Here is a 144,179-nt window from a genome sequence, read left to right on the forward strand (position 1 = left end):
CATCAGCTCTCTCCATGTAACTTACTGATTGGACCAGACTCACTCTGAGTTTTCAAAAAAACCCTCATACATCCAAAGTAGGGAAATATTGTGCAGTACTTCATGATAAAGTGATAATGTCTTGTTACTCATTACTAGCTTATTAATCAAACCACTATTCATACTAACGTAGTATTTATTTCACCAATACCTGGTGGCTTAGAGGGAATATTCCAGCAATGCTTATAATAAATGAATCACTGTGAAAGCAGCATACAATGCTGAGTTATAGGTCACATCGCATACAATGGATGAGACTTGTTTTTAACTTGAAAGAGGCTTTGTGTTTACTATTAGCAAAAAGTGGGATATAGCAACTGCAGCAGCAACAACAACAACAATAATGGTGGAACTGATTTTTTACTATTACAGGGCAGTTGAGCACTATTCATTCCAGAAATGGTCCCATTCTTGGACAAATGCAACATCTGCCCAGGGTATTTGTCCCACTGCTGCTGCAAGTTTCATCCTTGAGGTGCAAAGCAAGATAGGGACTATACTGTAGACCAGGTAAGCAAACATGACTTCCACATGTTGTTCAACTCCCTTTAGCCTCAGCCTGCATAGCCAGTGACCAGGGAAGATGTGGCTTATAGAGTTGGCTACCTGTGCTCTAGGCAGGGTGCTATGGACCATGGCAGAGCAAAAGAAGGACTGGAGAGGACAATGGAATTCAGAGGAGGGTACAGGTGGATATGGAGCTGGTCTGAAGGGCAATGTGGGAGGACAGGGAAGCCTTATACTGTTGCCTCCAAATGGCTAGGAATCCTTCTAACCACTGCCCCGCTGTTATCACAAGGCATGAAACAAAAGTGAAAGAAGTTCTTAATCGCAGCACTAATGCATTTATAAAGGTTAGGCATGAGGGGGAAAGCACCTGACTTCTGCTGTCATCCCTAAAGTGTGATGCTACACTTACCTGATTCACTGAAGAGACATTAAACTTGGGCAGGATGAACTAGATAATGTTTGCAAAGCTCTTAGCCGAGATTGAGGTGCTGCCATGTATTACTTGTCCTATATTGTGGCTGGATGATGCATGATAGTCAGGCATGGAATCAATTTTTGAATAATGGATATTAGAAATGTCAGCTATGACACTCAACCATAATGCATACAGCACTCTTGACTGCTTGGATATTGTTTCAGGCACTTAATATACAGTTGAAATGCTGTAATCACTCTATACTAATCCCCACACTTTATAATCCGCATATATAAACACACACAAACCTGGCTGGCTGTTCCCCACCTCTGAGTAAAGGTTTAATAGCAGGAGCTGTATTGAGTTGCCATAACACCAAGGCTCCCCCCCCCTTTTTTTTTGGCTTAATAAATATTAGACAGGGATGAAGCAGTCTAATGCATCTGTGCCTATTGGCTCTTAAAGACTAATGTGCTCTAAAGCACCTCTCACCTTTGCTAGTTTTTATCATAATGTAGTATTATATCAGATATGGATAAAACTACCAGCTGGAGTTGAAGCACAAATGAATTATCTAATCCTCTGAATTTCAGTGCTCAAGCTCAAAGTATGATTCCAAAGGTGAATTTTCAGTTTCAAATTTGACAAAAACCCTATTTCAGTTCTGTTGTCTACCATGGACTCCCTCCTAGTTAAATATCATTGCAAGATAACAAGGTTGTACATGAGACTTAGGTTTTGCTGTCCAATCACATGCCATATTCAAGGGAACCTTCATGTGTCTCAGATGCCCACTCATGCCACTCTTCCGCTGGACTATTTAGCTACAGGGAAATGTTCTATGGCACATGTGCAATTCACACAGGAGAACCAACATGCCCACATGGGCTGAGTATTTGCCTTAGAACTTTCCCAGAAGATCCATGGAAGGTGTTGATGTGGAAAGTGTTCATATATTATTGATCTGAGCTTTAAGATTTGTCCTTTGGAGATATTGTGCAAACCATCTTTACTTATTTGTTGAAACCATTTTTATACAACATTTCACTAAAAGGTTTACAAATAAGTTGTTGTTGTTGTTGTTGTTGTTGTTGTTGTAAGCCTATTTTCATTTGTGTTTGGTATCCTTTGGACAATCCTCTCACTGAAGCTTTTCCAAAAGCTGCTTATGAAAACAGGCACTATACCCATCTGAAAGAGCTCCACATCCACAAACTCAATTACTGCTTAACTTTCACAACAAGCCTTAAAGTTACCTTGCTCTAAATCATTCCCCATCGATCCATTCCCATTATAAAGTTCTCCTCTCCCTGCCAAGCATGCTGTTCCAGTGCAATTGAGCCCAAGACCCTAAAGATCAATACTAAAGCAACCTGAGGGTCAGAGGTCAATGAGGTCTTTAACAAACGTGTCAGGTGCTCTTGACTTTAGCAGGCTTCGGCCTACTTTGAAGCCCTCTCTGATCCATCATAGGTTTGTCTAAGTTGTCATAAAGCAAATTTGCCACCATTGATTCAGACAGAATGAAGGTAGGAACAAGAGGGAGAGAGAATACTCCAAGAGGGAGGATGGTAATAGCTTATGGGCAATTTATGTCAGAGCAAGAAAGGAAGGGAAATTATGGAAATGTAAAAGAAAAAGATTTCATTTTGCCAAAACAAAGAAGGGGCAGGCCTCAGTCACCCCCCCCCAAAAAAAAGAAAAGAAAACAATAAGTGGTGATAATAAGAGGAATAATATTAGCACAGTTTAAAAAACAATTAGGTTTCCTTAAAATATATCTTTGTACCAGCATAAATTTCAGCTCAAAAGCTACTTACAGTTTAAAGCATAATTAAAACTAAAATAGCATGTTCTTTGGTGGTTGTAAAGCAGCATGTTGAAACTGAGGATCTGGCCCAGAGAAACTGAGTTTTGAACAAAATAAAGAGGAGGAAATGATTTTTTCCCTAAGAATAAGGTTCAGATGACAAATGGCCCGTCGTTTTGCAAAATGTATTAACGAGGCTTCACTATGCAACCAATTGCACAAAAGCCAATTTAATTTCTTGTTTGGGTCATTTATCTCCCCAGCTTTTTGTTACCTATAATTTGGCTCCAGATCTTTTTCAAAACTCATTATGAAATATAATCAAAATTCACATTCCTGCACTGGGATGGTGCTGAGTTTTATTTTAAAGGCACAGTGACCAGAAGAGGTTCCCCAATCTTACTAATGCATCCAGAAGTATTCTAGCTTACCATAGTTGGATCAAGTATACATTTCATATGATAATAAACTGAGATTGTGAATGTTCCCCAACCGGGATCAGAACTTTCCTTATGTGTTAGGCCACCATTTTTAAAGTTCTAACTTGGAGATCGAGGAACACAAGTCCTATTCCCTGCTTCTAAACCAATACCTAGAAGAAAAGGCACCTCAACTAATTCCTCCTCTGGAGAGATAGAGTTAATGTTATGTTTTGCCTTAGGAGCCCTGGGAAATTGCCTTATGAATATCACAGGATTTGGCCCCATGTTAGTGTCAGTCAACTGAAATTCAGGTTTAATGCAAATACTCAGTTGGCTTGGCTATTTTTTTGCTCCCAATGAAAATTACAAAGGAATGGCTGCTTTTCTTTTTTCATTTTCCAATTTGAAGTGACTCTAGTTTTTATAGAGACTTTCTGTAAAATTCATAATGCAAAACGATGCAGATGAATCCCACCCACACCCCAACCCAATGCGCATGGAACAGGTTTTCAGGGGGCAAATGTCCTTTCCTATCAGAATTCTGAGGAAGGAGACTGCTGCAGAAGCACTAACTAGTTGGGTAGGGGCACATCAGGCAAGATAGGATAACAACAGAAAGGGCAGAGGCTGTCAGGACCCTGGACAGCACTTTGTGGATGGTGCTGTTTGCAGCTGCCATTCTCTGAGGAACTGGTGGTAGTGGGTGACTGCCCAATTTTGCAGCTTCTGGCTCCTCTTCCTCTTTGTCCAATAACTGAAGCTCCAGACTGAAGAGAGCCTGAGCTGGGTACTGGTCTCGGAGGAAGAGAAAACCATCTATCCTAAATGCCTCTCACAGCTCCACAAACAGCTCTGGCCTGGGCAAAGCTAGAGTCACATAGTGTTTGTACATCTTTATGATGGTGAATGGGCCACAGGCTAATTTGAATTGGGTCTGGCCAAATTTGGAAGTGAATTCATGCACATTCCCCTCTGCTCTCCACATTGAGCAATCCACAACTGGCTAATATCACTATTTGCAGCCAAAAGGTAAAAGCAGCAAATGGGGAGGGGGGGCATCCTGAGAAAAACTGCATGCCCCACCCCCACTCAAAAGCATTACTTTCATGCACACCCAAATCAAAACACATGATTATTCAGTGCAACCCTACACACAAATAAATAATCTACTGAGGAACAAAGTTAAAAGGAGGTAGGGCTTTGAATGTGTGTTTAATAACCAGAGCACCTGGCTAGAGTGGTACATGCTCTAGTTACCTCCCACTTGGACTCCTGCAATGCATTCTACGTGGGGCTACCTTTGAAGTTGACCCAGAAACGACAACTAATCCAGAATGCGGCAGCTAGACTGGTGACTGGGAGCAGCCACCAAGACCATATAACACCGGTCCTGAAAGACCTATATTGGCTCCCAGTACATTTCCAAGCACAATTCAAAGTGTTGGTGCTGACCTTTAAAGCCCTAAACGGCCTCTGCCCAGTATACCTGAAGGAGCGTCTCCACCCCCATCATTCTGCCCGGACGCTGAGGTCCAGTGCCAAGTGCCTTCTGGTGGTTACCTCACTGTGAGAAGTAAAGTTACAGGGAACCAGGCAGAGGGCCTTCTCGGTAGTGGCACCCGCCCTGTGGAACACCCTCCCATCAGATGTCAAAGAGATAAACAACTACCTGACATTTAGAAGACATCTGAAGGCAGCCCTGTTTAGGGAAATTTTTTAATGTGTGACATTTTAATGTATTTTTAATCTTTGTTGGAAACTGCCCAGAGCGGCTGGGGAAACCCAGCCAGATGAGCGGGGTACAAATAATAAATTATTATTATATTATTATTAATAGTGTGTTATATTTTTTTCATGGGCCATGTTCACTGTCTTCCTGAAGAATTCAAAACCCAAATGGCCATGTCATATTCAAATTACAGATTAATTTATCAAAAATAAATATTACCATGGTTCAGAGCTGTAATTTATCTGTCTGTCTCTTAGAATCTATCTTCGGTGTAGATCTTAAAACTCTTGCTTATTCAGGACAGTTGATCCAAAAATATATCAATAATATTAATGACCAATTGGACTTTCATTGGTCTGAGACTTTTTGGAACAAATCCCCAAATACTGTTCCTTGCAGCCACTGGTGAAACAACCTCATTCCGCTCAGTAGAAAATGGGCCCTCATAAGTCTGGGATATATTTTCAGTGGAGAAAATTACCTGTCAACAAGATGATAAACCTGCAGTGTCCATTGCTGGGTGGAACCTATTTGTTTTATATGCTAAGAAAAACTCTGAAGCAGCATGGTGCCTTCAATAAATTCTCTTGATCCCAGCTGAAATGACAAAGAGATCTGTTATCCAATATTACTTTTAAGGCAGTTGGTAAGCTATTTGTATACTGCACCCCTGGATGTGCTTAGAATGCTGTGTCTATAGGTATCCAATGAATCATAGAAATTGCCAGCCTAACTCATAGTGGGTCATACCTCTTGAGAGAAGCTCAGGGAGTTATTTATTTATTTGGCATTAGGTGCAAATGCATTCAGTGTCCAACACAGAGAATGGATGCAATTATTTGGAACTGGATCTGCAGCAGGAAACACAGGATTCCCAGCCCTGCGTCTCCTTCAGAGGGGGACTGCTTGACATAGATTTTTATGCCAGCTTCCAAAACTGGAAGTAAAGCCATGCTGAAGGAAAATGGCAGTGGGGAAATGGCAAAAGAGACTGGTCAGACATGGGAGGATTAATAACTATCTCTCCCCGTTGATTCTCCCTTGTGAAGCGCATATCTCTCCCCCATGTCCCGGTTCCTGTTATCTTGCAAACCAAGTTTCAGGAATACATTTCTGCAAAGATAACACTTTTTGAAACCCTCAGATGCAATCAACAGTGCATCATGTTGCAAAAAGGCAAGTGAATATGGAAATGAGGTGAAACAGGCGGATAGGTGAAACCAGTTGCAGACAGCATGGTGGACTGTGCCACTCACCTGAACTCCCTCTGGCTGAGCTACTGCTGTATAACAAGAGTTGGAAAGGCAAGGTTTGTGGTGCAGTGCAAACAGGCCAGCAGGAATGACAGGTTGGCTCCTCTGGTGCATTTGCCTCATGGCAATCTCACCACGGCCTCACCCCATCCTCTTCCCATCCCAGGTATACAGCCACAACTCAGCTGGAAGTAGTCAGATGAGTGGCACTGCCCCACCATGCTGCCTACTGCTGGAGAATATGTGTGAAAGTGATCTAGACCAGAAATATTATGACAATGCAATCCTATGGCAGTTTTCTCAGAAGTCAACCCCATTGTGCCCAGTTTCTGATCCTAAATTGCTGTGTGTAAGATTCAAAGGGCAACATCAAAGCATCTGCCTAGAGCTTTTGGACTTGGTGGGTGTTGGGTTGGGGAAGGAGGTGGAGCTTCTCCACTGCATTAAATCTTGGCTTACCTTACCTTGGGGGAGAAGAGGTGGCTGTATACAAAGTAGCCTAATGTTTAGCAGCCATGCTTATGTCTTCTTATCTCATGCAGAATTGCACATGGTGCAAAACTCCCAGTGGACTGAAGGAGGTGAGGCTCAAAGCAGATTATCTTTACAAGTCTGGCAACACAGCTCTGTAGCGTCTCTAGTGGGACAGATATGCAAGTGCTATTATCACTCTTCTAGACAAGCAGGGTATCAAATGAAGATTCCTGTGCCCTTCTGTGTCCTGCCAGCTTTTCTGGCAAGGTAGCAATAATAAGCAATCAGCTGATTGAAATGCTGCATTCCAGCCAGCCAGCAAAATAAGCAGGCTTTCCATCAGGATTCTCCACAACAGAGCCCTCATTGTGATAAATGAAGTGAAGAGGAAGACAAATGAATATAACCTACCACTGTGCATGGATTCATCAACTCATAGAGAGCTTCTGACATAGTAGGGGGCGGGAGAGAGTGGAGTGGAGTGGAGGACGATTCTGCATTAAGAGCTTTGGAAAGATGAGACAGAGAGGAAGGTTACTTTTGGCTCAAAGGAAACACATCTGCTGAAAATGATACCTTCGGGGTAGGTGGTGCATTTAGCAAACAGCTCTGAACCTGATTTTCAGAGGTTCAGCTGCCAAAATCAGGGCAGCCTTCTAAGGAGAGTTCAAGTTCTAAATGAAGGGTAGCCAACAGGGCGCTCTCCCTATGTTCTTAGAGGCCAATTCCCCTCAGCTCCAGCCAGCAAGACCAATGGTCAGGGATGATGGGAGTTGTCGTCCAGCAATATCTAAAGGGTACTGCAGTGGTCAGCCCTTCCCCAAACAATGAGATAGATTTGCAAATGCACAGTGGTATTATTCCTAGGCGTGATCTGTTGTAATCCATAAGATTTATTTATTTATAGGAGTATTTATACCCTGCTTACTAACCAAAGTTCTTGAGATGTTTGTCTGCAAACTCTCAGCAATAGAGAAATGCTTTCAATCCAGAAGGTTGAACAATATAAATCTGCTAAATTACTAAATATGAACATTTGTGAGAACTATGCATAATCAGACATCTGAGAAAAACCTTAAAGAAGAAGAAGAGTTTGGACTTTATATCCCACCTTTCACTCCCCTTAAGGAGTCTTCAAAGCGGCTAACAAACTCTTTTCCCTTCCTTCGCCACAACAAACACTCTGTGAGGTGAGTGCAGCTGAGAGATTTCAAAGAAGTGTGACTAGCCCACACTAGCAGCTGCATGTGGAGGAGCGGAGACGCGAACCCGGTTCACCAAATTACGAGTCCACCGCTCTTAGCCACTACACCACACTGGCTTAAAGGTAAAGGTATAGCAAATGGATATGCTCATCAGCTTGCTTGGCAAAGTTACCTTTATCGCTATCTCCCATCAATACTGAGCTACATGACTTGGAGTTCTAGTCTTGTGAGGGAGACCAGGTAGCTGTCCAGCAAGGCATGGAGCCAAACCATGCCAAACCATCAGAAATGAAACACAAGACTAGGGTCTAAGTAGAAAGAAAGGCAGCTCTACAGCAAGTGAAAGGATGATTCTGCCCACTCACCACCTTCCTGGAGCACCAGTGGAGTCTTGATCAAGAACATTTTTTATTTATATACCTCCCTAAACAAAACATGTTTTAAAAAAGTGAAACAGTAACAAAACAACAACAACCCAAAGCAGCTGGAAGGTTCAAAACCCGGGATAATAAAATGCTTTCCACCTGATGTTGGAAACATACTAGTGTGGGCACCAGGTGGAACTCCCCATAGATGGAGAATTACCACTCCCTATGTCTCAGATGACAGGGCACCCTAAGATGGTCTCAATATAGGTAGATTCTTCCTATCAAACAGGGCTGACAAACTTGAGGTTTGTTTATTGGTCTGGATTTGGCTTGAACTCATTGCTGCCTCTGTTCCTGGGAGTCAGGGAGATGTTATGGAGGGTTTGTAGCTGGGGTGTGTGATCAGTCAGGCCTCTGTCTGCAGATTCCCTAGGTGGGGTGTCTTTCTACCCACAGATTTCACAGAGGTGGGCCTTGGCCCCAGTAAGTGCTAGTCCCACTGCAGGGGTCATCATCAAAAGTGGGGTAGGCATGGACTTGTTATGACAGTGACACACCTATCCTGTTAATTTAATTGAGGCTCTGTCAACTTATACAAAAAAATGTTTAATGGAAATCAGTATGTGGGGGAGATCTCTTACATTAGTGGTACAAACACTGCATAATCACCTAATAATCTATTGCAATGTTAGAAAGAACATGAGGTTGTTTCATTTCATTGGCATTCTTCATCTGGCTGAAGGGATCTATATTCAAAGGCTATTTCTGGTCTACCTCAAATGATAGCATTGTAAATTATTGAGCAATTGGTAAACAAACATGTCTCCTTGTAATCACTAAAACCCTCTGCACTCCTTAGATGCTCCATCATCTGAGTCAACCCATCTCACATGAATCCTCTGGGTCACAAGACCACTGCTGTGAGGTTTGCCCAGATTTTTGCATGCCCAGTTGGTCTCAGCAAGATACCATTAGCTTGCAGAAGGAGAAAAAAATAAGCCCCATCTGGGGCTCTGAAAACACAAGTTTGCCTTTATGAATTGAGCAGAAGGTGGGGGGTACAAATGGTTTCATGGGGGGAAGAGTGTTTTCATCTAAGGGCCTAGTCCTAGGCATGCACATGCAAAAGCCAGCTCCGTTCAGATCAGGTAAAACAAAAGTTATTCTCATAGATGATAGATAGATGATAGATAGATAGATAGATAGATAGATAGATAGATAGATAGATAGATAGATATAGATAGATGATAGATGATAGATAGATGATAGATAGATAGATAGATAGATAGATAGATAGATAGATAGATAGACAGATAGTTGATAGATAGGTAGATAGATTCTCTTTCCCCTTTTCCCCTTGGGGTATATGCTGAAGAAATAAATGCATGGAACCAGGACCTGAAATGAGTATTCTTCTTATTAAGGCTGCAGTACACACATCCCCCCCCCCATCTGCTGTTATGAGGTCGAGGTCTCCCAACATTGCACAGGAGTACTTGTGATCCAGGACCTCCCTGGTTGGAAAAACAGGGTCAGCTACCACTCTTTGAAGTTAGATTAACTAGAATACAGACCTTTTTCAGTTTAGCAAGAGAATTCTTACTCAAGAGTCAAAAGAGAAAGAGAAGTGCTTTGAACCATATTGAAGATAAAAAACATGCCCCTGGTTCATGCACTTCTCCCTCCTTCTCTCTTGCTTCTGAGCAGATTTCCTTCTCCTTTCCATTCTTTGCAGTAAGCATGGCTTGCCATAAACAGGGGTGCACACACTACCTTCGCTCCCAACATCCCTACATGTACCAGCTGTACCACACAAACAAGCACACACGCACACTAAACAGGAAAGTCTGAAGGAGGATTCTAAGTGCATTCACCCAAACATGCTTAGAATCCTCCTGGTAACCAGGAACCCTAACCATGCAAGTTCCCCATTCACATGGAGGATTCTAAGTACATCCACACAAAAATGTGCTTAGCTAGGTCCCCTACAACCCTTCCTGTTCAGTGTTGGATGCAGGGGTGTACCTAGCCAACCATTGGCTAGGTTAGCCCTGCCAAGGGCCCAGACCCAGTAGGGGGGGGGGAGAAATCACATTGCTGCTGGGTGCTCCCTACCGAGAGGGCAAAGGCAGCATCTGCACAGGGTCTCCCACAGTGCCAGCTCACCACATTCCTGGGAACACTGGGATTACTAGGGCTCAGGAGAGGAGGGGGGGAGGGGACAGAGACATAATCAAAGCTCCCAGGCCGATGGCACACATCGGCAGAGCAGCTTTGTGAAGATGCAGAAAGGGGTGCATCTAGAAAAGGGTGCTTTGAAGGGGGTTGTAGGAAAGGATTCCCAATCTCCTAAAAGAGGAGGAGGAGGATATAGGGGAGTGGGGAGATGAAGGACACTGTTATTTTAGAACAGGATTGCTCCTTGCTGTTGAGGTTTAGGAAAGACAAGAAAGCAGTGGCGTAGCGTGGGGGGTGCAGGGGGGGCCGGCCGCACCGGGCGCAACATCTGGGGGTTAGGGTTAGGGGGCACAAATCCACGGGTTAGGGGGCGCAAATTACTTGCCTTGCCCCGGGTGCTGACAACCCACGCTACGCCACTACAAGAAAGACCTTGCCCAAAGGGACACTTGTGTGCTGTGGTTGGTCACCTGAGCCATATGCTATTCCTTTGTATTTCTACCTTTTATGGAACAATTCCGCATCCATTGATAAGTTTATATAGGGAGAAGCATTTGCAGGGGGTGTGGGAGAGAGAGTGATCTGCAAAACAATCAGAGATGACCTGTTTCTTGTTTTAACTACTGCACCACTCTACCTTTCCCTGCTGTTAATAAAAGCCCAGCGTGGCCTTTCCTAATGCTCAGTGAAAGGGCTCTGGTTTACCAAGATGCCCATCTGCTCCTCAAAAGAACCCACATGAAAACAGAGAAGAGACTATAGAGATAAATAAAGAGATACATCCGGGTTCAAGAGAAGCTTAAGGGGATGGAATAATCAGCAGGAGAAAATCCTGAAGAAAATGTCTGCAATGCTTATGTTAAGGGATCCCAGTGATGCATGAGCTGCTGTTTTTACAAAGTCCCTCATGGCTGCAGAAACAGACCAAGGTTAGGTCAAAGGCCAAGAAAAGGGTCAGTTTGCCATTGAAAGTGAAAATTGCTTATAATGTGCTTAACACCAGCTTTAGGAATATTAAAGAACAATCTGGGTTTTGTCAGTTAATAAACTGTAGCAAGCACTTCATGCATCAACAGTGGACTATTATTTTATGGATGTATTTATTTAATAACCCTATGAATCTAATGTTGCCATTTTAAGTTCACTGCTATGGTGCCTCACAGGGAAACTGCTTTGGGAGACTAGGGAACAGATTCACCTACCATTCATTGATGTAAATATTAGGCAGAAAGACTGTCCTATCAATTGCCAGATACACTTTCTGGACATTATCTTGATCTTTTATTTCCAAGAAATTGAAATCAAATGTTTGGTCGAAAGATGGTTGGCTCAGTGGAGTTACATGACACAGACTTGAAGGTAAGACTCTAGGTAAGGAGAAACATTATCACTACCACCACCCCAGCCAGCATGAACCACAGGGCCACGTTTGTTCTTCACATCATCTGACTCCCCACCCGGCCGCCACACACACCCTGCACCATCTTCAGATTTGCTCCAGGTGGTTAGGGGATGTGGGTGGCACCGTGGTCTAAACCACTGAGCCTAGGGCTTGCCGATCGGAAGGTTGGTGGTTCGAATCCCCATGATGGGGTAAGCTCCCATTGCTCAGTCCCAGCTCCTGCCAACCTAGCAGTTCGAAAGCACGTCAAAGTGCAAGTAGATAAATAGGTACCACTCCGTCAGGAAGGTAAACAGTGTTTCCATGCACTACTCTGGTTTCACCAGAAGCGGCTTAGACATGCTGGCCACATGACCCGGAAAAACTGTCTGCGGACAAAAGTCAGATCCCTCGGCCAATAAAGCGAGATGAGCACTGCAACCCCAGAGTTGTTCGCGACTGGATTTAACTGTCAGGGGTCCTTTACCTTTACCTTTAGGTAGCACCAAGTTGGGTCCAACTCTAAATACTGAATTTGCTTTGCCACATGTGAGCGGGTGTCACTCACTGTGTGTCAACACATTCCAGGGGACATTGCCTGATCATATTATATTACATATCATGCCATACCAATTATTTTATTTAAGGTATTTAACACCACTCTTCATTCTTGCAAATACCAGGGTGGTATACAAGGAGCATGGTTAAACTTGACATAGAGCAGACTAGAGTAGAACATAACCTCCCCCGACAAATAAAAAGGCTTTAATTGGGAAGTATGAATGGTGAAGCTTTGCTAAGTTTTTAAAAAAACTATCCATATTTGCGATTATGACATTAAAATCCTGAAGGGACACAAAACTAATGAATTAAATGCAAAGTAACTAAAAAGATAGATCCTGGGGAACCAGTGCTATGCCAAATTGTATACCCTGAGAATGTTTGTGAACTTGATGTAATTCAGCTGTAATTTAACAGGTAAGGATTTCTCCACAAAGATATTTAAATCCAATTTATTTGTTCATTTTCTGTGCTGTAGAAGTTGGCCCTCTAAGCTCTCCTAGGAGATGTCAAGCTGCTCCCATTCAGATTAATAATAATAATAATAATAATAATAATAATAATAATAATAATATTTTCTTGGACCCACCTATCTTACCGAGTTGCCTCAGTCACTCTGGGTGGCTTCCCACAGAATATAAAAGAACACAACGAAACACCAAACATTAAAAGCTTCCCAAAACAGGGCTGCCTTCAGATGTCTGCAAAAAGTCATAGAATTGTTTATCTCTTTGACACAGTTTGTATTGCAACCAGCAGGATCAGATCCTTAGTTTGCATTGCTCTCTTGGAACTTCTGGATTGTGGTCTTTCTGCTTGGCTGAGTGTTTAGTTAGAGTTCTGTCTCATTCACAGGATCATCTAGGGTACGTCAACACAACATGATTAAGTAGAGTATACCTCCTACTGAGAGCCTATCCCTCCGACCCCCAAATGTTGCATATCAACATTATTTTAAGACACATCCCTGGCCAGATTGGACTTTACAATCCATCTAACAACCCTATTTGACACACACACACACACACATATTTGACCCTCTCCCCTCAAGTGAAAACCTGTAAATAAACCCTCCAGTTGCCAATCAATGGGCAATCTTTCTAAGCCTTGGAATTGTTCTGTTAGATTAAGCCCCCCTAATGAATTCCTCATTGAGCCACTGAACAGAAATGAAACCTTGTTAGCTCATTATCCTCCTAATTAACCCATTCTACACTTGCTCCATCCTCATGGGGAGGTAGCAGACATGTTTGGGTTTCACACTGAGGTATATCAATGCTCTCTCCCAAGAGCCTTTTGTATTGGTAACGGAGATTTATTCGCGATGACTAGAGAAGGCAGCAGCCTGCAGCCCCTTCTCTGCCAGATGAAGGCCTGGACATTTTGCTACCCTCAGGCTACAATTTTCCCAAGGACAGGCAATGTGGATGGAGCACCACACGCCCTTTTTTCTTCGGTGACAAATACCCTGTCCTGCTGTTCTTGCTTTCATGCTGATCACTAGGCTTGTTAAGCTGATGAAGAGGCCTGCATGGATAACAGCACTCTCTCTGTACACGCACAGATGCACAAGGAAGAGGTGCCTACCTAGGCTCTGTCAGCTAAAAGGTTTCAGCAAAGAACAGAGCAGAAGTGCTCCCGGTTGCCTTACCTTTGTGACATAAGAGAGGTTTGCTTATCCTGTTTAAAGTAGCTTCAACTGAGCAGCAAATAGGAGAAGGATCTCTTCCCAATAAGAGCATCTGCATGAAACCAGGCCACTTTCCATAACTCCATGGCATTTGGCCTTGGAGCATTCTGGGATGTCAAGTCCTTCAAGTCCATGATACCAGATCTATCAACTGGCCATGTTCTTGTTTGGTGGCATATGTTATGTGCAAAACTGGAAATAGGGGCAATAAATAAGGCAAATGCCTTCGGGGGGGGGGTTGTATAATTCCTTCTGGTCTCATAGCTCAGCTCCTGTCATATTTTGCCCCACCCATGCAGGATGTATGAGAAAGTGTCTGTGTTGGTAGACAATTGTAAACTCATGTGGAAAGAAGGGCTCTTTGTTTTCCCCCTAGCAGCTTTCATGTGGATGCTCTACATTTTGTTTCTCATGTTTTACATGCAAACATTTCAATGTTGCAACCCTGTTCTGACCTACCTGGAGATTCCACTGCATTCAGTGCATAAGATTGCATTATAAATCAGGGAAATCACCACCTTATTCTAATCTACAAATCCAGATGGACTAAAGGACTAAACTAGATGTGACATTTGTCATATAATTTGATTGGCTGGTTGCTTTCCCTTCACAAATTGCAGGCATGGTGCAGGGAGCTGGATCAGGACTCTGGTGGGGAGGGAGGGAGATTTTAATCTTTGTTCCACTGTGGTCCTGGCTGAATCCCCAACCCATGCCTGCTGTTTGCAATGGGAGCAAAAGCTATCCACCAGTGCCTACAGAACCTTTCTTTCCATTGCAATTGGCGCACACTGTGGGGCATCGACTACAGTCCTGATCTGGCTCAGCACATGCACACATCCGTGCTGACAACTTGAATTATTATTATTATTATTTTATTTATATGCCACCCATCTGAATGGGTTGCCTCAGCCGCTCTGGGAAGCTCCCAAAAATATTAAAAACGCAATAAAACATCAAACAGTAAAAACGTGCCTATACAGATTGCCTTCAGACATCTTCTTAAGTCAAATACTTGTTTATTTCCATGACATCTGGTGGGAGAGTGTTCCACAGGGCAGGTACCACTACCGAGAAGGCCCTCTGCCTGGTTCCCTCTAACCTCACTTCTCGCAATGAGGGAACTGCCAGAAAACCCTCCAAGCTGGATCTCAGTATCTGGGCTGAATGGTGGGGGTGAAGACTCTCCTTCAGGTATATAGGAATAATAACCACACGGGAGCAAGAGGCACGACAAAGCAAAACACCTAGTTCAGCCCATGGTAGGATGATCTGTGTTGTAAGGACATGTCCACATGCAGGCAAATTCCAACCGGCAGTTTGTAAGCATGGCAGGGGCAGGAATGAGTCTCTTTTACAGCCAGGATCTGAAAGAAAACAACAAGGAAAGCTAGCTACTGCTGCTGCTACTCCTCTGAAGTTCACCTTCCCCATCTCTCCTTCCTCCTTTCCCTCCTGCACAAGCTCCCCTTTGTAACCCCCAGCAGCCAAGTCCAAAGGGGGCCTTTAAAACTCTATGAAAAACATAAGCAGCTGTTTTCAACTGTTAAGAGAGGCTGTTGATATCATAGTTCCAATAAAAGGAGGAGGGGGGAGGCTGTATGTGCTTTCTGCAGCTTCCCTTCGAAAATAATTCATTTTTCTCTGCATTATATTTCATGGTAACCTAGAGACTCAATATGTTCTGGATTACTGCATCCATTTCTGCTCCGGCCCTAATGGCCCACAGGAGTGCAAACCTTCCAACCAGAGTCCTCTAAATCTGGTGACTGGGGAGCTGGTTGTACTTCCTTGTTTTCCACTTGATAACTAGCCCCTTCCAGCATTGCTTTTATGGCAGTAATCTTCCTAGGCTGGATGCGATTCTTGTCCCACTTCCCTCCCCTCTCCTTTCCTCCCTCGCCCCCCTTCCTCCTGTCCCCTCATCGGCAGAACCACCAGCCACTGAAGAGATTCATCACTCTGTCCTTTGTGCCAGGGCCGAGTCCTCGAGATCTGTGGACGGTGGTTTCCGAATGTCCCCAACAAATGAAGCAGCACCAGCTGGCATCAGTAATCTTGCTCCCAAGCTGGAGCGGCCGGAATGGAGCTGGGTCTGTGGAGCTCATCAAGCAATAGCAGCATTCAGAAAGTATGGTGAGATATTGGCAGACAAGCATGCAGTCGCAGTCACAGTTGCTGTCACAGAACAAAATAGCTGGCTGGCCCTGGCCTGAGCAAATGGCTTAATGCATTGGGAAACAGGGCAGCATTTGGGGGAAACACAGGGAGCCCAAGGGCCACATCCTCAGCAGCACATCTGATGATGCAGCTGTATGCCTATTTCACCAGCTTGACATCCAGGTGAATAGTCACTGTCTAGGTAGCTTATGGTAAGGGTAAAGGTAAAGGGACCCCTGACCATTAGGTCTAGTCGTGACCGACTCTGGGGTTGCGGCGCTCATCTCACTTTATTCGCCGAGGGAGCCGGCGTACAGCTTCTGGGTCATGTGGCCAGCATGACTAAGCCACTTCTGGCGAACCAGAGCAGCACACAGAAACACCGTTTACCTTCCCGCCAGAGCGGTACCTATTTATCTACTTGTACTTTGACATGCTTTCGAACTGTTAGGTTGGCAGGAGCAGGGGCCAAGCAATGGGAGCTCACCCCGTCATGGGCATTCGAACCACCGACCTTCTGATCAGCAACTCCTAGGCTCTGTGGTTTAACCCACAGCGCCACCCGCGTCCCGTAGCTTATGGTAGAAAAGTAGAAATGATTCTTTCTCGCCCTATTCAGAGTACACACTATATCTGAACCCTGTAATCATATTGTCTCGCAAGACCTCTCTTTTCCAGGGAAGAATGTCTTTCTTAGGAATCAGAACAGCACCAGCAAAGCTCTGGTTCTGACAATATAACACAGCAGTAAAGAACCTTAGGCCCAGCAACTGAATGTGGCCCTCCAGAAACGTCTGTCTGGCCCTGGGAACTCTCTCCCAGCCCACACCACCTCCCTAGGCTTCAATCCTCACCAGCCCTGCTCTGCACCCTCCAGCTTTTGTCCAGCTGGAATATGTCCATGAACTATGACACTGCCTCTTGCTTGGCTGGGTGGAGAGATGTATGTGTGTTTTTGAAGAGTCCAGCTTTTGCGTGGCTTAAATATCACCTACTACATGCAGTTAAAAGTTGTTCCTGTGGCTCTGCCCATTTCCCCACCACCATCTTGTGGCTCCTGAAGGTTTACTCCTTGGAGAATGCAGCCCTCATGCTGAAAATCTTCCCCCATGCCTTCTGCAAAAACCTCCACTGAACATGTTCCCAAGTAAACAGCTGCATGGAAGGAGCTTGACCTATAATGGTCTTGCTGGTAGCACATTGTTTTTACCGCCATGAATGACTGTTAGATAAATGCAGATGGATCATAATTCAATACCACAAAAACTCAGCATTGGATTCTGACCTGTGGATTCTCTGATTTCCCAGGTTTGAGCACCCCCAATATAGGCTGAGAAACTCTACCTGTTGCTAAAGAACTACATATTATACGCCAGGTTTGTTTTTTCTTCCTAGTGGTTTCTCATTTGCTTTGAGTTCATTCTTGTGCCACTGCATGCTTACGTATGGAGATGGAACATATTATGCAGATATATTTTTTAAGCAACCTAATACAGCTACTTGGCAAGTCGGGTGTCTGGGAAGCTCCTTTTTATCTGCCATCTATTGTGTCTATACAACATAAGAATAATCCTGTGCACCTCTAGCACAGTGATGGGCCTATGCCGCTCCAACCCACCCCTGCCTATTCAGCTGGAATGGGGAAAGAAGAAAGAGATTTGTAAATATTTTAACCAGATTAACAACCGCAGTTGAGGTGTTTCTGGGATCAACGTCTAGGGAAATCGCCATCGTCAGCTTAGACAATAAAACAGGAGCAGATTAAAGGGGGAGAACCTGTCATCAGCCATGGCAGCTAATTGGTTCACTGTGATCAGCTATGCGTGATAGCAGACAGCATTAGAGCTGAACAGAGGAGTAAAACACAATGGATTTTTCTGAAAATGGGTGGGTTAGCCAGATGGCTGTACGAGATCATGTCTTTGCTTGAGTGTCTTTTCTTAAATTGCAGTGCAGTAGTAGCTAGATCTCCTGGTCAGCAACCTTTTTTTTAACCAGGGCATGTTTGGAGTTGAGCAAGGATTGAAGGACCTTATTCAGCACGACACGATCCGAGGGCTCCTTAACCCCTCAAGAAAATAGCAATTGAGGGTTTAGTGGAGTTTCCCCCTTACCCCTGAGATGCTTACTTCCATTTGTAGTCCAGGTCAGAAGCAAATGGACGTGAGCAGCTGGGGGGTCACAAAGAGAGAAAATCTACCCAACACCTTTTTTATTATTTTGGGAGGAGAGGGTTAAAGAGCCCCTTGTCTGTGCCTTGAACATGGTAGCTGAAGTGTATAATTGGGCAGGAAGCTTGGAGTAGGGGACTCTGCTGTCAGCAGGGATGGGGAAATCTATCCATTTTGGTTTCTCTCAGTTTCTCATTTCTCCAAATTAAGTTCACTTGTCCACATTCCCACATCAGTTTGCCATTTATTTATTCTCAAGCCCTTGTGGCATTCATCAGCAATTAGAAGGTCCTTTACAATCTGGCTCTCCCTCCAGTGAGTCCACACAGTCCTAGCCTTGCAAGCAACACACCTCAGGCCTGTCCTGGTAAATGCTGGGACTTGGGTGGAAGGCATGTGGCTCTGCCTCACTATACCAGTCACTCCTGCATGCAGCAACCTTCCAGAACAGGTCAATCACCACCTCCTAGAATCGGTGAACTGCTTACCTGTGATTTGTCTAGACTGAACTTTAAATTAGTGGTGTGCCATTTTTGTGTGTGTGAGGTTCAATTTTTGCCCTAAACATTGAGGGGATTTCTTTTTTTAAAAAAATCCTGCCTCCCACTCTTTTGTGCAGGTTTACCACTGTGCAGCCATTGTCCCTCCAAATTCATGCTGCCTTGATACCCTTTTTAAAGGATCTTTGCCCTGCATTATCCAATCAATCAGGGATCACATCATGAACAAGATGATGCTACAGCAAGCAAGCAGATTTGACTGTGTGGCAGCAATGTCACAGTCAGCAAACACATCCTCCTATCACCCTCACTCGGGAGAGGCAGGAAGAGAAGGCATCCACATTGCCTAGGGAACAGGATTGACATTCCTAGTCTTACTGTACTGCACTGGTGATTTTATTGCCTGCCAATGCTATGCTGCAGGACTTTTGCTCCAGCTCAGCTCTAATTCTGTATACTTAAGCATTTTAAGTTGGAGCAGGTTGTGGATGGGATATGCATTTGAGTGAACATGCATAACATCCCGCTGAAAGTAATATGGGGCATATTGTCAAAATCTGCATTCGGTGCACATCCAAAAGTATTTGCATTCTGCCCTCCTCGCTATCTTACTTTCCTTGAGATGTACCTTCAGGTGTGCACCTAAATACACATCCCCATGCACACACGGCCCCAACTAATCAGATGCCTGCAACTAGCTTCTGGTGCTTCAACATATTGCCTCTCCCAGCTCCAACCAACGCCTGTCTCCTTACAGTTTTCATCTTTTCTTATAGGGATGCCGGAAATGGTCAAAAAGTGGGGGTGGCATTAATGTTCAAGAAATGGAACCCTGCTTTTTTCAATACAGCACTTTTGTATAGCTACTGGCGTCACCTGATTGCCTTTGAAGGTGTCAGGTGGTCACCTATCAAATACTGTTGGCAAATACCTTTGCATTAAATACCAAGTATGGTCAAATATCAAATGAAAAATGAGTTATTGTAATATCATCCCTTGTTCTACCTCCTTCTCCACCATGGGTATTGGGGTGCTTTGAGCTTTCATCACTAGTAGAGATGTCTGTTCAATACCCACACCCCATTTTGCATCCTCTGGTCTAGCTACATGGGCAGTGTGTACCTATAGCTTGGTTAAAGAAAAAAGAAATGTCCAGTACAACACAGAAGGATCCAGAGGCATGTGTAACAAAGATGAGAGTAAATTAATGATGAAACCAGCCATTAATGCTGGAATCGAAGGAGCTGCTTAAGCGCACTCAAGAGACTTGCACTAGCTGGGTTGAGTTTTTTATTTTTATTTTATTTTCTCCAAATAGTTGACCCCAGGCCATATTCCACACTGCTTTTCTGAAGCCCTTTTCAAAAGCAGCTTGTTGCATAGAGGAAAAATCCTGACCTAAGGAAGCAGTGAAGAGACACAGCCTTAATTGCACAGCTCTTAGAATGGAACCCCTAAAAACAGAGAGCACAGAAGCAAGAGCTAAAGAACTCAGTTGAAATACGTTATTCCTGCACCACTTTGAAAGAGGTTTACAGTGGTACCTCGGGTTAAGTACTTAATTCGTTCCAGAGGTCCATTCTTAACCTGAAAGTGTTCTTAACCTGAAGCACCACTTTAGCTAATGGGGCCTCCCGCTGCCACTGCACTGCCGGAGCACGATTTCTGTTCTCATCCTGAAGCAAAGTTCTTAACCCGAGGTCATATTTCTGGGTTAGCGGAGTCTGTAACCTGAAGCGTATGTAACCTGAGGTACCACTGTATTACATGAGCACACTTTGGTTCAAATATTTTGGGTTCATATTGTGCCCGTATGGACTTTCCTCATCACTATTTGTTTGTCTCCCAGTATTTCAGTTGTTAGTATCAGCAAGAAGGAACAACTAATGCCAAAGTTGGACCAGCAATTTGAAGTGCAACGTTAAGCATTTCTACTCAGAAGTAAATCCTAGTTCAGTGAGACTTGCTCCAGGTAAGCATGCACAAGGATGCAGTCTTAATGTTGCAAAAAAACAAAAAACATGGAATGTGTTTCTTCTGAGCACCTACTTCCCCTGGACAACACAGTGTCAACTCTAGAGTTTGATTAAAGTGTGGGATAATGATTTGAGATGGATTGTAAAGTAGCTTCAATCCTGCATACTCCCAGACACCCCAGGGCAGTCTATTCATAAAGAATCATTCTTAATGCAATCAAATACTTCTTCAAACTGTGAAAGCTTAAATATTCTACCTTTGCCATTTTGGTATATGTTACACGCCCCCCTCCTGCCCCTGCCCCCCACAATACTGTCTCTGTGTGTAATATAATCCTTGTTTATGATAATTGATTTTCCTTGTCCTGCCTTCCTGGGAATCATATGCACACGTTTTACTCCCCTTTTAAAGATCAAATGACATTTAGGCCTGGGCGATTTGAATCTGAGTTGGTCAGAGAATTTAATACAATAAGAGTGAGCTTAAGGGGAAAGCAGTTAAAGCCTAGATATATTTCTTATTATTGCATAGAAAACCTTGAATTGAGAGGGAAGTTTGCATCTATTTTCCCGTTGCCTCTTTTAAAGGCTGTCAGACTTGGTTAGTCTCTCTCAAAATTAGTCCTTTGGATCATCTTCTTACTAAAAACAAAATCTTAGCTTTTTTTTTTCCTTGAAGCGATAGCGGATTAGGTCGAGAAGCTTTGTTTAGCTAAAGCGAGGGATTAAAAGAGATTTGCCCCCATAAAGTTGTGGTTTGATGGTGCTTTTATCCCTGGATGTTGCTAAAGCTGTGTTGCTTCAGGATTAGGAGCATACAAAGAGTTTCCTTGTGCTTTTTCGCAGCCAAGTGGGGGAAAGGGGGGAGGAGACAGAGAGACAGGGGTACAGAGGCAAAGGGAATGGGCTCCCTTGGTCTCACAAAGCCAAAGTTTAAATCCACTGACACAAACTTCACCAGACATGGTGTGAATATCAGATTTCAAAAAAAGAAAGAAAGAAAGAGAAAAAGGGAAAGGGAAAAAGGAGGGGTGTGGGGAGAAAGAATGCTGGATGGCCGGGCAGAAAAGAATTGTATTTCGAGAAGACAGCGAAGAACCGTGCACCCATTTTCCTGCCTCAAACTTTTTGCCTTGCTTAGAATGTGAAGACTTGCAAATGTGAACCCCAAAACATGATCCCATCATGGCTGATTCCAACAATGGTTCTGGTTAGTGCAGTTTTTGGTCTCCAGTCTAGCTGTATCTGTGGTTTAGCTGTGAGCATCTCTGAGCATAATGGGGTAGACAAAGCAAAAGGCCACTGCCCACTGTCCCTCATGCTGCATTGGGGCTTTAGCCCTGTGCACACTTGCCTAGGAGTAGGGATGGCCGAATCAGACCATTTCTCAAGAGTTTGCCTTTTTCCAGTCTTAGCTTTGGTTCTCCGCATTTCCACATCAATTTGTGATTTTTAATTTTTAAAAAAATCCTTATGGAAATTCATCAGCCACTTAATTTCTGCTGAAGTATGCATTGCTGTATGCCCAACACACACATTGGTGTCAAGCAATTTCCCCTAATATACTGCATTTTGTATGTTATTTTCACTAATATATGCATTGATATGCATTATTTACTGTAAAATATGCTTTTGGGGAACCAAAGAGCGCATTGCAAAATTCAGAGACATGTGGCTCTTGAAGGATGGCTATGTTTCAGTTTGTGCAATGTTTTGGAAAGGGCCAGTTAAGTAGGTTCACTTTTCAACATGAACTGTATTGGATAACTTCCCCATCCCTATCAGGGAGTAAGTTCCATTGAACTTATTGGGACTTAATTCTAAGAGATTGCACTGTAATTCCATCGGCCTCAAGGTAAGAAAGCACTTCTTTGCATGCTACTCATAGAAGGCAGGACTGAGGGGAGCCCTTTTTTTGCCTTAACCACATTTCCAGGTTCACAGCACCAAAGAGACAGGTGGAATATACCTGGGAAGGTACAGCCTGAGGATTTGCCTCCTGTTGTTCTGAGCATATTCGAATCATTTGGGCATGTACAGATGGGGAAAGTTACATTCCCTCATTCTGAGAATGACAGCATGGTTTTATGCCAGGTATGGGGACCCTGTGGCCTTCCATGTATGGTTGGAGCCCATTATCCGTAGCCAGCACAGCCAGTGGTCAGGGATTATGGGAGATGAGGACACGGGTGGCGCTGTGGGTAAAAGCCTCAGCGCCTAGGGCTTGCCGATCTAAAGGTCAGCGGTTCGAATCCCCGCGGCGGGGTGCGCTCCCGTTGTTCGGTCCCAGTGCCTGCCAACCTAGCAGTTCGAAAGCACCCCCGGGTGCAAGTAGATAAATAGGGACCGCTTACTGGCGGGAAGGTAAACGGCGTTTCCGTGTGCGGCTCTGGCTCGCCAGAGCAGCGATGTCACGCTGGCCACGTGACCCGGAAGTGTCTCCGGACAGCGCTGGCCCCCGGCCTCTTGAGTGAGATGGGCGCACAACCCTAGAGTCTGTCAAGACTGGCCCATACGGGCAGGGGTACCTTTACCTTTACCTTTATCTTGGAGGGTCACAGATTCTTCCTCTGTCTTATGGGCTCCTGGTCCCTGATAAGAGATCTTCCTGCCTTAAAGCCTTGAGGCATTAAGCAGCTCACCCTTCAACAGCAGTAACATTTTCCTTCTCCTCAGCTAGTTTCCAACTAACTTCTTGAAATGTTGTCAAAAGTTCTATTGAGCTTTAGGACTGTTCAGGTTCTGAGGCAGCTTTGAATGCATTGCGATGCCAGGCCTCAGTCAAATGATCAAGTGAGAACAACTGTTGCACTCATTAATTCTTTTTGTTTTAATTCAGAAATGAGACCTTTGAATGTCTCCTCAGGAAATAGTCCAATTCGGTTCAATGGAGCTTCCTGCCAGGGCAGTGGAAACAACAACAATAACAACACCTGGCTCAGTGGGTCATACCTGCATTATAGAGAATCCCTACCTTGATACTTCTGCTTTGTTTTCTGTTTGGGATGGAGTTGGTTCTCTAATGCATCTTTTTCCTACTGCCTAGGAAAAAACCATTACGTTACATCATATAGCATAACCAGAAGGTATATTATATATAAACATGGTTGAAGTTAAGCAGGTGTGGCTCTGGTCAGTGTATGAATGGAAGTCTTCCCCATGTTGATTATCTTGAGCTCCATGACGGAACCCAGATGGAACATACAGTAAATGTAACAAATAAATTATAAGCTATGTATATAAATTATAAGCCAGAAGTGGCTTAGTCATGCTGGCCACATGACCCGGAAAAACTGTCTGCAGAGCAGAAAAATGCCGGCTCCCTCGGCCTGTAAAGCAAGATGAGCGCCGCAACCCCAGAGTTGTTCATGACTGCACTTAATTGTCAGGGGTCCCTTTACCTTTATGTATGGAACTTATGATAGCTGTTTATTCTAGTTTTGATTTTAATTATATATCTGTGTTTACGATAAATAAATCAAAATCAACTCAGGGTAGGTTTACTGCCTTGCAAATTAAATTCACTTGAAAAGAGCAGATTTAACCAGAATCTTGACCCAATAGAGGCAAGTGGAAGCTGATGCAGAGATTAATTTCTCCATGAATGTATCATGCTGAAAAAAATACAGCTGCCTCCATTCTCACCAAATGCACATGCTCTCATACATGAGTGTGAACCAGCATGTCTAAAACTGTAACAGAAAGATATAAGATAATCTAATATGCAAAAAGAGTCAGTTGTGCTTAAACTGAGATGTACCCACTTCTGCAGAAGTCATGGCTTTCAAATGGTGAGGCAGGGAAGTTATGCTAGTATAGCATATATATACCAGCAAAATGAGCTATAGACTAGTAGCTAACAGACCCCTGTTAAGTTTGATTCAGGGGTCGATACACTGGAATTCACCCACATGCCTGTGTCATAAACCGGTCATATTGTACATTGTATTGCATTCCCTCTGTGGCAGCAAGTCTGTGGGACAAAAGGACAAGGTCAAATGTAACTCTCCGCTGTTTTAATGTACGCTACATAAAAAAGAGTAATCTATTTCCTTCACACACACACAAAAGAAAAGGGGACCAGAGAGTTATGAAACAGAGGATAAAGGCAGAAGACTCACAGCCACATTCTTGAAAAATAAAACAGCATCTTCTTGTTTTTAAGGAAAGAATTGATGTGGCAGCTTGCCCGATGTTTATACATTGGCAATGGTATAAAAGATGTTGCCAGCTGTGTGATAAAGATCTGCATGTCCATTGTTCTTGGCAGGGACTAGAACTGAAAATGTGGCAAACTGAACTTAAGAATGGTAGAATGAAAAATTGAAATGAACAAATTCCTCCGTCTGCCCCATGTCCCCCCCCCCCTCCAGTTTGATAGAACCCTGGGACCTGGCTTACACTGAACAAAATAAAAATCAGATCAAATGCAGGAGCTGAATTATCATGGGATGTAAAAAACAGGTGTGAATTTTTTTTTAAAATGGACTTCAGAATGTTAAGAAAAGAATATTAGTGAGTAAATCTATGGGAACAGATTATGGAGAAACCTTCGGTAGATGTGTTATTTTTATAACACTGAAAGGGGGTTTAATTCAGTGAAAGTTACAGAAAATTTCTGCCACACTTCAAAATTGATCACTATCCTACCAACACACTTGTGAAAGTTTTTTACCTGTCATTTATTAAAAACTAGAGGCTCGGGTAGTATTTTCTTTGTGATATGTTGACTGTCGAAATGCAAGCTGACATCATGCATCGCAGAAGACATTTTAGCCAACCATAATAGCCATTTCATTCCAGAAGGCCAGTAGGGTCACAAGGTGATTGTATTTTCTCATCTTCAACCAAACTTACTTTGTATATGCTGGGATAGAATTCTGACTCCCTTTGAAGAAGTCACAATGGAACCATAGAGTTAGAGAGGGCCTTGTAGGCCATTAAGTCCAATTGCCTGCTCTGTGCAAGAGATCTAGAGCTGGAGCATCCACAACAAACGGCCATCCAACCTCTGCCTGAAGATGTCCAATGAGGGGACGTCCAGCTCTCCTGTGGGTAAATGAGTCCAATGTTGAACTGCTTTTACCTTCAAGAAGAACGTATTTGTGTTATGAATACTGTGTGATGTTCCTTTATAACAGGTATGGAGAACCTTTGGCACTCCTATGTTGCTGAGTCACAATTCCCATCATTTCTGGAGCTTGACCATGCCTGTTAGGGCTGCTGGGAGTTGTAGTTCAGCAACATCTGGAGAACCAAAGATTCCCTACAATTGCTTTATAACTGGGTCACTGAGCACTCAGCACACATGCACAGAAGCCTGATCCAAACCTGAACCACAAATACCCTGAATAGCCTATGAGCCAAACTAAATGTGATTGTGGCAGCTTCACCTGTTTGAGTTCATCCTGCTCACCCATAAGGCAAGGGATCAGTGCCTTGATTTTTAGATCAAAGGGAGTGTGCAGGTAGAGGAGTACTCATTTCTTCTCCTGGCTGTGATCTACTACCCATGCTCCTCATGAATCTCCTTAACTAAGCTCTAATACTGAAGTTCATCTAGGAGAAAATTGCTTCTAGGAAGAGGCTATGGGGAGATAAGCAGAGGTGGCTCATCACAAGTGAGCTCTAGCCCTTAGGACCTGAACAAGCTGTCAATGGTAGCAATTTCTGAACATAGTGATGGTTTCCATGGAACTAGTAGTGTATCTGGAGTCAGGGTTCAGCATCTGCACAAAAGAATGAGTTGCACCCTCATTCTGGTACCAACACTCTGCTGCCTAATCATATGAGCAACGATGGCAGCTACTATAGTATAAGCTCCTTAGGCTAGAAACAGTTCACCCTAGGGTGACCAACATAGTATTCCATTGGCCATATTGAATATTGGTGATCCCTGGTGCAGAGACTTATAGACAATCTGAAAGAGGAATTCCTGTTTGTGATGTGACCATCATTTGACTTGGGCCTTTTGTAAACAGGTTTTGCAGGGCTTTACATTGTTCCCACATGTGCACCCTAAATAGCTGTTTAATCACAGATAGCAGTTAGGCAGAAGAACTATATGTACATGTCATGGGAAGCAGTGCCTCTTCCAATCCCATCTGGGTTACTACATAAACAAAGAAATCACACATGCAGCATTGCTGTGGAGCGGACCCTAGGAAGCAGCCACTTGGTTGATTGATTGATCTATTGATATTGATTTTGGGGGAATGGGTGATTATGCTTAGTTCTTAAAGAAGTGACATTAAAAGTAGCAGAATTAAGTCAGCAGCTTGATGCCTTTTCTGCTAGCAACAAACATTGCCACGCAGCTGAAGCCTTTTCGACTGACCTTTGCTTTTGCCTTTTGATTTTTTTGTCCCCAAAATACTCCATAATACTTGTATTTTGTCTCTTTTAAGATTATCTCTGATTGATTAAGCTTTGTATCAACCTCAGCTATAGCTGAAAGACTTATCAAATCCCAGAAAGCAGATTCATCCTGATTTCAAAAGGGAATCGCTCTTTTATCCTGTATAAGTCTTTGTGGCATTTTAGATTTTGTATAGGAAGAAGGATGCAAGCAGGAGATGTTTGGCTTTAGGTCTGTTTTTTTAAAAAAAGCAAAAAGCAAGAGACTAAAGCAAATATATATATAGCAGTAATATCCATAGATAAGGGGAAGTACAAAAGGATAAGAAGGAGCTGATGTAAAATATAAATACATTGCTATGTGGTTGCACCCATTGTCAGAAAAAAAAGTAAGTGCAATGAAACCAAATCAAATCAAAGTTGTTCAGGCCCATTTTAATTCTACTGATCAATTTCACCACTATGCAGGCATTTAACCAGGCACACATCAGCGGTTCTTTAATACTCTGTGACTCCTGGCAACAACAAATAAATGAACAATCAAACCAGCATACTCTGTGCTCCCAGAGCAAACCAGAACTCCAGTAAAAACTAAATACATTGGCTACCTAATATCAGCCTCCCCGCTGCAGTGCAGATGAACACATCTGCTTATAAAGGCCACTAGATAACTGACAGCAACACAAACAGGTTGTGCCTGTGCAGGAAACATGTTTCCAACAGATTACCCCCTCCCCAGCCATGAGGAATACACAGAGAAGAGAATTATAGCAGCAAACAGCCATTGAGAAATCTGGTGCTCATGTATGGTTCTAGCTATTAAAAACTCCAAATAATTTTGAGCCTACTGAACAGAAGAATCAGATTTTTAACATTTTTTTCCCTAATGAAACAGAAAACCATGTGCGTTCTTGTTATACATGCTCAGTACTGCAAATGAGACCTGTGACTAGTACATATGTTGCTGGAACAATGTGGGAGTCACAACAGAACCATGCCTTCCACTGCACAGTGACCATAAGGGTGGACCATAAGGGTAAAAAGTCCATAATGCAGATCTTCTCCATGCCAGTTGACTGAATTAACAACAGCGAGTGACCCACATCTGCATGGATCTGGGCTCCTCCCAGAGGAGGAAGCATATTCCTGTGGCTCCTGCTGCAGGAGTAGAGACATGAAGATGCCTTTGAAATGGGTCCAGGATCCATTTGATAAAGGCATTTGGGTGGGATGTTTTAAACGTGCAGTGGTACCTCGGGTTACAAACACTTCAGGTTACAGACTCTGCTAACCTGCTTAACCTCGGGTTAAGAACTTTACCTCAGGATGAGAACAGAAATTGTGCACCGGCGGCATGGCAGCAGCGGGAGACCCCATTAGCTAAAGTGGTACCTCAGGTTAAGAACTGTTTCAGGTTAAGAACAGACCTTCAGAATGGATTATGTTCATAATAATAATAATAATAATAATAATAATAATAATGTATTATTTGTACCCCACCTATCTGGCTGGATTTCCCCAGCCACTCTGGGCAGCTTCCAACAAAGATTAAAAATACATTAAAATGTCACACATTAAAAACTTCCCTGAACAGGGCTGCCTTCAGATGTCTTCTAAATGTCAGGTAGTTGTTTATCTCCTTGACATCTGATGGGAGGGCATTCCACAGGGCGGGGGCCGCCACCAAGAAGGCCCTCTGCCTGGTTCCCTGTAACCTCACTTCTTGCAATGAGGGACCCGACAAAAGGCCCTCTGAGCTGGACCTCAGTGTCCAGGCTGAACAATGGGGGGTGGGGACACTCCTTCAGGTATACTGGGCCAAGGCCATTTTGGACTTTAAAGGTCAACACCAACACCAACGTAACCAGAGGTACCACTGTATTTCTTTTTCCTCTTGATTTTAATGTGTCTATGTGGGGTTTTCTGTCTGCCTGTTGCATTGCTTGTATGTCACTTTGGGTTGCCCTGGGCAAGATAAAGTGACCAGCGAATAATGATAATGATATATGGTCCAGAATGTTATAAGACTGTACTTGCAATACCATTTAAGCAACTACACTTGGGAACTCCCTGCCTACGGATATCGATAAGGTGCCTTTACTGTATTCTTTTTCGCGCCTGCTAAAAATGTTTTTGTTTAGCCAAGAACACCCAGATGTTTAGAAATGCTGGTGTGAATTTTTTATTCTTTATTTTCTTTATTTATTTCAACTTCTTGTATGTTCTAATGTGTTGTGAATTTACTCAAGAAAGCACACAGGCAAATGAATGTTAATCACACACGCACATTGCTGCAAACCTACTTGGTCTCAAATAATACAGGTTTGCTGGCCAGCAGAGAGTATATGTGTGTGTTTAAAGAAGTGTCACTACAGAAAAGACAAAACATATGACCACTTTCTGCACATGCCCAGAATCTAAATCCAGAGAAAGTAGAGAATGCTAGTCCACTTTGCAATAAATAAATAAACAAGCAAATAAATATTTGTGGGTTTTTTTAAAATTTTCCCAAAGGAAAACAGCAAAGACATTTTCAGTGCATATTTGAATGAAGCTGAAACCCATAAGATAATACCTCAGTGGATTGCAAAATGACCACACCAGCACTTCAGCACAACTGACCCCCTCAGCCAGGACTGGTAAATTGCATCCAGCCAACGGGGGAGGCAACATGGGATCCAGTGCCATCCTTGGAGCCAGAATGAAAACCATGGAATATCGAACTAGTATAATCATAATATTCCAGATATTATGCAGATGGATATTTGACAGACTATATACTTACCTGGGCTAAGTCCATTTGAAAGCACTCCCTGGTCAGTCTGCATAATCCCCAACAGGTCTTCTGGGACATGTATATAGTAACTGAATTTTGTACATTTTCATGATCTCCCTTTTTTCCTGCAGTCCAGGACCCTTTTAACCACTTTCAGCTGTTTCCCATTCAGCTGAGCAGCACAAAGGGGACTGCAGAGAGAGGGAAATGTTACACTTCTCCTCACCTTCCCACAATTCTGATGGAAATCCCTATTAATAGTAGCATAGGGCCAGTCATCATAGAAATCTGAAGCGAAGGAAGATTTAACTACTTCAATCATTATGTGCATATTCCTGAAGACGTGTTGGGGATTACCTATACTGACCAGGAAATGTGCAGAATTTCCTCTTCATTGAAGGCTTAAAAGCGTATTTTTCATAATGCTGGTGAATGTGCATAATAGCCAGTTATTATGCACATTAACTGCTCAATTTACTGCTCAATCCCCTTAACAGTGCCCATGGCTTTGCAGTGAAATAGAATCAGCCCAAATGTGACCCATAGCTATAGCCTTTTCTACCATGTTGACTCTTCCCCACTTTAAAAATGGCACAAGTTAAAACAATTGTATTCCCCTGAAATAATGCAAAAGTAGCTAAGTGATGCACTAGACTGTGTTTGAAAATCCACACATATTTAATTCCATAAATAGCTTGGAAGCAGGGAGGGAGACTAAGCCAGAGCACCATAATTCTTCATCATAGCTTTGCAGGCTTAGCAGCAGACCCACTGCTGAAAAATGCTTCAAAAAACAAAATAAATGATCTTCTGGTTGCAGAAGTATTGATTTTGCCCATATCCAGTAATAAAGAGCAAGTCACCTGTAGGTAAAACTCTTGTAAAATATATTTTATACTCTATTAGTTCTAGAGATAGAGCTATATGCAGCTGAGAGAAAGGGAGAGGGGGAAAGATGACAAATATTTTCTGCTGAAGTATTTCAGGCATGCATTTCCTGACACTTGTTGAATTATCTGAAGCTGAATTTTCTCCTTTCATTACTGGAAACTTATCAAGCATGCTTTTGGGGAATCAGTGTTCTAGGTCTTGCTTTACATAGGAGCAACTGACTGTAAAATAACATTCCTGCAGGGACCTGATCCATGATATACTGAAGCCAGGGCTTCCAAAAATGCTGGAAGATGAATTGGAATCAGAGACTTTCTTTTTTAAAATCATTTTTATTTGATTTTTCAAATATAAAATTGTAACAATCCAAATACATATCTATATATTGAGATTACCATGAATCTCACATCTTTTCCCCAACCCCCTCCATGGGATCCAATTCTCAATATTTACAACTGCATACAGTGGTACCTTGGATTACATACGCTTCAGGTTACAGACTCCGCTAACCCAGAAATAGTACCTGGGTTAAGAACTTTGCTTCAGGATGAGAACAGAAATCGTGCTCCGGCAACAGGAGGCCCCATTAGCTAAAATGGTGCTTCAGGTTAAGAACAGTTTCAGGTTAAGAACAGACCTCCGGAACGAATTAAGTACGTAACCAGAGGTACCACTGTATTATTCCATACTCCAAATGTTATATCGGTTCATATTATCCATAGTATATATTATATTACAAGTGGATTTAAAATCCTGCTAAAGTTTCCATCTGCTTACAGTGGTCTCCTAAATAACTTATCAATTTTTCCCATTCTTTCATTTTTTAAGTTTTGTCCTCTTGGTTCCTGAGTTTTCCAGTCAGCTTTGCCATTTTCGCATACTCCATCAGCTTAGCTTGCCATTCCTCTCTGGTAAGGAGTTGCTCTTCTTTCCACCTCTGGACTGGAATCAGAGACTTTCAAACACCTTGGAGCCTAAATACAGTGGACGCTCGGGTTGCGAACGTGATTTGTGTGGGGTGCACATTCGCAACCCGCAGCGTTCGCAACCCACAGTGGCGTGTCTGCGCACATGCGGGTTGTGATTTGGTGCTTCTGTGCATGCCAAAACCCAGAGGTAACCCATTCCAGTACTTCCGGGTTTCGGTGGTCCGTAACCCCCAAAAAACACAACCTGGAGCGTCTGTAACCCAAGGTATGACTGTACTTTAAGATCAGTAGCAGGTAGTGGCATGGTGTGGACAGCGGCGTAGCTAGCCGCTCTGGTTCCTGGTGCGGGGGCGTGTCCTGCAGCTGGGGCGGGGTGATCCACCCAAGGGGGCGGGGTGAGCCTCTCTGACGCTTGGAACCTCTCTGCCGCCTCCCCCTCAGCTGTAGGGCGGCTGAGGGAAAGGCAGAAGGCAGGCACAAGTCCCACACTGCCGTTTCAGGCAACACAGAACCTGCAGGAACCTAAGCCACCATGTCACTCCTAAAAAGTTTCGCGAGCCCAATTTAAAAAAACCCCAAACAAACTCATTTTGTCACACACACCCCTCAGTGATAACACCTGGGGAGCACTGCAACCCCTGAACCCCCTTCCTCCACCACTGGGTGTGGAGGCACTTACTTGACCTCCCAGTGAGTGAGCTGCTTACTGGGAGAGAAAAGCAGATGTGTGTGGCTGCAGCACTGACTATGCACCAGCAGGAGTGCTGGATTGGCTCGGCCAGTATATCTGCACTATCCTGACCTCAACAATGCCTTGCCGCTTCTGTGCCCCTTCCAGTAAGCAGCAGTAACTCACCTACTGGGAGGTCAGGTCAGCGCCTTCACCCCACCCCACCCCATCCCCATCTGCTGCTATTTAAGCTTCACCTGTCCCCATACTGGCTACCCTGCGCTCTACAAGCAACAGGGAAGGCCCTGCTCATGGTTCCATTGATCAGTATGGTCCATGGAACCATGAGATGAGACAGGGCCTTCTCTGTGGTGATGTCCTGATTGTGGAATGCCCTTCCTGGGGAAATGTGGCTGTTCCCTTCACTGATAACATTCATGCATCAGCTGACGTATTTATTTATCCGTCTCTTCAATACAGACACTAAGCAGTCCATCTGCTCAAGTATTACTGTATTTGCTGTCTCGGCTGCTTTTTGAATTTTGATATAGATTTCATTTACTATTTTAACTAAGGTTATATGATTATTGTATCATGTGTGCTGCCCTTGACTCCTGCAGGAGGAAGACTAGGATAGAATTAGTAGTAGTAGTATTTATTGTTATTATTTAATATTTCTTTTTAATAACGATGGTAATCATTTGACTTGGATGGGTGTTTGGTGCCATTTAGTGTTCACCCAGATCTTCATTTAAAATTGTTTATGGATAGAATTTCTTGAGTTCTTAAATTTCAGATTGGTTTTAACCTGTTAGGGTGTGTGTGTTTTATTCTGCACAATGTTATGTTTGATTGTGTCTTGTGTTCTGTTTTTCATATTATGTACCCCATTCTGGGATTAATTTTAATGACGAATGGGCTAGAAATGCCCCAAATAGGTAAAACATTCTCCTACTGGCATGAGCTACATGGGCATGAGGCCAAGAGATTAGTTGCCCAAAAGATACAGACCACAGTAAGCATCATGCCAAAATGCAGGGTTTCTCTGGCATGGTCACCATTGTAACCATGACAGACAAGATAGGTAACACACCACCAACTGGTTATGAACAGTCCAAACACTGATTTGTATCCCCCTCCATGTATGACACAGCACTTCTTTTTGTACCACTAGAGAATGCAGGTGAAGAAATGCATGATTGAACAGGACCTCTCACATCCATCTAAACTTTCTGTACTTCTTAAAAAAAAAATAGCTGTGACATGCTATCTTTCCACAGGGATAATTTTTTATTTTATTATGGATCACTCTTGCAGTTTCCTCATTTGCAGTCTGAAGTGGTACAACCCCAGAAGAAATCCACCAAGTACTCTTGGATTGTGTCCAAGATATTAAGGCCAGGTGAGTAGTACGTCAATTTTTTGGCCAAGCATTCACCAGTGCAATCCATGTATACAATGGCTGCGGAGGGTATTCAAGGAAGAAATGTTTGACATCCATAGTGGGGAATAGTGTGTGAGTGTGTGTGTACCTTTTCTATACACATGTTGTAAGGACCATATAGATTCTAGTGGAAGGGCCTTCATGCCCAGTGTCTCAACAGTGTAAATCAGAAGGTGCATTTGCAGAAGATCTTCTCCCACCCATGGGAGAGGTTTGACAATTTACTGACAAACTAACGTGACTTGAAATAAATCCTCCCATAAGGAAGCAACAAGCTGAACTGTGAGAACCCAATGTTGATATTGCTCCTTTGGTTGATTGGCCAATCTTGCCTGCTCTGTTTGTGGCTACCTGCCATTGGACTTTGTTCTCATCTAACAAAGAACCACTATAGGCTCAGTTCAGGGTTCTTCTGGCTTGCTGGGGGCACATGCTCATTGAACACATCCAATGAGCATATTCCTCCTAGGGCCTGGAGGAGAGTACACTGCACATACATAGCATGTATATTCACAGTGTAACATATTTCGTGAGTTTCACCAGATAGGATTCTAAATCTATAAAAGTACACCCTGTTCTCAATTAACCATAGCTGCTATTTCAGTGGTTGGCCAGAAGGCACATTCAGCTTTTTATTCCACATTCACACATGCAGAGTTGTCCTATGTCAAAATGCTCTGACTCTCTGTATGGGACACTGGGATCTTGTCAAGCGGACATGCTTCCTTGGCTTACAGCGCAAGCCTAACCTTGTCTACTCAGAAGTAAGTCCTGTTGAAGTCACTGGGGCTTACTCCCAGGTAAGTTGCAGCCTGAGTTTTTAAAAAACAACCATTGCTTTACATGCCTGTATAAAAGGAAAGAAAGAAAGAAAGAAAGAAAGAAAGAAAGAAAGAAAGAAAGAAAGAAAGAAAGAGAAAAGATTGTTTGCTTCGCTTCAGTAAACACCAGCAAAATCTTCACTCAGGGATCTTTCGATCCAGAAAGAGGAGGAGGGCAAAATAACCCAGAATCCTTGGCAGGAACCAATACCTGTGATGCCTCGTGACCCTGGGATCACCTTGCATCAGAATTAGAAGTCATCAAAGGGGTGACACAGCAGTCAAGGTGCCCACTTTCTACTCAAAAGAGGGCAATCAGTTGCTCATGTCATGAATATATATCAGAAAGTGGGTTGGGACTGAATCAGCCGTGGTGTAAAAAAAGGAGCATGTCAGAGAGCAGGCCAGCCCTTTAAAGCAGGTACCTTGAAAGGAAGGTGCGGGGGGAGGGGGAACCTCTTTAAGATGAAGTCTGTGCTAATAACATGTCCAGAAGATGGCTTCTGGCAAATTGCTTTGTTATTCTTGTCAAAAAAAAAAAAAAAGTCCCTTGGAAGCAGTCAATTTTAAACCATATATCAAAATGATTAATTGCCCTTAAATGAGCAGATGCTGAAGTACCCTTGAATAGAGGCAAAGAGGCTAAAGCCTTTTTGGATTGTGAGCCTAATGTATTCATTGAGTTGGCAAAATATCATTAGAGCTATTAATTAGCTGCAAGAACCCAAGCTTTGGAGAGTCCAAGGTGTTCCTGTTTGGGGTCTCCTCCCCCCCCCCATTTTTCCCCTAGGGGGAAAGGGTCTTCCTGGGATAAGGGAAGCAGGTATTTTAGCCTGTGGAGAAAATGCTTGATGTTACACAGGTTGCCTGTTCTTTTGTAAACGGAAGCAGGGCTGTAGCTTCGCCTCCCTGGGACCGGAAAGGTTCCAGAGAGGTCCTTTTGGACAGGATCCTAAAAGAGTCACGCGGGGGGGGGGGAGTCAAGCTGCAGCGAAATGGACGGCTCTCGCTTCCTAAGGAATGTATGTGTGCAGGCGGCCCGCCCCGGGGCTGATCTTGAGTTGGCTGGTTCGGATTGTATCGAGGAAACAGGAGCAGAAACTGGACCAAGCTGGCTCCGCCGTAGAAAGGCGATGGGGCTTATTATTTTGTAGGCTTTGCAGAATAGCTTCCTTCGCAACCATCCAACATCATGTAGAATGGAAACGATTTCGGGACCCTGTCGAAATGGTTGCTTTTTGTGAAACATTCGCTGCCCTGTGGGCGTGTAAAAGAGAAGTGCTGTTAAGAAAGGTTTGGGTTGCAAGAGCCAAAGAAAGATGTTCTGCACCCGCAAATATGGGAACTACCTGCTAACTTCCCCAAAGGACTTTGGGCATGGGGGGGGGGCGAGGGGGGGCGAGAATCATGAGTCCCCTCAGCCCACACTTCAGACTCTCCGGGTATCAGCAAAGCCCTAAAACTCAGCCTGCTCAGGGTTCTTTTGAAATCCTGCATCAAATATGTTTTCAATGAATTCATGGAAAAGGGGTTGGGGCTGGGGGTGGGCTATGGTGGAGGGGGGAAAGAGGGAAACTTTTTAAATCTGTTTAAGTTTATAAACAAGATTAAAGAAACAATGTCAAGGGTCTTATGGAAATGGTGATAGTGCCCCTTTAAATAACAGCAAGCGGAGATTTTCTATATCACTGTGCAGTTTAAATCTGTCTTGATGGACTGGACATTAGTCCTCCTTAAATCCTTCAGAAAGCAGCTTTAAGGAAAAAGGCTGAGAGGAATTTCTTCTCGCTTTAATTGCTTAAGAAACGGTTCCCACAATGAGCGGTGGCCTAGATTCGCCTCTCATTTAAGTTCTGATTTTTAAAAGTTCACAAGTTAATCCCCTTTCAGTCTCACACGAATGCAGTTGGCACAGGGGGACAAAGTAATGGACAATGTGCGGGGGGGGGCATTTCAAACCAATTTTTTTAAAGGGGGAAAAATTCAATCCCTTCCCCCACCCCAGCTAAAAAACATCAGGGGAGGAGGGAGGTAACCGGCATGGTGTTGATTTGGTTAAGCAGCTATTTTAAGACCTTGTTATCATTAGAATACGAGGTGACTTTATACATCATGGCGAACTATCTGATATAGGCAAAGAGATGGAAGGGCACGTCCTCCCCTTTAACTCTCCGCGCTGGAAGGAAACAGAGAAGTCAAAAAGGAATAATTCCAACATATTTCCAAGGAAATATGGTTAACCCACCCACACCCCCACAAAAAACCCACCACAGTTCTTACGCCACTAATTAGGATGCAAAAAACTTTCAAAGGGGAGGGGGTGAGCACTGGAGAGATGCTCATTTTTAAAACTGTTCAAACTTAACAGTAAGGTGGTTCTTATTTTCTCTTCTTCTTTTTTTTAAAAAAAGACGCTTTAAGTTGTCACTCGAAAAATAACGATGAGGTGTGAAGTAGTATTTAAAAAAAACCAGAACCGAGTGTTGCACTAAAATAATTATCAGAGGAAGTGGGAATAAAATGGGTGATGCTGGTGAGATCGCAATTTTGACAAAGATTGGAAACTTTGGTGTGGAATTTAGAGAGAACGGTTCGAATTAAGTCAGTGGTGTTCATTCCCATACAGGCGCTTCGAAATCTCGCATCAGTCATCTACAGGAAAGATTTTGTTATGTAGAAAGAAACTGGATTTCTTTTTTTAAAAAAAAAACAACTAAACTCAGATTACCATAAAAATAAAGAAATCATGGGGGTGTTATTTGATAAAGTTGTACCAAGTGAGTTTTCATATAATCCATAGTAAGATTAATGAAGCTGATTTTAGAACATTGTTGCATCAGAAGGAAAAACGTTCTTCGCTAAAAACGGTGGAGTTTTTGACATCCATTTTTAACCAGTTGCCGTCTAGGAAAGAGAGTTTGGGTCGCATGGGTGTATATTATTTCAGCACACATGTTATAATTTTAAAAAGTAGTGAACAAAAATAATAATTTTATTGAAGTCCATAGAAGGGAGTAAAATATGTTTTACCAAATTATAATTAAAGCGTCTGCTTTTTTTGTTTGATTTACGAAATCGAATCCTGCCCTTTTGCTCAACAGATTTGTTTGCTCTTCTACATTTTACTATCAAAATCTATTCTTTATAGATCAACTGGCAGGGTAACATCACCGCAGGATAACTTAACCAAGCAGTATATGGGTCGGTTCTCCTCTGTGTGTGATCTTTAAAATAATAATAACGTTTCAACCCAAACTACGATAATTAAGAAGACCGGAGAAAGTTGTCACCTTTGCTAAGTCCATCTCTCTCTCCTTCTCTCTCTCCCTCTCCCTTCCTTTTTCACACACACAGAGTAAGACAGGATAAGGTATGCTGTAAAACAACAGACGTGAAAAGGTAACTTTTGAATCGAACTTCTCTCCCGCTTCTGCCCAATCAAAAGAAGCGCAGGGTATTTATTTGTTTTGGCAAGTGTCCCCCCCCCCATCCACCAATCACCGTCACAACTCCGAGGAGCTACAGGTTTCTAAGGAAGGAGCTGTCCCTAAAAGGGCAGCGTGGGAGCGACAGAAGAGAGAAGGGGACGGGGATAGAGGCGAGGGCGTTGCGAGGCGTTTGGAAAGCACCGTTTCCGTGGATTCGCAGAGGAACACCTAGACTAAAAATAGGGAAAGGGTTCTGGTCTCTTTCCTCCACCATCGCTACTTCCTCCCTCCCCGCCTGTTTTAAACAGGAGCTACAGTGACTGGCTTAAACAGACCAAGGGCAAGGAAGGTTGAAGCAAAACGCTAAGCGCATTCTTTCTTTCTTTCTTTCTTTCTTTCTTTCTTTCTTTCTTTCTTTCTTTCTTTCTTTCTTTCTTTCTTTCTCTCTCTCTCTCTCTCTCTCTCTCTCTCTCTCTCTCTCTCTCTCTCTCTCTCCATCCTTCCTGTCGCCTTCTATTCCGATCAGTCTCGTTTTTGTTTTGAATGATACACCGCTATGCTGAAAAGTTTGCCCCAAGAAAAACCCCAAGCTTCAAGTTTGCCCCAAGAAAATCCCGCGTCGTCGCTGCTTTTTGAGAAGCCTAACAAAACCAAAAAAGTTTGCACGAAACACGTGGAGCGGGGGAGGGAGAGAAAGGTGACAAGGCGACAAGCCGGGTTTCTGACCTTTCCTACTGACCCGATTTCATTTTCCTTGTCAGGAAAACAGAGAAATAGATAGCTCCGCGTGACACCTGCAGGCCAGGTGATCAAACTTTTCTGGATGGCTCAGAAGAGGAGGAGGGATGGCTAGCGGCGCAGGGAAGTCTCCTCACCACCCCAATCGCCACCTCTGGAGAGCCTTCCAAAGGAACATTTAAAATAAAAATTCATCTTCAATTATTTTTCTCTCTCTTACCCCTATTTGTTTGGAAATAGATTTAAATAGCTTTGCTCTTTCTGGGAAATGCACGTTTAAAAATAATAATCATATTTCGTTCCCCGCCCCCCCTTCTTTAAGTAGTTCAGCGCCTAAGACTTTATGATCTCCACTGCGTCTTCCACACACACATACACACTTTTTTGCCAGAAAATATATAGGCTTAAATTAAAAGGTACTCCTTCTCTCCTCACTCCCCCCCCCCTTTCAGTCTTTCTTGTTCCCTTAATTCCTGCCTAAACGGTTTTGCTCTGGGAGAAGAAATCTTTTCTAGAGGAGGGGGGGAGAAGCCCTCAAGAAGAGAAGGGTATTATTGTTTTAATCCTCTTATCCGCAGTCATTTTAAAACAGGGCGTTTTGGAACCTGAAATGGCGTCTTGTCCTCCCCAATCCCATCCTAAATCCTTCTGGGATGGGAGAGACTCGAAAGGCAAAGAACCCCCCTGGCATCTATTAGCGGTCCCCGCGAAGGCTTTCAACAACTGCCCTTTTCGGCAGCAAAGGCATGACAAAGCCGAAAAGCAAATAAAACCAACGCTGTGCAGTTAGTCAACTCTGCCAAAAAGAAAAAAAAAGTGGGAGAGAGAAAGGGAGAGAAAGGGAGCTAGTCTTGGCTGCCTGCGGAGGGAGAAGGGGGCGAAGACAGAGACCTGCAAGGTCCCTGCAGAAGAATGTGTGTGCGCGCGTGTGACGGGAGGTTGGAGGTGTGTGGGTCGGTGTGGGGTGACAGCATAGAAATCCAAGGGGGTGGAATCTGTTCTGTCCACCCCATTGTGCCGCATCGACTCCTCCCGCCTCATTTTAATCCCTCGGATTATGTAGGGATCCAATCTTAATCCCACCGGGAGTCTTCCCGCACACCCAGAGGTGGGGAACGGTGGGAGGCCACCCCTAAACCCCGCATGGGCCAATTCACTTTCCTACGCCTTGCCTAGATGTTATTGTTTATATCCAGTTACCTCTTCGTTGTAATAATAGTAATAGTAGTAATAATAGCAGCAACCACCTCTCTTTACGTTCCTATGCCAGACACGTTGGTTTGGGGGGAAAGGGCTTCGCTTCCATCCAAATGGAGGAGCGGGGAGCGGGGGGAGCAGTGATCGTCGTTAAAAGCGGGTCAGAAGCGTCATCAACTGAGAGGTACACCGCTGAGCACTCGCTGGCGCCTCAGGGTTAGAGTGTAGTAATCGGGCCAAGGTCAAGGGCGCAGTCGCCGCTAGGCAACTTCAGACTTTTCCTGCCTAGGAAGATCTCCCTCCTGTTTGACCTGAGGAACTGAGATAGGTGATCTTTTCCCCAGAAGCCTCTTTTTGGAGATCCCTCTATGCCTCACACCGGCCTTCGCCAAGCTGATGCCCTCCAGATGTGGTCAAGCTGAGAAATCCTGGCAATTAGCCATTTCTTACAGACATCCCGGCCAACCACATCTGGAAGGCACCAGGTTGGCGAAGGGCAGGCCATAGATCTAGGCGAAGGCCTTGGTTTTTGGTTGCGGGGCTGAAACTAGACTCTAAGGAAGACACTCGGTGATTCGATGCATAAGTGTATTGGAAGTGGCAGCAAGTTCGGCTTTAAAATTTCCAGAGAGAAACTGACCTGATCCGAAAGTAAACGCGTCATATAAAGAGCGCGCATCTGCTCCCAGCGGAGCGGCCAGATCAAACCCCCTTCAGGGGGCAGCCAGCCAGCCAGTCACGCCGGCCCTGGCCCTGTGGAGATGCTTGGCAGTAGGCCCTTGCCAAAAGAGGCAACTCCTTTGCGATCAAACGTGGAGAAAAGGGCCAAGAGGCGTCTCTCCGCCTTGGAGAGCCGCGGTCACTTTTCTCAGGCTCAGATCCACCACCCACTCCGGCCACTTATTAAACTCTCCTCTGCCCCTCCGCTTCTTCCACGCCAGCCTGGCTCGCCCTGATGATCTGCCAGGGATTCAATTAGATTGTTGCACCTGACTAGGCTTGGAGTAAATGACTAGAAGGGGAGGGGGGCAAAAAAGAAAAAAAAGCAGCCCATCCACCACCCTACTCCTCTTAAGTTGCTATTAGAAGAGTAAGAAGGAGGCGGAGGGAGACTTGGCGTCGGCGTCGGCGGAGGGGAGAGATCGGCAAGCCTCTCTCTTGATTGACAGGGTGAAGGACCATTGAAAATCTTGCAGGGGAGCTCCCAGGTCTGTGTGAAGCTCCTTTTAAAAATCCTTCCTGATTCCTCCTCCCCCAGTAGATGGCAGCTTTGCAGGACCCAGAGACAATTGGGAAACCCGGAGCAGGAGGAGGCTGGAGTAAGGCGAGCGCTCCCCTTCCGCTCCCGAGTCCCTTTCTGGGCACCCCACGCTCCCGAGTGAGACCCTGACGGAGGCTCCCCCCGGGCCGACTGCAGCCGAGCCTAAGAGAGGCGAGACTTCGGCTCCCAAGGTATGGCCTCCCCATCCCGCTTGCCCCTCCCTCTGCTTGACAGAGGAACTGCCCGGCGCTCGAAACTTGGTTCAGATGTTGGTCCTTCCGCGCGTGGATCCCCCGGCGCAGAGCCCGAGCTAGCAAGGAAGGAGCGTTTACACCCGGGAAGCGCGGGGAGGTTTGGCGACCATGGCTTTCTCTCTTTCTTTCTCTCTCTCTCTCTCCCTTGCTGTTCTGGAGAGGTGGGTGGGACTGTGTGGTCGCGGGGCTCGTTTCTTCGCAGCAAAGTTTCCAAAGTCGACGCTGTGCTCTTGCGCCGGTTGTCACGGGCCGGTTTCCTATTTCACAGCCAGGCACCGACCCCGCGTGTGAGTGACTAGGCGGCTACTGACTAGCCGAGGCTTCCCATCTCCCACCGTTGACCCCAGTGTATCATTTCTGGCCAGATGGCTGGACTGCTGTCCGTTCCGCCAACTCTTTCTTCTTCCTCTTTTCCTCCCTTCTTCCCTTTGAATGGCTCCGCTTTTTGGGTTTGTTCTGGCTTGGCTTCATTTGGAATAAATTAGTTTGCCCCGTAAATGTTTTGTTTTTTTTCTTTACCCCTCCTTCCTCACCCCACTCCCCTTTACTAAATAGAGACAAATCTCTTGCCTCGCTTTTCGAATGTAATTTTTAGCAGATGGTTAAAGAAATAAAATTCAGGCGCACAGATTCGTTTGGTTAAAAGCTTTTGCCTGGCGAAGAGGCGAAGCCGCGCCACAAATGGTTTTAATACTCCACTTCAAATCTTCAAATTTGTCAAGTCTCCCCTTTGAACTTTCCATAGTACAGGCTTCAGGAGAAAGTGAAGACGGTGAAAGTTTTGTCTGTGTTTGTTTGTGTGTGTGTGTTTAAAAGATACTTCATTCTCCTACTGTTTTCCTCACATCCCTTCTATTTGCCTACGGGCAATTAACAGCGCATCTCTTCGTCTGTAGGCACCAGTGGTAGATTGTCAATTTCACCCCTATTTACATAATGATGTTTTAATAAGCTAAACAGCCTAGTGAGGTCCAAGGGGGAGAGAAACGGGGGCGAGGGGTGGGAATCTGGAGGCAGAGGGGCGGGGGAGATTTCAGGCAAAGAGGAGAAACCAGCGCTAGTGGTCGAGATACAGCTCAGTAGCAGGAGAATGCAAGAAGGAAGGGTCTGGATTTAAGATCGCATCTGGGGGTATTTACCTGGTGGATAAAAATAAATTAAAATTGCGGGGCGTGGGAACGCTGTTTGAGAGCAAAGTATGTGAAATAGATGGCCTTGAGATCCCACCCACCCTCCTCCACCGTTGCTAATGAGAATCAGCTGTAGACACACCGGCAATCCAGTTCACCCCCAAAGTGGAGGCACCCCGGATTCGAGGATTACGCGCTCGAAATCTATGCAAAAGTTTATTCTGAAGCAAGTCAAGCCAAGTTCAGTGGGACTTCTTCTTAAATGCGTGTGCACAGGATTTCAGAGTCAATGAGACTTCAGTGCTGCAATCCTATACACACTTACCTGGGAGTAATAAGTCCCATCAAAGGGCCTTTCTCCTGAGCAAACATGGATAGGAGCGGGACGCGTTGGCCTTTTAAGGAGACTAGAGGTAGACACTCCGAAACTTTGCCTTCACTTGAGTTATGGATCACGCTGCCTTGTAGTTTTCTGTTGTTGCTGGTGGTTTCCTTGGTGAAGCCAGCCGCTCCTTCCCACTCACCCCTGCTCGCTCATTCACTCCGCCCCCGTCCTTGCAAGGCCCCAGTTAAAATATGCTTCAAACCCACATACGGTACTTAAAGAGGCGACATTCGAAGGGGAGATCGGCCCGCATAGCCAGAGATTTCCCTCGGATCGTGGGCTAGCGGGTAGGGGAAGATTGGAAGACGAATCAGCGTGGACAAGGACCATTTTTGGGCAAGGTCTGGGCAAGGACCATTTTTCTCTCCTTGGGTAAATCGGGACCCTCAGCGGAGAAGTAGCCCTACAACTCCTTAACAGTAATAGCAAGCCCGCGCCTATCTACTCAGAAGTAACCCTCCATGGTTGGGGTGGATGAACGTTGTAGTCAAAGATATCTGGCAGGGGGCGCAAAGTTGGGGAATCTGTGGCTCTCCAGATGTTGTCGGGCACCAGTTCCCATCAGCCCCAGCCAGCAGGGCCAACAGTCGGAGATGACGGGAGTTGTCTTCCAGCAACTTCTGGAGGGCAACCAGCCTAAGCCGCCCCACTATGCACGTGAGTGGAGGGGGGTATTAGTCAATCTGTGCCCCTGTTTGGATCCAGGCAGGTGTACATTTGCATATGGGGGAGGGGCAGTTCCAGAAAATCAGGAAATGGGCTTCCTTTCTTGGTGGGCCAACCCAGTATGCAGGCTTTGTACCTTTAAGGCCCCTTGAACTTCGTGAGAGGCGCACAGGATCGGGTTGCGCCCCTTTCGAAGTCAAATGCTATACTTCCGAGTCATCATCAGGTGTTTGGAATTCAGCCTCGTGCTTAACAATATACAGTGGTACCTCGGGTTAAGTACTTAATTCGTTCCGGAGGTCCGTTCTTAACCTGAAACTGTTCTTAACCTGAAGCACCACTTGAGCTAATGGGGCCTCCTGCCGCCGCGCTGCCGGAGCACAATTTCGGTTCTCATCCTGAAGCAAAGTTCTTAACCCGAGGTACTATTTCTGGGTTAGCGGAGTCTGTAACCTGAAGCGTCTGTAACCCGAGGTACCACTGTAATTCAAACTCCATGTAAAGAAGTGTGCATGCACACGAAAGCTCATACCAAGAACTAACTTAGTTGGTCTTTAAGGTGCTACTGGAAGGAATTTTTTTCCTCTGAGAAACTCCCTTAGGATTCTGAGGGGGCATTTAAGATAGGCTGTTCTGAAGAACAAGAATTCCGTGACTCTTTACAAAATGATTTGGGGGGGGGGGAGAGAAAATGGTTTTAAGCCATACTATCCGCTTATTTTCTTGTGATCAACACTAATATGACTTTAAAAAAGGGGGGAGTTTTGGGTTCCTGTTACTTCTTGAGTATTGTTCTGTGGGAAGGTCGGGGAGACAAAGTTTGAGAAATAATTTGAAATACAAATGCAGAGGGGAGCTGGAAACCGACCTTTACAACAACAACAAAATCTCTCCAACTTCCGGACAAATGTATTTTACCTCGGTGATTTCATTAACTCGTCCGTCCGCGCCTGATCGGCTGCTGCTTCTTATTTAGACGGTTAGGTGGTGTTTGCCATCAGGCCCGAAATCCAGTATCCTTGAGAGAGGAGCAAGCCGTAGGCATTCACGATTTCAGGTCAGATCCGCTGCCCTGCGCTCCGATTCCAAATCGGAGTCAGCCTACGATTGCATTGTCAGTGAATAAATTGTCCTCGAAATGTCAACCTGCCTTTTCCAGGAAAACACCCCCTAAACGAAACGAGTTAAGTCCCATGGACTTCAACGAAACTTTAATTCCCAAATAAATCTGAAGGTCACAGCCTTTCTAAAGTGGAGGGAATCGAAAGATAACTGAGAGTGTCGTTGAATGAACAGGTTTAGCTGTTTGTTTGAACCATTCATTATTACGGAGCAACCAAGCAAGAACTGAACTCAAACCGATTGTGTAAAGTTTACACCCATAAAGGCGGAAGTCAGGCAAACACGCGTGACTTCTCCACTAGCAATATATGTGCTGTGTGTGTGTTCCCCGGAAGAAAGGGATCGGCAACCGTTTAAGCCGAAATACTTGGACTTAAGCAGGTTTGGTTTTATGGATGTACTAAAGCGCGCCAAGGTTCTAGTCCCTGGCACCAAGCCTTTAACGGGATTGTGGATCGCGCTCAATAAACGACGCTAGTTCGGTCCTGTATCGCAGAGGGCGAAGCTGGTTCTGAACATGGCTGGTGGTTTTAAAAGACACCCGCTTCCCCCCCCCCCAAAAAAAAGAGGGGGGGAGAGAGAATGGCGTGTGGGTCAACGAGGACTCCTAGCGGGCTCTAAATGAGAGATGCGAGGCACATTCGTTTGTCCGTAAACTCACAGGAAAGCAATGGACTTGTCTGCACAAATAAAACGTTTGTAGAAAATAAAACCAAAGTGTGCACGCTGTGCCCAGGTGAAAATCTACGGTCTCTCTCTTCAACTTTTTGCATTGGCTTTCTCCACAAACAATGGTTTGTTTAGATCTGGATGACAAACCCCCAAGCCATCTTCATCTCAGGGACCTCGAGTCAAATGTATCCGGCTGACCTGTAGGCTGCAGCAGGACCTGGAGTGGAGCGCTGCCCGTTAGCCCCGAGGTTTAGTTTCTGACTCTATATAGACAGGGACTGTTTTATTTTATTTGTATTTTATTTGCTACGGCTTCACTCTTTAGGGAACGCTAGGCTGCTGTTCGTAAGAGGCAGCAGGTACAAAATATTAGCTCGCTGCCTTCTGATATTTTGGAAACGGTTCCTTTTGAAAGCGCTCTAACGTTTCTCAGAGTCCGGGTCCCAAAGAAGTAAACTCGGAAGTCAAATCCCATTCACGCCCAATAGGCTTTCTCTCCCCTTACCCCCATTAAAATTGCAATCCCCGCGAGAAAGCCCAATGGAACTCAAGGGGATTTACTTCTAAGTTGACACGTTCTAGAATTAGGCTGTAAATCGCTGGAGATCGCAAGCTAAGGGAAGACTTTGAAGCAGAGTTTAAAGTGTGTGTGTGTGTGTGTTGTCCTGTTGATGACAAAAGTCTCTGGCTACACAGACGACTTGAGAGGCTTTAGAAATTTGGCGAAGCTTTGGCCCTTGCCATTTCCCCGATCCTGAATGTTCAAGGCGTTCGCAAAGACTGCGCGGATTTTTCCTCTCCTTGCTGCGCGCCGATTTAAATCCCTGACATTTAATTTTGTTCAGGGAACTTCCCGCTGGTCCGGCCTGTCACCTCGCCCCAGCTGCTAGGATAACCACCCCAGGACGTCTTCCTTGGGGTCCCTCTGCCTTCTATTGTACATCCTATTTCCACTCGCCCCCCTTCCCACCCCCCTTTCAGTTCCACTTGGTTGACTCTTCAAATTTTCCATGTAAATGACAGTAATAAATATCTAATCATGTCCTGCAGCTATATATATACGGCTCTCTGAGCAGGGCCTCATTAATGAAACATCAAGCGAAAGGGGGAGAAAGTTTCTTTCTTTTCTTCTTTCTTCCAGGCATTGTGGAGAAAACTGTTTGCGAAGTACCCACGAATCACAAGAGAGCGTGGAATAGCCCAAGAACGCCGTTTATCTCTTGTAATCATCATCATCAACAACAAAAAAAATCATTTCGAGCCTTGTTGGCTGGCCAGCTTTATATATTATGTAGCTATGAGTGTGTCGCGATGTGTGCGGGGGAAATAATGTTAGGAACAAATAGGAACCTCCATTTAAACAGGTCCGACGTTATCAGCACAATCCACGGCGGAGCGTTTCCTGCGCAAGCTCCTGTGAAATGAATGAGAGAGGCGAGGGAATAGCTCTTGCGCACCCTTCACTCATTTCAGAGGAGGTCCTGGAGGTTCCTGCCACTTACCTTTTGCAAGATCGCTATTAACAATCTTCCGATAGCTTGCTTCAAAAAGGCTCGCGCGTGTGTTGTATAGCGAAAGTTTCCAACGTGAAAAAGTGGTGGTTGTTTTTTAGCAGAAATGAACTTTCTCTCCGCACCCCCCGAAAAAGAAAACCCATTTTGGGTGCTGTGTGTTAAGCAGCCAGGCCAGGTGGGGTGAGGAAGGAAGAGCGGGAGAGAGAAAACAATATCAGAGGCTATTAGTATCTGTTCTTGGGTCAGCCCGCTATTGGAGTAAAGGCAAGCTTCGGGGTTACTCAGAACTCTTCGTCATGCTCTCACAACCCCTCCCCAACTGAAAGATTCGACGCTACATCTGTTGGGAGGTGCATCGTTTACCGAGAGGAGAAAAATATAAGGAGTTAGACTTGGGGGTGAGGGAAGAAGGAACCCTGCGGATCAGGACACGAAGGCAAAAGTTAGAAAGTGAAATGGACAACATAGGAAACAAAACCAACAAGAGAAAATCTACAGCACAAGAGAAAGCAATGGAAGGGCAACTAAGGCTGCAACCTTATCTCCACTTACCTGGGAGTAAGCCTCGATTGAATTCAGTAGGACTTACTTTTAAGTAGACATGGTTAGGCTTGCGCTGTAACTTCTGTTTTTGGACCAACGGCAATTTTGCCCTTCATTTGCCCTGCACAGAGAACAAGACACTTCAGACAAGTATTTGGAATCAAGTTATTCCGCGCATCTTGCCCTTAGAGATCTTGATGGGAAATCTGTCTCCCATGGGGTTGTTTATTCTTTCACCGGAAAACTGACACATGCCCATCAGTGGCGTGACTCCCCAACAATTAATTGAACCCATAAAGCGCTCTTAATGCCAGCGGGGGCGGAGGGCGGGGGAAGTTGAGATAAGTCTGAAATGAAAGCGCACGAGATATTGTTCTCCCAACGCTAAACAAATGGAGTGATTACATTCTCTCCAAACGCATCAGTCACGCTACATTAAGCAGCAGAGAGCTAATTATCCCAATTAGGAGGCTGATTTATAATTAATGGCTTGGACCAAGTGATAATTGGATGTTAATGGATAACAGTTTTGTCTGGAAGTAGCCCCTAGCTTCCCTAAAGGCCAGCTTGCCTTTCCATCCTGCCCTTTCCTTTTACTTTTGCTCAAAGCAAATGAAGGAAAAAATAATCTGCTATTAGGTGAATCAGTGAGAACGGTAAAGGCTGGGAAGGAAGGTGACTGTAGTGTTAAGTAGAACCAGTGGAAGTATAAGAGTGGGAATGACGGGTCTCAGTTATACAAAATCTTAGGGCTACAAGGGACTATACCGTGAAGGGTTTAATAAAAAGTTTTGCAATTTAAGCTTCTAGAACTCATTGTTTTAGTGCCAATAAAAGTGGTAAAGACTGGAAGCAGGGCGATTTTAGTCAGTCTGGTCGGTGTTAAAGGGAATAGACGGGAGTATAAGATTAGGAATGACTGGTCTCAGTTTAACAGAATCTCAGGGCTGGGAGGAAATATACATGATCTGCTTTCATATGCCTTCCATTTGTACCCATTTCCACCCCACCCCCTGCTATTATGTAAATTGCTAAAACATTTACTGAATTAATGTCCAATGCAGAGCTTGCCTGCCTGACCGCTCCGTGCTCGTGTAGAATTGAATTCCATAACTTTCTTTGCACGTGTGCCAGAGGCTGGGAAGTTGGAACATTTTAGTCTTGAGGTGTGTGGGTGCGTGTGGAATAAGGTGTTGTGTCTCAATAAGGACAGCTGCACACATAGCATCATAAAGGAGAGAGAGAGAGAGAGAGAGAGAGAGAGAGAGAGAGAGAGAGAGAGAGAGAGAGAGACTGAGACTTTATGGCAAGGACAGAAAGAAACTGGATTTTCCCCAAATTCTTTGACGATGGTCCTCTGCCTGCTCTGCTACTCTGTCCTGTTCAGAGACCTGCTTTGGGTGGCAATACACAGACAAGGTCAGGAACTAGTGTCTGAACACCGCAGCAGGACTTTAAAATATTGTGTCTGGGGTGTGCAGGGAGAGGGAGTATGTGTTGGCGCTGATCTTGTTCACTTAACACTGAAGAACTGCACACCTTATTTTCTTCTTCCAAATGACAGAGTATGCAATAACTTTCTGCACTGAGATGGTTTCCTTCTGTGTACAAAAGTGTGTCTGTCTGTTCTGAGTAAGCCATTAACGGGAGAAAGCACCAGATCAATTGGAAACAGAAAGAAGAATGAGTGGCTCTCCCCTCCCAAACATTTATTTGTGGTCATTTATTGACACCTGAGAGGTAAACTTATACAAAGCTAGAGTTGGCATCCATCTCTCTCAGGAGACAATGCAGTGCACCTCTGGGAGCGAGGTCAAGTTGTTGGGGGGTTGCAGTGCCTGCTGTGGCTGTATAATAATTATCATTAGCACATGTCTCCAAATATCCTTTTGGTCACATAGTCTTGAATGGCAAATCTCTGTCTCTCTCTCCAAAGCCCTGTCTTAAGACAAGAATTCCAGGTTTCACTTTCAGGTGGTTTTAGAATTGATTCCAACTTGCATTTTTTACAAAGGAATTCCAGGTGCTTATTATTGTTATTATTAATATTAAAAATATTGCTTGGTTGTAAATAGAACCTCTAAGCAGTTTAAAAAAAAAGGTCAGAGATGACCACATTGGGTCAGTGTCTGTCTAGGCAGTAGCTCTTTATAAGGGCCCCAGACAGGTGGTGGGGTGCAGAGCAGCTGGGAAAGCTCTCCTCCAGTTGTTCCGAATGCAGCCTCTCCCCTGTAGAAATGCCTTATCTGCCCTCTCCCCAGCTGGCGATTACAAATATAGGTGTCCAATTACATGCATGTATGTGCTGGCTGCCCATATACTGCTGGCAGGTCCAGCCCACCCATAAGGCAAAGTGAGGCAACTCCTTTGGGTGGCAGGATCCACAGGGGCAGCTGACCTGGCCTCCATGGAATGCCTCACCTGCTGCCTCTGTTGCAGTGGCAGCGACAGCTCTGATACTTTCCTTGGAGGCCAGATTCACAGCCTCTACAGTGGCCTCTTGGTAGTCTCCTCCCATCCTTGTTTCCAATGTAGATCTTTATTGCTTCCTTCTTCCAGGTATCTTTATTCCCACCCCCAGTTCCCGATGCAGATCTTCGCTCACCCCTTCTTCCCTGGCTGGAGCAGGTGGCAGGCACCATTTTGTGGTTTACCTCAGGCGCCAAAATGTCCTGGGCTGGCCGTGGATATTGGACCAGGTTCAAGGCCAGGTATTAATTTACAAGACCCTTAACAACTTGGGTCAAGCACCTCAAGCACTGCCTAATCCCTTATATCCCTTTTTAATCCCTGAAGTCTTGGGGGGAGTCCCTGCTAGTGATTCCCCACCCTCCATGGCTCAGATCCACAGCTCGTTTCTACCAGGAGCTGTGTGTTCAGTATTGTGGGCCCAATTTTGTAGAACTCTCTTCCAGCTGAGGTCAGTCAGGCCCCCTTCCAGCACCAATTGAAGGCATTTTGATTTCCTCAGGCATTTTAACTGAAGTCTGATTTTACAGTTTCTAACGGATTCTTATATTTACTCTATGTTATTTCTTATACCACTTAGAGACCATTGCAGTTAAGTAGCACATAGGTTGTTAAAATTAAACAACAAGAAGAATAGTAATATTAAAGACGTTAAGATATACCATGCATATCTATTTCTGCACTAGTTGAAATCTCCCCTAATTGCCCCAGATTATGAAAAAATTCATTAAATCCTCTTGAAGAAAAAAGATCAGGGTAATCTAATATGAGATCTGATCCTGGGTCTGCTCTGCATGACTATATATGAAGGCAGACACAGCGCTGAGCAGCATCACTTTGTAACATGATAACTACTATAAACAATGTTTACCGACCATGGACAGTAGTTATAGTTGGTGTGATGTTGCGGCCTGACAGAGCATGCTCCAGCGACCAGACAATAGAGTTCTGTCCACTTTGCAGACTCTGGTACCTGTCACAACATAAGGCTTATTAGCTGTGCCCTGAAGGGACAATATTAAAGACTACCAGAAAAGGCTCCTTCCAGGTCAGACGAAGTGGACACTGTCACGAGAGGCCAGGAACTATTTTTTTTTCTCCACAGCATTGGTCTCTGTAGCCTGTGGATAACTGTAATGGGTTTTGTCCCCAGAGTCATCAATCTCTCCTAAACACCAAACACATCATAACAAAAAGCCAGAGAAACAAATTCAGCAGTGTCCAAACCAAAATGAAGACTTCTGGCTATAGCAGCTAGGCGTGTTGTGCGAGGGTCGGGATCAAATTGATCAAAGCCAAACAAGCAAACACATTTGCATTGACATTACTGCTGGAAGAAACCTCCAGATGAGATGCCTGAAGTTAGATTCCTAAAGCTGTGCTAAGATACCTAAACCAAAGCAGCCAAGCTTTTGCTCTGACTCATTTGTTTCGTTGTTCTTTCTGTTGCTTACATTAGGATTTGCAAGTGCTTTCAAAAATAAACCTGCATTGAGCTCGTAGATAAAAAGGTATGAGTGCAGAGAAGGAAACATATTATTACCCTTTTCAAAAAAGACTGCCAAATTAATTTAAGTTGCTACCAAATCCCTCTGAATTTCTTAGGGTTTTTTTATTTAAAAAAATCAAGGATCACAAAAGTTTGTAATTTTAAACTTCTTTTAAAAATTTTTTAAAAAGCTTCTTAAAAAGCTTCTTAAAGTTATTATTATGGTGCCAATAATAACAATTTGGCTTTTCAGGCCTGTTTGCTCACTTCAAAAACAATCAAATATTGTCATCTTTGTAGCTCACCATCCGATCCAGAATTCTGTTGAACTGAAACACATGTGATTCATCTCAGCTAAAGTCAATGAGGCTACCACCCAAGCCCTAAAAACATGGCTTCATGTGTGTGTGATATGTCATGTCACTATTTTCCCCTCTGCATCATGTTCTCCAACATGTAGAGAGCCAATGCTCATAATGTACACCATGTTATTATAGTAAAGGGTACAGGTTCTATTCACCAGCTCAGTACATGGTGGAAAAAACAATGGCACTATAACATACATAGCACATGCAGAGTAGCACCATGGAAAGAGGAAAAATAGTCTCAAAATGAATGTGTGAAGCCACTCCAAGTCTCACTAATAGTAATGGAATTTATTTCCAAGTTCAGATTGTTGTACGATATCATCAATTTATATTCAAGAAATGTGTTTGATTTGGGAGTTGAGGACCAGGGAATAAAAAGCAGAACCTATATTTATGACAGATCTAATGGAAAGCAGCAGCGCCAACTCTGTCCATGTGGACCAGCTCTCTAACAGGTCCTTGGACAGCATGTTTATAGCAACACATCTGGAAACATGTGGTCACAGCTTGTGTAGACAAGAGCCACACAGATAAAATTCAGTAGGTTATATCCAAAATGGCAGAACACTTTATTTTCAGCAGTGCCCCCCTACTCAAACTTCTCCTGAGGGTTAGGGAACCTCTAGAAAGGCATGGGATATGGTGGGTTGCCCTGCAGCTCCATCTGCCCAGTGGACCACCACACATACACGGGAGCTTCCTCTTTTCTGGAACAGATGGGAGGAAGGGGATGGAATCAATGGCTGCTAGCCATGGTGACTATGCTCTTCCTCCATTATTGGAAATAATACCTCTGAATACCAGTTGCTGGAAACCACTTGTTGGTTTCCCAGATGTATCTAGTTGGCCACTCTGAGAACACGATTCTGGACAAGATGACACACTGGCCCGAACCAGTGTTATTATGTTATGATGGAAGCTGGTTGCACCAGCAGAATTACACATGCATGACTTTGGCTACAACCCAAGAGCGTCTCACCAACCTTGCACTAGCAAGAAGCACTTTTGCTACTGCAAATTGACCCTTGGATATACAATTCAGCGTCTTTGATGCCTGCAAAGCACAAAGTTTCATAACCACAAGGAAGCAATCACTTTAAAAATGAACTGTGCAAAATTGTCAGACAGTATGTAGCAAACAAGTCTATACTGGCAGAACAGATTATCTTTTTCATCTCAAATCCTTGCAGTAGTTCTGATTAGGCTATTGTATATAAGCATAAGGAACATGCCATTTGTTTTTGTGTAATACACAGCACAAGCAGTCTCACACTGCTGCAGTCAAATTATTTTACGGCTTTCAATTCTTTGCTGATGGGTATTACTTTTCTACTTAACTGAGTGCTTAATTATATTTTAAAAAAGGAAAATGTTATTTGGACTAGCCTATCTTTTGATCCTAACCACTACATGGAAAAAAATACAAATCAACGGAACTTACGCTCAATTAATGTGCCTAGGCTCTGCTATTCTGCATATTTCCCCCCAAATATCCACCTTGTTAATAGGAACTAAAAATAGGCTTAAACGCACAGGCCCAGACCTCGGCTGTCTGTGCATTCAGCATCTGTTTGTGAGGCATGTGCAAGAGAAGACCCTCATATTGACGGAAATTAAGAAAAGAAGCAAACAAAGTCTGAGAACAAAATATGTTACTTTTTGCTGATTCGTTAACTGTTCTGATTGGGAGTCCCAATTTCCCCCTTGAGTCAAATTACATTTGTGTTGTGGGGTCCATCTTTCCCTCCATCCCTTTTTTACATAAACAAATCTACAGGCAAACTAGGGAAAAAGAGAGAAGGAGGAGAGAAGACAAGGGGAAAGAGCAATAAGGGTTTCTGTACCTTGCATGATTTAATTTTCTCCTTCATTAAAAAATAAAATAAAAAATCCTTTCTATTCTTCCATCATACCAGCCAGTTTGAACTCGCATATTTGAGTCTGGATATGCAATACAGTGGTAACTCAGGTTATATACGCTTCAGGTTACAGACTCCACTAACCCAGAAATAGTACCTCGGGTTAAGAACTTTGCTTCAGGATGAGAACAGAAATTGTGCGGCGGCAGCACGGCGGCAGTGGGAGGCCCCATTAGCTAAAGTGGTGCTTCAGGTTAAGAACCGTTTCAGGTTAAGAATGGACCTTCAGAACGAATTAAGTACTTAACCCAAGGTACCGCTGTAATTAATTACCAGATTATATAGGAAAAGATTCAGTGTGACATGCTTTGTGGTCCAGCAATCTTCTATCATGTACATTAGAGGGACATGCAGCGGCGTAGCGTGGGTTGTCAGCACCCGGGGCAAGGCAAGTAATTTGCGCCCCCTAACCTGTGTATTTGCGCCCCCTAACCCGTGGATTTGCCCTAACCCCAGATGTTGCGCCCGGTGCGGCCGGGCCCCCCTGCACCCCCCATGCTACGCCACTGGGGACATGCTTGCTGAACGACTGTTCCATGTACTGTATAACTACTTATGGAAGTAGTTCCTACTAGGTTACATTCAAAAAACCTCACTTTGTGCTGGGCATTATGAAGCCTTCTTAGGCTCAGTGATGTAGGAAGGGGGGTGCAGTGGGTGCAGGCTGCCCCAGGTCTCATCACTGAAGGAGGTGACCGTGGGCCTGGCCTGCAGCGCACCTGTGCCACAAGTCTCTCCTGGGGAGTGATGCAGTGGCTTGGGCCCCATGCAGGCCCTGCACTGCCCGAAACAGCAACAGGGGCTTGCAGACTCCATGGAGGTTCTGTGCAGCATGCTCTGCCCTGGCTTGCCCTGCCCCCAGGTGCAGGGCATTTGCGCCTCCCCGGGAACCCAAGCAGCTAGCTATGCCACTGCTTAGGCTCTCACTGGTGCCCCATCTGGACAGAGAATGACTTCAAGAACATGTGCAACACTGTGTTGGCCTATGACCACACAGCAGACTGAAGCCCCCTCTCTAAGCAATTAGACTGGCATTGGAGATCTCATTACAGAATCCCTGACAGATGTCTGTAGAAGCCTGTTTGAAATCTACTTTCTGATGGAATTTCTATTGCCCACAGACAGAATGAGGAGGCTGGCTATCAAAGAGCAGGAGATTTCAGAATTTTATGGCTCATGGGTAACAAAAAAAACCATGTATGGATTGCTAGAGAGGGAGGGAGAGATGCCTAGTGGTGAGCTAGACTAAACAGACAGCCTGTCTTCCCAGACTATATGTGACCTGATTCATGTATATGACTCCTCCATAATATGTTCATGTGTTCGGCACCAGGACTGGGCTACATGCATGCTTTATGTGAAAGATGTTGAGTGTGAGGAACAGGAACAGGGCAATGTTGCAACGCTTCCCTCCCGACAATGGCATTACTTTTGCTTACCTGGACAGTGTGGGATCGGGGCAGGATGGGAGTAGCATTGGGGCTGTGGGCACTCTGGCTGAGCCAATTTAGTGCCCCTGCCAGTGAACCCACACAGCTCCATCCTTGATGCTGCCCTGTCCCATCCAAGTAAATGGCAGTAACACCACTGTCGTTATTGCTCTCCCATGTTGGCTGTGCCTAGTGAGGGGGTTCTAAACACAGGCATAAATGTGTTCATGTCTCAAACTACCACCCAGTTTTGTAAGGAGACCAGCATCAAAACATCTTTAAAAACAACTTTCCTCCCTGGAGAGTCCTCTAAGCAGGCTGCCCCTGCCAAGAAGCCCCTCTCCCGCAATTGCAACCGACCTCACTTTAGATGGCAGGGACACCTGGAAGAGGAAGATGAGAGTACACATACCTTTCAGGTAATCAGGTTAGAAATAATGTTCTTCAAAAACTTTTTTTATTTCCAGCAGTGTGGAAAAGGTGTTCAGGTAACAAGTTCAAACTGAAATCCTGACACTTCTCCCTTGTGACAATGCTGGGTGCTTTTGCAGTAATCACATGGCATTCCCTTCAACCATGTTTTTTATCCTTCACAGAAATTGTCATACAGACTGAGCCAAAGAAAGCATGTATTAGCATGCCTGTCTTAAGATACAGGCAGAATTGAATAGATGATGATGATGATGATGATGATGATGATGATGATTTATTTATTTATTAAAAATAAATGACCAGGACAAACTTTTCCGAGTGATCATTCAGGCCCAGTGATGTGAGTTTCCGGTACTTCAGTAGCATGTGAAATAAGAACTGCAAACTGACGTTTTTTAAAAAAAAAATTGCTGAGTACCTTCCCCCCAAATCCATCTTAAAATCAAAATTGCTTTTGTTACTACCACCCCTTTTTTGCAGTCTATTGACTTTTTCTAAATTTATTAAGTCCCACTGGAGGAATTGGGGCTTGAGTTAGTAACTAACTCACTGAATTCATTTAAACGGAACTTGGACCTGGCTAAAGTTGGTTGTGGCATTTTTTGATGTTGCAAAGATACACCTTTTCTCCAGACCTCGACCGTGCTATATTTTGTCGCTGTGGAAAATGCAGTTCTCCCCACAGGTTGCATATCTGCTGCAACTGTCATGCGGTGTTGTGGCATGTAGGTGCATGAGAGCAACACACACATGCGCACAAACTTGGAAACAAGTCCCACTGTGTGGAGTGCCACTCCCACCCCTAAGTGGGGGCTAATTTGCTGCACCTCAGCTCCCCTGAGAAGAAGACTCAAAATGGTTTTGGCCTGGAGAGGAGGTGGCAAAGGGTCAGGTGGGCCGTCAGGCCAATCAGGATGAGGAAGAAGCCAGAATTTCACCCTACAGTTTGAAGCACCCTCTCTATGCAATAGTTGCTTGTTTCAGGGCTGTGTAGGAATTTTTTTGGGGGTAGTCTCTGATTGGCCTTGGGAATCCTCTTTTTTGCCTGCTCTGTACTGCTGGGAGTCCTTGGAATGGCATTTTTATTTGTTTAGTTGGTTTTTAGTCTGGAGAGGAAAATGTCCAAGGCATTATTGGGCTAAGGGCACTCTTTGTCACCCTAGGATGCCTTGGCTTTAGGCCCTTTGGGGTAAGGTTACCAGACGTTCCCGTTTCCCGGTGGACGGTCCCCGGATTTACAGATCGGTCCCCTGACAAAATCCTATCATTCCTAATGAAGTTGAAAATTGTCCCTGGATTCAATGAAAAAAAAATCTGGTAACCTTATTTTGGTCTGCCTTTCAGGCTTCGCAAGACCAGAGTGCACTTGTCATGTTTACATACCCAAAGTTCTTGTAGAGAGGAGGAATAATTCTTTCCAGTCCTTTACTGTGGGATAACAGGCAGCACCTTGTAAACATGCCCAAGAGTGGGGAGGGACTTGATTCCCCCTGCCTTAGGGGACTTCCATGTCCGTACAGTGGTACCTTAGCTTAAGAACTTAATTCGTTCCGGAGGTCCGTTCTGAACCTGAAACTGTTCTTAGCCTGAGGTACCACTTTAGCTAATGGGGCCTCCTGCTGCCACTGCATGATTTCTGTTCTCATCCTGAAGCAAAGTTCTTAACCCGAGGTACTATTTCTGGGTTAGCGGGGTCTGTAACCTGAAGCATCTGTAACCTGAAGTGTCTGTAAACCGAGGTACCACTGTACTATATTTTGATTTGGCTATTATTAATTTATTTAGTTGTTTACAGATCCTCTCTGTTGATATATTTCATCCTGTTTTCACCACAGTTGAAGTTTCGTGAGTCTTCTTTAAAAGTGCATTGGAAATCGGCATTTGTCTAGGGTAATGTGTATAAGATTGCAGCTTCATTCACTACCATATGCGATGTCACATAATTGTGATAAATAAAGGGGCAACTCGTTTCTCCAATGTCTGTGTCTTTTTTCTGAATATATGTTTTAAATTTGATATATCTGCTCACATTTTAAATTTATAAAACTTTTTGTGTGTGTGAATGTTAGAAATGAGGGAAAAATCAGTTTGGTAATTTGGACTTCCAGAAACAATATGGGAATTGTCACAAACCTACCTTTCAAAATCTACACTTCCCTGAATTTTATGACACAGTTCTCAGTATTTTTTTAAAAAGTGTACAAATTGCACACATTAGAGAAAATTACATGCAAAAAAGCAAAATGAAAAATGCATACTAAATTCTGATGAAATTTTGTGAGGACTTTCAAAACAAGCAAGCATCAATTCACACACTGATACAGTAATATGCTGAACCTAATGTAATACTGGAAAAAATGAGAAAAAATTAAATTGACAGAACAATTAAATTGAATCATATATGTGCATACTGGAAAGCTAATTTAACACTAAAAATTCTAAGAGCAGCACAACATCACACAAGTATTACCGCCTGCTATCTCTGAAATGCTTTCCCCTTTATTTCATTTTAAAAATAAATAAATATTTGCATTCCCCTGTTGTTCAAATCTGGTGCTGAACTGCCCCTGCAGACCTGTTTGCATAATAATCCACAAGGATGTTATAGGCTCAGCACAAGTATACACCATTATCCATTATGTGTGACTGAACTATTGTGCTCCTGGCATGGGGGCTGCAGGTGTAGCATGCTAAATTCAGACATGCAATCACTTGCAGCACTTTTTATATGCATGAATGGTAGCTCCCTGTGGGATAATTTGTGCCGACACTCAACAGGGCTTCAGACAAGAACCCGTTTGCTTGACATGGGTTGGCTAGGGATCTCTTCACAGTACTGACATGATCTGCATCCCCCAAAATAATGTGTGGATCAGAACACAGATACCATTCAGAATCTGCACTTCTCCAAATTATGTGATGCAGTTCTTGGCTCAGAAAAAGGTATCAAAATGCATTTAAAATGTGCATTTTTGAGACTATATATATATATGCATATCTTGTGAGGAAGCATGTTCAAAGATGTATATTTAAATATGTATTGAATGTGGATTTTTATGCAGATTAATGTGAAAGCAGGATGGAGTGGACTTATGAATGAACACAACAAAAGGAGATGGGATGGAAATAGACTGATCTGTCCATCCCTAGTTGAAAATAGAGATACTTTTTCTATTTCTACTACCCCATTCAGTTTTAAAATAATGAGTTTAAAAGCCTTGAAAAACGAAGAAAGGGGAAAAAAGGACTGGAAGTTAGATCAGATAATGAAACACTATGATAGTATCGTTGAAATGTTCAGTCACTGTTAACAATCTGATGTTTCATGATGGTTTTCAAATGCAGTGTGTTTCATTCAGCGATCAACTGTATGCAGCTCCACAAGTCAGATTTAAGGAGAACCACCTCCAGGGTAGAGGGCATCACTAGGAAGCAGGTTTGAGCACACACACCCCTTTCTCATTTAAGAAATTAAAACACTGACAATGTGCTGAGGATATGGCAGTGTAACCAGAGAATGGTGTTCACTACTTTTAACAGAAGTCTTTTGTAAGCATTTGCACTGGCCCAAGCAGAAATGTTCTTAAGGCAGACTATACATTAGAACTGAAAAATGACACTTCGGCAAAGGAACAGTAGCAATAAATCCTTGTTGCCTTAGAAGTTGTCAAATTGAAATGACAATCTTATGAAATGCTAAAAAACACCCTTATGAAAACCCTTTCCTGAAAAATTCCAACATTAAGGCCATATAACCAAAGCCATTAGAATAAAATACCAGTGAAAGATTAGAATACAATGTCAGCAAAATTCTGTACATAGTTTTCTATCAATGGTTACAATCCTATACCAGTTCCCTGAGATTCGACCCCATTGGTATCAATGGGATTTCCTTCTGAGTAGACATGGATTATGGTGATAGTCTCATTTAAAGCTCATTTATGTTGGAGAGTTTAGAATTCAAATCTACTGAGATATATAGTTTTCAGTAATACGCGTGTGCACACACACACACACACACACACACACACACACTAAGGCTTAAACCCATTGCAGGTTAAGTATCCTGGTGCCTTTGGTTTTTTCATTTCAACTTTATTTAGATCTTTTAAAGGAAATCTTTTGAACCCTGATTTATTGTACATAGAGAGTCAAAAGCTTTTTGGATGAATCTGAGAGAAAGTTGCAGCATTTCGTTTATATCCCCATCAATTATAAAAAGGGAATGTTTCCATAGATTTCAAGTGTCCTCTCAGGAACAACAACATTGATTTAGGGCTCAGAATTCATTTATTTTTATGGGAATTTTGGAGCCTTTGGACCTGAAAGGTTCAAGAAATACAGGGAGGAAATGAGGGAAAACATCTTGCAGAAATCATTTATTTAGAGCCCTCCTAGATATGTAAGGGACTGTCACTACATTGTTATGAACTGCAGCCATCCCTGGACAGAATATGTTTTTCTCATAAAGGTGGGTGGAATAATACATTAAGAGGAAACGGGTGTTTATATAGTGCTCATGTTGGGGATTAGGATTCATGCTTTGCTGTGAAGTAGAATTCATGCCTACCTACCCTCCTGACAAATTAGACAATGTAATCAAGAAAGGCAAATGCAAAGAAAAGAACATGGTGAGATCCTGCCAGAGGTACCTGCACTGTGGTCAGCAACCTGAAATTCATGGGCCAAATCCGATCCATAGGTGAGTGGACTTTGACTGCTACTGCTGTTTTGAAAACTTGGCATAAAAACCCCCTTCTAGTCAAACGACAAAAGGAGTTGGAAGCTCCCTGCAGAATTTTCACCCCCTGAGGGGGGAAAAAGGTTACTTATTCAGCCTCTGCTCTTATGTATCCATCTCCAGAACTTTCATCATCCTAAGGCACAAGGGTAATAGGAGCTGTTGTTGTTGTTGTCCTATGATATGGGTGGGGAGCCTGTGGAATTCCAGAAGGAGTCCGAGAGATGTGTTGGTGGAGGCTGAGACACGATTGGAAGCAGTTAGGTAGCATGGAGAACAGTGGCCATGGTGGTAGGAGGGGAGTTGGGCACACACAAGAGGTGGGATCATGTGTTGTAAGAGGGTAAGAGGCCCAGCATACAGAGAACAGTTGTCTATATGAAGGGCTGTTAGAGGCAGCAGTGGAGGGCATGCTGGAGCAGATCTGCACACTTGACCTCTGTTCATCTGTGGCACTGCAGCTTGCTGAGACAGAGAGGGGAAGGGGCACAGAGGGGAGGGGAGTGTGCTGCAAGTGCCCCAGCTGAGCCCACCCTCATTGCTGCCATGTCCCTCCTGCTCTCCATTCCACTATGCTGCATTGACTCAGCCAGATGGAGGTCCAGTGAGCAGTGAAACCTCAGCATGCCATCTACAGATGGTCCTCTGTTTGAAGGAGCCTTCTATCTGAAAGGGTGGGTTTTGTACTTAATAATAACTGGCTTTATATAATCATATTGAGGAATAATTGTGCTCTCTCAAAAATGGAAAGGAGGGGAAGTTGGCCACTTCCTAAATAATACCTCTAGTTTCAATTTATATATATTTTTAACTGTAGCTATATCTGTATTGTCCCTGTTATACCTAATTGCAAATTCAAATGTATCCCTATCATGTTTTATGACTTCCTTGATATTGTATGTGGGCTGGAACTGGTCTGTGACCGAAATAATAAAATTCATTCATACCTCTAGTCTGGTGGTAAATGCAGGGATGCAGCTCCCTAGCTGCGTACAATGTGAATCACAAAGGAATTTATCAGAATTGGTGGTATGGCACACTAGTGAGATGGGAGGATGGTGTGGCATGCAGGAGTTTGTGGAAAGGTTAGACTGGGAGTGTTGCATGTCTGAACTGGAAGAAGTTTGATATGTGGGTCATGTGTACACAACTGGGCTTTTGGGTGCATGTGCCAAACATTGTGGTTTCAACGATCTGAATATCATACTGGAGACTTATACAGAAGAAAACATGGAAGGACTACTGGTGAATACAAACAATGTCAAGAACTGTTTTCTGTCAAGACTGTTTTCTGATGTAGCAAAAGAGCACTGCTTGAAAAATATACTCCCCAAATCCAGAGAAGCTCTTTTATTTGTACAAGACTTTGAACATGCATATTTTCACTGACTGGAATCAACACCAGCTCCAGGATAGAGGGGAGCTCTTGGCAGGGTGCAAAAACAGCAGCATTTGCCATCATAGTTTTGCTCATGATACAATGCCCCAGAAGTCCCACCATTCTGTAGCATTGTGTGTAAAAAAAATCATTCTGACTGCTATGGTTCTTCATGACAAAATGTGATGGCGTTTCTGGGGCATTGCGTTTTGGGAAAAAATAAGATGGATGCAGCTGTGGTTGTTGGGACTTGCCGTGGAAGCTTTAGGAGGTACCGCTATTGACAGTGAGTCACAGCAGGCGTCAGGACCGATGACAGTGACTCAGGACTGACTGGAACCTGTATCTTCTGGAAGGCTGTATCTTCCTTCTTCACTGTGCTTCTGTAAAAAACAAATGTGTTGCACCGCGAGATGCCTTTTGCTAGTGCTTGTGCAAGAGTTGATGGAGCAGCACTAATATATTTCCACTCACAGTTCTTTGGATTCCAAGTCATACTTAGGAAATACTCAGGAAATATGGTAGTACACCATTTTAATTGCTGCTAGCACAGAATATGGGAGCACCAGAAAGGATGCTGCACATCAAAGGAAGATAAAGACAAAGAAACAGCAAGTGCAGGGTTTAGGTTGACATCCCCCTCCAACTGGAAGGGCTTTCTGTAGGGTTGCAGGTGGCTGCAGGTGGAAGAGGGAAGAGGAAATCTTCCCATTAACTTCCTTAACCTAACATATCTTAGGATGCAAACTAATGGCTTTAGCATGGCTTCAGGTTTCGGATCAACCTGGCGAGCAGAGCAAGGCAGATGAGAAAACTACGGAAAGGATAACAAAATGAGTGAAGAGCAATGAATAATTGACTGATCACTGCTCACCACCGAAGTATCTCATCGGGGTCACTCCTGGCCCAGTCCGTTTTAATATTATCCAACATTAATTTCTGAAGTAAGAAGTCAGTTCTGTTCTGCATTAGCCTGAGGCCAGAGTGGGAAGCTGTCTAGGCTTATGCTCTAAAGTATACTAAGCAGAAATGCTTCAGAAGAAGGCTACAGAAATTATAATGGAGTAGAAGATGTAATGTGAGAGGGGAAGTAAAATTGGTATGTTTATTAACCTGATGACTCTTTATTTAAAATGCTGCAAACAACAATAAAAGATGGATAACAACCATTTCCAATAGGGCAATGGATAAAAAACCCAGGAATGGGTATAGAAATGAATTTTTTTCTTACTTCCCCATTAGTGCTTTCATCAAGCGCTTTGCTGACATTGAGTTCGTGCTTTATCCTCTTGAGAACTTTTCCTTGAGTCATTTGGTGCTACAGTTCAACCAGCTGCCTACCAAAGCTGGGAGGATGCGATTGGAGCAATTCTGTCATTTCAGTTGCTTGATTTTGGTCATTTTCCTTGGTTAATGTCTATAAGAACCTGTATTCCAGAATCAGAGATGACGCTGCACCAGGATTATTATACAAATTTTGTCAAGAGCATATGAAAATGAGCCTAAATGTCTGCAATAAAAAAGCAACAATAGCAACTAACAATTCAGAGGAGTTTTATTTTCATTGCAAAAATTAGATTCCTTTTTAGAGTCTGATATTAATGATCAAGGACAGCAAATCAGGGTGTCAAATATTGGCAGGAAGTGACTTTTCATAGTGCAAACTCCTAGTGAAGTGTACAGGTCTTAGTAGAAAAAAAGGGACAGTTTTGTTCTTGAATTTTTGGATTCAGCTCCTGGTCCTGTCGTTTAACATCACAGTATTGAGGCTAATCTCTCTTGCATCAATTGCAGATGCTTCCATTTCCTATTAACTTTACTTTCACAAACTTCCCTCTAATTCTCACCCTCTTCAAATCTTCAGCAAAGAGCATTATGGGAGCTGCAACCATTATTAATAGGAGAGGTGAAAGTTCAACCCCCCATCGTAGTAAGGACAACTTAAGATATGCTCTTTTCACTGCACAGTGTTAATTTATATAATATACCACCTAATCAAACTGCTGTTTATTCTCCAATTGGCTGCAGCATTACCAATGCCCTCCAGCCACTGAACGACATAAAAGATGCATTTGCAGATTTTGAAAATTAAAGCCATCTATACAGCCAGTGGGGAAGATCAGCTTATTTGGTTGCTTAATGAAATATAAAGATTATTTTAACCAATGTAAGCACAATTCGACAGCTTGCAAAACACTGCTGCAGCTTGACAAATGGCCTCCACCATTTACAAAAGAAAATTGCTGCATAGTGTCTTTTAAATATTTAATTTATTCTATTTGGAGCATGCAGGGAGGCAAATGGGAAGTTAACTGTGATTCTGCGAGCCTACAAAGAATGGATCTAAGAAGTTGTTCATTCTTAAATTCAGGTTAGAGATAACAGGAAGATTTTAGTACTCTTCTCCACAGAGGTGCTATTAAAAGCAGGAACTGCACTAGTTATAAAACCGAATTGGGTAGATGTATGGAGAGATTCTTTGATTTACAGTATGATGTTTCCATCACAGCCTATTTGTCAGGAATAGATTTTTGTATGTTTTTTTGAGCCGATCTCATGGAATTTCTAGTTCAGACCTTCGAGAGCCAAGTTTCCCAGACTCAAATCATCCTGGAAAGATGAGCATTCGTTCAGTCCCCTCCTTAAAAACTCAAATATAATTTCTTATGCAATCTGGTCCACTCATAAATATTTCTTCATAACTAACAAATTTTGTACTCCGAAATTGCTTACCTACCTATTTCAAGTCTTGTTCTATCAGCTGCATTCCTCCTGTTCCAGCAACAAAAATACAGATTTGGTTTGGCAAGTTCAAATGAATAAATCCACACTGTCTTCTAGTAATCCAAAGGTTTTTTTTCCTTGTAACTTTCTAGTGGCAGGTCACTCCTTTCCTGGGTGTGAACACCCAAACAGTGTATGTTCATCAATAGTTTGTGTGGGTTCAATTAGCTTTGCTTTCAGTGTATTTACTTTGTGCTGACAACCCTGTCCCATACATGAGTTTTGCTATTGTTGTTAATCTTGCCTTTTTACATTCAGCTGGGGTTTCATGCCATTGTTTCTTCCATCATTTCCCAAAGATGCTTACTGTAAGATTTTGTGATCTCTCATCAACATATGTGGATTTGTGCCACACCCTTGCCAGGGGCAGACTTTGGTCTTTCAAATTTCAGCTGCACCCTGTGTGAGCCCAAAATCTAGCACTCCCCCCACCTACCACCTTCTGTTCTGCTCAATTCTCTATATCATAACTGCAACACCCTGTGACACCCTCTAGGCTCGGCGCCCAGTGTGGTGGTACTGGTCACACTGCCCTAAATCTGCCTCTGCCCAAATGATTCCTTTTATTTAATTAGGTAGTAGACTTCATCTATCATGCAACTCGGGGTGGCTTGCATGCAGTGGCGTAGTGTGGGGGGTGCAGGGGGGGCCGGCCGAACCGGGCGCAACATCTGGGGGTTAGGGTTAGGGGGCGCAAATCCACGGGTTAGGGGGCGCAAATCCGCGGGTTAGGGGGCACAAATTACTTGCCTTGCCCCGGGTGCTGACAACCCACGCTACGCCACTGCTTGCATGAGTGTGTTTCATGGGCAGTCTCCCATCCAGGCTCTGACCAGACCAGAGCCTGCATTCCTTTAGCTAAGCTTGAGATGGAGCATAAGGAATCAGGTGGTTTTCAACATGCTTTGAAGCCAAGTTATTTATAGCCACCTAATAAGTCCACTGGAGGGATGCGGGTGGCGCTGTGGGTAAAACCTCAGCGCCTAGGACTTGCCGATCACATGGTCGGCGGTTCGAATCCCCGCGGCGGGGTGCGCTCCCGTCGTTCGGTCCCAGCGCCTGCCAACCTAGCAGTTCAAAAGCACCTCCGGGTGCAAGTAGATAAATAGGGACCGCTTACTAGCGGGAAGGTAAACGGCATTCCGTGTGCTGTGCTGGCTCGCCAGATGCAGCTTGTCACGCTGGCCACGTGACCCGGAAATGTCTGCGGACAGCGCTGGCTCCCGGCCTCTAGAGTGAGATGAGCGCACAACCCCAGAGTCTGGCAAGACTGGCCCCAACGGGCAGGGGTACCAAATACGTCCACTTGTTTGGAAATGCTAGATGGAAATATTTTCACAAACAAACTACAGTGTTAGACATTCTGAGTTGGATTTGCACCCAGAACAGAATTCCCTTGATTTGATATTTGCTTAAAATTGGTGGCTAGGAAACTATTAGAGAGCTCACATCCTGCTGATGGAGCCTTGTGTTTTAATTTCATTGTTATCACTCACAGTTGGAGGCATATGTTTGATAAACGTTCATCTTGTCCAGGCTAGGCCAAAACATTTTTCTGCCTGAGGCAAAGGACAAGAGGGTGCCTTTCCTCATTCCATGTATCAAAACTGACTAAGGTGGCATTTGAATCTTACTTACTTCACACTGGCAAAGGGATAGCATCCTGCACTACACTTGAGGGAAGATACAGGGCAAGTAGCACACAAAGCTCTTCCGTCTCCCCACCCTTCAGCATATGCCACCTGTAGCAACGGTCTCATTCTGCCTAATAGTGGGGCTGGCCCTGCATTTTGTCTCCTGAGCCAACACATGACTGAGAGCTTCACTTGCTTGTACTTCGTCCTTCTCCCATGGGTGTTTGGATAAACTACATATGTAACCACTTATTACTATTGTGTGCTAAAACTTATTTTGCATGTGCCTGATTTCCATAGGAATTCTACATACTGCTTCACTGCCTGCACACTGATTTGGAGTTGCTGGAATATATGTTTTGTTTCATCAGTAAATTATGCTGGTAGCTATTGAACATAGGTAGTCAGTGTTCCATGGAATATTTAAGATTCTCTCTCTCTCCTAGAGTGCTTGTGTAACCAGCTTTGTTATTAAAGTTTTATCAAAATCTGTTCATTCATTTTGCAGGCATGCACATGCACACACTTTCTGATACAGGAAGTACAGACTTGTCAACAGGCAATGTTACAAAATACCATACTGGGAATAAGATTTAGGTACTTAGCATCTATAGGAGAAAATAAAATAAAAGAGCAAACCACATAACAGTTCACCAGAATGCTTGTGTTATGTGCAAATGGGATATTGTGCCATTATCACTGAAAAGGGACTTGCGGGAGGACCATGGTTGAGGTCCACCTTGAATAACAGAGAACTACCCCTTTCCCCCCAATGTGGAAAGGCCCAAATTGTTGGGAAGAAAATTGTGAGGGCCAGGATTCAAAGAATAATGAGATTTCTAAGGCTAGAGGCAACCCATTTTCCTATGTTTGAAAGATGACTGGTTAGAAATGAAATATGCCATTCTCGCTTCTGGTGAAAACACTCAGGGAAAGGCAACTTTCTCTCCCAGCAGCCTGATGTACTTCCAGAGCTTTACATTAGTTCAGTCCACTTCTGTTCATACATTTGTCAAAGCCGTATGTCACAACAATGAGGGGAGGGGAATGCAGGTGTAAAAAAAATAAAACTTCACAAGATCAGTTGCTTTTTTTGATAACCAGCTGTACACCTGGATAAAGCCATATTATGGTCACCAGCATCTTTGCAGCTAACCTGGAAGGAGGTTGGGTGGGGCAGCAGCAAGGTAGGGGCCGCACCTGTGCACTGTCAATCTGGTACTCTGACTGCTGTACCTGCATGGACCCATCCTCACTGGCACCCATCCTCAGTCCCATCCAGGCAAGCAGTAGTGCCAGTTTCAGGGAAGTTGGCTCTTTGGACACACTGGTAGGTCCACATGCACTTCTGTTACACCCCATGACCCTGTGAGCTAGGTTAGGCTATGAGACCACGACTGGTCCAAGGTATGGTTGAACAGGGATTAAAGCTGAAGCGAACATACCTTGGACTTGAGAAAAGTGAACCTGATGGATTCCCATGTGGAATTAAATTTCTATGTACATGATTGATGGTTTCACATCAAAGGTTGACTTTGCATTAGTTGCACTAACAGTCTCCTCCTTCTCCTCCTCCTTCTCCTCTTTCTGTTGCTACAGGTCTTATGTCACCATGCAGCACTATGGAGTGAATGGCTATTCTCTTCATGCCATGAATTCTCTGAGTGCCATGTATAATCTTCACCAGCAGGCAGCACAGCAAGCTCAGCATGCCCCAGACTACAGGCCGTCTGTGCATGCCCTGACGCTGGCAGAGAGACTGGCTGGTAAGAACAACTTATGGATCTTGTCTTTGCATTGGGATAGTGTACAGGATTATTACTGGGACACGGCTGAAATGACAGCTGAATTTTGAGAAGACCAAAGGGTTGGTAATTTTTAAAATCCCTGAAGATGAGCACAGATCCAAGGAAATGCAATAACAGCTCCGTTGTGCAAAATGTCCTGGACTTTAGGTGAAGCCTCCAGAATAGTGAGCAAAAGTTAAAGTAAACAAACTGGAATTTTAATATTTTGCTTCATGCACTTATTTTCCACAAAGTTGCATATAGAATCCAATAAATATATAAAGGTGATAAACCAAATTTAGAAATTCCATCAAGCTACTCTGACTAAAACATATGGCTGTACAGCAACCTGTCCTTTCAAATTCCAATACACTGCATTTGGACTTAGCAGTGTATAGCAGATGGGGAAGGTGACTTTTGCAACTTCTCCCTCCCCCTGCAGACCCATGTCACCTCTGACACACTCTGGAAGAATGTGGAAGAATGAGGGACGATGGTACTGACATACATCACCTCTCCTCCATCTCCACCAGTGGGATCCCTCCTTCCATGGTCAGAAGGAGATGATTATCTTCTACAGATGCTCAAAAAGTTAGAAACCACCAAAGGGAGAGTGCTCTTGTGCTCAAATCCTGCTTGCTGGTTTCCCACAGACAACTGTTCAGTCCCTGTGAGAAGAGGATGCTGACCTAGATGGGCCATTGGCCTGATCCATGTTCTGATGTCAGCATTACTGGATTACAGCTCCCAGTGGCCTTCATCATTGGTCATACTGGCTAGGGCTGATGGGAGTTGGAGTCCAGCAGTGTTCTGAAGGTTGAAATACTGACCAATGGAAGCATCTCTGGAGGACAGTCATATCAGTTTCTTCAGTTGAATACAATAAAAACAAATAGCATCTAGAGAACATTCAGAGTTTTGCTGCTATTTATGTAGATCAGGGATGGGGAACCTGTGGCCCCCCAGGACCTACCATCTCATGAGGTCCAACCACATGGAGAGGCCAATCTAAAGCTACCTCAAGCTGTACACTAGAAACCTCCCCATTTATTTAAGCCAGCGGTTCTCAACCTGTGGGTCGCCAGATGTTGTTGGACTACAACTCCCATCATCCCTGAGCTCAGGCCTTGCTAGCTAGGGGTGATGGGAGTTGTAGTTCAACAACATCTGGGGACCCACAGGTTGAGAAAGGCTGATTTAAGCTGCTTTGTTAGCTGCCCAAATGCTTTTCTTTATATGATGCACACAAATTACACTAATTAAATTGGCCACTTCTCTTGTCCTCCAACGGCTGTACGTTTCAAGACATCATTTTGGAGGCCCGTTATGGCTCCCAGCACCGCAAACAGAGGAGAAGCCGCACAGCTTTCACAGCCCAGCAGCTGGAAGCCCTGGAGAAAACTTTCCAGAAGACTCACTATCCAGATGTGGTGATGAGGGAGAGGTTGGCCATGTGTACCAATTTGCCAGAAGCCAGAGTTCAGGTACCCATAATGTTAACCATCTCATGTTAACCATCCTGGGTGAAGGTAGATGTGAAATTTTAAGTGCCTTGGAATGGTGTGCCTGGGTGTCAAAACCCATTTCTACCACACATATAAACATTTCACCTGACTTCACCCTTAGTCACAGCCCAGATGTTGCTTCCCTTTGCAACATAAAAATGGTATATCTTGTTTAGATATAATGGGTAGTGCATGCATATTTTCTCCCCGGTGTGCATTTGTGATATGCAGAGCTATTCATTCAAAGGACATTATAAAGTTTTTAGATCCACAGCTACCACGGCATGGTTTCACAACCCTCTTCATGAGGCTGTGCATTCAGGCTCTGTGCTTACAACCACCCAAGGTGCTTTACTTCTCAATCCTGGCATCACCTGTGTGGCCACACCAACTGCACCTCCAAATGCTTGGAGAACAGACAATTTTCCAAACTATATTGTCACATGTCCTACTCAGTTAATGTGGGCAGATGGTTGGTGGTGGTTAACCCACTGGGTGCTCGGGAGGTGAACCTATTTTGCTTTGTAAAAACAAAAATGGTGAAAACTTTAGTGAACTATAAAATTAAAAAAAGCATAGCAGTTCAAGGGTTCATTGTCGGCCATTTCTGAACCATGAAGAGTTGGCTCTTTCTAATGTAGCATTCTTTCAGATGATAGCTTTCATTCTTCTTGAAAGCCTCCACTAATCTGGTGCCTTTCAAATGGTTTGGACCACAGCTCCCATCAGGCCCAGCTAGAACAACTGTGCTGGCTGGGACTGATGCCGCATGGGTGTAGCCAGGATTTTTGTTAGGGGGCAGAACCTCAGTTTGCTATGTATTTTTATTGATTTTTATTGGTTTAGGGGGGCAGCTCCCCCCCCCCCCCCGGCTACACCCATGGCTGATGAACATTGTATTCCAAAGCATCTGGAGGAAACCAGATTTGCAAAAGCTGTTCTAAGGAACCGTATGTCAAGGGCTGGCTCCCAAACCCCAGGAAACAGCTCTTGTTGGTTCAGATGTTGTCTAATGACACATGGACCAATGGTAGCAAATAGTATGGGAAACTATTAGAAAAGTATTAGAAAAACTAAGCAATAAACTGAAACTGACATGTAGACAAATGGAAGAAGTTGACTTCACCCCGGTATGGCTCCCCTTTATCATATACACAGCCCAACAAGACAACAACAAGAATTCACCAACAGCATACTAATCAATATGGCTAACCTGATCCAAAACACCCACCCACCCCACTCGCACATGAATACAAAGTTCACCACAGCCAATCACAACCAACCAACCACACCCTAGCCAACCCCAACCTCTCTCACCACCAAAAAACCCACAAGCGAATACTAAAGAGAACCTGCACAAGTGACACGGACACAAAACCCCACACATATATTAAGTAGAATAGAAACATCGCCACCTGACACACCCCCTACTCACCATGGCTCCCCCTCCACCTCTTCCCCCCCTTTCTTCCTAATGTAACACTAATGTCTCAACGAATGAAACTGATCTGTAGAAAATGTAACTTGAAAAAAGAGACATACTTTTGTAAACCAAGAAATCTTTTTTAAAAAATACGTTAAAAAAAAAGAAAGATTGTGTCTAATGACCAGAATCTAAACCCTGAAAAGTATTGCACTGTCAACACTTAAGCCCAACCAGTCTGGGCCAGTAGATTCCCAGACCTTAAAAGACACCACTGAGATGCAAAAGAAGGAAGAGATGGCTCCATGAGCCTTTGCTTAACCAGGTTAGACCATAGCAAGTAACCAAGATTTATTAAAAGATAGTAAAGATTGTGTGTGTGTGTGTGTGTGTGTGTGTGTGTGTGTGTGTGTGTGTGTGTGCGCGCGCGCGCGCGCGCGCATGCACATGCGCACTCCCCCATAGGAAAGTACAGTTAGAAAATACAATTAACAAATATAGTTGTGAATTAGAAAGCACAGTCAAGGATTAAAAGGTCTGGTTGGGAATTATAAACAGGGAGGAAAAAACCAAAGCTATCTAAGGCAGTCCCTGGAATAGCAAATATGATCTCCCAGGTGAACAAAGATTGCCCACCAAGTGCAATGTCAGGTAGGGAACAAAACAGGAAATACTATGGAGAGAGGATACAAACTAAATAACACTGTTAGATTACACTGGTCTAATTTAAACCAATTTTCCGGTCCCTCTCCTTCTCTTCCAAACCAAGGTTTGGTTTAAAAACAGGCGAGCCAAGTTCCGAAAGAAGCAGCGCAGTCTGCAAAAGGAGCAGCTGCAGAAGCAGAAGGACTCTGAAGCCAACCACAGTGAGGGCAAAGCTGACACTCCCGTCCTAGAAACACAGACTCCGACTCCTGACGCAGAGAAATCCATGAGCCTGCCCAGTGAAGTCAACGCAGAGCTCAACCTGACTCTCTCGGAGCAGTCGGCCAGCGAGTCGGCAGCTGAGGACCAGACAGACAGAGAGGAAGAATTCAAGATCTCGCTGGAGGAGAACAAAGCAGAAAAGAGCCCTGGAGCTGAAAACAAGGCACTGAGCAGCAAGAGAGCAAGCCCAAAAGCAGGTGAGGAAGGAAAGCAACATTCTCCTTTGTGGGAAGAGTTTTGATGTGAGCAGAGCCTAAGGATGGTTCAGAAACAAAGACTTTTCTCTTGCCCATCAGATAATCTCAGTAAGGCAAGGGTAGCCAATGTGGTACTCTCTAGATTCTGTGAACTACATCTCCCATCAGTCCCCAGCCAGTAGGGTCAAAGATCATGGATAATAGGAGCTGTACTTCACAGCATTTGAAGGGCACCACGTTGACTCCCTCTCTTTTAAAAGATCAAGCTAGCACTTTCATTCCAGTCACTTAATGTGCAAAGAAAACATGAACATCACAAAAGGCAGGCTGTGCACAGGAACCTAAGCGTTGAAAAGATTATGCTGCCCCCATATGTAATTCAAAATAAAAACAGTACAAAACCATAAAATAAAATTTCAAAACAAAAACAAAATAAAACATAGATTTGTTGCAGGTGTTGGCCAGGGATGATGGGAATTGTAGTCCAACAAACCTGCAGAGCCCCATGATAGCTAAGACCTTACATGGTTACTATTTGATACGTTTTCCACAACACGTTTTCTGAAACTCATGTAGGGAAGATTGTTTAAGAATTAAGTTAAGATTTGGTTGATCCCAAATATGTGAATCACAGTTCCACATTTTAAACATAAGGACATATGAAGAGCCCTATTGGGTCAAACCAAAGGCGTATCTAGTCAGGAGCTTGCTTGCCCCAGTGACCAGCCAGATACCAATGAGAAGTCACAAAGCAGGACATGAGTGCATCAGGCCACTTTCACTGCTGTCCCCCAGCAACTGCTGTTTAGAAACATATTGCCTCTGATGCTGGATGTAGTCATCATGACACTGACCCAGTTCACACATAACATTAAGGACTTTGTGGCAAAGCATATTTCTGCTTACCATTTGCACTATTTCTCCAAAGTGCTTTACAATCACATTGGCTGCCAATATGCCACCTGGCCAAATTCAAGGTGTTGCTCTTAGTGCACAAAGCACTAAACAACTTAGGACCACCCTACCTAATGCCTTTCTCCATACATTCCTGCCCAGACATTGAAATATGCTAGAGAAGTGTTGCTAAAATGGCACTTGGCATACCAGCACCCAGACTGTGGAGTTTATTGCCTCTGCATATTAGGCACAATCTGTGTTGAGCTTTAGGTGCCAGCTTAAAACTTCTTTATTTATTTCTACAAGCTTACCTTGCCGTGACACATTGTTGTGTTCTTTGGATCTTTGCTTTTTACGTTTTTTTCTCTCTTTTGACTGCATGTTGATTTTATGTACATCACTTTGAGAAGATCTTTTTTTATTTATTTAGTGGTATACAGACACTTATTTATAAATACATACATGTCTACAGTGTTGAGCCATCTTTTCTACATATATGATATGATACACCATGCTCAGCTGCAGACTTCACCCCCATGGTGAATACAATTCAGTAGGGATTCATAGGCAGCTTCTGCTTGCAGTGAATAGGTAGGGTTAAAAAAAAAGCACACAAGCCGTTTATCCTCGAGTATGTTCAATCCAGGCAGATCAGACAATTGCTACTTAAAAGCTTACTGCATAATGCATGCACTGTGCAAAGTTGACTGCATTATTAACCTAGTGTTACCATCTATCTGCTGCCACATGGTAATCTAAGGAAGGGGAGTGGTGATGGCAGGGAGCCTAGCTACATGGTGAGATGCTACCCTCAGGTGCCATGTGATAAGCCAATTGCTGGTTGTGTTGATCCAGCCAAAGTCTGAAAGTCTAGTAAATAATAATAATAATAATAATAATAATAATAATAATAATAATACCCCCACCCATTTGGCTGGGTTTCCCCAGCCACTCTGGGTGGCTGCCAACAGATTAAAAATGGAATAAACTTCCCTTCAAATGTCTTCTAAAAGCCGGATAGTTTTTTATTTCCTTGATATTTGATGGGAGGGCATTCCACAGGGCGGGTGCCACCACTGAGAAGGCCCTCTGCCTGGTTCCCTGTAACCTCACATCTCACAGTGAGGGAACTGCCAGAAGGCCTCGGAGCTGGACCTCAGTGTCTAGGCAGAATGATGGGGGTGAAGACGCTCCCTCACGTATACTAGGGCAGGGATGGGGAACATGTGGCCCTCCAGATGTTGTTGGACTCGGACCCTCATCATCTCCAGGCAGCATGACCAAGGATGATGGGAGTTGTAGTCCAAAAGCATGTAGAGGGCCACAGGCTCCCTATCTTTGTTCCAGGACCAAGATCAAACAAAATGTTCCTTTCCTACAATTTGTCTTCAGATCTTCTCATCCCAATCTCTTGGCTTGCCAGTCCCTGGACATTAATGTCCCCATTTGAACAGGGTGTAAATGTTCATATGTAGGAAATGGGGGAAAGGAGTCCTTTTCCAACTCTTGGTGGGAAAGGCAAGGCAAGCGATTGGTGCTTCTTTCCCAGCACTCACACTCCTTGCACTCTTACACACACACACACACACACACACACACACACACACACACCATTCTGTATCTTCCAAAGTTGCCCTGTGTTGCAGCAAGCTGGATATAACACCTTTTGAACATCAAGAGAAACCATTCTTTTCAGGTTTGTACTCTGTGCTGCTGATAATTTTGACTGACTTTCTTCTGCTGTGCTTAACAATGCAGATTCCCCCATCAATGCCACGGCCACGCCATCTTCCAGTAGCAGCATGTCTCAGACACACTCCTATTCCTCCTCGCCCCTCAGCCTCTTCCGCCTGCAAGAGCAGTTCCGCCAGCACATGGCAGCCACAAACAACTTGGTCCATTACTCCTCCTTCGAAATGGGGAGCCCTTCCACCATGCCTTATTTGGGCATGAATGTCAACATGGCACCCCTAAGCTCCCTGCACTGCCAGTCTTATTACCAGTCGCTCTCCCACGCCCAACAGGTGTGGTCCTCTCCTATCCTGCAGGCTTCGTCCTCTCTTCCAAGCCTGAACAGTAAGACGACGAGTATTGAGAACCTTCGGCTGCGAGCAAAGCAACACGCTGCCTCTCTGGGCCTGGATACTTTACCAAACTGAGAGCCAGGCAGGGGGGTGGGAAATGGCAAGAACCCAACCAACAGATGACCCTAAGGAAGCGCGCCATGCCTTTGCCACTGAATGGGTTTGTCTTTAACACACGGCACAGCTCTTGGCTCTGTCCCACGTCATGTTGCTCCCACCAGTCCTGGGGGAAATGTTGACCCAAGTCTCCTATAGCTCTGGTTTCCACGTCAGACGTTGCTACTGCCTGTTTCCATGGCCCATTGTAAAAATAATCCTAACAACCCAGAGGAAGGAAAGATGTCTTAAAAATGTGAACTTGTCTTCAGAACTGTGAGTCAAACTATGTAATATTCAGAGAGATGCTTTAGATGGCGCTGCGATAAATGTGATTGCTTTGTTTCTTTGCGGGACTGGGGAGCTTCATACTGTACATAGTTTATATGATGTTGAAAATGTTCCTTCACTTGTGTGTTAACGTCAGTGTTGCCTTATGCAGAATTGTGAAGCACCTCCCTTCCCTTTTCTTTTACATTTATACTTAGATAGTAGATAGAATCAACTCTATAATAATAATAATAATTATAATAATAATAATACAAAAACCAGCTGATCCAGGTATGGTTTAACTGAAAGCTGTTCTGAGCCCCCAATGCCATGTTCTCCTCTAGTTCTTTGAAATTGCCCCATTTTATTAATATCAGGTGATGGTTGCAACTTTGTCCTGGTTAAAGCACTTCCAGTAGGACAGTATCCAATTTCTAGATGAGTTTTTCAAATGAAATGAGAGACATGAACACACTAGAATTTTTTGGATGAAGAGACATTTTCTGCCTGCTGAACTGTACACACTGACTGTGCCATTACAAGATTTTAGTGTGCCTGCGTGTAAACATTGATACTAATTTGGACAATGGAGAGTAATTAAAATGTGTGAATGTGCCATCTTCCACTCTTTTCCTTTATCAGTTTCACATTGCAAATCTTTGATAAACAGAGTTAAGGGTTAAAGAGAGATTTAGCAAAGTAATTAAAAATGATCCCCATGCCAAATTATTTCTGGCTTCAGATGAAAAACTTGAGGAGGACTGAGATCTTCAAAAGCAGAAAACAAATTAATCAAAATGCATCACTAATATCCATGATCTGGTTTACCTGCAGCAAATGACCACAGGGGCAATTCATATACTCCAGAGCTAAGCACTATGAAAGGATTTGATGTAAAGCTCAAACCGAAAGTGAAGGGACTGAATACTTGCTTCCAGGCAATGCAAGAACACAATCCATGGCTAAAGAAACCTGGCAAGGTCCCTCAAGATCAACCTGTGTCAATTACATGGGCCATGTGGATACTCCTAGGGAAAACATGGATTGTGAGATCCAGTCTTATGAGTCAGTTGCCTGCAGCTGATGCACATGTTAACTGGATGGATTTATTCCAAAACACACATTAGGGCAATACATCTACTAGGCCAACCAAAATGTCACAAAGTAGCATGCAAAGTTAGGCTAGATGATAAACAAAAGGGTGGGTGGGTGCAAAACATTGGCTGATGTTGGAGTCATGGGGCTGGATGCCATGCAAGGACTTCTGCCCTCCCCACTGCAAGCCCCCAAATTGGCCCCGAAGGCATCAGGAGAACCCCTGGAGCAGCATGCAGCGGGAGGAAAAGGCAGATAGTTCCATCAGGCAAGCAGAAATGCTTATGCTAAGGGGGCACTCTTAGTGCTATGTTGAATTTTTTAATTCACACCCTTAACGTGGAAAAAGGTAGCAGTCATTCATCTAAGGCTCTGCTGGGTGCTATGGAGGTTTGGGAAGAAGAAACATACAGTAGTTAACCCAGCATTTTTGAAAAATATAAAATCCAACTGCTTAGTTATGCAGAATAAGGTCAGGATCTAGCTGTAGACAGGGTCAAAGTAACTTGTTAGGGAAGGGCTGTAGCTCAGTGGTAGAGCTTTGCATGCATATGGTCCCAGGCTTCATCCATGGCATCTCCAGCTAAGACTGGGAAAGACCTCTGTCTGAAATCCTGGAGAACCAATGCCAGTCAGTGTTGACAATCAGTAGCAGAGAGTGGTGTGGGGCACTGCCACTCACCTGCAAATGTACCGGCAGAACCAATCAGGCAGTGCATTTATACCATACTGACTTTGCCACCACCTCTGTTGTGGTGTGGAGCAGCAAGGTGAGCAACCACAGGTCAAGTAAGTACCACCCCCACCCCACCCCACCATCCACTAAGGTTGATAATACGGAACTAAAAAGACCAATGGTCTGACTTGCACGGAGGCAGCTTCCTATGTCCTTCAACTGATCAACTTCCAGCCTGTTAATTTTAGAATTCAGCTATCTGTTCTACAAAACCAAGAACCACAGACAGGTCCTTTCAGTAACCATGTGTATTTGACTCCTGACCATTTTTCTTTTTCTGTCAGTATCTCTCTACACCTAAACTTAAGAGAACTAGTTAAACAGCACATTGATAGCTTTTATAATACACACACACACACACACACACACACCCAACAGATATAAAGATCAATAAAGACCTCAAGTTCACTTTTTAAAAAGGCTGATGATACATACAAAGGCCTTTCACAAAGAATATTGTATCACTGAATAAAACTTTCAAATCTGACTTTTTGCACTAACTTTTCTCCCTAACAATGCACAACACAATTCCAGTGGAAAGGTCTTTGCTAAACCTAATTATAATATTTTTATTTTTTAAAAAGTTATTCTAGTGCCAATGGCTGAACAGTGAGGACACGTTATACAGAGTAACTGAAACTCATCTAGGATCATATCTGCACACCTTAACATTTCTATACAAAGTTGATTGGAAAGGTGCTTATGTGCATAGACAGACCATCACTTTTGGTTTGGGAAAATCAAAACCTTATCCCTGCCATTCATTACTATTACTGGGTTCTGAAGACAGATAGGAATGCCTTCCCTGATGGGTGAAGCATCGATTGTGGCTGTAATGTTATGAGTCTGGTCTCCCAAAACTGGAAGCTTTGCTGTTACTGGGTGCTCCTGATTTTAAAAAGCACGTCTCTTATTTCAAGATATTGTAGTTTAGACCTCATACCTTATTTACACTTTGAGATAGCAGCCTTATTTAAACAAATGAGGACAGAAAAGCAGAAGTTTTTTTATACCCGAAAGTATGTTTCTTAAAAAGCTTAGTAGAAGTAATTAACGGTGCAGTCTTATTGCTTTAAATGAGGCTTACTCCTTTGTAAGTATGCTTAGGCTTGCAACCTAAATTAACAATCTACGGATGGAGGGTGGTATACAACTGTAATAAATAAAATAATTAATTAATTAATTAATAAAAGCAATTAGCAGGGAGTTTGAAAATCTACTCTCACTCAATTTCAGAGATGTCAGTGTTGACTAGGGAGCAGTGCATCCTGTTTTGCTGCTTAAAGCTACTGGACTACAGTTTCCATCATCCATGACCATTGGCCATGATGGCAGAGACTGATGGGATTTGGAGTCCAACAGCATCTAGAGAGCCACGGGTTCTGTGTTCCAGATCTAGATTGTGTTTCAGCTTGTTTCTAGAGTTTAGAGTAAAATGGAAAAAGTAGTCCTGTTTCCCTCTCATCTGGCTCTCTTTCTCCCAATAGTAGTCTGATCCAATTTCCACCACAGTATTCACATTCTATGGGGGGGGGGGCAGGGGAGAGTTTCATATGTGCATATAGGAAGTTCACATTTCAGTCAAATAACTTAAAAAGAAAGTTATTAACATTCCAAGATGAGAATGACTTGTCTCGGAAATGAAACAAGCATTGCTTTTTTCCTGTTTCATTCCTTTTGAGGGTAAATAAGTGGACGTGATCGCACATTTCCATGAGGACAGTTCATTATCTGCACACACACCCCCCTTATAAATATTGCAATGAATGTACTAATTTCTTGTAAAAAGGCCCAAACTCTACAGCTGGTTTAGCTATAAACCAAGAAAGGAATGTACATGTGAATTTATTTATATGCTCATTCTTCTCCCTCGCATTGTCTCAAATTCCTTCACCTTGACCTTGAAATATTTATTCTGTAAAATCTGCATGAACTCACAAGATTGTTCTAAAATGAGTTTACCGTTCCACCCGCTATGAGTGCCATATTGTCTGGTATTTCCTACTCGAAAGTGTCATAAAACATATCACAAGAAAACACAAGCTAGGCTTATGATTTACCTATTGTATTTTGCACAAAATTGTAGGATATTGATCTTTAAAAACAAAGATTGTGCTTCAAGAGAATACTGCAAAATTATTTACAGTGCAAGCTATACATCTGGGGTCCCCAGTGTGGCAGCTGTGAGCACCATAATGCTCTCAGACATCCTCTTTGCCTGCCCACCAATGCTTTCTGCTTCTCCCATTTAAAAAAAAGAAAAAAACATTTTTGCATTTTTGCTGAGAGTGAGTTTCTTGTTGGGGTGGCCCTGCATTTTTAAAATGTTTGTTTTGTTTTGTGAGTCTTTAGGTCTTTTATCTGTCTTTTTGGAGGGGGAGTTCTGAGCTGCACCAGGTGTCTCCCCCCCCCCCGATAAAGTTGTCATTTTGTGGTATGCCCAACAGCAGATTCTTAGATTGCCAAAAGTGTCACTGGCCACCAAAAGGTTGGGGACACCAGCTATACTTGTCTACTCAGAAGGATTCCCATTAATTTCACTTGGGCCTAATCCCAGGTAAGCGGGTATAGGACTGAAACTTTAGGGTGGCTGAGACCCCTACAAAGCTGCCTCTCTAAAGGATCTATGGCCAGAGGCCTTTCTGATGGGGCGGTGAAAAGCTCTGCTGCCACAATTCATTAGGACTTATTTCTGAGAAGACATGCATAGGATCACCACACTGTAAATTTCATTAAATTTAATGACGCTGAGGCCTGCATTTGTCCATACCAACAGCAGATGAGATTAGAGTTTTTGTACTATATGATTTCACATTGCAGGTGGAGGGATCACATGACTGAATGGTCTTATGTGCACACCCACAAAACAGAACTTTGGGAGAAAGGAAGGCTGGAAGCTTCCTCCCTGGCAAAATATTGATCATCTTTTTCTAACAGCAGTTGAAGAAGAGTCATTCTCTGTGGAGAGCGAGTCGTCTGTCGGCTGTCGGCTATCAGCTATCTTTCCTGGGAGTAAAGATTTCATTATGACTCAAGCTGATTGATAGAATCACTAAACACTAATTTGGGTACCAAACAAAAGAAAAGAGAACAGCACTAGAGATCCCTTGGGATTTTCTAAATCAGCCAGTGGAATAGTAGGAAGTTGTGTATAATGCTTAAACCAGATTTCACCAACATGGTTCCCTCTAGATGTTTAGGACTGTAACTCACATCAGTCCCAGCTAATACTTGGGGAGGGCACCAGGTTGGTGAAGGCTGACTGGGGCTGCAATCCTAAACACACGTTGAACACAGTGGAACTTGCTTTGAAGTAAACAAGCATAGAAGGATGCTTAGGGCTGCCATACATCTGGACTTTCCCAGACATTACTGGGATTTCAAAGGTAGAATTGACGTCCAAGGGGAATTTCTGAATTGACTTGCCCTGGATCTTAGGCAAGTCAATCAAATAATCACATTTTTTGTATTTTTCTTAAAAAAAAAAAGCTGACCAACATTGGGGTCTTCCTAAAATAAAGCTCAACAACCCTAGTTGTTCTCTCACTTGCCTACAATTATCTGCTTTCAGTACGGATAATGGGACAAAAGGACGGGCATTGTTAACAAGCGTCCTGAGCTACAAAGGCTGAGAGTGAAATTCCTTCTAAAGACCTGCCCTGACTTAATAAGGAGATGTATTTCCTAAACTATGCACCTAGTATTGAATTTAAATTGTCCTCTCTGGCTTTTGAAACTCTTGATAGCTAATGAGGAGAAGGAACGGCCAATTTAGATGTGTCTTGGTGGGTGGGGATGTGGAAAGATTTTAGCATCTGCTTTGTGAAGTTGTTTCATGTTACTGACCAATGAGTTCCCAGCCACAAATATGCATGTTGGCCATATCTGAATAAGGAACAAAGCATTTTAAAGGGGGGAACATCAAAGCTATGTACCATATAATTTTCTGTAAAGGTAAATAAAGAAATTAAGCTGTAATGTAACAGTTTTGTGCTGTAGGATTCACTATCTGGCAATGCAAACATGTATAGTATTTATTTATTCTGATAGTTTAAAAAGAAATACGATTGTATTCATTTGAAACAGGCCACAGCATGATGCCATGTACCCAAGTTGTGTCTGTCTTAACTTTATGTAAAATTGCCTGTTTTCATATTCCGATAATAATAATAAAATGTGAGGGGAAATGGTTTGCAAGTTGTTCATCAGGATAATTTTTTGCTTTCTTTGATTAAAGATCAGGAGAGTCTCCAAGGGCTCAAAGAAGAAGAAGCTGGATGGTATTTTCTGACCCAAGGAATTCCTCAAGTCAGGACCAAACTAGGTGTTAGGCAATTTACATTGTTAAGGCTTGCCTGAATGTTGCTGGGGTTTTTAGGGAGGAAATGGCAGGTCCAGGGGAAGGGTGCTGAACTGGAAATGTGGCATGACAAAAGGGCTTTAACTCTTTGTCTCTATCATGACCTCAGTTGGAAAACTTCCACCACCACCCAGCAATGGAAGGGGTAGCAGCATGAGTAATGGCATATCTAGGTCTGACCCTCAGTTTCCTGAAAACGCAAATTTAGTCTGTTAGGGAATTGAACTATTTTAAATGTTCATATTTTATAGTTCCTCAAATAATATCCCATTAATAACTTCAGGTTTTGCAAGTGTAAATACTGCTCCTTTTCCTGAAAGAATAAACAAACAAACAAACAAAACCCTCATTGATCTCTCTCCAAAAAGCTGATCCCATGCAGAACAAATCCAGCTCACAAGCTCACAGAAGCAGTACACAGAGTACTTTTCCTTGGAAGAGGTATAATGATGATGATGATGATCTAAGAATTTGTGCCCTAAAGTGCCTTGTCTAATAGTGAAGATCAACTGATCATTGGTGCAACAGTTGGCTCTGGAGCAACGCATTGACACTGATCTTTGCTGGTATGGAAAATCACGGAATTTTGCCAAAATCACAGCTAGCCCAACAGAGCGGGGAGATGTTACGAAGACTTGCTCTGAGCAATTCACAACTTAGAATTAACCAGCAGATATGGATAATTTCCATCAAGGTAAGGATAAGATCATCTGAAGAAATATGTACATAATGGGAAAGGTATGGGGGAAGAATCAGCATTAATACTCTTCGAAGTAGACTCCACTTGAGATTACCTGGCAAATGGTGTAATTGGGTGTCCCCGGCAACATGATGAAATGTGCCATAAACATCAGAAAACCGATGCTGTATTAAACCTGCTTTTCATAATCTTCTCTCATTTCCCAGACCTGAGATGCTTTTATTCAATTTCTCCTGACTAACTTGATATGTAAAGCCCCATAAACACAGCAATACGTAAAGCTCAGGAAAATGCACTTATTACTGATGTTTCTCTCCAGCGGCTAAGTTGCTGGCGCAATTGAGAGTAATTCCATTATTTCTAAAAGGTTGCCTTATTTCCATGAAATGCTAAGTGGGGTAGCATGTTACAATTTTATTTTTGATTGCCAATCTTAATGCATCGTTTTTCACCATGATCTGCACTGGATCCATTAAATCCTGGGCAGCTGCATTAGCATCAGAAATAATAACCAAACTAAATTCACACTGCATAGTAGTAAAACTGTAATACAGGCTTTCCCCTGCTTGCACGGGATCGACTTGTGCACAACAGCGTATACATGCAGCGCTGGGAAATAAATGATTCAATTCATACCAAGAAATAGCAGAAGAAAGCGGGCGAATATGCTTGGCTTGTGATGACATCCTCCCCAGAGCCTGAAGAGGATGTCAGTGAGGGTGGAGGAAGCCCTGAAGATACCCAAGGTGCAGCAGGACTTTGTTTAGGCTTCTCAGCCTTGTTGCCTAACAGCTGATGTGCAGGGTAGTGCAGCAGCAGCAGCTGCCACTTTCCTGCATGTCCACCAGCTTCCTGCTGCCCCCAGAGCTTCAGGTCTAGTTGTGGATATTTTGGGGTGCAGTATTTTTGGTATGGATTGATGAGAGCGCAGCAGAAAAGGAGTTTAAAGGGTGTTTAGAGGGTGCTCCCCTCTTTATGTGATTTCGCTTAAAAGTGCAGGGGGATGGGACATAATCCCCACATAAGTTGGGGTGTGTGCGCATGTATAAAGTGAGGAATTCAGTACAGTGCTATGGCAATGGTTTCATCAGCACAAACTTCTCAGCTTTCCAGAATGACCCCTCTGTCCTCCCCCCAAACACCCGTTCTGGGGCTTACCTCACCCTTGAGACAATTTCAGAGATGGGGGAAAGGAAAGAGGGAAACTCATTGTGCTAGTAGGACCCCTTGTTCTGGCTGCTAGTAGTGGGACTTATAAGTAGACTGGGATATCCTTAAGCAGACAGTGCAAAAAGTAGAGTCTCTTAGTATGCAGAGAGGGCTATGCTCACACAAGATGTATTTGTGTAAGTTCTTTTCACATTAACAGCAGTGGAGCCAGTAGACACAATCCTCACCTTTCTCCATGCTATTTCTGAGTGAGTATGTGACGCCTCCTATAGCTTGCTACCAAAGGAGAGTATCTGAATAAAAACAAGTGGCACCTGCAAAAAGATATTGCCATTTGGAGTGTCCCTAACCAGGATCCCAGCCACCCCATCCCATCTCCCTCCCATTCCACATTCTTCCATTTCATCATAGTCAGCATTCCATCACAACTTAGCTCAGACCACATTGGGCTGTTTGAGGTGGCGTCCTTCATCTGCAAATCACATACTTTTGTGAATTTGTGGGGGGTGGGGGGGCCAGTTTGAGCACAGAAGTATCAAGACAGGGAACTAAGATCATTGATAACAACACTCGAGACCCTGAAAGAGTGTCAAATAAATACTATAAGGGTTCTCTGGACCAGAAAGAAGCCCATTTCTCGATAGCATAGTATCATTTGATGCCTTTGATCAACCAGGATGTGAAGAAACATGGGAAGCTTGCACCAGAAATGCATGAGTGCATTGTGTTATATCAAAAGATTCCGAGGTGTTTTATGAACATTTGACAATGAAGTAAAATGACAACAGCTTTTGAAATGTGTTCAAGGAGGCTCTTCGCTTCACACAGACGTAGATCTTTCTTTTGGTGTAACAGAGACATGAGTTTGAGGAGTATTGCAACGTTGTAGAATGTTCAGAGCTGGAAGGTCTCCAATTCCAGCTCCAGCCTCTAAGCAGGACCTGGAATGGAGGCTGTAACTGCTACATACCTGACCAGTGGTTGTCCAGTTAAAATTGAAGGAGCACCTACCACTTCCAAGACCATCTAACAGAATTCAAGTGAAGGGAGGGGTGGAGGGACAAAACTCCCTGCCAACAGAAATGGCATCATAGTGAGGGGCAACCATCTGTGCTTTTGTGGCAAGTATAATGCAAGCCCTTATCTCCCTACCCTAGACCCTTATCTGCAACTAAATGAACAATAATATTGGAAGTGCTGCTTTAGGGATTTTGAACTTTATAAAGCACTGCCTAAATGCTGAGCACAACTAGTTTTAAGGATCATCACATTTTCTGATTTTCGTTAAAGATGGCAATAGTTTCTCAAAAGCTTATCTTCATATTATTCACCTGCAAATATCATCTTGCTCCATGGTTGTTTTCAGAGAGAATTTGCTGGCCAGCTCTGCACCATGATAATGAGGATTCCCTGCCTTCAGCTGAAATTCATTATAAATGCATCCTGTTGCCAATACTAGACAAGATTGTCCCCGCATTAGATTGCACTGTATCCACAAGAAAACACATGGATGATACAATAAGCAGGAAATCATGTTTAATGCCCAGCCATCTCTGTAAAGGCTGTGCTTGTTTTAGTGTCTTTGATGGTTTGTAATTCCATCTTTAACAAATTGAAAAGGCAAGCTCTTTCTTCGTTGGGAGATAGCTGAGGTGTCGTGCAGCACTATTTCTTTTGAGAAAGAAAGGGGGGAAGTCCTCAGAGCCTTCATAAATTTTGGAACATTTTGGACAATATCAGTTTCACATTGGGTTGCTGACCATAGCTTCTTAAAATATAAAGTTCTGAGAATTTACATTTTCAGCAACAATAACAAAAGCTTCTAGTCTGCCCAGTTTCTAGTTTGTCCAGACAACAGCAAAACAAACAAACAAACAAACAAACAAACAAAAAACCAAGATTGCTTTGGTTAGTTTAATACGGCAACCTGAAGCATAATAGTTAAAGAGACTGAGCTATGAACCAATAAGTCTCTGGCTTGAACCTGTCTTCTGCCAGGAACTCACAAGATGGCCGATGGCCATCTTCAGTCCCCCTCCCACTGTGATATGGGAAATAATGATACTGACTTACCTTACAGGGTTGTTGTAAAGATGACTAGACAACGTGTGTGAAGCATTTTGGACACCTGAAAGTGCTATACAGTGTAAGTATTTATTTAGTCCTAAAAGCTATTTGGTACAAGGACGACAGTGGCACTGCCTCCACTGCCAAATCCCCTCCTATGCTAAATAGCAACCAGGTGCTTTGGGTCCAGATGATGCCACAAGAGAAAAGGATTATTGTTAGTAGTGGCCCATGGGGTGCGTTTCTGATCCTGGCTTCCCAATGCCTTGAATCACTGCTAGTGACTGAGAGGAGAAGGGGCAAGGCAGCAGGAAGATTGGTCAGCAGATCCTGATCTACCTTCTGCCCCCCCCCTTCTAACAGACCCTGTTGCCCCCAAGCTTTCCCAGTCCTGTTCACGGGAAGGACCCAGAGCTAATCCATCTCTCAAGCACTGCTGCCACAGCTCTCCTGCTCCACTCCTCTTTCAGTTCCAGACATGACGTTTAAGGAAAGAAAAAATAAATGCACAAAGAGTTACACATTGCAAAAGTTATCCAGAGCTGAAATTGATCCCTTACAATTGTTGTTGTTGTTATTATTATTATTATTATTATTATTATTATTATGCATAGCATTTTGTATTCTAGCTTGGTAATGCCACCTGAAGCTGTGTTCTGTTCACTTTTCTGTTTTGTTTTGTTTTAAATCACCAGACTGGAAATTTAAAAAGAAACAAAGATATATATATATAAGTTTATTTCGTAGCTAGCACCCAAGCAGCCAGTATTTTAAAAAACAAAACCAGCAGATGTGGCAATGGTTTCACCCTTCACAGAGCTCTGGCAGCAGCAATATGGAGTTTGTCTTGCACTATATACGTGCTCAGGATGTGACCCTGGCAAGCAGCAGTGACCCTGCTGTAGGAGAGAAACCACCTTTCTATGCTGGCTGCTCCTGAACCAGCATAAACTAAAAATACTGTAAACAACTCAGAATGCTGTATTACTGCAGTCCGATGTATATGATCCAGCAAAAGCTGCAGAAAATAGGTGGATCTTCTCTTTAAGGCCCATATGAAAAATGTAAATTTTCTCTTGAAAGTTGAAATCATAGTTGAGCTTTAACAGCCTTTTTACTTTCACATTATTATCATTATTATCAAACCATATATCCGTTGGGGACATATTTTCAAGTGCAGTTCAAAGCGCTATCTATTTTCTACCCAAGTCTTGCAATATGGAAAGAAGGATGTCACTTTTCTCAAAAGGATATGTTTCAAATCAGTGGGGAACTGATCAGAAACACTTTTGCTTTTGCACACTGCACTTTGCTGTTTGACAGGAGAACGTGAATGTACAATTCTCGACACAAAAATCAAAACTTATGAAAATTCGTCTCAGCTCCAGTTGATACACAAGAACCAATAGGACTGATATGCAGAAAATTCCTTCAGGGTCACACTTAACTAATACATCTTTAAACTATGCACTCTATTCAGAATTATTTTGTTTTAAATATTCTCCTTTCCCCCCAGTATTCATGCCAAATTATAGTTGGCTCAGAGAAGATTCTAAACAGTTCTAAACCATAAAAGACCCCCAGATTGGTGGAATCTGCTTTCTGACATGTTATCGCTGATGCCAAATGAGACAGAAATACAAGTAATCTTGTAAAATGAAAGCCAAGGACAGACCTGTCCCTGTCTTAGATGAATAAGTATCCCATTACATTGAGGAATGACAGCCTCGAGCTATGATTATGCCACTATTATATACTAAGCATCATGGTTTGTCAGACTGAATACGTTCTAGTAAAATAAAATAAAAAGCATCCAATTTATAGTCAAGCATATAATCTATTATTTTGCTTAATATCTCTTTGCTTGGCTTTACAGATTATTGGACAAAATAACACTATGTTTAAGCATGTGTTTAGAATCTGATATAATACATGCTCTCGCCAACCCTTGTACTTAAAAAGACATAAATAACCCCGTTGAACTCTGTGAGTTACACTGGTAGGAAAGCCAGCATGAGGAAGATTACAAACAAGATCAAGGGTATTTGAGAATGATGCATGTACATTCCCCCATTTTGTTTATAGGCAATTCCATGGAGAATGTTTCTTTAAATATCCCCCTGGTCTCATAGGCAGATGTGTTTTTTATGGTACACTAACAACAGCAAAACACAAGCAGAAACATTTCCATGTCAAGCAACTATTCAAAATACACTTCAATTTAAAGAGGCACAATTAAGCGCACTCAGATTTCAAACTCCTTAATATGCCATTGTGACTTTACAAACGAACAGCATGGCATTAAGTGAATTTATTCAGAAGCAAGCATGTAATAGATGCAAGCAAATAATGGGGGGCATGGAGTAGCATTGGGTTAAAGGGTTAAGCCTTTAAAAATGTAAACATAAAGGGCATAAGGCTATCTAGGCAATGATGTGCCTCCCACAAACATGGTTTTAAAAAACCAAAGTAGATGTAGGCCACTAGGCATTCAAGCAATGGTACTGAAAATCTGTGAGATAGTATGTCACTGAATGTCAGATTCTGAAATACCAAGTGAAGGTTCTATAATGAGATGCTCACAGTTCTGATGGGGTGGATGGAGGGACTAAACATGGCAAACTTTGCTGATTTACATCAAGGCGTTCACTCTGAAGAAGTGAAAGTAGAGATTCTGCCAAAGCCTGTACTACGCATCTAGCCTGCTCATAAGTCTTTTATGTGCAAGAATCCCTGACTCTGATGTACCAAAACTGCAATATGTCTGAGATCAGAACCCAGATTTATTAGTGGCGCCATTACTGTGTCTGCTCCCTTTCCTTCAGCCTGAGGCTCCCTGCCGATCTGTTTGTAAACAAAATGTATGTGGGCCAATGAGGGAATGATGGCTTGTGACACATGATGTCAAGCTGCCCAGGAATGGGAAGGTGACATTGGACTACACATGCCATGTTCCCAAGGTGCACTTCAGAAATGTGCATGTGCTAAAATTCAACCGTGGTTCAAAAGCTGAGAATATAGAAGAGAATGTAGAGATATCCTGTACTAGTCACTGTAGACAATGCAGAGCCAGATGAACCAGGGGTTTGATTTAGTATAAAGCACTATCCCATACTTCTAACTTGCATACAAATTTATGCAACAGACTCAGAAAATTGCTACTGAGACCAAATTGCAACAGCAGTCAGGGCAGTATTGTATGACCATGTCCTGTCAGTGCAAGTATTTCCACTTGCACAGTGGAACTTCCCCGCTCTCTTCTCCCCACCCCACCCTCTAGCACAGATTTAGTCAGGGGCGCATGAGGAGGAAAGTCAGAGAATGTTCCATTCCACAAGCAGAAATACTTGTGCTGAGAGATCATTTGCCTTGACTCTAGGTTGACTTCCACTCCCAGTCTGCACTTCACCGGGTAAAAACAGTGTGGGAATGTGCAGGGAGGCAGGAGAGGATATATTGTTTAATTATATCCTTCCCAACTTGTGTTAACAAGTTCTACAATTTAGCAGAGTAACATTCCCCTTTTAAACTTACACAGCGGATAACGTTTTTTGCCAAATAAGTTTCCTGGTAATTCCCCTTTTATTCCCTCTTAAAAAGAATACACGTCACATAAAAGTATATAAAATAGTTTACTCACATTCTGTTCACAGAAGGATCCCAGAAGGCAGACTTAGGTTACAAAATATATACATATGGAATCTATCCCATAAGGAGATAGTTCCTTTGTCCTCTCTTGGCTGGAAGCCAAGAGAACATCTCAGGCTAAGGAGATGTTGCTTCTTCAAGGAATGGAGTCAGAGAGAGAGATGGTTGCCTTCCCTGTGCTATTTTGTTACCTGCACAGGTGAGGTCACGCTCACCTCTGGTCACATGTATTGGAAGTTTGTCCCAGCCCAGGAGGAAACAGGAAGTTCCGACTGGCTGGTCCAGACATCCCCTTTTTATGTCCACTCTAGGAATGTTGTATTTGACTGCTCTGTGTTTCACACCCCACAAACAGAATCTACAGAAGCACAACAAACACACTTCCAAGGCCTGCCCTAACCTTTTCCCAACCCAAGCAAATCTCCTTCCCTGCTACATCAGCCTCTTTCTCTGCCTTCCTCCATCCTTGATCCTTTCTTGTGACTTTAAGATGGCAACAGGAAAGAACTCCCAAGTTTGTGCTGGGAATGCACACTGCAAATAGGCTTCTTGGTATGGGTGTTCTAGGATCACACAATATTGTGCAAGGTGGCCCTAGAGAAAGGATTTCATCACTTGGAGGGCCACAGGTCCTCACTCCCTCTGCTAGGCTTAATGGTAACCACACCTGAGCGTTATGTATTCCTTCCCCGTTTTCCTTTGCCTACACTTCTCTCCTTTTCCTCTGTTGTATCTAATAATAATAATAATAATAATAATAATAATAATAAATTATTTACATCCCACCCTCCCTAGCCGAAGCCGGGCTCAGAGCGGCTAACAACAGTAAAATAATAACAGTAAAATAATACAGCATTCTAAAATCAATTCATTATAAAATCAAATCAAATTGATGGCAACCATTGGGCTAGAATTCCATGAAGAATTACCAAAGGAGGGGGTCAGGCTGTGCCTTGGCCAAAGGCTTGGTGGAACAGCTCTGTCTTGCAGGCCCTACGGAAAGATGTCAAGTCCCGCAGGGCCCTAGTCTCTTGTGACGGAGCATTCACAAGATCAGAGCCACAGCTGAAAAAGCCCTGGCTCTGGTTGAGGCCAGCCTAACCTCTCTGTGCCCCGGGACCTCCAAGGTGTTTTTGTTTAAAGACCGTAAGGTCCTCTGTGGGACATACCAGGAGAGGCGGTCCTGTAGGTAAGAGGGTCGTAGGCCGTATAGGGCTTTAAAGGTTAAAACCAGCACCTTAAACCTGATCCTGTACTCCACCGGGAGCCAGTGCAGCTGGTATAGCACTGAGTGAATATGATCCCGCAGCGAGGACCCCATAAGGAGTCTCGCCGTGGCATTCTGCACCCGCTGGAGTTTCTGGCAGCCCCATGTAGAGTGAATGTCAAATTTTAGCCTGTAAGGCCCTGGGGGGCAGAGACCCTTCCCTGTGTAGTCTCTTAAAGCACCATGAGCACTGATGCTGGTGGAGATGATAGATGATAGATAGATAGATAGATAGATAGATGATAGATAGATAGATAGATAGATAGATAGATAGATGATAGAGAGAGAGAGAGAGAGAGAGAGAGAGAGAGAGAGAGAGAGAGATGATAGATAGATAGATAGATAGATAGATAGAATCATAGAATCATAGAGTTGGAAGAGACCACAAGGGCCATCGAGTCCAACCCCCTGCCAAGCAAGATAGATGATAGATAGATAGATAGATAGATAGATAGATAGATAGATGATAGATAGATAGATAGATGATAGATAGATATAGGTGATAGATAGCTGTGGCCCCAACAACACCACAGTGGCATAAACTCCATTGAACCCAGCGGGATTTTCAATAAACATGCATAAGATTGGGCTATACACTGGCTAGCATCCTGGGTGGGGAAATTAATTGCAGCAACACTCACCATAAAATTTTACCTATTAACACAGCTGATAGAATTCCCTTTGGCTCCTTTGTAATTGCTGTCACCTCCCAGCCTTTCCACCTTATTTTAAGGAGAGGTTCTTTCCATGCAAAGCTGCAGCTATGACAACTAGCGTACATTACTAACAGAGCCCGAAGCTTCACTTTGTCTCGGTCCTGAGCCACAGGGGTAGGATTTGGAACAGCACATCTCTCTACTCCTGTGTTCCCTCGTCATGTGAAAGGGAGGGCAAAAGGCAAAATCCCCACCAGGACAAAAGGAACTTGAACCCCATTCAGAGTCTTGACAAGCGCTAGCAGAATATGATCCTAATCCCATTTCCAGCATTCTTCTTGCTGCTTGGCCTCTCTGTTCTCTGCTGTATTCTTCTAACTGTCACCGTGGCAAATCCCCCAAATGGAAATAACCGGGCAGATAACCATCAAAGGGAAGCAGAGAAATCTACAGTAATTTCACAGAGTTATGGGAAAGAAAAGTAAGTGGGTGGTGGAGTTGATAAAAAGATGGTCTACAAGACTTGCCTGCCATCCTTCTCCTATTGTATTCCCAAGCATTTTCTCTCTCTAAGCAATAGCATTTGAGGCCTGTCTAGGATTATAGTAATATTTCATTAACAGTTGTGCATAGCTGCATAGGCTATCCGTGTCGGGCTAGAAGTACAGACACCAGTTTCATTTTTCTCCTAGTTGGGCCCTTGTGTCTTTGACATAGGAAGAGCAGAAATCCAACAGGTGATGGTTTTCCTACTGCTACATCTGTGTGGAGGGTGGCTGTGTGTCCTGATTTATGGCATCCTGTATTTCAAGGGCTGTCTGGTCCAAAAAAAAAAAAAAAACCAACTCAGGGAGAACAGGAGGGGCCCTGAATTTGCCCACCAACAGCAAATGCCAAGACAACATTTTGAGCACAAACAGAGGTCATTTGGGCAGAATATTCACTACAGTGAGATGTACTGAATTTCCATAGCTGTATGTAAATGAGTACATGCACATTTTATGCTGTCACCGTCCTATTTAGTATTTTTTTTGGGGGGTGATGCATTTCCTCTGGGGGTGAAGTGTAGCACAAGCCATCTGATCTGTCTGCTAAGGAAAGCTTCAACAGCTGGATTTCACTTTGCCACATAAAAATGTACCACAGCAGCCTCCCTAAAAGGTATGTTGGCAACCCTAGTGCACACACATTTGTGTGGTCATTATTTCCCCCTGACAAATGCCTTTAGGGGCATGCAACACATTTATTCAGTTCATCCCCCCAAACTCAGAGAGAACAGCTGCCAAAGCAGAATTAAACAAATGGTCCCAGTGCTATGGTAGGAAATCGTATGAACAGCTACCATGATTCAAAATCCAACACTCAGTGGCAGCTTCAACTTTAAGTAGAGAAAAGCAAACAAACCACCAACTCATGGCGCTTGAATTTTGTCACTTTCCATTTAAATTTGTCTTCAACAGAGCTCCTTTAATCAATGTATTGTTGAGGTTTACAGTCTCTTTCATGCAGATTTTAATTCAGTTGGTTGTTTAATAGTTTTCTTAAATTTCAGCAATATAGTATTTTCATTGATAAAAGGGCATTATCTCTGCTTCAGCAAGGGAAGATTGAAACATCAGATTTCCATTCTAGTAGCCTTATAGCCATGGCGTTCAATCTACTTCTAAATCCTTCAAAGTGCAAATCTTATCTATGCCCCACTGAGTTCAATATGGCTACCTTCCAGGTAAGTGGCTCTAGGACTGCAGCCTCCAGTCACCTATCAGCTACCTGAGCAGGGAGCACATTCCGTTCTTTGGTGTCTCATGTTTCCCCATCAAACAGGCACAGTTAATCCTTCAGGACCCTTCCCCAAAGTCAAAAGTTCTCAAGGGGCTTGCAGCCTGTTTTGAATGCTTTCCTGAAGAACAGGGGAGGGAAAAGGATGGAACCAAGAGATTTCATAGATTCACATCTAAAAGGGAAACAAAATGTCACCTTTTAGGGATGTAGTTGACTGGAGCAGTAAAAGTTCAGCTCAAATCTTGACTCTTTGGGTGCCTATAGCCAGCAGAGCTGCAGGAACAGTCCTGCCCAGTTCTGAAAACACATGAGGGGCCTTTCCACACTTACCATTTATTGTGCTATGGTAACTGTTTGATCCAATGGTTTTAAGAGTGAATTGCAGCTGATTGCCTGCACCCTTGGTATCCTATTGCTGCTAATGGGTGCAGAGTTTCCCTTTTTACACCAATTGTGTGTGATGCCCAAACTATATTTAAAAAGTTCCATCCCTTGAATCCCCTCCAGCCAGTAAACGTTAGAGTTATGAGCATGCACATGGGATAGCCTTTCTGCAACTTAAGAAAAATGCAGTGTCCAGTATTGCAGAATTCTAATCTTGTTGGAGTACAGGAGATTGGAAGGAGAAATGCATGTCTGTCTGAGCTATTGGGATAAGATTTTGTCTGCAATTCTTGACTCAGTACCATCCTCTTTAGTTCCCATGCATCTCTTCTGAACTGAGCTCACAGATTGGCAGATCATACCAGTCAGAGGGAAGTGGCACAAAGTATGAAAAGGATCCTAAGAGTAACAGAAACATTAGGCACATTATCCAGGAGTTTTTGTTGCAATATGTAGAGAGGTACACCTTGTGGTGGCACAGATTTTGGAAATCTTTGAGCTATGGCTATACATTCACAGCACAGATCTTCAGCATCAATATTTTTGCAAGCATTAGGTTTTCCCTAATGCTTGCAGGCTTTAAGTACATCTTCAATAGATATTTTTGCTGATACTGTATCAACAGGAAGCCAAACAGGGAATCATATTGTTGCAGCTGTGGGGTTGTCTCATCAACAGATTGAATGACTATGCCTAAGTCAGCATAGTAGAAACCTACTTTGAATTTCTGCTTTGGACCTTGCAGTGCCTCTTCTTGGGTCTCATACTCAACTGCCATTTCTTTCTCCCTTTTCTAGCTTGTTCTGTCTCAGTTTGGTAGTATTTCTAGCTCCCTTGCAATCCCAGAAGCATCTACGAAAGTTCTCATCACACATGCAGCCCACGAATTAATTCTCAGCTACTTGCAATTGGATTGCAGCTGAATTTAAATCAGCTTCCCTACTTTTGTAGCAGCTTGCTTGTAAAGTTGACTTCAAAATGGATGTTCTACTATGTAACAAGGGATACCACAAGCTTGAACTTACAGGGCCTTAGCTTCAATTTGGGAAGTATTTCCAGATACATCTTTTAGACTTGTCTCATCAAAGATCTCCATTAAAGCATCATATAATCTACCAAGATGCTATCTCGGTGGTTTCAAAGCATCAGTCTGTCAAAGCATTGACCTGTCCAAGAAGAGTTTCTGACATAAAGGCACCTGTAGTCTCTTTTAGTGGAACAAATCCAAAGAAATGGCACAAATCCCAATAGCGTCAGATGTTCCATGCTGTATCATGCTACCCAGTTGCTTATTAAGAGATCCTGACAGCAGATTGCTACAGTGGTACCTTGGGTTAAGTACTTAATTTGTTCGGGATGTCTGTTCTTAACCTGAAACTGTTCTTAACCTGAAGCACCACTTTAGCTAATGGGGCCTCCCGCTGCTGCCGTGCCACCGGAGCACGATTTCTGTTCTCATCCTGAAGCAAAGTTCTTAACCTGAAGCACTATTTCTGGGTTAGTGGAGTCTGTAACCTGAAGCGTATGTAACCCGAGGTACTATTGTACAGGCATGCTGCTACTGTAGGTATCAGCACACCGCTTCTATTTTTAGGCTTGCCACAATGGAGGAGGAAGAGGCAGCCTCAGATAACCTCCAAGGACAGGTGACCAAAAGTCCTTGCTTCTGATTGGCCCCTTCTTCCTATGGCTGCAAGTAGGCCTATTAAGCCTATGACTGTCAGGTTCTAATTCATCTCTTTAATGTTGTACAGTGGGAGGAATGTAGACCCTCTGCTGCGGTGTAATTTCACACTGAGGAGTCTGATGGGGTCCCCTGCAGCCTTATCCTTTATGGATCAGAAAGCCCACTTTCTCTTTGTGTTGGAGAGCCCACAGATTATCTCCTTAACCCTTTTTGTGCCAGAATGCGATTGAACCAGAGATGCTGCTCCTTCCTTTTGACAAGCCTCCCACCTTGTGGGTGTTTTTAGGTGCACTTCCTGGAGGGAGGGAGGGCTCTGTGCATAACGACTTTATTTCTCCCAAGTTCTGAAAATCACGACAGTATGCAGTTTCATATTTTCCCCACTGCATTATAATTCAGTCCCCCCCTCCCCAATCTACATATAGCCAAACAGGCCTTCACTGAGAATCATGCCTCCCCCCACAGTAAAAATCTCTCTCTCCACAAACTACTACTGATACCCCTCCTTAAGCACCTTAAGACCTTCTTTTTAAGCCTTGTTGGCTTCCCAGATGTGCTTCTCTTCCTCATTCCTTGCACAGGTGCTCTTCTCTTGAAGATGAAGGTGTAGCTCAGCAGCACAACACAAACTGAGAAAGGCTCCTGTCTGAAACCCTAGAGAGCCATGGCCAGTCATTGATGATATTGAGCTTGATGGACCAATGGGCCTGACTCAGTAAAAACAACAATTTATTTATATGCCGCCCATCTGACGGGGTTTCCCCAGTCACTTTGGGTGGCGTCCAACAAATTAAACACATTAGGCACAGTAAAACGCCAAACATTAAAAACTTCCCTATACAGGGCTGCCTTCAGATGTCTTCCAAAAGTCAGATAGTTGTTCATTTCATCTTCCTACATTTCTTTTTACATTTGTCCTGGAGACAAAGACAACCGTACACTAAGAGTGCCCTGTAGGATGGACACTTTATGGCAAGTCAAGCACAGTAAGGTCTCTCTCTCTCTCTTTCTGACACACACACACACACACACACACACACACACACACACTATGTTTACCTGCTGTGGCACAAACTGTTATTTACACTATGGAAGCTAAGCCTGGTCCTAGGGCGCACTCACAGTTACGACTCAGCACACTTCTTGTGTGGTTGATGGAATAGAGGAAGTCAAACTGGCCCAATAATTATCCTGTGTTAAGCCAATCCAATTTGGGTTTTCAGGGAGAGTACTTGACTTTCAGCTCTAAAAGACATGCAGTCTCTCACAGTATACAGTATAGAGGTCAAAAAAACCTTTTCTATAAGCGGAAGTTACAATCAACCAGCCAACGCTCATAAGTGTGATGCCTTGAAATGCACAGGTACGCCAACATCTCCTTTCTCTGTGCACCATCCTAACGTCATTAGCTATATCTGCCTCCTGTTTAGGGATGGAGGAAAAATTCAATTCAGTATGCATTTAAAGCCAAATCTATCAAATCCACACTTTGGGAGGGCAGGGGAATGTGAACAGAAGCACACACATCTTTGAAAGTTGCACTCATACTTTAGAGATGCAGTCTTCCCATCAAGCAATGTTTATAAATACATATATATATTAGGGGACTTGTGCATAAAAATGTGGCTATTAGTGAAAATAAAGCAAAAACAAAATATATTGAAGAAAACGTGTACACTGGTCAAAACTGCATAAACAAAATTTCTTTATCAGGAGAAATTTGCACTAAAAAAATATTTATTTAGAAGCATTTATTAACCACTGGATATTTTAAAAAATCTTTAAGCAGCACACACTATGTATGATATTAAAACAATACTCTTTAAAACAATAGACTTGTGGTGTGTGCTTGGTTACAATGTGATGTCCATAGCAGTTTCTCTGCTTTGCAAACATGCCCAAAGGCTCCCAAAATCCTGGAGTTGGCACTGCTGTTAGTTCATATGGACTAGTTCAATAGACAGGTCAACAGAATAAAAGAAGCAAAAGCATGTGTGATAATTTATCAGAAAGAAGCAGGCAAAAGGAAAGAGTGGAGCACCCCTTCTCCACACATGAACTTTCAATGAGCATCACGTGACTTTGACCCTTAGGACAGAGGATTCCATAGACATTGTTTTCTTTCAGTCGTCGTCCCGCAACTATGTCATGAAGGGTGACATCACATAGGCCAGTAACACTGCAGCTTCTTAAGGGTAATGAAAATAAATTCACACATCTTGATATTCTATTGGCTGAAACAGCTCAATAATTTCACAGCTCTCCCAGGCTTGAAATAATCCACCCAAATCACCAGGGTTGGAAAATCCCTCCCAGCTGCTTCCCAGATGGATTAGGGACTGTTGCTATGTCCTAGTGTCAAGTATCAAGTGTCTCATTGGAGGGCTTGGAGAAATCTAATAGGAGCATATTTTCTCTTCCCTATCTCCGCTTATGCCACATCATCTGCTCTGCCTTTTCCCTTGGCACCAGAACCAACTATGCAAGGCATCTGCATCAAGGCAAGAGGTGTAGCTAGTACTCATGAAGCCGAAGATAAGCACAGTCACTGAATGCGTCCAACAAGGCTGTTTCCATCTCCAACCTAGTTTACATTGGTGGAGCTGGAGCAAATGCCATTGTCCATTATTCTGCAAATGCTACTTTGAAAACTTTATACTAAGAGGATTGTAGGAGTGGATTTGCTCATATGCCTAACATAATTCCTTTCACTATGCAAAGGTGACTTTCAAATATAATATAAATTTGTTCCAGTCCTTTTGGATGCTTGGTCTCGCTGGTTCTGGATTCTTCCCATCAGTTTTGCCAGTTCTGCGAAGTCCATCATTTTCATCTGCCACTCTTCTTTTGTTGGTAGCTCCTGTTGTTTCCATCTTTGGGCTAACAAAATTCTTGCCACAGTTGTTGCATATAACATTTTTTTATCTTGTCTCGGTATTTCTCTACCCACTATACCTAATAAAAAGGCTTCAGGTTTTTTAACAAAGGTGTTTTTAAACATTTTCTTTAACTTATTATATATCATTTCCCAGAAAGCTTTTACCTCTTTGCATGTCCACCACATATGGTAAAAAGTACCTTCCTTTCCTGTCTCTGATTTATCCTTCTGGATAACAGAAAGTCAATGGATATGTGGACATTTTTAGAAGAGAAAATAATTGGCCTGGAATGCATGTTGCACTGCACCATGAATAAATTGGGAAAGGGACATTGTGCTTTCTAATTATTAATGTCCATTCTATTTGGGACACACAAACACACAAAATGAACAAACAAATTAAACATCAGGGGATATTACAGTAAGATGGCCAAGAAATAAATCATGTTAACAAAGGTAAAGGTAAAGGGGCCCCTGACCATTAGGTCCAGTCGTGACCGACTCTGGGGTTGCGGCGCTTATCTCGCTTTATTGGCTGAGGGAGCCGGCATACAGCTTCCAGGTCATGTGGCCAGCATGACTAAGCCACTTCTGGCAAACCAGAGCAGTGCACGGAAACACCATTTACCTTCCCACTGGAGCAGTACCTATTTATCTACTTGCACTTTGATGTGCTTTCGAACTGCTAGGTTGGCAGGAGCAGAGGCTGAGCAACGGGAGCTCACCCCGTCGTGGGGATTCGAACCGCCGACTGTCTGATTGGCAAGTCCTAGGCTCTGTGGTTTAACCCACAGCACCACCCACATCCCAGTAACAAAGTATGTCCCCAAATATTCAGACCATTATACACATTCAACAGGAGGTGCAGTAGCTCCTTGTGGTGTGATACACTTTGACTACAATCCACAGGAAGCTAGGTTTATCTACATCCCATTGAAATCAGTGGGAAAGGAGACAGTTCTCTTCATTTCAGTAAGATTTAGGCATGACTCAATTGCACTCCCCCTGGATTCCAGTCCTCCCTCTGTAATCCAAGACTGCCTGCAGCCACAGGCTGATGGTACAGCCTAGTAAGGCCTGCTCTCCTTTCAGACAATCATCCGCCTCATCAAATTAATGCTTACAAAGCACTTTGCAGCTTGCCCAAAGTTCTGGAAAGCCCCATCCCATTGGCCAAAGGTAAGACTGTTTGTTTGGGCCTATGTGGCTTAGCCAGCTTTGCTCCAGACTTTAGTCTCCCATTTTGATAGGCTCCTAAATGAAAATCCAATAATATTTTAAGCAGAATGAGTTCCCATGAAAGACATTTTAAATCCCTTGGCTCATCATACCTGTCGAGGAAGCAGAGAGATAGAGGGAGGAGGGGGGAAGAGAGAGGGAGGGAGATAAAAGCACCACACTCTCTTCTCTTCCTAGAGGGGTAACTCTTCCTGTAACTGTAGTTTTACTCCTCTGAGCAGAATCCGCCCCTTTCCCATCTTGCCGATGGAGGACAGCGGCGGCTGCATCCCACTTAATAATGAACATGTAAATAGGACTATGGGCTTTTGAGTGGCATAACCCCTAAGTCAGGGAAGTTCTCCAAAGCAGCTACAGAAGGAATAAGACTTTATTCCCAGCAGTGAGAATAACTGATAGGGAACTGAATGAGAGCAGCTCATGCAAATGCTTTCCGAATTAAGCTCCATCTGAAGTTAGAAAGGACGGATGATAAACACCCTCAGCTTTAAAATGGCAAAATATGCTTTGCAGGCATGAAGCTGGAGCAGTAACAAAACAATCTGACATAATATTAACAGCAAAGCATTTCTTAGGCACTGGGCTGCGGTTACCTAAAACTAAAGTCCATTAAAGAGCCCTAACTGTTATTTACACTTCTAAATCTTAAAACCATTAACAAAAGCCACTTAATTCAATTACTTTCCCAGGGCACCGCCATTATTACATTATCGGAGCAATGCTGGGTTACACACTCTGTGCGCGTGCAGGCGCCCCCTCCTCCTCCCTCCCGCTCCTTCCCTCCTCCCACCGCCCGGATCTCGCTTCCCCTTCTCTGCTGCTGTTGCGTCGAGCTAATGGGGTAAAGTGAAATGATGCCTGTCCCCATTGAAAGGTTTATGAGAATTTAATAAAGCGTGGCATGGATAAAATGAGATATTACAAGGTCGCGCAAAGCTGATTGTCTCCGACACGTCAGCATTTTTATGCCCAGATATTGACAATTCCCAGCCTAATCAGGCTATTTGGCTGGAAATATGTTTTTTATTATTATTTTATTTTGTGTGCTGAAGGGGCTTCTGGGGTTTGCCCATCCTTACTGGGGCCTGCAAAGTTGGAGAAGGGTTGCACCTCAGCGGCAGAGAGCATGCTTTGTGTGTAGAAGAGGCAGTATCCCCTGGTAGGCCTGGGAATGTCTGCTGTGTAAAACCTTAGAAAGCCACGGTCAGTCAGTGCATACAAAACAGAGCAAGGTGGACCAGTGGTCAACCTCTAGCCCTCTCTATATTGTCCTTGAAACTCTCCACAGGCCACAGTTCCTCTTCAACTAGGCCTACTTTGCAGTCTTCATCAGCAGTTGTGTCTGGCTGAAATATGTCCTTGAGCCTCTTGCTTGTCTGGATGGTGAACACTTTAAATGTTGGGATGCAACTCAAGTTTGCATTGGAAGCTGATGTGTCTGCATAGAAACAAGTAGCCAGGGGACCCTCCAAGTTTTCTAGACTGCTCTTTCTGACTGAACTTGTGCTGACCTTTCCTCAGGTGCTAGAATGATACTTCTAGGGTTGCTGACCTCATTTTTTCCTTCCTTCCTTCCTTCTTCACCCTCGGAAGAGGTGACATCTTGCTGAGATGCAAGAGTACAGTTCAAGGCACCTTCCCCTTAATTAGACAGAACTGGGATATTTCATGTCAATTATGCATTTCCCATAATGAACATAGATTTCTTATTTTCCTAAACTCAGAGTCTCAGTGTAATTATAGCCAGAGTCAAGTGTCCCCCTCCAAAAGGGATTCAATATTAAAATGCTCAGCAGAACAGAACTTAACTCCAAACACCAACACATAAAATGTAGAACTACAAAGGAGTATTGCTTAAGTGTCCAAGTAAACAGAGAAGTCTTTGCATGGAGCTGCAATGCCCAAGGTATTGGCATGACATGGGCGTAGCCAAGGGGGGTAGCTGCCCCCCGGAATCAATACAAATCAATACAAATCTGAGGTTCTGCCCCCCCTAATGAAAGCCTGCCCCCCCTAACAAAACACCTGGCCCATGCCCATGTGGCATGAGACTATTTTCTGTGCCTCAGTGCTATAATACTGTGGGAAACGAAGCTGGAACCACAAAGAGACGAGAGACGAGTTTCAGACAGGGATCTCTCCCAGCCCATGTGGAGATACTTGGGACTTCCTGCATGCAAAGCAGATTACCACTGAGCTACAGCCTTTTCCTAAACCCACGCCAGCCTTAAAGTGCTATAATAATAATAATAATAATAATAATAATAATAATAATAATAATAATAATAATTTATTATTTATACCCTGCCCATCTGGCTGGGCCTCCCCAGCCACTCTGGGCGGCTTCCATAGAAACCAAAAATACACTAAAATATCACACGTTAAAAACTTCCCTGAACAGGGCTGCCTTAAGATGTCTTCTGAATGTCAGGTAGTTGTTTATCACTTTGACATCTCATGGGAGGGCGTTCCACAGGGCGGGCGCCACTACCGAGAAGGCCCTCTGCCTGGTTCCCTGTAGCTTTGCTTCTCACAATGAGGGAACCGCCAGAAGGCCCTCAGCGCTGGACCTCAGCGTCCGGGCAGAACGATGGGGGTGGAGACGCTCCTTCAGGTATACTGGACCGAGGCCTTTTAGGGCTTTAAAGGTCAGCACCAACACTTTGAATTGTGCTCGGAAACGTACTGGGAGCCAATGTAGGTCTTTCAAGACCGGTGTTATGTGGTCTCGGCGGCCGCCCCCAGTCACCAGTCTAGCTGCCGCATTCTGGATTAGTTGTAGTTTCCGAGTCACCTTCAAAGGTAGCCCCACGTAGAGCGCATTGCAGTGGTCCAAGCGGGAGATAACCAGAGCATGCACCACTCTGGCGAGACAGTCCGCAGGCAGATAGGGTCTCAGCCTACGTACCAGATGGAGCTGGTAAACAGCTGCCCTGGACACAGATTTAACCTGTGCCTCCATGGACAGCTGTGAGTCCAAAATGACTCCCAGGTTGGGCACCTGGTCCTTCAGGGGCACAGTTACCCCATTCAGGACCAGGGAATCCTCCACACCTGCCCGCCTCCTGTCCCCCAAAAACAGTACTTCTGTCTTGTCAGGATTCAACCTCAATCTGTTAGCCGTCATCCATCCTCCAACCGCCTCCAGGCACTCACACAGGACCTTCACCGCCTTCACTGGTTCTGATTTAAAAGAGAGGTAGAGCTGGGTATCATCTGCATACTGATGAACATCCAGCCCAAACCTCCTGATGATCTCTCCCAGCGGCTGTTTTATTAAGAAGCGTGTCAAGGGCTCAGGAGCAGAGGCACAGGAGAGGGAGGAAATAGAGACCGAGGGGGAGGAATCTGAAGGAAATGTTAGCGATGACAGCCGTCCGAGGTCTCTGAGTCTCTCCAGCGACTCGGAGGATTCACAGAAAGGGGCTCCCATGGTCAGAGCAAGGGGGGTGCCTAGGGGGACACCCCAGGAAGAAGGGGCAAGAGGGGACTCAGAGAGCAGCAGTTGGAAATCAGGACCAGCTTCTCCACCAGAGCGCAGTAGGGGGGAGGAGTCCCAGGCATCGGGATCAGGCGGCGCACCGCCAGCGGGAGGACATGAGTCAGGATTGGCCACACCTCCATCGGAGAGCGAGGAAACGGTCAAAAGGAAGGTCGGAGACTGGGCGCGCGCGCCAAGTTCAAATGTACAAGAGGGCGGCGCAGTGGGCAGCCCGGATAGGGAGCCAGGTCCTAAAGCCCGCCGAAAGGAGGGAGGAGACTCAGGGGGGTCAGCGTCAGCGTCAGAAGAGTCCAGGACGGAAGGGACCCCGGGGGGTAGAAGGACCCAGAGGAGAAAGGAGAGACGGAAGAGGTGGAGTAAGGTTAGAGTCTTAAACTGGTGTACAGGGGGCGGAGACTCAGATGGAGCTTCGCCGGTCTAGCCTCTAAGACGTAGAGCTGGGGCGCTCCGGTTTGGAAATGGAAACTGTACTTCAATAAAGACTTTTGTACATTACTGCCGGCTAGCGTGGGTCCTCTGTGAGCTGGGACCTGGAGCCAGCTCTGACAAAGCGGTTTAATAACCGCCTCTTTCAGCGGGTCTGGGAAGGCTCCCTCATGGAGGGAAGCATTCACCACCCCACGAAGCCCATCACCCAGTCCTTCCTGGCTAGCTTTTATTAGCCAGGATGGGCAAGGATCCAGGAGACAGGTGGTTGGCTTCACTCATCCAAGCAGCCTGTCCACATCCTCGGAGGTAACAGATTGGAATTGATCCCATGCAACTTGACTAGACAGGTCTCTAGCACTCCGCCACCACGGCCCTGCTCCCACGGTGGAGTCTACTTCTTCCCGAATCTGAGCGATTTTATCTGCAAAAAACTTTGCAAAATCATTGCAGGAGAACATGTGGCCCGAACTAGGCCCCGATGTTGCAGGTGGTTCCGCTAAATTGTGAACCACCTGAAAAAGTCTCCTGCTGCTGTTTTCTGCAGATGCAATAGAGGTGGTGAAGAAATTCTTCTTCGCCGTCACTATCGCCACTTGGTAGGCTCGACGTTGAGCTCTAACCTGTGTCCGGTCAGGAGTTATCCGCCACCGGCGCTCTAGCCGTCTCAACGATTGTTTCATTGCCCTCAGATCCGTGGAAAACCACGGGGCTGTCTGGGCTCCATGCAATCGGAGAGGGCGGTTCGGAGCCAAACAGTCAATAGCCCTGGTTAACTCCACATTCCAGCGGGCCACCAGGGAATCAGCTGAAAGGCCATCAACATGGGATAAAGCATCGCCTACCACTCTCTGGAAACCATTTGGATCCATTAAGTGGCGGGGGGTGGACCATCCGAATTGGTCCCACCTCCCTGCAGAGGGGATGGGTCGCAGAGAAGTCCAGTTGCACCATGAAGTCATCTGACCATGGCACTTCTTTCGTTTCACTTTTACTTAGTGTCAGATCACCAACATCCATAGAGGTAAACACCAGGTCCAAGGCATGTCCGCGGCTATGGGTTGGGCCAGACTTATTCAGGGACAGCCCCATGGAGGCCATGCTTTCCACGAAGTCCCGAGCGGCCCCTTGTAAGGTCGTGTCGGCATGGATGTTAAAATCCCCTAGGACGACCAAACTAGGTGTCTCCAGGAGAACCTCCGCCACGACCTGAAGCAGCTCGGGCAGGGAATCCTTGGTGCAGCGGGGAGGTCGGTACACCAAAAGGAATCCTGTACTGCCCCTATTGCCCAACTTCCAGAACATGCACTGGGAAAACTGGGTCTTCCCAATAGGACGCCTGGTGCAAACTAATGACTTCCTAAAAATCACTGCAACCCCCCCTCCCCGCCCACATGACCTGGGTTGCTGTGTGTAAGAGAAACCTGGTGGACAAGCAGCGGCAAGGACAGGCCCATCTGCTTCATCCAACCAAGTCTCTGTTACACATGCCAGGTCAAATCCTCCATCCATGATCAAGTCATGGATGGCAGTGGTCTTATGAATCATTGACCTGGCATTGCACAGCAGCACCTTCAGGTCATGTGGGTATCCCTTGCTGATTCTAGTATCCATCCGGTCAGGACCAGACCCGGAGGCAGGAATAGTCCTCAGACAACGACTAAACCTGCCCCCTCTGTAATGACATGGTCAAGTGTGCCATCTATATATTTAAAGAAGGAATACTTGGGGCTCTGTGTAGTGCCAGTTTATAATAAAGCAATCTAGTCTTATATTCTCCCCACTCTTTTCATATATGCCAAATTCCCTGTGATGGAGACTTCCCCTCTTCCAAAAATTTTAAAATAAAACCCACTGCTCTGAGGCAAGGAAGAAGGGTTACCCCTATGCTATCCATATAATCAGTTATCAGTAATCAATATATTCATATATGCTCACACATAATCAGGGCTTACAGTATTTTATAATCCATTTTGAATCAAAGGGAAGCTGTGCCTTAGCTAACTGCAAACTGCTTGAAACAGCAAAATTAGGAACCGACCTTTCCCCTACAAACATCTGTGTACCCTGGACAAGGGGAAGACGTGAATTAGAGATACTGGTACAAAATCCCCTCAAATACAGGCTAAATTAATCCACAGAACAGGAAGAGCAAAACCACAAAATCTCCAAACTCCCTGTCCTGTCATAACCAGGGGAGAGGTTAGACAGAGCGTCACTGCAAGCAACGGAAAGCAGAACTAGAACTCCGTGCTTGACCAGTGCTTGACCAGGAGCTGGTAGCGTGGCAAGAAGCTTGCTAATTGGCTAATTTCCACCGACAATATCGTGAGTCCCCCATGGTTGTCTCATGATCTATGATTTGCTGTGATCTGCTCAGGTATAAAGACCTCTGGATTTCTGTCAATCGGGTCCCAGTTCCTTTTGGAAGAGATTCCAAACTGGGTCCTTATTGCCTGGCAATAAACTTCACCTTCTAATTCTCCATTGCTGCGTCTGCCTGATCCTTTTATCGCCAAGCGAGTACCGGCTTACATTCACGTGCTTCAGCTCCATTAACCACTTTTGTTCACCCCTCCTTCAGAGGACAGCAATTCTGAAGTTTGGCAAGACTCACTACACAACCTTGTTTCATTTCAGAAACTCAAGTTCGCCCCCTAGTGATATAATTTGAGAAATAACTCCGTGTTTTCTGCATATGAATGACAAAAAGTCTGTGCCCTTCCCTCAGCGAGACGGCCATTCATATCTTTCAGCATCACACAGACATATCTATAAGGGTGTGTGTTTTGAGAGTGGGAATAACCATGTGAATATATTGCAGCCTCATCCTATGCTATAATATGCACTTCTTCCCTTGTCTTGCTTGCACTGGTTCATGGAGCCAATCTATATCCTTGCAGCAGCAGCAGCCTCATAAAGAAGATCTATAAGAGCCATGCTGTAGACTAGCATCCCGCTTCTCAAAATGGGCAATCAGATCCCCAGGAAACTTGCAAGTCCGACTTGAAGGAGAAAGTCTTCTGCTGCTGCACCCCAGGATCTGTAGTTCAGTTTCAAACTGCTTCTAGCTTGGAGCATTAGTGTTGTTAACCCACCAGTAAGGAAAAGGTGCTGGAGCAATGCTATGCAATGGGCCTGGGGCGGGTGGGTGTTCAAATGGATGGAATCACCAGCAGCACCTTTCAGTTTGTATTAGAGCCTAAGGTGGAAATATATTGTAGCAAAGGGCTGTTGGCAACAAGCAAACAATATAATCTGCTTCTGACCCCTTGCATCGTCTCCACCCTTTAAATCCACATTTAAGGACGTGGTTGCTATTCAAATCCATTTTAATAATGGTGAAACATAGAACCAACTTAATAATAAATACCTATTATTTATTTTGGATCAATGTATGCAAAGGATTAGATCTATGAAAACCATGTCATACATGCAGGGGGGCATGCTACCAGTATTTGCAGGTAAATCTATGAACTATATTGTATGGTAGATAAGCAACATTATTGTATAAGAATACACATCAGTTCTATGTGTTAGCACATAGAATTGATGGCAACAGTTTTACATGAGAAGAGTCTGAGCAGATCATTGTCTCTTATCACATTACCCAACCATGTGAACTGGAAAGTGGCACATAAATCCACCTTTTTAAAAAACAAAATAAAATATGAAATTGTTAAAAGTTATAAGAAATTGTTGGTCTCTAGACTTGATCTATGATTGGAATCACTTGCTTTTTTTGTTTTACTAATTAGTAGATCCCATATGGATCTCTTTCCCTCCATCCGTTCAGCTAATAGGTTGGCTAATTTTGGTTGGGAAAATGCTTAAACTCCCTCTTGCAAATCTCTACTCACACATTTTTCAAAGCAGATGCCTGAGGCTAAATAGAAAGGGAGAGAAAGAGGGGGGAAAGATTCTAATCTTACATCTCCAACATAACATCTAGTTTGGGCAAGTGCTGCCAAGTTGCTGGTGTTTCCAAGTGTCAGACTTGCTAGAATCACAGGCCTGGTACCTGCAAAACACTCTGAGATGGTGCCAGGGACGCGGACTTATAAAAAATATTGGGGGGGCCCGGGAAAGCTCATGAATAATAAATAAGCCCATGAATATGCAAATAAAGTGGCGCCGCCTCCTCGTGAGCGAATAGGGGAGAGCGTGCTGCGCCTATTAATCAGCTCCAAAGGAAATTGGGTGGAGCTTTTGCTCGGGAGGGAGGGCAGGAGGCATGCAGCCCGCCCCTCCCTGTGCATTTTGGGCTGGGGGAGGGGCGGCGATGGCGCTCTGCTGGAGGGGCGCCGGAGATTATTGGGGGGGCGGAGCCCCCCCAAACGAATTTTTGAGGGGGCTCGGGCCCCCTCAAGCCCCATGGAGTCGGCGCCTATGGATGGTGCCAACTCCTACAGCCAATAACAGCAAGCCCAAACAGGCCAGCATGGTCAACAGGTGTGGCAAAATGCCAGCTGCTCCAAACAAACCAATAGTGTGGCAAGTCCCTGTGCTGTAAAATCTTCTTCCTGTTGGTACTAAATTCTTAAAGGTGCTGCCACCTGGAAACACCTAGAAGGCAACCTTTTAAGGCGGTTTCACGTTAGAAAATTGATGTTTAGGACTTGAATGGATGCATGCAGTATTTTGTGCTGAAGTACCAGCTATTCCATCATTCCCTGGGGCCAAAGATATCAAAGTGGAGCTAAGCCGCTGAGAAAATGTTTAGGTGGCATAGTCTCAACAGGCTGTAAGAGAAGTCCTTGCTAGATCAGACTAAAGGTCCCTCTGCTCCTGCTTCCAACAGTGGCCATCCCAATGCCTTTGGGAAGCCTTCTCCCACTGGTGCTCCCTGTGCGAGGCCAAAACATGACGCCTCCCAGTCCAAAGCAACCTTCCCAAAGCTGGTTAAGGGAGGCATCAAGCTGGGAATGAAGCACAAGGCTCTGGCAAGGTCCTAGAGCCCTCCTGCTTCCTTTCCAAAGCTGAGCAAACACTTAGACTAACTAGACTTTGGGAAGGAGGTGAAAAAGCACCTCCTTGGCACCTCTGCACCCTGTGCAGGGGAACCGGTGCTGCCATAAAACCACCTCTGCTGGAGGTCACTCATGGCAAATTGTGGATCAGTTTCTTCTTCTTCTCATAGAAATTATGCATCACTGTTGAAAATCTACTCAGAATGCATCCCAGAGATGGCAAAAGCATGCCCCTCTTGCGTAGATTCCACCAGCATTCTAGGAATCATATCATAATAGCCATCTCATCCTGAAAAAAATCTGCTTTCTGCATCTTTGTCTGCTTCACAATTAAAGCCTTTAAATTAGGTTCTCCTTTTCACTCATGCTTTATCTTGCCCAGCCCAAAGGGAAGTAGTCAAATTCTCCCTGGTTTAAAGGTTCAGAAGGGAGAGATAAGTAAGTATGTCTTGACTTGCAACATAATCAGCTCTTGCACCCGATCAGCCTTTTGGAATGTAAATGTATGCAAATCTTCAGCAATAAACCATCTCCGCCCCTATCTCTTGCTCTCTTTGGAAGGAGAAAGCAGGAGTAATCACAGTGCAGTGGTGCTGGGCAGAGCATTTCTGCTGATGAATGCAGCCAATAATAACATAGTTTTATGTATCATTAATTCTCTCTGCATTCAAAACAATAACTTTCTCTGAGTGCAGATAATGCAGTAATCACTCACAATTGCCAATAGAGTTATCGGCATTCAGCTGTGTAAAACAACGTCCAAAATGTGTTTCTTAGCCACTTAAACACACACACCCCAACTCTCACTCTTTAACATTCACATTAAATGCAAAGCTGCACAGAAGCCTAACTCAACGAGTCAGCGGCTGATCTTCAAATGGGGGCGAGCAAGGCAGACCACTTCATGTGTTCTCAAACAAAATGGAAGCTTAGGAACTGTAAATCAGTCTATTCACTTCTTTATCACATTGTATATGACACCAAGAATGGGTCCTTAAAATGTTGACAAGCACTGTAAGAAATCCCTACTGATTCTGATCTTTCTGGACAATTGTTCTCCCAGGCACACTCCCCAAACTGCCCATTGCTATTTTTAATCCTCACTTTTGTTCTGGTCAGTGTTGACTGACAATCACCAGGAAAATGTGCTGAGTGTCACTGTGCTCTCTCAATGGATAGTCCCTTTCACTTGTTACACATGTGAAGAGAAGTCTCTGTGACCAAGGTGCAATAGGTCCCCACGGTTACGTGTCTTCCTTTGACACCACTGCTCTCATATTAGGCATGGACACCAGCAGAGGGAAAGCCAAGGAATGTAGGCTTCCCCTGTACCTGGGACCCAGATAAATCAAGTGTTCTATTCCTGAAAGGTCTACATGCATAGGCTTTCTCCCTGCAAGCATCCAAGTTTAATATGTGGATGGCTAGCAGTGAGGAAAGTTGTGTAATCTCAGGGGTGGAGCCAGTGGTATATAATATATGATGGCAGGAGAAGAAGTGGAGCGGAATGGTTCAGCAACTGCACTCTTAATACAGTGTTACCTCGGGCTAAGTACTTAATTCATTCTGGAGGTCTGTTCTTAACCTAAAACTGTTCTTAACCTGAAGCACCACTTTAGCTAATGGGGCCTCCCGCTGCTGCCGCGCCGCCGGAGCACGATTTCTGTTCTCATCCTGAAGCAAAGTTCTTAACCCAAGGTACTATTTCTGGGTTAGCGGAGTCTGTAACCTGAAGTGTATGTAACCTGAAGTGTATGTAACCCGAGGTACCACTGTAAACTACCATCTTATTGTTAGGAATGTTAGGATATTTCCGTTCCACCTTAAAAGGGAGCAGGCTTTGAGAGTCACAGAGTCTGCGTATTTCCTGTTCACAGGATGTTTATGTTTTCTATTGCTTTCGTTTTCTCTTCGTGCCTGAACGCTGAAGCAGGCGGTCATGTTTTTTCTTTGTTCTGACCAACGCTGAATAAACTTGTAAATATGCTCTCCTGCGTGCATCTTTCGCTGTGCATTATCTGCTGATAAGAGTGTGCACCAGCCCTGGAATGTGGCAAGCTATTTTCTGGAGCTCGTGTCGCTAATTGCTGTTACTGCGTGTCTACGGGAGATCGATGGACCTCCAAATGGAGACGTGGGGCCATGATGGACTTTGTCTCCCTGGCAGTATCCCAACACTTATGTGCTCAATAAATGCCCCCCCCCTTGCATAAGAAAATCCCTTCTCTGACTTTTGACAATTTTTCATTCAATCTATGCAGGCCAAACCTCCTTCAAGAAAATAAAGCTGTCATAGCTGCAAGCTAGATTGTTGTGTCATTTCATAGGAAGCTGGATAATTCACATCCTAGAGAGCAGGTGGCAATTTGGCTCAAGCACTGCTCTAAATACTTGGAAGGCATCTAAGAAGCACCTTAAAATCTTGAAGACTTCCACCTCTGCTGCAGCCTTAGGTGCAAGTTACAATCTTGTAGTGTTACTTTGCCATTTCTAAAATGGAAATAAAACTGATTCACCACACAGGATTGTTGTGAAGGCAACACACAAAGTTTGTAGAGCATTTTAGACACTTAGTACTCTAGTTGTATGTCATTGTTCCTTCTACTTGATGGGAATAAAAAAGAGGGGCATCCGTAGAAGAGGTCTCCTCACGTATGTAGAAAAATGTTGATTTTGAATTCTTAAAAAGAAAAGAGGGGAGGGTGGCAACAGGTCAATGAGAACTGAGCATGCTCAGTGGCCTGCATGTGCCATGAAATGTTAAGAGCAGTTCAGCAACAGTTGAAGAAGAGAGAGAGAAATAGCCAGAAAAAGGAAATGTGAGGGGAAGGAGGGAGGGAGGAACTAGCCTGTTCAAATCCCAGCCAGTTTGTAGAATGACTGAAGAACAATAGAAACCATGGTCTTGTTATATTAAATTATTAAAACACTGAATAAACAGTGTCCCAGCATTACTATTTTTCAAACGTATATATTTATTGTTGCAATGAATAAAAAGTGAATTCATTTAAAAACATTATTGTGTACTAACTTTATAACAGTTTTCTGTATTTTCTCAATTAATGGAGCCTAACATTACATCAATTAGCATGGGAGAGGGCCCAAAAAAATGAGGTTTGAAAGGAGTCCTCATGCTCTTAAAGGTTGAGAACCCTCTGTAGACAATACTGAGCTAGGTGGACTGATGATCTGACCCAGTATAAGGCGACTTCCTGTGTTCATTTGTAGAGAGAAGGTGATGGTAAAAAGAGAGGGGAAATAATATTAGATACTGATAAACTTATACCCTGCGAATGAACAGAATACAAAAGCAGTATGCAGCTAATCAAATCAGCCTACTACTGATCCCTCTTCAGTCAGTTGCAGAAGGTCAGGAAAAAATGTAATTCAAAGGAAATGCTGGAACCAAATGTATGTTTTCTTGATAGTCAAGATTGCTTCCCTGAGACAACTACCTTCTTTAGAGGTTAATGATCTTCTCTGTTAGGCTCAAATGGCTTTCTCCAGTCTCCTTTGGTGGGACAGCATCTCCACCTCTTTCATGAAACGAAGGCATAATTCATCCTGCCATGGTAATGCCACACACTGAACTGCCACAGGGAGCCCCACAGCACCTTTCACAGCCTGCAAGAGATGTTCAAAGAGCAGAGTTACTGGGAATGCTTAGGCTCTGGGTCTCAAACTTTCTAGAGTGATGCACCCTGATCCTGTGCCTGTTTCCTCTGAAGTAAATCCTACTGACTTCAGTAGGGCTTACTTCCAAGTAAGCATGCATAATAAGGCAGAAAACTTAGGGTCACAGACTTCACCCTCTGAAGACAAGCTGAGGTCAATCATCAAGCTTTGCCCATCTATCAAAGAGTAGACTCCTGATCTCTCTCTCTCTCTCTCTCTCTCTCTCTCTCTCTCTCTCTCTCTCTCTCTCTCTCTGCTATTGTGTGCCTGCATGGACAGGGAACATCAGGACTGCTCTCTGACATTGAACTGTAGTCAACGTTCAGGGTAAGTTGGGCTGTTAGCCAAATAATTCACCAAATAATTCGCTGCTATCCCCTTTCTTTTGCTTGAAGATGGATTCAGACAACCATTTGTGCCCTGTTGGTCACTTAATATGCAATGAACAAGTTTTAAGGATTGCATTATTTGCCTAAAAATGTTGTAATTTGACCCCCTTGCTGTTACAAAATGAACACAGTCCTGAATGTTGCCGCTATTGTCTGCAACTCTTGTCTCAAGCCCCCTGTCATAAACTCTTCCTTCCTTAAAGAAAGAGGACAGAAGCAGTCAGTTGGGATCAGAGAGATGTTGCTATGATTCTCTATTTCTCATGCACAGTATTTCACCTAAAGCTGAAACAATTTTGCATCAAAACATTATACAGTCATACCTCGGCTCCCAAACGCCTTGGGAGTCAAACATTCCGGCTCCCAAACAATCAAAAACTGGAAGTGATTGTTCTGGTTTTCGAATGTTCTTTGGGAAGCTGAATGTCCACCGGGGCTTCCGCAGCTTCCAGTTGGCTGCAGGAGCTTCCTGCAGCCAATCAGAAGCCATGCTTTGGAAGTCAAACATTTTGGAAGTCAAAGGGACTTTCAGAACGGATTCTGTTCAACTTCCAAGGTACGACTGTATAATGAATGTCTTTTTGCAATTGTTCCTTCTTCAAATATCCTCTGGGTGTATACCTTTGCTGTTTGGCATCATCATCTGACACCCACTGATTGTGCAGTAGTAATAAACATGTGGCAGTATTTCACAGGTGCAGTACTAGACATATTTCAAAGTGACATGTAGCAGTCACCATTTAACAACCGAGGTCCAAACAACATTACCTTAAATGCATGGCCACACCAAATCCACATCTCCTGTAACTGTTTAGTTGCAGCATATGTGGGGCATGTCGTCATCATGCCCAGTGTTTCTCCATTTCCATTCCACATCACGGGATGTTGCTTATGAGGGATATGAAGAAGCTGAACGTGATGATGGCATTGCATCATTCATGCCCTTATAGCAGTTAGTATTGGACAGTTTTGATAGATGATTTGCAATAGTATTTATTTAGTAAATTTATATGTTATATCATCTTAACTGATTTATGCAATAGACAATTTCCGGTGTTGATGTCAAAGTTCGATTCTGAAATCAAATACCACATTGTGGGATCATACAATTTGACATAAAAATCCAAGTTTTGAAAGCCACTGAACTTGAAATGTTCAGCTCAGACATCGCTTAAATCCAAACCCCTGTGTTGCAATACAGAATAATCTCCACAAATACAGCCGCAACATGTGGCTAATGAATATAGTAAATGTGTTATTACTAGTAGTAGAATGTCATCCAAAATTTACAATTCATCAACTTCAAAATAATATATATATATCAGTCCATAGCCAAGAAGTAGTCAATGTATTTGAACCGCTTAAATCCAGACAGACCTCTTTCAGGCTCTTATCCCAGGGGTCACCAAAGTGTCCTCGGTGCTGTCCCAGCTCCTCTTCATCAGCCTCTGTAACGGTAGTGACTGGCACAACTCCAGCAGGAAAGTTCAAAAGATTGTACAGCATGGTATACGAGATGGCAGCTGGGGGGAAAGAATACGCAGAAGAAGCAGTCTGATGGAATCCAAGAAGTAACGACATATACACAGAGAGAAAACTACCCCCAACCTACAGCCTGAAGTGGTGACAGGTTAGCCACATTAGTGAAAACGAGGCCCAGTTTACAGACCCATCCCAGAAAATCAGGAATAGCTGCACTGCCTCAGTATTGGCTTATAATGGAGAATGGCAAAAACAGATTCTGGGCCTTACTGCAAGTCCAGTCCTATTTCAGAACTGTCCTAATTCTTAACAGATACTCAATAATCTTCATAATTAATTTTTTTTTAAGTGATAGAAATATACATACTCTGTGAATAATGAGGCTTACCCAATAGTTTTGAGGGATATCTAAGATTAAAGGCAGGTCCCAGAACTGGACAGAGGACAACATCAAGCTTGCTTTTCTTCCACTGGTCAACAAACTTTTTACGATAAGCCTGAATGTGCAGTGCAAGAGCATGTTAGAGTTTAGATGAGCAGTTAGAAAGAGTCTGGAAACTGCAGGGGTTGTTATCTGTTGAGAACAATACTGCCAGCATAATCCACCTTATTTCAAGTGACATTTCTCCAATGCATAGATATATCCATTAAGCTGCATACAATATCTCTATTGAAAGTGAATTAGTTTGGGTGCAGCTGTAAGAGGGAGGTGTCTGTAAGAGTCTCTCAGGTACCTTAGGCCTTGGTCATTTAAAATTTTACAGGTCATACTCCCTCCCCAACCTGCTGGGTTGCTAAAGTGCAAATTTAAACCCTGATTAGATGACAAAACTAGTATGTAGTGCTGCGAACCAGATTTGACTGAATTCTGAACCTATTTGGCCCAATTTGCATCCTGTCTAAATTGGGTTGAAGCAGGTGCAAAATACTACCAGTCTGATTGGCTTGTAACAAATTGATTTGTTGTTGTTGTTGTTTAGTCATTTAGTCGTGTCCGACTCTTCATGACCCCATGGACCAGAGCACGCCAGGCACTCCTGTCTTCCACTGCCTCCCGCAGTTTGGTCAGGCTCATGTTTGTAGCTTCGCAAACACTATCCAGCCATCTCGTCCTCTGTTATCCCCTTCTCCTTGTGCCCTTCACAATTGATTTGTAGAGATGTGTATAGATAGATCTGTAGTAGTAGTAGTAGTAGTAGTAGTAATTTATTTATACCCCGCCCATCTGGCTGGCTTTCCTCAGCCACTCTGGGCAGCTTCCAACAAAATATTAAAATACAATGGTCAGTTAAACATTAAAAACATGTAGCTCAAAACAGTCTCTCAGAAAGCCAGACAGAGTGTCTCCCAAGTGTTGCAATTGTTAATTACAACAACATATAAGGAGAACACAGAGGTGCCAACTTCTCTGGAGGATTGAGAGGACCAGCTTGCTAGATGGCAAATGAGTGGGACCCCTTCCTCAACTCAGTGTCAGAAGACAAAGCCAGTGTCCGAAGTAGAGCTTTAGGGTTGGCTATGATATGACCTAGGGGAAGAAAGGTTGCAGGCTGGAACAGGCAGCAAGCTGAAGGCTGATTTCTGGTTGAAATCAAGGCTGCAGCTATGAGAGGCCCTTTGGACCGCCTCTCCTGGTATGTCCCACAGAGAAATCTACGGTCTGCAAATAAAAACATCCTAAAGATCCCAGGCCACAAAGAGGTTAGGCTGGCCTCAACTAGAGCCAGGGCCTTCTCGGTCGCGGCTCCAATCTGGTGGAACACTCTGTCACAAGAGACTAGGGCCCTGCAGGACCTGACATCCTTCCGCAGGGCCTGCAAGACAGAGCTGTTCCACCAGGTCTTTGGTCAGGGCGCAGCCTGACCCCCTCCTCTGGCAATCGGCAATATGCACAGAATTTGGCTTGATGGTTGCCATTAATTTGATTTTAATTTAATTTGATTTAATTAATTTTATAATGAATGTTTTAGAATGTCGGATTATTTTGATTGTTGTTAGCCGCCCTGAGCCCAGCTTCGGCTGCGGAGGGCAGGATATAAATAAAATTTATTATTATTATTATTATTATTATTATTATTATTATTATTATTGGGGTGTTAGTGCTGTGAACCCTCCATTGTAGGCTCAATTTGTATATATGCGTAACTAAACCATATATCATAAAGACACCCCCGTCTCCGCTGTGCCTCATTCCTAAAAGGAAACACAAACCTTGGGTAAGCACACCTGGAACCCCTGGAATCTTGAACTGCATTAAGATCAGGGTGGCATGCAATAATACAGTGGTGCCTCGCAAGACGAAATTAATTCGTTCCGCAAGTTTTTTCTTCTTGCGAGTTTTTCGTCTTGCGATGCACGGTTTCCCATAGGAATGCATTGAAAATCAATTAATGCGTTCCTAGGGAAACCACCTTCAGACCAGGTCCGGGGACAGTCTGTTCCCCGACCTCTTCTGAAGGCTGGGGGGGGGGGGGAACAAGGGCTTTTTTCCCACTGCCAGCCTTCAGAAGGCTGTTCTGAAGGCTGGCGGTGGGAAAAAAAGCCCTTCTTCCCACCTCCCGCCCCGCAAGCTCCGGGGACAGGAGGGCTTTGCTGCCGACCGCCAGCATTTTAAAAGCCCCTGCTGTCCCGGGGCGATTTTAAAATGCTGGCGGGCGGGAGCGAAGTCTCTGCTGTCCCGGGGAGATTTTAAAATGCTGGGGGGCGGGAGCGAACGCTTCGCTCCCGCCCGCCAACATTTTAAGATCGCCCGGGGCAGCAGAGACTTCTCGCCCAAAGCAAGGGGAGCTCTCCGAAGGGCTCCCCGTGCTTCGGGCGACAGGCTGCCGCCCCAAGCCTCGCGCACCCGGTGGGACCTCCTGCCGGGTGCGCGAGGCTTGCAGACACTCGCCCGAAGCAGGGGAAGCCCTCCGGAGGGCTCCCCGTGCTTCGGGTGACAGGCTGCCGCCCCAAGCCTCGCGCACCCGGCGGGACCTCCTGCCGGGTGCGCGAGGCTTGCAGACACTCGCCCGAAGCAGGGGAAGCCCTCCGGAGGGCTCCCCGTGCTTCGGGTGACAGGCTGCCGCCCCAAGCCTCGCGCACCCGGCGGGACCTCCTGCCGGGCGCGCGAGGCTTGCAGGCACTCGCCCAAAGCAAGGGGAGCTCTCTGAAGGGCTCCCCGTGCTTCGGGTGACAGGCTGCCGCCCCAAGCCTCGCGCACCCGGCGGGACCTCCTGCCGGGCGCGCGAGGCTTGCAGACACTCGCCCAAAGATTTTAAAATGCTGGGGGTCGGGAGCGAAGTGTTCGCTCCCGCCCGCCAGCATTTTAAGATCGCCCGGGGCAGCGGAGAAGTCTCCGCTGTCCCGGGAAGGCAGGCGGGGGGGGGGGAGCAAAGACTTTTGCCCCCCGCCAGCCTTCAGAAGAGGTCCAGGACCTCTTCTGAAGGCCGGCTGTGGGCGAAAGTCTTTGCTCCCGACCGCCAGCAATTTAAAACAGGTCCCCGGAGATTTCCCTATGGGCTTTCGTCTTGCGAAGCAAGCCCATAGGGAAATTCGTCTTGCGAAGCGCCTCCGAAACAGAAAACCCTTTCGTCTTGCGGGTTTTCCGTCTTGCGAGGCATTCGTCTTGCGGGGTACCACTGTATATTCACAGAGATGTGGGCACTACTCTTAAAACTGGCTGCTACCCTTGGAGTGAAATTCATATAATACAGTTTCTGTATTAAAACTGATTTCTCAGCCCAGATTAAGCTTTGCTTTTTATTTGTCCTCCCCACCACCACCACCACCACACACACAAAAAATGTTACCATCACTTTGTCATTCAGCTCCCACAGGCAATTCACAGACCTGAAACATGCAAGACATAATAAACAGCTGATAATATTAAAATGACAGAAGACTGTCACTGCAAGATCATAAGTACCTAAGACAAGACAAGCTTGAGGCTGGCCAAGGCATCCTTATTGTACAGATTTTCATTATCCCACATTCTAGAGCATCAAAGTTCTATTTAACATAATGAATGCCTTTTATTTTCAGACCTCACATCCAGCTCCAAAGGGTTCCTGATTTTCACACTGTTATCTGGCAATGTTCATTCCTGGAGTACCACAAGCAAGTGCTGCTGAATCTGAAGTCATACTAGCTCAAGGTTGAACAATACTGATAAGACTTTGAGTTAACTACAGCAGCAGGAAATCTAGTTCAGAAGGAGGTTGGGGAAATCAACCTCCCCGCCCTCCATCTTATGTAAGGCACCATCCCTTACATCTTGTGCAGGCCTCATTTATGTATTTTTTGTCAGAATCTATTGCACCTCTTACCTTACTCCACACAGTGCATTGAGATGGCTGGCCAGTCTCGGAAACTAGAATGTAAACAAAACTGGATCCATTAGGACTAGTAGATTTTCCCCCTTCATATGCAAATTTCCCCCCTAGTATATGCAAATATACTAGCCAGAGGTTACTCTTGCTCATGGGCCATTGCAGTCCCGTCTACCAGCTCTACAGATTTCTATAGGCTATCTGGCTCCAACAGCAGGTCTACCACCTCCTAAACTAAGCATGATGGAGGATAGAACTAGCGGTATCTGGCCTAGGATGAACAAACCAGGTGTCTACCTGGACTTCCCTTCATTTCAAAACTGCAGTTGGAACAGAGTCTTAACAGCCAGTTACTTGGTAGATGTGCTATTCTTATTTCTGTCCCAGCTGCTAAATTCTTCATTCCTCCTGTGTACTAGATTGATAAATCTGCTATCTTTCTTTTCTTGTGCCTACCATCAGAACCTCTGTCCCTCTAGTTTTACAATATTTCCCACCCCTCAATACCATCATGTCCTGAACTACAGTGATAAGAGTTGGCACGGTGATTGTTCCAGATAATAATGGAAGAAATTAATTATTTATTATTAATAATAATTTAATTATTAATACAAAATTTATTTACAAAAGTAAATAACCACCTAAAAGTGAATAACCTCCTAAACCAGGCCTTTGGCCCTCCAGATGTTGCTGAACCACAACTCCCATCATTCCTAGCTATTGATCATGATTGCTAAGGGTGATGGGAATTGTAGGTCAGCAACAACTGGTGGGCTAAAGTTTCCCCACTCCCAATCTAAGTAAAATGGTCGGGCCCTACAATATCTCAGAATACATAATCTCTAAATAGCTTCTGTGGTAGCTCTAGTGGAAGAAATGCACATAAATGACACACCCATTGTAGCTCATTTCTCATTTTACACACATTTTATAATAAGAACATTGTTCAAAAATGTTGTTCTTAAACTTCTCTCTGGAGCAGCAGCAGCAGCACGAGATTAGTAATATAAATGAAACCTAAAGAGGTCCAAGACTCACCCAGGGTTTGACAAACTTGGCCAAAACTTTCCTCACCAATTTCGGGATTCTAAGATGAGCCACTTGGGGTTTCAAGCATGGGTCGACTATATCTCTTTCACTGGAAGGCAACAGAGGAAGAAGGTGACATAGGGCAATCCAGTTCTCTTTTGCACAGAAAACATTGATTTCTCACAAAAATGTACTGCAGCATGATGATGATGATGATGATGATGATGATAATAATAATAATAATAATAATAATAATAATAATAATAATAATATATTTATACCCTGCCCACTCTGGACGACTCCCAACAGAATGTTAAAAGCACGATAAAGCATCAAACATTAAAAACTTCCCTAAACATGGCTGCCTTCAGATGTCTTCTAAAAGTCAGATAGCTGTGTGATTAACATACAAAATTTGCTCTCCTGGGATGTGGTGACTACAGCCATTCAGTTAAATGGCTTTAAAGGGGGGTTAGACAGATTCATGGAGGACTGGACTATCAAGTTGCTACTAGTCCAGATGGTTAAATGCAACTTTCACATTCAGAGACAAAATACAACTTGCTGAGGAACAGTGGAAGTGGGATATCACCCTCATGTTCTTCATTTGGGCTACCCAGAGGCATTTGGCCGGTTCCTGTGAAAACAAAATGCTGGGCTCGATGACCTTTAATCTGATCTGACAGGATATTTCAAGGAAGTTTCCCATGCTAAGAATGCTGTATTAATTGGCAAGTCCCTTTCCACAGTACTGTTGAATAGTGAACTAATTTGACTCCTTCAGAGTTTGACTCTGAAGGTTGAGATGTACTATGCGGCAGGAAGTGACATCATTGGCTGCTCCACCCTCAGGCAGCAAAATGTCTTGAACCAGCCATGCTTTGAATACCTGGACAGCATTATTTGATTAAGGTTCTTGTCCTCCTCTTTGCTCTTCTCTTGTAGTGCCTTTTAAGAGTCATGGTTACTTACAACATAGCCAACAGAGTTGAACCTCCATCAGCAAAAAGGCCTTTGATATAAAGTTCATCTATGGCATAGTCCACTGAAGGTGGGGTGAAGGGAACGAGCTGCAAAAAAAAAGGGTTGGTCACTGAGCAAGTATCAGGTGCCAATTCATTGACTCAAAGTCTTCTTTCACAAGCACATCCCAACTTTCTGCTCCAGACAGAGGTCAAGATTAATTCTTTCCCCATCTGCTGTTTGTCTGCTCGGAATGCAGACACATGCACAGAACATCTTTCCTTCCTAAGACATACAAGATACAAGATATGAGCCAAATTTGTAGTGTGCAGTCCACCTCCACCACCTTCCCCTGCCACTAAGTGGGCAGCATGATAGAGCAGTAGAAGACTATGCATGGTGTGAAGAAAGTGGTAGAGAAAAGTGTTTCTTCCTCTCTCCTAAATCTAGAACCCATGCGTGTCCAATGAAGCTGAATGTTGGAAGAGTCAGGACGGACAAATGAAAGTACTTATTCACACAGGGCATATTTAAACTATGGAATTCTCTTCCACAGGAGGCAGCGTTGGCCACCATCTTGGATTAGACAAATTCATTGATAATAAGGCTATGAATGGCAACCAGCCACGAATTCTCCCTATGTTCTCCCTCCACTGTTGAGGCAGTGTGCTTCTGAATACTGGTTTCTGGGAGTTGCAAGTGGGGAGGGTGTTCTTGTGCTTGGATCCTGCATGTGGGCTTCCTATAAGCAACTGGTTAGCCCCGTGAGAACAGGATGATGACTTGGTTGGAGGACGGCACTGCAAGATTCAGAGAAGTGCAAATTTCAAGGATGGCTGTGTTTCAGTTCATGTATTGCTACAGAATTAGCTAAGTCCACCTATAAATAAATGCAAACTGAATTCATTCCTTAGGGTGACAATGCATTTACATTAAATATCTTTTATTTCTTTTGGTCTTTCTTTCTCAATTAGTTATCCAAGTATGTGTGTAGTTAGGACTGGTACTGTAGAGAGCCAGGAGGGAATTAATTACCTCTAAAATGGCAATTTACCCCAAAATGGAAGGCGCCGTGAAGCTGACAAAGACCCTTTTTAGATTTTTCCAGAGTTCCAGCTTCCAATAAAACTGTATTCTGCAGGCTGAGCACCTCAGCGCTTAACAACAGCCATTTATAGACTGCTTCTGGAACTGGATTGAATGTACTGCGTAAGTAGAGCCCACCATCTTGCAATTAACTTTCTTTGTACTTGGCTACTTATATAAATCAAAGGGCAACAGTCCCAAAGCTACACACCGTATGGCCAGCTTCTTGGAGAAGCTTCTTGGTTTCATGCACAGCCCGCCTCATACAGGGAGGGAGCAAAAAATAGCCATCAGTGTCATAATAGCCAATCCGAAGTGGCGTGGAACTAGAGTATACCTAGGAGAGAAGAGAGAGAACCTTCAGGTAATATCATCAATGGATAGATAGATTCGGAATCAATTTGTGGAAATCAGAATTGGTGGGAGGGAGGAATTGCTTTCGTACTGTGCATTAAACTGGATATCTCAAAGATCACAGAGCTGCTACCAAAACCAGCAGTCACATAAACAGTTAAACTAGAGCACTAGAGTAGAGCGTTGGTTTGGGATTGGGGAGATTCAGAATAGTCATGACGCCATGAAGCTTATTGGGTTATCACCATTTTTCAGCCCAGGGATGGGGAACCCTTTTCATCCTAATGTCACATTTCCTTCTGGGGAATCTGCCAAGGACCACATAACAATGGTGTACAGAGCCAGAGTCAAAAGTGGGAGGAGCAACTAATGTGAACAGCAATGTCTGTACACAGTAGAGTAGTTTCTACAAACACTCACATACCTCTCTCTATGCTTTATCCCAACAAGCAATAAGTATTCTCAGAGTTCAAGGACACAAAAACCAAAGCCTTAATTGTTATCAGGAACTGAAATTTATAGCAGAACATATCCTTCAAATTGAAAGGTAATATATAAAATTGCTTGGGCTTGCTTAACACTCATGGGCAAAGCTCCATTATTTGTTCAATGTATGAAAGAGCAGGATAATAATGCTATATTACAGAGCTGTTTACTTTCAGTGTATGGAGAAGTTTTGGTGCAAAAGATAAAAGTGGGGAATCAGGTTAATGCAGAATGAGTAAAATTAATAGTAGGGAAAGGGGGAGAAAGTCCTTAGGCAACATAGGTTGCTACCAAGGCACTCTCTACAATGACTCTGGCAATGGCTACCAAATTCAGGAGCAGTGTCTACAGCTACAGGAGCAATGGGGTTCTCTAACATATCACCCAAAACATTCCCACACACTGAACAATTCACAATGTAATCTTTTATGTACCTCTTCATTGAAAAACACAGGTGGAACGAAGGGATCCAGCTGGAACATGTCATCACATAAGAGAGCCTTCATGCACAGAGCTAGACTTTCCACATCCCTTGCCATTGGGCCCACTGTTCCTGGAACTTCAATTGAAAAGAGAAGGTGAACATGGTTGCACATCATGCACAACCCATAGGATATGGGGTTGTCAGATATGGAATGATGACCATCTAACAGAACGACAGAAGTGCATTCTAATCCCTAACCTTTTTTTTAAAAGTTTGCATTTTTTAAAGGCAAAGGGTGAATGAACGAGTGAACATACAACTGCACCAAATAAATGGGTGAAGAACCCAACTGAAGTATGGTGGGGGGAGAAAGTGAGAGCAGGTTCCGCTTTTAACTTGCTAGTCAAAAACAATATAACTTTCAAGCTGGAATGATACCTGGGCCAGACATTGTTTAAATTTTACCCAACATTCATCACTTTGTGGAGATCATATCCTCACCCCACCAATGTGGTTGAAAGGCGTCTTTCAATTACACATTCAACCACCGCACCTACCCAATAATCATCTGCCACAGCACATACATGCCCTTTTTGCATTCAATCAAAAGTGATCCTTCAGACCTTTCTGAATTTGGATAGAAAAGGAAGAGGTCCTTTACCTGTGAGAATTCCATCAATGGGGCCCCTTACTCCTAAATTGCTGTAGAACAGAGAAATGTCAGAACAAGCAGCTGGTAAAAAAGTAAATCTGATACATGGACAATTCTGCTGCCACCAGAACTACTGCCAGCTTCTTGGAGGATGGCCACCCAAACAACACATTATGTTCAATGCATGCTCAGACTGGCTACTTTTGTTGAAAGAAAAGCATTTGTGGAGCCCTAAGCCATATCAAGGCCCTGCCTTGGTTTCCTGTCGAAAATTGCCCCCAGCTATTTGCCCCAAAGGTGCTATTTACCAGACATGAAAGCAATGCCATAAACCAACTCTCCCCATGCTGGTGCCTTCCAGATGTTTTGGACTATAAATAACTCTCATGACCTAATGAAACCATCCGAGGTTTTATTCTGTGGTTAGTTGTGACAAGAAAGATACAAGAATAATAATGAAACAGAACCTAACCTCTTCAATGGGGGGGGGGGGGAATGAAATCAGTTCACTATCACTGAATCAGATAGATTTCCCCAATTATTAATTGAATTTATATCCTGCCCTTCCTTCTGAAAGAAAGGATATACACAATAATTTATCAGAAGAAGTTTTCTTAGCAGCAAATTTATGCAAATAATGGAAAATTGTCTTTATGTATGCTGCTGAGTCAATTAGTTCACACTCAGAAAGGCGAAATCAATGTCCATTTGCCAGGCTTCCCCAGCTGCATAAATGGGGTGCTGCCTGGGTGTGTGTTTAATTTTTAAATATATCTGCTGGGTTGTTGTTGTTGTTGTTGTTGCACTTTTAACTGGCTTTAAGCTTTTTTTAATTGTGCATCACCTTGAGATGCTTGTGTGTAAGGTGATTAATAATAATGAACAACAACAACAATTATACTATAAGCTGAACTATGCACAGTAAATATTTTTAAAAGGGAAAGGATTTATGGGATTTGAGAGAGGCTGGCATGTCTGATGAGTATTGCAATCAGCATAATATTCACATGCATTTGCTATGCTAAAACCACACCAGATAGAAATGGGAGTAATTTTATGGCTTTTAACCATGCTTAACCAGGATTCCTGGCTTAGCATGGCATCCGAATCAGGGATAATTATGTGTTTTGCTTACACAAACCACAACAGGTAAGCCAAAACACACCTTAGCTTAACATCAAAGTTTGTTTGGAAGGAAAAATCCTATAACCCCCAGTTTGGACATAACACACCTTATTAAATCAGATATTATGTTGCAAACTGTCTAAAGATTTTGTGAATATAGCCATGTATATTGTTAGTCCTGTTATTGTTTAATGTAATCAATATAATTTGTGGGAATGGGAGAAGGATGAGTGACTTTTTGGAAAGATGGTTCTGCAAGGTTACCAGAATCATGAAAAGCAAGTTCCAATGTCTAATAGTGATAAAGAAGAGATTGTTTAACATTAGATTAAAGGAAATCCACATTCCTTGGGAGATAAGGCTGCACATGCCAATTTGCTTAGACCCTCAGAGCACCGGGATGAGAACAGAGATTATGATCTTTGAGTTCTGTAGCCAGAAAAGGTTTTGCATTTAGATGGGGGTCTGAAAGATGCAAGGATCTTGCAATCTCAAAAATTTCCATGTCAATCTTGCAACACAGATCATATCTACAATTAAGACTGCACCACATAATAAAAAACTGAGTTGATGGTATAAGAGTTGTGGCATCAGAACAATCTTCGAGTGAAGATCACTGCAAGAAAGGTTCACCATGGTCCAGTTCCACCAACTCTTGAACCATGTTCAAGTTCACAGTAAATATTAACTATGGTTTACCACAATTTTTAAACTGTGCCATCAAGCAGATCACTTCCCTAAGAAGTTCGAGAGCTACTCAGGAAGTCATTCATCATCTTTCCCAACGAAGTCTCCAATATTTATATTATGAGAGAGAATTTTCATGCTTCGTAGCAACGAATGCCATTCATTTGCTACGATATTATCAGTACATACCTCAGTCTGCCTGCTGTTGGCTTCAGCCCACAAAGACCACAGAAGCTAGAGGGTAGACGGATACTTCCACCCAAATCTGATCCAAATCCCAGGATGGACCCTCCTGAAGCTATTAGGGCACCTTCCCCTCCAGATGATCCACCAGGGCCTCTCTTATGATCACGAGGATTCACTGTCTGGCCAAAAGTAGAGTTGCTGCAGTCATAGCTACAAGACGGTAGAAATACAGCAGTTACCCATTTGTTTGTTAGAAGGCAATCATGGCACTTGCTAAAAATAAATGCCTGTTGAACTCACAATGGAACTGCAGATAAGTAGCATACAAAATACTAACACCCTGTATTGGACATGTGCCATCAACCAGACTATAATGGGCTGAAAACAGAGGACAGGTACAAGCAGCCATATCTTGGCAACAAGTTTAGGCAGGCCCGGCCCACTGACAAGGCAGGGTGAGGCACTCACCTTGAGCCGCAGAAGCCTCAAACGGCGAAATAGGATATACCACCCTTAAGTTTAGGCAATTTTTTTAATGACCAAGCAACAGAACTGTGGTACTAACCATATTCGAAAGAGCAAAAATACTCATAATACTAATTTAGCCTGGAATTTCCAAGAATGCATTCCATTGTAGAGCTACATTTCAAAATAGGCTACCAGGGCTGTTAACCAAGTGCTAGAGTGGTTGACAGATCCAAATAACGGCAGACTTCTGTATTTGCAAAGATAGTGGAATGGCCATTATAGGTTGTATTCAACTAACTTTTACTGTGAAGAGGAGACACATGGAAATTAAGGAACCTAAATTAGCCATGGTCATTAATCTCAGTGGGTCTACTCTGAGTAAAAATTAGTTAAATGCAACCCATGTGTCTTTCTTCACTAGAGGCCTCAGTGCAACCTGATACCTGACTAGCACTCAATGCAGTTTCATCTGAATGTCTGTTGCCCTGCTGCATCTTAAGATCCTTCAACCCACATCCCTCTCACCTATGCTAGATACAGAGCCAAAGGCTTGTCCCTGTTTTACATCACCATCATCATCATCATCATCATCATCATCATCACCAGTTTATTTATTTAATTTCTATACTGCCCTATACCTGAAGGTCTCAGGGCAGTTCACATAAAATAACAAATACATAAAATCAAAACAAAAGCAACAACCCAATTTAAAAAACCCCCAAACAACATTGTTACTATCTACACTCTTTGTGTCAAAGATGACTGCAAACTCCTGGAGGAACAAAATAAACACAGATTCGCCATCTGAAAAGATGGTTACGTTACACTTGGTGGCCAAAACCAAATCATTGGCATTGTCCAACACTTCCTCCAGCTTGCTAATCTTCTCTTTCTCCTTTAAAAAGCTACCATTTCCAGAAGTCCCACCAGCTGCTCACCACCCAGAGCAGGCAGCACTGTGGGACTTTCTAGGGAACAATGGGAGTTGATGATGTTCCATCACTCTTGGAGGGAATTGAATGGCCAGCCTGGGTGCCCACAGTGTTCACATGGTACATATCAACCTATCTCATACCCATCACTGGTAATGAATAATGTGCCTCAGGATCTGACATTTTGAGTCAGTGAAAAACTTTTACATGTATGATTTCATTTTGTTAAAAAGTCAGAGTGAATTGATTCAGTACACAAGGTTGACTTGCACCAGTACACAAAAAAGCATATGCAACTTACTTCAATAAGGATTGTGGGACATTGGTGATTACAAATGGATTTGCTCCCTGTCTTTTTAACACCTCGACCAGCACACTGTCCTCTTCTGCCAAGGCACCAAGTGACTGGACAAGGCCACATGTTGATAAATGACCCTAGAAGCAAAGAAGCTTGTTAAATGCCTGGGTGGTTGTGGCTGTTTTTCAAACTATTAGAGAAACAGTTCTAAAACAAAACTCTGAACTAGCTCTGTATTTTGATAACTATCCAACACCATACCCTGCTTACGGGCATTTTCTGCTAGGTATTCTAACAAAGAATTCTGTGCAACTTGAAAGCATTCTTAATAATAGCACACTTTGCACTGCCATCTCAGTATACGCTGCAATATCAAATAGCTGGACGGTCAACAGTTTTTTGTTGTGCTGTTTTGAAGTTCTAACCATAATCTTACAAAGCTTTCTTATATGAATCCCAGCTTTGCTGCCCTAGGCGTTTAGTAGTCCATCTGCACCCAACTCTAGATAACCATTGTGACTCAGAGAAATGGAATCACCTTATATGCAATGTGGTCCTTGATACTGACAGGCACACCATACAGCAAGCCCCTTTCCTTCTGTTTCTTCAGCTCCTGGAGATGTTGCTCACATTCTGGAATAAAATGGCGCACGCAGTTCACCTCCTGGTGAACTGCCAAAGCCTTTTCAGTGAAAAGCAAGGGAAACAAGGTGGGGAATGAATTAGTAATAGATATGTGTCCCTTTGATACAGTGTTTTGCATTCTTCAGATATCTAAATCCAAATGAACTTCTCTGCTACGTCAACCCTAAGCAGAACTAAGAGTGCAGGGGAAGCCAGACATTCCAACCAAGATACCTTTGGTGGGGCTGGGGACATAGTGTGTCTGTGGCCACACAAAATCTTACTAGCCTGGAAGAAGCAATACTTAGATTCTTACAAATGAGCTACTGCATACTCTGATTCTACAAGAATGCATCCAACAACAGATTACTACACGGTTAATATTAAAATACTGAATCCTACACAGGACCAGCTCTACCATTAGGCAGAGTGAGGCAGCAGCCTTGGGCAGCAGATGCCAGAAGGTGGGGAGTGGCACCAAGGATTCAAAACAGAGCTGGGTATGTCATGTGGCCTGCCTCATTCACTCTAAGCTACCTTGCAGCCTTTAGGAATAGTGGAGAAAGCTGTCCCGTGAGTGGTGTAACTAAGGTTCAGTTGCCAGTCCAGTTAGCTTCTGTATTTGAAATTTGAGAGGGAAGAGAAAAGTGCCATTCTTTCCTCAACCTCAGGCACCAAACTGTCTTGGACTGGCCCTGATCATACCGTTGTTGCTCCCCCAACCCCCAACTTACTGAAGAGTAATGGATCTTAACTGTGGGAAATCCGGAGAGGGAGAGAGTAAGTGATCATGATCTGGCAAAACTATGCTTTAGACCTGAAAGTGTAGACTGAGACACCCAAGACCTAAACAAGTATTCCTAATTGTAAGAGGTGGTGTTGGGAATTTCAACTAAATTAGGAAAAACAAGTTTGTGCAAATTTGCTGAAATAATCCTGATTGCATAGTGCAGGGTTATGTCCAAATATTTTGACTACTGTGAATATGGGCATTTTTGTCCTAGAGGGACCTATTAAATAAACTATGTATTGATTTATCCGAAAATATTTCTATGCTGCCAAATACAATTTTAAAAGTATCAAGATGGCGAAGAACACAACATATCATTCTTCTCACCTTTTCCATGTAAGTGTAAAGGACGCTTTCTGGAGACAAGGACCCTTCCTTCAGCTTCTCCACTAGCTCTGCCAGAGGCAGTGAAAGGACATGAGCGGCTTGTACCCCAGGATTCTGTGGAGACAGCATACCGCATGGCAATTCTCGTGGACTATGTGAAAAGGGGATGGGGAGCTGAGCCCTGGGACCTCTCTATCCAGACCTCAGAACTCACCTCCTCCTTAGGCCACACCCCTCTCCCAAGGCCACACCCCTCACTGGCACTGAGCAGCAGTCTCCTCAAGTGCTCTTGCATGGCACTCATCTGTGCTTGAACTTTGACAATGACTTCTGCATGCATGCCTGGATAAAGACTGGAGAGATGTTGGGGGAGTGGGGTATACACACTTTTGATGTTTTGCATAGCTGGAGTGCAATCTACTGTTAAAAAGGCAGGAATCATATCCCTTGCTTTGTCTGCTCCCCAACTGCTTCCCCCAGCCTATCTTGGGCATGTTGTCTCTGGAAGGTTGCCCTCTAGGGCAGTGTTTCTCAACCTTTTTCTGACCGTGGCCCCCTTCCAACCTTATTTCTTTCCTCCCCTGTCCTACCAGTAGAAAGGTAGCTATTTTGTTTGTAAACAGGACATGTTTTATTTAAATTTTTTATAATTATATAACTTATATAATTTCACCTGTGGCCCCCTTGGAATATCCTGGGGGGCAGTGCCAGATTTACATATAAGCTACACAAGCTATAGCTTAGCGCCCCACTCTCTTGGAGTGTCCCAAAAAAAAAATTAAGGGGAAAAAACTGGGTGTACATTTCCAAAATATAAGATAAAAAACAAATAAAATAAAACCTACATACAGTAACAGTGTTTTATGTTGTGTAGGCTCCTATGATGTAAGTAATGGGCCCCACGTGCTAGCCTGCTCGCCAAAATATCACTGGTTTGCTCATTTCTATATATAGGGTGCCTATGTTCTGCATGGACTGGTTGCATGGCAACATGTGCAAATGGCTTTAGATACCTATTAGGTCCATAAATTACAATACAGTGGTACCTCGGGTTAAGTACTTAATTCATTCCGGAGGTCCGTACTTAACCTGAAACTGTTCTTAACCTGAAGCACCACTTTAGCTAATGGGGCCTCCTTCTGCTGCCGCACCACCGGAGCATGATTTCTGTTCTCATCCTGAAGCAAAGTTCTTACCCTGAAGCACTATTTCTGGGTTAGCGGAGTGTGTACCCTGAAGCGTATGTAACCCGAGTTACCACTGTATAGCATATATTCAACACAAAAAACACTGACAATTTGTTGTTGACAAAGGACAGCTGGACCAGTAGCTATGGGCCTCATCAAACTTAAATCTGGTCCTGCTGGGGGGTCCCAAGTGGCCATATCCCTGCCCCCCCCCAGTTGAGAAACACTGCTCTAGGGAATGAAGTCTTTGGGCCAATAAGAGTTGCCCACTCCTTCTGTAGAGTTTTGTTAATGTCAAACATTTACTAGGCTTTCTATTTCAGTTGTTCCCAGACGACAACAATCAAAATCTGATCATACTAAAAATGTGATTGTTCACTGAAATTCTTTTCTTTGTCAAACAATTATTCCAACCTGTGTCACTATAACAGAAGTCTACGGTGGGAATATCACACACATATCCAAGAGATGTATACCTGCTGTTTAAACTCCTGAACAACTTTTTCCATTTGACCCAAGCCATGCTCTCTCTTCCTTCTTGCCTCTTGTATTTGTTTTTTGATCCTATTCTGGCCCATCCATCTGAATGCCAAGAAAGCTGCAGCTGTGCTGCTGGTCAGAGCAAGGACAATGTGAAGGTCAATCTTAACCTGAGGCCATGACTGCTTCAACCATTCGTGGATCATAGTGGAAGCACTCTGCAACTTTCTAGAGTCAGATCAGCAGACAGTATTTGTGGGGTTCTGAAAAGACAGCACAAAAATAACGTGAAGGCCAAATAATTCCATCAAGTTACTCTATATGCACTGTTCTCCACTAGCTGCAGTCAATTTCATATGTCCCCAAATGCACAGGAACACATTTACAGCCTTCACCTCAAGCGAATGCTGACAATGAACTTGGAGAGCAGGACTGGCCCAAGACATTTTCCTCCCTGAGGCAAAGGACAATATGACACCCCACCCCCCACAATTCCATGTACAGAAGCCAACTTCACCAGCAGTCAAACCCTATAGTTCTTTCAGTAGAGCATGAGACTTTCAACCCCAGGTTCGTAAGTTCAAGCCCTATGTCAGGCAATTCTATGATTCAAAACCGATGATGGCACAGTGGTGGACTTTGGGTTTTGAAATTTCAGTGACACCCTGTGTGATGCCAAAATTTGGCACACACACCAGTCCTGCCTCTCGCCTTCTGTTCTAAGTCACTGCTGAAGCACCCCTGTGGCGCACTCTCAGCTCGGCTCTCAGTGTGGGTGAAACAGTCATCCTCTCCTAAACCATAGCTGTCAACCTTCCCTTTTTTTTGCGGGAAATTCCCTTATTCCAGCGCCGGTTCCTGCTGCTTCCTGCTGCTATCCCGGATTGTTAGATATCCCGGAGACTGTCCCCGGGACAAGTGAGGCTGCTGATCCCTTATTTTTGAGGCTGCTGATCCCTTATTTTCAAATCTGAAAGTTGACAGCTATGCCCTAAACCTGCCTCTGGATGGAGCTGAATCCTCCTTTGCACCTGAGACAGCAAGCAAGATTAGATGTCTCAGGACAAGCCATGTGGCAACAGAAGGAAATGGCTGGGGAATTCAAGAATGGCTGCAGGCTGCCGCTCCCCTGCTAGCCTCTGCTGCTGACGGACACCTCACTTTGCCTAATGCCCTACTTGGAAGTATGAACTTCAGGTGTGATTCTGTGTGGCTGAATGCAACAATAAGCATGTTTCTTCCTTCTTCCCACCTCTCTCTCCCTCTTGCCTCAAACACACACATTATAAGCATATTTCATGCTATTTAGGTGAAATGTAATGAATTTTTAAAAAGCATTTTCAAAATAAGCAATTTTAAAAATAAAAGGAAATGCCTCATTTGGGTTAGAGTTCCACATAGTGATAGGGGGGGAAACATGTTTTTCTACATTTTAAGTAGATAGATAAGGATGGAGACAGTTTAACTCTCCCCTGGAGGCCCTCTGGAAAGATTCTCAGATAGCCTTTTCAGTAACTCATCCCTCCTTTCAGTGGAACAAGCTAAGGACTCTGAATACAGAGTGCTTGGCACGGTCCTACAATTTCACTGCCCTGTACCTACCCATTGTGAAGTGGACACAACTAAGGCAGGCTCACCAAATACATACAGAATTAGGTGCTTTCTCCTCAGTTCAATATTATGGAGTTAATTATTACATCTGCCGATTTAATAAAAGCAGGATTTTAATTCATTTAAAAAATAAATAGATCTAGCTTTCCTGCTTGGATAGTGCAAAGTTGAGGACCCTGTGGCCCTCCCAATGTTGCTGGGCTGCAACGCCCACCATACCATTCTGAGGCTGATGGGAGCTGGAGACCAACAACATGTGGAAGACTGCAGGGTCCCTATCCTGGAATAGTGAAGTCATCCAGTTTCTACCTCCTGACTAGCCCTGGACATATATGGGCAGAGTTGGACATACATACATACATACATACATACATACATACATACATACATCAGCAGCCTATGCACACAGAGAGAGAAAGATCCCAGCATGTGCACATTGAAAGAAACAGCACAACAACCTTGGTCAAGCATCTGCTATACATGCAGTAGATTCGACATTAAATCTTTAGCAATTCCAGATTGGTTCTAAAATCCCAGAGAGTCACTGCCAATCAATATACTGGCCCAATGATCTGACTCAGTATAAGGGAGTTTCCTATGGACTCCTGGAGACACTGCACTACCTTCCTTCTTCCTCTGACTCCACCCTCCCTTTTCCTTGTATAAATGTGTATCATGTAGATGCGTTTTCCAGACTCTTGCCCAAATGCACAACCACATAAGTCAAATTCTTAAATCTCACTTTGTCTGTCTCACGCTCTCTAATTTTCTTCCCTTACAAAAAAGCCACACTTACCTTCTCCTCTAATCTCCTTCTCTTTCCTTGAAGCTAAGGAATTGCCCAAGCTGTTCAGCATTCAGAGTGGGTGGCTCCAGGGAATGCAGCCAATGGGGTAGGGGTTCAGCAAGTGATCTTTTTCCTACTCCAGGAAGCACTACATGTGTGTTTGTTTCAATCAACTCTTATAGCGGAAATCCAGTAATTTGATTCATGAGGAATTACAGTGCAAGGTTCTTGTTGTTTGACACAGGCTCAGACTAGTTCTGGGGCTACTCACATAGTACAGACTTCCAGCCTACAGGATCACCATTTCTAACAACAACATAAGGTAGGAGGAATTCAACGGCTGAAGCTTTCCCAGTTCAGAGATGAAGTAACAGGGAAACAACCATATGCTGCATTTCTGCCTGCTGACGGGGGACAGGGGGGACGGGACCAAGCCTTAACAGCCTACCATTCCCTAAAGCAGGAATTAGCCCTTGCAGTGTATGTCAGGAGTGGGTTGTTTTTTTTAAGGAACTCTGATTTGATCTGTTATATATTAAGAATCCATTTGCCATTGGGTCAGCAAATATGCTCCAGTGAGCTGTGACAGAAGTGGGATGGGAAGGTATCCAAGAGGGTGGTAGCAAATTGGAGAGGTATAGTCTGAAATTTTATGCTGTACTTGTATTTGTTTGGTCATTCATTGTTACGGTAAGATGGGAGCGCTCAGGCTGCTTGTTATTGTCAAAGGAAAAAAATCATTTTTTGCTTCTTTATTTTGAAATGTTCTACTGTGCCTTCATTCAGCCATGGATTCCACAATGGTATACATTTTTCAAAAATTGAAATATTAATGCAAGAATAAAGACAAACAATAAAAAGCAACGTATAATGAAATCTAAGTAATTAAAGTGTGGTGTTGATGGTACAGACATGGAAGACCCAGGTTAAAATTCTGCTAAAAGAAAACCCCACCACTGGACAAGATGTTAACTTGCTCATAACATGTTTAAACATAAGAGTTGTGTTGCAACTTTGTGGACTGAGAAACACTGCCAAAATTATTGATTCCTATTTTCTGTAGGGAATTTCCTGTAGGGATGAGGAGGCAAATTCTGCAGAAGACCAAGAAGTACAGGATGAGCCCTTTAAAAGAGGCCCTCTGGATACAGAGCACACATGTACAGAGTACACTCTGTACATTATTGCACTATCCAAGTCTAAAAGCAAATGGAGTAGAAGAAACCAAAATACCCACAGTGGGGCACAAGGCTAGTCAAAATATACTCATAGAACATTGGGGGCGTGTGCATCTTTTAAGCATTTCTCTTTGCATACCGTCGTTGAAGGTTCACTGCTCACTAAGTTACATATTAACATTCTCTTCAAATCTGTCTTCTAGCACACATTGATAAAAATGTAACTGAGCAGACCAAGCAATGTCCAGTACACATGCAGCGGTACATCAAAGTAGTCAACAAAGCAGATCTTTTAGCAGATACAGTGCTCCTTTCCGACAGGATCAGATTTTCCTCCTGCCCCTCCTTTCATGGGAGACTTTCTCTACCTCCTTCATGAACCGAAGACACAATTCCTCCTGCCACGGCAGGGCCACACACTGGACAGCCACGGGGAGCCCAATGGCACCTTCGACAGCCTGCAGGAGAGATACAAAGGCAGCATGATATCGCAAAGCATATTTCATTACTGAGGGAAGCAGCCAGTTTGAGCTCATGGCTTTCAGACTTCTCCCTGCGTGGCTCCCTTTTGAATTGATTGAGACTTTCAGGATCTACTGGGCAATAAGGAGGCCTATATTCAACAGGATAATGGAAATGCTCAGAATAGATTTCCAACATGACTGTGGGGGTTTAGTGCTTTGGGTTAGGAGCTGCATTCCATGGATTTGTTTATAAAAATGTATTCCTACACATGTCACTTATGTTGGAATATTGCTAATAATTGTACTCTATGACCTTATGGTTGTGATTTTTTTTACCCAGGTCAGAGATTTGATGTCAAATGCTCTTATAGGAAATAATTTAATCACATTAACCAGTTTAGAACCTATTCCAAATAAACACACTTAGAATAAGGCTGTACAAGTTACTTTTAAAATGTAATTTTGTCTGGCAATAACTAAGCTCCTACTCAGATCAGAAGCCGCCAATGAAGGTATATTAGTGAAGCAGTTCCAGCTTTCCAATTTAATGGGCGGTGTTAACCAGCTACAAAATTTCCCTAATTTCAGGAGGGAAGCAAGGAAGGGTCAATCTGCTACAAAGCTGTACAGCAAACAGAGCCCCAACGACATGAGGCGGGGTTTAGGAATCTGTTGAACTCCAACTCCCATCAGTCTCTACACCAACCAACATGACCAATGGACAGGATGGATAGAAGTTGCAGTCCAACAACATCTGGGTGGGTGGGTGTGTCACAGGTTCCCCATGCTTGATGCAGCGTCTAGGCACTGTCCTTGCCTTGGTTGCTATTGACTGACCTCCTTCATCCTCTTATCCCAGGGGTCTCCATAATGCCCTTTGTAAAGCTTCAGCTCTTCCTCATCTGCCTGTGTCACTGTAGTAACTGGGACAACTCCGGCCGGAAAATTCAAGACGTTGTATAAATGGGTGTAAGTGGTAGCAACTGGAAAAGACAACACACAATACTTCTCATTTTGCGGTACCAGACCTTTGTTTCATGACACTAACATGCAAATGCAATAAGAGCGCAGTGCATACTTCTCTGCACAAACACAAAATAAGGAAAAAGAAAATGATCCTGACATGGCAGAGCACTGCTGGATTGTCTTGTGCTACTTTATCAACTAATCTAAAATAACATTCAGAACAGTCGCACAACTGTTCAGGGGAAGGAATCTCAGAAAGGTGTTGATTGACTCAAGTCTTTTCTCAGATGCCTAGATGCATCCACATCAACAATGCACACACCCATGGAATCAGCCCAAAAGGAACTGGGTTTTCCTGGTTTGGCTTCAAGCATGTTGAGAACCTGAATAATTGACTTGATTAAAGCCTGAAGCCTTGAAAAAAAAAATAGAATACGATTGAAGGTGCTTTCTTATCACTTCTAAGAAAATATGGCATTTGCCTGCCGGCACATTCTTCCTAACTGTACAAGCAACCACAAGAGGTCTGGTCAAGCTGAAATCTGTTGCAATCTTCTTGCCTTGAAGTTTTAAAAAGGTGATGAGACTTAATTCACTCAGTTTTGTTTTGTGGGATTAATAATACTGGGTCCAGAGAAGAGTGAGCAGAACTCCACTCAGAAAACAAGATTAATATGGATCCTCTCACCACTAGTGCTCCTGTGGTCTCCACAAAGCCGCTCCATCTGGAATGGTGTGTGACCAGGTACTGTAGGGGCCAGCTAAGAGAATGGGGGGGGGGGTTTGCCAGAATTCAAGGGGGCTGCCTTGCACAGGCAGAAGTTCCTTTCCACTCACTCAATACACCTTTTGATTCCAATTATAAAATAACAATGATAATATTTTTCTCACTGACACCGGTTGAAGGAAAAGTACCAAAGTATAAGTACAATTTCATGCAAGGTAAATATTGAATAATCAAGGAATTAATGCATCAGTCAAAAAATCCCATCTACTCACAATAGTGTTGGAAGAAGGGATGGGTTGTGAGACTACAATGCAACGCAGCTACAGTTCTGCTAGCAGTACCTTACAGATTCACAGTATATTATGTCCTGGGTGGAGTTAGACTTAGCTATACCTTAGTTGGTTAAGGAGTCCATCCCAACTGGTATGGCATGATACAATGTAGGTGAATCTACAGCTACATATGCTGCCATATTGGTATCCTTCAGGTTGAAGGGTAGGTTATAAATACAATAAATGGTGGTGATAATAATAATAATGGGAGCTGTTCTGTAGTAGTGTGTTCCTGTTTCATAGCCCTGCACTACAAATCTTTCTCACCACTTTTCAAATTCATTATGCCCCTTGAAGGAACCAGAGCTAAATGGATTAATAAATGCACACATATCAAAAATTTCTTCCTTTCGCTTGATTACTACTGAGCAGGAGACAGTTACACATTAGTGGATGGATGTTCTAACATCCATCTCCTGCCAAGTTGGGATCATCTGCCAGGAAATATGGTAGATATCAAGGATGGCACAATGTGGCTAGATGGGCCCATATACCCTCTCTCCACAAACTTTTATAAATATTTGGATCATAAGGCTGGGAGAGAAAGATGGTCATCATCTATTCCTCCTTTGCTCAGAGCAGGATGCTCTACAGGTCAGCTCAGAGAAATCCACATAATTTAATCCACAGTATGCAACAAGCCAAGGGAACAGGATCAACATAATAGCATGTATACTGGAAAATCAGATAAGATGTATTATTTGGTACCAAATAGCTTGCCAGCATATCCCAAATTAAAAGCTGGTCCCAAAGCTGGACAAAGCACAACATCCAGTTTCAACTTCCTCCATTCTGCAATGAATTCATCACGGTAAGCCTGGGGAGAAATACGAAGAGAAGACAGTGGCTATTATGTACAAAATGCCACCATCAGTGTGAATTGATTAACAGAAATGCATTTACATCCTTACTTGTTGCTGATCAGCACAAAACCTAAGAAGCTCTACAGTGTTCTAGTCATTTTAGCTGTGGAGAAAAGGCTGAAGTGTGCTATACCTGAAGGGGTGTCTCCACCCACATTGTTTAACCCAGACACTAAGGTCCAGCTCCAAGAACCTTCTGGTGGTTCTCTCATTGCAAAAAGTGAAAATATAGGGAACCAGGCAGAAGGCCTTATTGGTTGTCACATTTCTGGAATGCCCACCTGTCAAATTTCAAAGAGTTAAACAACCATACTACTACTACTACCACTACTACAAACAAATCAGGAGAAGACTGAGACACTCCAAATGCAGAAGACTTGGGAGATGATTGACATGCTACTGCTGATCTCCATACCCTCAGCATGAGTCCTATTTTTCCTCATTCTTTCATGGCTCCTGCTCACCCATTAGTACTTTATCATCAGCTTGACCTCTGTCAAAAATGCTCTTCACTTCATCATTTGGCCCAACCCTCTTTGGTCACTTTAAACTATCTGCTTGTGTACAGAACAGCACACCATAGCGCCATCAGTTGTATGTTAACATAGACCAGAACTGTGGAATACAGTATTAGCATAGGTCAGCATCATTGATGGTGCTGTAGCTGGAGTTCTAGGGACCATATTAGCTTTCAATTAATATCAGTCTCCAGAATCAAATCATATAGGATTGTCAGGTAACTATTATTTGCACGTCTTGCTCTCAGCAATGAAAGGCACAAAAACTACCCAACAGGGAGACTGTATGCACACTTTCCCAAGAAACTGCCCTTTCTGAACAGGTTTCTCTCTGATGAGCAGTGATTGGGGGCAGAGAAAATTTGAGCACTTGGGCACTTTTCTTTGTCTTTTAACAAGAAAACAAAATTACCATCCGGTCAACGTTGTTCTTCCAGAAGTTTTTCACTGACCTAGGAAATTTGCAGAAGGCATGCAGATTAGAATTCATGACAGGAACAAGAGAAAAAAAATCCTCAGAGAAAATTAACTAAAACTGCCCATTTTGGCCATATAGTCACTTTTCATCACAGATGCAGTCACACAGTACATTCACAACCATGGATATATCATTATTCACAGCAGTGGTTGTGAAGTTTTAACAACATTGGTATTCCACACAAAATCCCCATCATGATTTTATTTAGTACTTCACAATGAATGCATTTAAAAATTGTGTAAAAATTAACTTACCCTACTCCAATAAGGGCATTCAGATGTCGAGAGATTCGTGGGAACTGTGAGAGGGAATACATTTATTATTATTATTATTATTATTATTATTATTATTATTATTATTATTATACGCCACCTTTTTCCATTAGGAATCCAGCATGCTTTGATCAAAAGTTATAGCTAAATTCAAAAATATATTAATGACTGAACTCTCCTATGATTAAAAGCAGGTTTGAGACAAAAAGTCCCAGGAACAAATTTACGCTTCACTACCATGTATGCCCAGGGATTTCCCTGGAACTAAGTCACCAATTGCCAGGGCCCAGAATAAACTATCATGCACACACCAATGTATCTCTATTGTTCCTGTGTGCAAACTGTTAACTCCTGTGGGACCCAAGCATGACTGAATAGTGGGGCATAAATATAAGAAAGGAAGGAATAGTAAACCTATACGTATAGTCCCACATCTATCCATCTGGATGCTATCTTCAGAGCAGCTTTTAGAAAAGTGTCCAAGTGATAAGTTGCAAATTACAGCTGATGGGGTTTCGATGAGAGGTAAATCCTCTTTGTAAATTATTCATTGGAGCATTCTACTAAAGAAACTGATGGACTTTCTGTCTTATTTCATTATTCAACTAAAAACTAATGATCCACAGGGTTTGTCAGTGCACACAAATCATGACCTCCCAAGGGGTGTTAATTCACACTCACAATATTTCCACTATCACTAACATCTTTAAAAAGCTTTTGTGCAAGTTCCCCAACTGGTTTTTTGAGGGAAGGTGGAAAAGCAGTTTTGTGGAGGTACTTTGTAAAAAGGGAGACTTTCAGAATTACTTTAAGTACATTCACACAAATTCAACCATGGTCACATCCCTCCAGATATAAGCCCAGGTCCCTTTCAGACAAACTTCACATAACAACATCATTGTTTCTACTGATTTTATCTGTATAGTTGTTTTCAGCCACCCTTGGCTCCTTCAGGAGGAAGGGCAAGAGATAGGAATAAAAAGTAACACTTGTAATTTTTTGACTAGTAAGAACAATTGTAATATTTTTACTACTTTTTGTTTACTCTGGTAAGTGCTTATAACCTTAGGATCTACTACTAGTGATCCCATTTGACCTGTCAGTCTCCATTGACCTCCAGTAAGTTTTCTTTTTAAAAGTTGCCTGATATGGATTAAAATTCACTGGTATTGCAAAATTGCACTGTTTGCAAAGCTGTTTTGCAACTTATCATCTTGTTGTTAGCATTCATGTTACACAGCATTTTTCTCTCCTCATAGTTGGCTGAAATTTGTCACATGTACCCCACCTACCCAAAAAGCATCTGCTCCCACTGTGCTTAACATGATGAAGAAGTTAAGGTCAAGTAAAGGCTAAGGGTTTCTTGCGATCCAAACATCTTTCCAGCAGCCATGCTTTTTACAGGACCAGCCCTCCCATTAGGCAGTCTTTGGGATGCAGGTGGAGCTGTGGTCTAACCCACTGAGCTTCTTGGGCTTGCCGATCAGAAGGTTGGCAGTTTGAATCCCCAGAATGGGGTACAAGTAGATAAATAGGTACTGCTGTGGCTGGAAGGTAAACAGCGCTTCCATGAACTCTGGCTTCCGTCATGGTGTTACATTGCGCCAGAAGCAGTTTAATCATGCTGGCCACATGACCCAGAAAGCTGTCTGTGGACAAATACTGGCTCCCTCAGCCTGAAGCGAGATGAGCACTGCACCCCATAGTTGCCTTTGACTGGACTTCACAGTCCAGGGGTCCTTTAGCTTTTTGCTTTTTTCTTTATTTATTTTTAGGCAGAGTGAGAAGACCACTTCAGGCAACAGATGCTGGCTGGCAGCAGTGGCTCCTCCAGCTGTTTCCCCTTCAGTCCCTGCCAGCCCCAGCTTCTGAGCTAGGGCTCTGCCAGTAGTGATGCTTGCTTGTTGCTGGGATGAACCTGATCTGTCTGTCTGTCTGACCTTGTCACCTTCCCCTAATGGATCAAAGACAATGCCATTAGGAGAGGGTCTGACCGAACAGGCCAGAACCAGGAAACCGGCCCAGGCTATTCATCCCAGCAGGCATCCCACGTGCCCACATCCTACTCGTGTGATGCACACTGATGCCACAAAGGCATTGCAGCATTTGTCTGAGCAGGTAGCAAGCAGGCAAAGCAGGGAGTGAGCTGCAGTGCTGGAGAATTGAGCTGATTAGACCATGTAGCCTATTCTGCACCCCTTAAGCTGGCCTGTTGCTCTCAGGTGCAGTGAAGGCCACTGCCCCATAGGGCTGGTTGGTAAATCTGTCAATTTCAGTTTTTCCTTCTTTAATTCTTCACATTTCCAAATAATTTTCTGAATTTTTTTAAGGTCCTCATAAAAATTCATCAGAGAGTTTGTGGGAATTTCACCTAATGCATGCATCTATCGATGTATTTTTGCCTAATATGCACATTTTTGCAAGTCATTTCCCACTAATATAATGCATTTTTCATTTTTACTAATATTTGCATTTCTATGCAAACTTTTGTATATGCATTTGCATACAGGTGACTTGGCTGAAGAACTGGATTGCAAAGTTCAGATAAGTGTGGATTTCAGAAGTTGACTGTGTTCACATATTGCTTGGGAAAGAGCACCTTTAAATGCAAACTGAATCAAATGACTCTCCCATCCCTGTGCTCTCATCATCAATATTTACGTAAGATTCAGTTATCAATCATGTTGGCTTTTATGCATGCCGCAAAATCAGAATGGCCCTTCTCTCAAACCCTCCCTATCATTTTTATCTACACTTTGTGGATAAAAACTGAAACTGATAGAGACAATTTGATAAATTTATGCCTGTGCAATTCACAAACAGCCTCTTAAAAGCAATTGTGCTCAACCCAGGCAAGGCTAGTTGCACTAGTTTCAAAAGAAGAGGGTAACACTCATGCTTAATTCACTTAATGAAATCAGTGGGACTTGAAAGTTCACAACTATAGCTGGAGTTTGTGCCTGCCTTTTTTCTTTTGACTATCAAGAGATTTTTTGAGTGGATAGTCATGATAAGAAGAATGTATTGTGGCATATGGGAAGAAAAAAGTTATTGCACGGGGGGGGGGGGGAGAGATTTCTGGCAATTCTATTTTCTCCACTTTGCTTTCAACCTGATCGTTTTGCAGAGGATGGGCTCATCAGAAAGCAGCATATGAAAACCTGAGACTGGCTGCATCAAAGTCATTATTCTTAGATTATGATTTTCCACCTTGGTTATTCCGCTTTATAAGGAAGGCAGCTAGAACTTGATTTCAGTTAACAAGATTGACTGAGGCGACCGAGCTCTAAATGAAACAGTCATTTCTGAGACATTGTATGAGGGAAACAATCAAATATACTAGTTGGCATTACGATTCAGCTTGGAAGGAAATGGAACATGGCTTGCTCTAAAGATCCAGAGCCACGTTCTGATTTAAATATAACAATAGCAATCAATGCAAATAGGGAGTCATAAGCTTCCTGTGCCGTTAAGGAACCTGTAAGCAATCTCATTTTCAGACGCATAACAAAAGCTTCAGCATATTTCCAAGAATGCTGGAGCAACCTTGCAGATTTACTCCCTGGCAATCAAGATTCATCATAGGCATTTTTGGAATGGAGGCCAAAATATTAAAACAGAGGCATTTTCTGCCCTGGATCGTGAAAATCCTTGCCCCGCCAGTCTCTCCTTTCCATCCTACCTGTAGTGCAATCCTTGGCAAGTCAACTTTGAAGTAAGCCCACTGAGTTCAATTGGAATGGGATAGCTCAGTTGGTAGAGCATAAGACTCTTAATCTCAGGGTCGTGGGTTTGAGCCCCATGTTGGGTGAAAGATTCGTGCATTGCAGGGAGTTGGATTACATGACCCTCGTAGTCTCTTCCAACTCTACAGTTCAATGATTCTGTGACTTAGTCCCAGGTAAATGTGTACAGTATATGACTGCATCTCTAGTCCCGTGGCTTGTCATCTCTTGCAATCCCTGCCCCCATCTCTGTACTTTTCAATTTCTAAAGATTTACTGTCTGCTCATGAACCTAGGCTCACTTCCCACCTCTGGACTAAATCAAACCTTGAGCATGAAGATATTTGCCAAGTAGGGAACCTAGTGTTGTGGCAGCCAATGGCTTCTTTGCTGTACTCCTAGCTTAGGCTCTGAGCTCCCACACCAGGCCTAGCTGAAAAGCTACCCTCCAAATATTCAGCTCACAGAGGGTCTATCAGCCTCCCTCTAGCTATCTGGCAGCATCTGAGGTTTTCCATGATCGCATTACCAAGAGAAAATAAAACCCACAAGAGTGTTGCCAGCAATCCCAAAGCTGCACTCCCTACTTCTGCCTTACGACCTCCTAGAGGTGAAGGATTTCCCTGAACTTTTCCAGCAAAAGTTGGCTGAGAATCCTGTTCAGTAGAAACTGGTGGAACAGTGTGGGCATTGCTCTTCCAGCTTCCCAACACTGTGCATCATTACTCAGAGAGGGAGATGCAGAGAACTCAGCAGGATGAAGCAGGATAGATCTGAGGTTGCGGCGCTCATCTCGCTTTACAGGCCAGGGGACCTGATGTTTGTCCGCAGACAGTTTTTCCGAGTCATGTGGCCAGCACGAATAAGCTGCTTCTGGCAAAACCAGAGCAGCACACGGAAATGCCATTTACCTTCCCGCCACAGCAGTACCTATTTATCTACTTGCGCTGGCATGCTTTCAAAAGGTTGGCAAGAGCTGGGACCGAACAACAGGAGCTCACCACGTCACGGGGATTTGAACTGCTGACCTTCTGATCGGCAAGCCCAAGAGGCTCAGTGGTTTAGATCACAGTGCCACCCGCATCCCTTATTGTTGACATACACAAAGGTAGATATGGAGAAAGTCTGTGTGTCTGTTTCACAAGTTGGAGACTCACCAACGGCATTAAAATGAGAGCCAGGATCCTTTTCAGTAAATTTGGCAACCGGTAACAATTTATCTGGTTTGTCCAAGTGGAATCCACAAACTCTCCATCACTGGGAAAGTAAAAAGAGGAAGAAAGCAGGTTCTATGCTGTAAGATAATGTCTGTAAATGCTATTTACCTGTTGCATTGACATGCCTATGCTACAGCTACCATCCTTGCAGTTAAAATCCCTGATAGACAAATGCAGAATCTGAAACTTAAAGCATGACTGAGGGGCAGATAATCAACTCCTGAAGGAAATGGAATTTTCAGTAATTCAGCAAAGACACCCCCCCCAAAGACGCAACAAGAGCATAATTTAATTTAAGCCTCTCCCCCCCCCCATTCATCAATTTTATGAAACACACTATAATTCAGTTCCACAACCTATTGTCATTGTTATCTGCACAATACTTGTATACAAAATAATACTACAATTAAAAATATATATTTTTATGCATACATATTCTATTGACATTTGTTATTCCAGAACATAATAAAAAGTGTCTGCTGTTCTAAAAGCCATTCCAGAAATGCGTTTTGGCCATTACTTCCTCTTCTATAATATTTGAATGTTATAATTACTATGTTACACCAGATTTTTCAAAGCAATCTGAAATAATTATTATAAGCCTCTTTTGTTGTTGTTGTGGTTAAATTATTAATAATAATAATATGCCTCTTTTGTTCCTAATTGTTTCCCACTAAAGAGCCTTGATATCTCTTCTTCAGAAAGTTTTTGATCTCCCGATTTGTCCTCCCGTAAACACATACATACACTACATATGTGTCTGTACGTCTTGGTTTCTACTTACAACTTTTCCAGTAATGTTGAGCATCCGTCTGCATAGAGGCCTTTGGTGAAGAGCTCATCCACCAAAAAATCAATTCGAGGAGGAGTGAAAGGTATAAGCTGAGCAGAAAAACAAGGTAAAGATTTAAAGGCAACAAAAATATATAATAAATATATGCAGTTATCATTCTGCCTTTATACATGTGATTCTTTGCAATCAGTAAAAGGAAAGGAGGACCTATATATTGCCTGGATACACATTCTTGGCGGAGAATGTTATTGTCTAATCTC

The 144,179-nt window shown here is 43.6% G+C and overlaps 3 protein-coding genes across 3 annotated transcripts in view; 1 reads left to right on the forward strand and 2 right to left on the reverse strand.

Annotated features, from left to right (window-relative positions):
* The first annotated feature begins 41,212 nt into the window (after positions 1-41,212).
* Positions 41,213-81,493, forward strand: DMBX1 (diencephalon/mesencephalon homeobox 1). The gene is made up of 5 exons (XM_028733589.2): positions 41,213-41,545; positions 67,884-68,050; positions 69,377-69,555; positions 71,769-72,123; positions 74,779-81,493. Exons 2-5 carry the CDS (start codon positions 67,897-67,899, stop codon positions 75,177-75,179), a joined length of 1,089 nt encoding a protein of 362 aa, XP_028589422.2. The 5' UTR covers positions 41,213-41,545; positions 67,884-67,896; the 3' UTR covers positions 75,180-81,493.
* A 29,576-nt stretch (positions 81,494-111,069) lies between these two features.
* Positions 111,070-130,247, reverse strand: LOC114598447 (vitamin D3 hydroxylase-associated protein-like). The gene is made up of 15 exons (XM_077928767.1): positions 129,985-130,247; positions 128,322-128,435; positions 127,119-127,262; positions 126,584-126,717; positions 124,886-125,092; positions 122,894-122,934; positions 122,243-122,367; positions 121,180-121,305; positions 119,892-119,989; positions 118,929-119,028; positions 117,888-117,931; positions 117,372-117,411; positions 113,972-114,080; positions 113,479-113,624; positions 111,070-111,661 (listed from the first exon to the last, which is right to left on the reverse strand). The coding sequence occupies exons 1-15, from the start codon at positions 130,192-130,194 to the stop codon at positions 111,527-111,529; spliced, it is 1,773 nt and encodes a 590-aa protein (XP_077784893.1). The 5' UTR covers positions 130,195-130,247; the 3' UTR covers positions 111,070-111,526.
* A 2,876-nt stretch (positions 130,248-133,123) lies between these two features.
* The window catches only part of LOC114599050 (vitamin D3 hydroxylase-associated protein-like), a 24,110-nt gene continuing 13,054 nt past the window's right edge, over positions 133,124-144,179 (reverse strand). The window contains exons 9-15 of the mRNA XM_028733592.2: positions 143,911-144,008; positions 143,067-143,166; positions 138,167-138,210; positions 137,847-137,886; positions 136,762-136,870; positions 134,866-135,011; positions 133,124-134,022 (exon numbers count right to left, since the gene is read on the reverse strand). Of these exons, the coding sequence (XP_028589425.1) occupies positions 133,888-134,022; positions 134,866-135,011; positions 136,762-136,870; positions 137,847-137,886; positions 138,167-138,210; positions 143,067-143,166; positions 143,911-144,008 (672 nt within the window). The 3' untranslated portion in view covers positions 133,124-133,887. The remainder of the gene's footprint in view (positions 134,023-134,865; positions 135,012-136,761; positions 136,871-137,846; positions 137,887-138,166; positions 138,211-143,066; positions 143,167-143,910; positions 144,009-144,179) is intronic.

This window comes from Podarcis muralis, chromosome 5 (genome assembly GCF_964188315.1).
Source record: "Podarcis muralis chromosome 5, rPodMur119.hap1.1, whole genome shotgun sequence".
Classification (NCBI taxonomy): domain Eukaryota; kingdom Metazoa; phylum Chordata; class Lepidosauria; order Squamata; family Lacertidae; genus Podarcis; species Podarcis muralis.

What these genes read in the sequence shown, in the direction of transcription:
- DMBX1 (XM_028733589.2), top strand. Translation starts at nt 67,897, where the DNA reads ATGCAGCACTATGGAGTGAATGGCTATTCTCTTCATGCCATGAATTCT. An exon ending in TGCCAGAAGCCAGAGTTCAG is followed by an intron (nt 69,556 to 71,768) that starts GTACCCATAATG and finishes TTCCAAACCAAG; the next exon opens with GTTTGGTTTAAAAACAGGCG. An exon ending in GAGAGCAAGCCCAAAAGCAG is followed by an intron (nt 72,124 to 74,778) that starts GTGAGGAAGGAA and finishes TTAACAATGCAG; the next exon opens with ATTCCCCCATCAATGCCACG.
- LOC114598447 (XM_077928767.1), bottom strand. Translation starts at nt 130,194, where the DNA reads ATGATCCACGAATGGTTGAAGCAGTCATGGCCTCAGGTTAAGATTGAC. An exon ending in TTCAGGAGTTTAAACAGCAG is followed by an intron (nt 128,436 to 129,984) that starts GTATACATCTCT and finishes CTGTCTCCACAG; the next exon opens with AATCCTGGGGTACAAGCCGC. An exon ending in CCAACAGCAGGCAGACTGAG is followed by an intron (nt 122,935 to 124,885) that starts GTATGTACTGAT and finishes TCTGTTCTACAG; the next exon opens with CAATTTAGGAGTAAGGGGCC.